Here is a 144179-nt window from a genome sequence, read left to right on the forward strand (position 1 = left end):
TTGAACATAATTTTGGACTGAAAGTCTTGAGATCCATACCTCAATCTTTTGAAATAGCACAATTTTATGCTTCAAATTAAACTTCCAGAGGCGGGGACGTTGGTAACTCTGTTACAAATTCTTGTAAATATGGTATCAGGCTTGGTTTGTAACAGAGGCTCCTCTTGTTAAAAGCTTGACACTGTAGTAATCTGTCCTCTGTATCCTTCCAATATTTATGACACTGACTATTCTTATTCTGTAAAATACAAAGATAAAACTGTATAGAACAATTAATGGGTATAAAACTATATCTGATCAGTGAAGCTGACAGCAGGACAGGTGCTTGATTTATGTAGATACATTTGTATTATTCTAAGTTCAATGTACAGTCTAGACAAGGTAGAAATTATTCTAAGTTCAATGTACAGCCTAGACAAGGTAGAAATTATTTAAAGTTAAAAAAGAGCCATAATCAGACCTGGGTTCAATTATAATTATAATTTAATTTATGATTAATAACTTACAATTTTTCTTTTATTTGAGAATGATTAATAATTTAGAGGAAAATGAATTACCTTTATTGTAATTAATTAATTAAAATCCCTAAAACACAAAATAATTTATATCTAAATTCAATTATTTCCAATTACATGCGATAGTACACATGTACATAGTAAACACTGTCACAAACAGCCCACTTGACTTATTAAATAGTGCACACATTAAAGGAAGACAAAACAATGCAGAAAAAAATCAATTATGATATATGAGTGTATACATGTGACCATGTCAATAAAAGTTAAAACAGACATTTCTATGCTCCAATGAAAAAGGCCACAACTTGAAATCTGAAGTCAATCCCTTCAGTAACAAAAATTATAACAAAAAGTATATAAAGTTTTTAAAAGTAGACTTATAATTTCAAAGAGGAAATAACTCTTAAAAATAAAGATGCTAATGTTATAGACCTTGTCATGCCTGATGTGAGTATTGATTGACAAAGGACATTTAAGTTATAGTATTGACACCATTTATGATAACAAAGAAATAAATTCCAAGTTCAAAAATTAAATGGAGATAATTGTGGAAAAGCAGGAGATAATGTTAAAAATCTTATCACATATGAGAAAGGGGTTGATAAAAAACGTATTAAAGCATGAATTAAAGGCACATTAAATAAATATTTAATTCTTTGGAAAGGTCAGACATTAGCTTTACAATGGTTATTTAATGGTTATAGAGCCGGTTTCATGCTTGATAACTAAATAAAATCGTGCTAAATGTAAAATAATGTGTCATAAAAGCAGCAAAATGTAAACAAAATAGTTTTTTGACTTCCATACAAAATACTAAATCATTATAAATGTACTACTTGCCAAAAAGCAACAGAAGAAGAAGACAGTTCAAGTAAATGGCAATTGAGTAACTTGTTGGAGATTATCATAGAATACTAGAAATAAGATTTTGAGAAATAAAGATAAAAGCATTTCTTTTTTCTTTGGCAAAATGGGCCTTTAAATTCCTTGAAGAAATAAAAAAGTTGCAAAAAAATATGGGAAATAAGTGTAAAGGGAAGATAAGTGGGAAAATATTGACGCTAGAGTTATGAACTTGTCATATAATGGGAGTTGATATGAAATTTAAAAATAAAGAAGTTTGAAGATGTTTTAATATTTAACGACCTTAATAATATAATTAGAGAACCAACTCGAGTAAATGCAAACTCCTCAACATTAATTGACCCAATAGCAATCAGTAATGATATTCATGTTTACGATTCTGGAATAATTCCCACACCGCGCGACATCAGTGACCATTTTGGAACCTACCTGTTTACCAAATATATAAAAGAATCATGTAAAACATATAAAAGACGATTATGGAATTATAATAGAGGAAATTTTCAGTAACTTAATTATCTCATACAAAATAATGATTGGTCATTTCTTAATTTAAACTCAGTACATGAAGCCACCGAATTGTTTACTTCTAGTATTCTTAGATTAGCCGAAAATTGCATTCCAACGCGATTAGTAACTATAAGACCCGAGGACAAACCGTGGTATGACTCAGTAATTCGTAGAACTTCTAGACAACGTGATCGCTCAAAGAAATCAAAGCAGTTAGAACTTATTCGATTTTTGATTGGAACACTTTCAAATATTTTAGAAACAAAGTCAATAATTAAAAAACAAAAAAAAACAACAAAAAACAACAACAAAAAAACAAACATGCTAAATAATCTTGGAGGCACGTGTAAATGATTCCAACATTTATTGGAAAACAGTTAAGTTATTAATTAAAGAAAATTCAAATGCGTTTAATTCAATGCCAACCTTATTAGTACAAGAAAATGGTAATGAACAACACTATAACTGATGCCGAAAAAGCAAATCGCTTAAACGAATATTTCATATCAGTGTCGCATATTGATATAACTTCCACTCAACTTTCTGTATTTGTTCAAAAATCAAACAACGATATTGAAAATTTTACAATTACTTACGAAGAAATAATTGATATATTGTCGTTATTACCCGCAAACAAGGCGGTGTGCCGGATGATATAAGTACGGAATACCGTTAGGGCCATCGTGGTTATACTTTATAATCCAGAGGGCGACATTGCGATTGTGTGATGACGACAGTGCGATGACGACAATGCGACAGTGCGATGGCGACAATGCGATGACGACAGTACGACAATGCGGTAGTGCGATGGTGACAATGCGACAATGCGATGGCGACAGTGCGATAACGCGATGACGACAATGCGATGGCGACAAAACGATAGTGCGGTAATACTATCTCGTTGTCGCCATCGCACTATCGTACTGTCGTCATCGCACTATCGCATTGTCGTCATCGCACTATCGCTTTATCGCACTGTCGTCATCGCACTGTCGTCATCGCACCATCCTACTGTCGCCATCGCGTTATCGCATTGTCGATTATCGCCTGCAGGTGGGCAATTATAAATTGCTTACGAATAAACTGACGGTATAAAAATTAGAATATGGGGAAATAATTTAACTTTTGTCAATATTTTTTTTTCTTATTTTTTTTTTAATTTTTTCTTTTTTTTCTGTTTTTGTTTGTTTCTTTTTCTTTTTCGTACACTGAAAACGTCTAAATAAAATTATGAATTTATAAAAAGTTACATTTTATATCAAAAGATAGGGGTAATATATTTATATAATATACTGAAAAATGTTAAAAATTGTGTGATACTTTAAAAAGAAAGTTGAAAATGATGTTATGTTGACATTTCAAAGCTGCCAAAAATATTTAATTGGTCTGTAGTAAATAGAGGATATTTAAGTATCCGGCAAGACACAAGTGAAAATACGGAAAATATGTTTCACTGCGGTGAAGAACAAATTTTACAGTGAAAATACGGAAAAAAATCTAATATAAAAGTTTTCTTTATAAATCCAAATATAGTTCATTAATAAATTTAACTGGTCAGCATTGTACTATATAAAAATATTGCTGAAATCAAATAAGTAATTTCTATTATATCTTTAATTGGTCATCAGTGGTTTTATTGTTTTGAAAGATGTAGATTTATTATGTTATAAAATCAGAAATCTACGTCTCAACATAATTTTCTCCGTATATCTAAAATAGTGGTCAGCAATTTTCACTGTAAGTTTAACTGTTCAGCAGATATTTCTATATGTTAAACTAGTCAGCAGACTCTACAATACGTTGAACTGGTCAGCAGTTTTTGGCATGACGTACAGTACGTTAAATCAGCTGACCATACAGAATGAGAAGAAAATACGGCAAAAACCACTTAAGTAATTTATTTTATTTGCTCAGCAGTGGTTTTATTGGTTTGCGAGATGTAGAATCTTTATATTTTCTAACATTACTATATAAATAACAAATTCACGGCAAAATAACATATTTCTCTAGATATCTAACTGATCATCAGTTTTCACTGTAAGTGATTCTACTACAGTATATGTTTAACCCTTTACCGCATATAGACAAACACACGCCATTTCACCCCACGCCCACCACCTTTTAAGGCCTTAAATAGTGGAAAATGCCCTATTTCATCCCTAAACATTTGTATTCATTTGAGAAATGTTATTAAAAAAAGGTATCACTGTGTTTCGGCGCCGCCCTCCATCGAAGAGATACATCGTGAGAGGGAGGGTGACAGAAAGGGGATGTGCGATCTTTTGCATGGGGGTTTTGAAAGATGTTGCCGCTCCACTCAACGCTAAGAAAATTTTGAGTATGCCGTTACAAAGGCTATGATCCAGTAAACATTTGTGCCAAGCTTGTATTAAGCATTTTTAATAGTTAATAGCAATTTGATTTTGTGTAAAAGGAGGCTTTTCAATGAAAACTGTTTTCACAAAATGCTTATGTGGTCATGGGTTAACTGGTCAGCAGACTTTACTATACATGTGTACGTTTAACTGGTCAGTAGTTTCTCGCATAATGCACAGTACATTAAATCTGCTGACCATGTTCACTGTAGTATAAAAGAAAATATGGCATAACCCACAAAGCAATTTCAAGATGTAATATTTACTAACATTTCAAAATAAATTAGTAATTCACGGCAAATATAACTTCCTCTATTCATCAGCAGTTCGCAGTTTCTCGTGTTGAAACACATTAGCTTGCCAGCATTGTTTTATTTTTTTTTATTATTATTTATTTATTCGTATTTATTTACTATCTTTAAGAAATACAGAAACGAAATAAACAAAAAATAATGATGAGGAAAAGAAAAAAAAACAAGGAGACAAAGATTTATCGACAAAAGTTAAATTATTTCCCATATTCTATACCGTCAGCTTTTTCGTCAGCAGTTTAGAACGGCCCACCGGAAGGCGAAAGTCGACAATGCAAAACGCAATGACGACAGTGCGACAATGCGATGGCGACAGTGCGATGACGACAATACGACAATGCGATACTGCGACAGTGTGATGACGACAATACGATAGTGCGATGACGACAGTGCGACAATACGATGGCGACAGTGCGATAACACTATCGCCCTGTCGTCATCGCACTATCGCGTTAACGCATTGTCGCCATCGCACTGTCGCATTGTCGTCATCGCACTATCGTATTGTCGTCATCGCACTGTCGCACTATATCGTATTATCGTCTTCTGTATTTTAGCGTATAACCACGATGGCACTAACGGTATTCCGTATATTAGTCATAAAATTTAAAAGAAACAAAACTAACTATTTGTAAGCCATTTTGTATTTTTTTCGAGAAGGTGTTTATCCTAATATATGAAAATTTGCAAAAGTTATGCCTCTTTTTAAAAAAGGAAATAGAAATACTCCTTCTAATTATCGCCCAATATCATTAATTAGTTGTGTAGGTAAAGTGATGGAGCGAGTAATCTTCAAACATATTTACAACCATCTTCATTCAAACAATTTGACATATCCCTAACAGTCAGGTTTTCTCCCCGGACATTCAACTGTTTATCAACTAGTAGACATTTATCATCAAATTTGCGAATCTTATGACAAAAAGCTATCAACCTGTATTATTTTTTGTGATATATCAAAAGGATTCGACAGGGTATGGCATCAAGGTCCATTTTCATCGCCTCTTGCTCAAAATCTGGAAGTTTTGAGTAAAATTTCCAAATTATTTGCTAATTCGCAAGTATTGACCTGTTTATTTCAAATCTTCATCCTTGTCATACATAATTACCTAATTATAATGCAAAATTGCAAACATAAAGACTAACAGATTTATACCCGATTTTCAAATGTCCCGGAGTTCTTGTGATAACTCAAAATATGTCCTGGAGTTCTTATGATAACTTTTGTTACTGCAAATGTGTTTCCTGTGCTAAATCACAGCACGTTTTAGCAAAAAAAAAAAAAAAAAAAAAACTAAAGACATCCAATGTTAGAGACGGATTGTAAACTGTTACCAATTTTGATTAAATAATTCATTCAGCGGATGTACCTTTTGATTAAATGAGAGTAAATTTCATTTCATGAATTATCTTTGTTGTATTTATTTATTCATTTTATTTTTTTGATTCCATTTTTTTTTGCTTCTGGGAATTATCTTACTACTGCCCCATTGGAGCCTCTGTGAAAAAAAAACTACATTGATATATACAAGGTGCGAAAAAACCGCTATATAGCAGAACAGAACAGAACATACATTTTATTTAGACGTATAGCATAGATCATGAGTACCAGTTGGATGTGAGATTTATCAATTGATAAATCTCACATCCAACTGGTACGAGCGATCTATCTGACTTAGACCACAGGTAGTTTTCTCTGTTTAAGGTGAAAATTAAACATGCGTAAACGATTTCTTCTCCGACTATTACATAGGGATATCCAAATAGTTCTTATTCAATCTATTTGGCCTTATTGTAGGCACTAAAATGCACGAGAAAACGGCATAATTCATGTTATTTCATAAGTCACTGAATTCACAATCTTATGAATGATAGATTTCACATTCCATAATAAATATCTACTCGGAAGAAAATTGGGAAAAATTTAACATTTCTGAATGTGATGACATTACAATTTCGCAACTTGGGAGATTTTGTTGTTATTCCTGTTGATTCCTCATTTAAATGATTTAATGACAGCACCGTACACAGCGCTTGAATAATAAGTCAAGAAGCAAGACTGCTTTCCGAAAAATACTCTTAGACAGAAATCATGGGCGATGGCTGCTTATCAAGAGTGGGCGTGTTGGAGAAACGGGCAGGTAACTTTCATTAAACGTTTTCCTTAATGCTTAAACAATTCTATGGGACAGGATATTTATTGGTTGTCCGGCTGAAGTTGAAAATATTTTACTTGACGTATAGATTTGTTTATTTACATGTATATACATCCTGCATTGACGTTTTTTACCTCATTCATGAACTAAAAAGTATTACAAACGTCCCTCTGAAGCCATAAAGCATAGCATTTCCTTAGTGTTGCAACTGCAGCCCAGTAACTTTTCGGAAACTCCACCCCTTCCCCACCAGTGGAATCCCCTCTTCCCAAACCAGTAAATGAATGTAAATCTACAATGTCTGCTATTAAGAGTGAGCTGGGCATAATTCAGGATGAGATTATTGAAATATGTGCCTGACAATATTACAGTAGCACAAAAGGGGTCGTAAAATTAAGATACATATATAGATTTTAGTAGTTTTTGATAAACGCATTTCATTTTATTATTGCTTGTTTTTTCTTATTTACAAATACAGTAACTATTGAAATGACGAAATAAATTGGTCAAAGGACTATTGCTATCTGTTAGGTTTTTTATTTGTTTGGGTCGTCAGACCAAACAAATATTGGTAGCGGAATTTCAGACCCTGATGCTGTTAATTGCAAATGCCGAAAGTAGTCCGCTTTTTTGAAGCGGTTAATTCCCTTTATATGTACACTAACGCCGAAAAATTCAGGGAAGATCACTGCGTAAAGATGGTCAAATGACAGGCGCATTAATTTTCAAGCAAAATAGTTCCCGGATGGTCGAATATTTCCTATATTGTTTAATTCTTTATAGATATACATGCTTACAGTAAGCTCCATGATTATTTACATCTGTGTTAAACAACAGTTAGCGTCGAAATAATAAGGGTTACAAACCCTAATTCAGAATAATATGGGTTTCTTCAGGCCGTTAACATATAACTTCACCGTGACCAAGGGGTTTGCGCGCTCCCTTAGGAAGCGAGAGGTCTGGAGTTCAAATCCCAATTAAGGCAACTCATTTTTTTCAAATTGTTTAAGTCAAATAAACATTGAATTGAATATCAGTGTTGCAATTAGTCTTATAGCCAATTTACTACAATTAAAACGCTGGAAAGCATTGGTGGCACTATACAAAAACAAATTGGTTTATAATCTCACAACCTTCAACTTTCTGACATTCTGAGACCCAAACAAATTCAGCGCCTTCTGTTCTTTGATTTTAAAAGGGGAATTACACTATTTACTTTACCATATACATAGAAATTTCCCCGCATAAAGCGTGCACATAAAGGGTTAATACAAACATGATAGTTATATCAAACACTTTACTGTGATGTGTGGGATATATCAAATTCTTTTAAACTTCTCTGATTGGCCGAGAGAAAAAAGCTGTGGTCTAATTGTACATAGTACATCGTCATGCAAATAGATAAATAAAACAATTATCACGTCATGTAATCATGGTATCACAAAGTACAATTGTACTTAGAATATATAATAGAATGTACATTGTTTACAAAAATAATGTTATGAGTAATAAGTAAATATTTTCTCAATCATAGCAGTAAAAGAAATTCTACTGGCAACCTCACATGATATTGTATACAATATTTTACCCAGTGAGTCTAACCATCCCACTGAAAGTAAAACTCCCTCCCAATTAAGGCGAAGGATAGATGTTAACCAGCAGCATAACTAAATACTTATTGAGCAGTTTCTTTTCTAGTTAGAGATATCATTAAAAGTTATACATGAATACACACAAATATCATATGATAATGTATCAGATAAGAGAAAATACCTTTATTATTTAAGAACAATGCATGATTACACAAACAAACATGATGTTATGATATATGAGAATTGTAATATTTTTTTTTATTTTCCAAGAGGATGTTTAAAAAAAAATCAAATATTTAAGAGAGTATTTCTGGTTGCCAAACTTTCTTTAATGTATCTTGCTAAATTCATCAATAAAAGCTTGTTTGAAGTTTGCAATAACTGAGTACATTTGAACATCGATGGTCTAACATAAATATATTTTTTTATATATGTCTTACGAATATTATTATAACAAGGAAAAACCAGAACAAAATGATATTCATCTTCGATATCAAGAGTATTACAGCACTGACAATATCTCTCGTTTCGTGGTAATCTATGTCTACTATATCTACCAGTTTGTATTCTGAGAGAATGGGCTGATAATCTTATTTTGGAAATATACATTCTTAAACTACGTGGTAAAAGGTCAAGGTAAATTTCATACGATGAATTAGTTCTGCAACTTTTATATAGATCTAAAACATTACTATTTTCAATATTACCATGCCAATCTTGTACATAATTATCAATAAGTCTTTATATATATAAAAGTACATTACAATAGAACGCATTGTAAGCGTTTTAATGTTAAAGATACATTATGCCTTAATACGAATACATTTATTATTATTTAAAAAGGACAATCAAGAGTTTGTAATCGTTTTACATTTGAGACCCATTTATTATATCCATGTTCACAATCAATAACACTTTGTTCATAAACTTTTTTCATAATTATATTATCAGTTTGGATTGTTTTACACCAAAACTTGATAACTTTAACAAAACGAGCAATATAATATTATAATGGCCACCTTCCTAACTCATCATAAACCCCGACATTACATTTACTTGTTCTGACATTTAGAACATTTTTACAAAATTTAAGGAGAATACGTTCAATTTCTTTAGATTTAGAAGGTCCCCATACTTCAGCAGAGTAATTTCAGATAGAACCAACAAATGAATCGAACATTTGAGTTAGGTTTTATATCATATTTTTTATAATTATATAGTAAAACATTTAATGCCTTTGCCAATTAAGTGTTCCTGGTTTAAAGCAAAGTTGTCCGTATGATTGAAAATAGTACCCAGGTAGTTAAAATTATTAACTGTTTCTAATTGTTGCCCATTGTAATACCATTTTTCATTTGCACGTACCCTACCTCTTTTCCTAATCAAAGCACAGAAGGCGCTGAATTTGTTTGGGTCTCAGAATGTAATAGAAAGATGAAGGTTGGTTGATTATAAACCAATTTGTTTGTATAGTGTCACCAATGTTGTTTCCAGTGTTATAAGTGTAGTAAGACTAATTGCAACACTGCACTGATATTCAATTCAATGTTTATTTCGCTTAAAAAAACGCGTTGCCTGAACTGGGATTTGAACTCCAGTTCTCTCGCTTCCAAAGCGAGCGTGTAAACACCTTGACCACGGGGAGCTATAACTTATAAGATAACAGCCTGTAGAATACTACATGTGTATATTATTCTAAATTAGAGTTTGTAACCCTTATTAATTTCGATCTATTTTGTTCACGGTAAACCTGTTGTTTAACACTGAAGTAAATAATTATGGAGCTGAATATAAGAATGTATATCTATAAGAATAACACAATATTAGAAATCTTCGACCAATCGGGAACTATTTTTTCGTAAGGAAAATTAATGCGCCTGTCATTTGACAATCTTTACGCACTGAATTTTTCGGCGTTAATGTACATACGAAGGGAAGTAACCGCTTCGAGGAGTTTGGACTACTTTCGGCATTTGCAAATAAGAACATCAAGCTCTGAAATTTCGCTACCATTATTTGTTTGGTCTGACGACCCAAACAAATAAAAACCATAACCTCTGACGACCCAAACAAATAAAAACCATAACCTTAGATTTTAACGTATTAACTTCTAGTCCCCAACAGTTGCAGTAATTATATAGATTATCTAAACTTGTCTGTAGATCTTCTGGTGTTTTACTAGTATTGCCATATCGTCAGCAAATAACAACAATAATATAACTATATCATCAATTTGTAAACCTACATTGATATCATTTTGGACGTATAATTCAAGGTCTTCAACAAATAATGAAATCATCAGAGGTGAAATTATCTCCCCTTGTCTTAGACCCACTGCATACATAAAGATTTGTTTGTTTGTTTGTTTGTTTCATTTTACGCCTTTTCCCAACAGTATTTCAGTCATATAGGCGGGTAGTTTCCTAACCATCGTTCCTGGAGAGTTACACCAGTACTAGACTACCTTCCTGCGCATACATAAAGAAATCGGAATACGAACTGCAAGAATGTACACAAGATTTAACTTTATCGTACATTTCTTTAATAATACACAATATTTTACCTTGAACACCACACATATATAATTTTAACTATAGACAGTTTCTATTTATACTGTCAAAACAAGATTTCAAGTCAATAAATCCAACATATAATCGTTATTGTTGTTTATATAATGTTGTGTAATTGAATATAAAATAAATATGGCATCAACAGTAGACCTGCCTTTTCTAAATGCAAACTGAGCATCTGAGATTACATGATTATTTTCACAAAATGCTTCTAATCGTTTATTTAAAATAGATGTAAAAAGTTTAGAAAGACAACTTACAAGGGTAATTCCTCTATAATTTTGTACATTATTAACATCGCCCTTTTTATGTAAAGGAACAATTATTCATTCGGTCCATTTATCTGGAAAAATCCCAGACTCCAAAATTGCATTAAATATATCACACATATATGTACCCAAGATATCTATTGATTGTATAAAGTATTCATTTAAGAGAAATCGGGACCTGGAGATTTTTCTCTTTTAAGAGATTTGACAGCTTCCAAAATTTCAGTAATTGTTATTGGTATATTCAATTCATCGAAGGTCAGAATCATAAAAATTATGTTCTTCACAAAAAACATTTGCTTCTTCATTATTACATTCAAAAACGTCGTTATAATATAAAGTATAACTATTGGTACTTTGCGAAACGGAACGTAACGAAACGAAACGGAACGAGGGGCACAATTTAGGGGAAATTAAGGATTCAACTTTAAATTTGGAAAATCAATATAATCATAATAATAACTTATATAGTAAATTATATGAACTCTGTATAATCATAGTGGGATGATGTATAATGTCCACTGAAACTCATATTACGCAAAACATTAATTTTTAGTCTTGTTCCGTTACGTTACGCAAAATACCGTCACCCACACGGGTATTGGTATTTTGCGAAACGGAACGAAACAAAAATTCAAAGCGTTTAGATAATTATATCGGTGAAAAGGAATAAAAAACTATCTATTATTTGTAGTTAAAAGCATAGCACTAAATGATAATAAATTGAACATCTGTTGTCGAGCCCATTTGTTCATGTATATGAATCAGAGAGCAACCTTATATGATTTACCGGTCATCTTGTAAAAAAGTACTAAACATAAGCTGTCGAATGACGAAACTCACATGCAGCAGGTTAAGAAATGAAATAAAATTCGTCTTGTTTCGTTACGTTACGCAAATTACCAATACCCACACAGACCTGTATTGGTACTTTGCGAAACGGAACAAAACGAGAACAAATGATTGATTGACATGAAATGTTTTTTTCAGGAATTTATAGATCTATCTTATAATCGATAATCGTTTATACTTGCATGTACATGATCACAAGGATTTGCAAGTCAATATTGTTCATGTAATTTACAACAGTTCATCAACGCCATAACTAGAAATAACTGGTACCATGCAACACTATTATAGGGTTAACGCACGTTTTTCCGTGTTATAACGTCTGCAGAGTCCCGAGGAACGGTTGGTGCCCGAGCCCGGTAGGGCGAGGGCTCCAACAGTTCCGAGGGACTCTGCAGACTTTATAACACGAAATAAACGTGCGTTGACGCTATTATAGCATAAAATTTTAAAACAATTCATGATGTATATTTTAAACAAAACACATACAGTAAATACTTTAGCTTGGACGGTATTTATCCAATTCTATGTGTTTTACGTATGCGTTTTATTTGTCCGGAGCCAACAACTTTGGAAATGCTCAGAACCGGTCGAACGAAAGTTCAAATTTTAATTGATTTAACAAAGCTTGACATTGGAGATTTACTAACTGAAGAAAAAACACATTAAATTACTCTACCCAAGACAAAACATGACTGTTACACGGATTAATTCCGGCATCGTCCGTAGCTACCCGTGCTGGTCAGTAGCTCTCCGTATTGTAACCGTAATCAATCGTAGTAGTCCTTGTATATCCGTAGCGATCCTTGACAATTTTTGAACATGCACACAAATTTGCTACAGAAAAACCAACCGTAGCGTGTCCCTGCTAGTCCGTATTAAACCGTACTGATACGTAGTGGTCCGTACGAAAACGGTACTTGTCCGTACTGATTCGTAGTCCACCAACTTGTCAAGGATTTCCACGGTTTGGTACGTAGAACTACGTATTTGTATGGTTACCCTACGTATAAGCTACGGTTTTAATACGGATTAATACGGCATTGTCACGGAAAGCCACGATCTTAATACGTCGTACTACGGAGAGGCAGGGATTAGCACGGTCTTTTACGGTTTATTGCGTTGCAACACGAAACGGTACGGAATGGTACGGTCCACCACTGTTTAGTACGGATGTACTTTTTCAAGGGTATAAATACTACCTTCTTGTTAAAAACAGACATTTTTGCGGGAACATTCATTAAATGATAATTGCCATTTCCTGGCTACAACTTTATTGGCGTCCGCGCCGAAGCGCGGCGCTCTTATGGAATGAGATCAGATTTTGTGAAAGGGCGACAGCAACTTCTCGAGCCTTTTAGTCGGTCATAATAAAAGCCGAAAATTCCGATCGGTATGAGGGTGCTTGATTATTAAATAAGAATGAAATGTCGCGATATGTTACAATGAATTTTCGCAATGCAAACATTTACAAATGAAATAACCTTTTCCGTCAATAAATCGCGCTCTTCGGGGTTTTTTATTTATCATTTTGTAGTACACAGTCGGTTATCATGTCATGGTATGTTATTGTTGTACATGTATCCTAGAATGATCAGTTGATGACCTAAATATTCCAAAAACCTATTTATAGATATATCTTTTTATCACTCCTATCGGTAATTACCGGTCTCTCCCGGTCTATTTTGACCAGGATTTACTAGTGACCGGCGAATAGTACCACACGTTATATTGTCCGGTCTCTCCCGGTTTTGGAGTAGATGTTTGATATCGTTACAATTAGAAAAAAACAACAATAGCATGTTTCATTTTATCTATATGAGATAAAAACAATAAATATGTACACGGATTTATATGTAATATAAATCCGTGATATGTACAATAATTGAGAAAAAGGTACATTTTTTAGGGTATTAAAATGACATTATCAACTTTGAAACATTTTATTTAATTATTCAATTTGTTATCCGTGTTTAGTAAAGATGCCGAGGAATTATTCAAAGTTACAAATTAGATTTTATGAATTATTCAATTGATCGATAATTTAAAAAATGATAAAGAAAAATACAATGTACATGTACATGGTTTAAGAATAAACAATATTATATATTGAAAGATAAACCATAATTTACTGACTTTTTCCAGTTAAGCTTTGACTTATAATCGTCGGTCAATATCACAATTGAATTCTTAAAATTTATTTTACAATTTTAATAAAAAAGAGTAGTAAAAACTCAGTATTAAAATAGCACATAAACACAAAAAAGAATAAAAGAAAACAATATTCATAAAATTTGTATTTTTTTTAAATTAAAATTAATAGATATTACAATTATTGTATAATAAACAATTATGCTCAACATGGTAATATAACCAGTGTCATATTTTTACTAACTTAAAGTGTGAACAGATACCTTAAGGGGGTCTTCGCTAATAGCGATAACATGTACATAATAAAGGACAAATGTGTGGTACGTGTTGATCATGCGTTACACATATGGATTATAAATGATTGCATACGTGTATATCCGTTGCTATTAATAACCACGATCATAAAGAAATAACAAGTAATATTCTAATCTCTAGCATGCCAATCAAAGTTCATAATGAACAATGTCTTTCGTCCGCTCATTCATAAGTGGTATACATTTCTGGTAGTTTATAAGAATATCTTGTCATCATATGTGTACTAGTTCATCTTCACTTGCTGCATTTCTTGCTTGGACGCCCTTTGATGCTTTGCATCAATGCCTTTCTTGTATTAAAATGGATCAGAATGAATCTTGATGACATGCATAGAGGTAAAAATATACATGTATTAATATCGTACTGCAATTCATAAGTAATAGAATTACTTTTAATGTTACATATTTTACAAACATTGGATCTTGAAATTGGAGTAAATTGTACATAAAACGAAGCTCTCATGGCCGACCTTGTTGAGGATCCTGTGTCCTTGAAGAAATTCATTTTAATCGGACCTGATGTGTCTCGGGTCGGACGCGATTAGGCCGAATCCTCTCCGCCAAAATCATTGAACTCTGCAATTCGTTTTCTAGGTGTTATTTTCTTGTGAGGCATTTTGAAAATGTGCATGCAAGAGGTTGTGGACGGATGAATTAGGTCCGTATAGATCCGTGGCAATTCGTTCTTCTCCGTATCAATTCGTTCTTCTCCGTATCAGACCGTACTTATTCGTACTAACCCGTGCTTATACCGTAGCAAACCGTAGTGTATCCGTAGTGCGTCCGTCCTGATTCGTGTTGCTCCGTAACAATCCGTGTCTCTCCGGGGACTTATGGGAGGAAATCCGTCGGACTCCGTACTCATACCGTTGTGTGTCCGTACTGGAACCGTAGCGGACTACGGAATTTCACATTTCCGTAGTAATCCGTGAACGATTTGACCGTAGCTCTTCCTCGCCATTATCCGTGAATATGTGACCGGGGCATTACGGAGTAAACACTAAAAAATAACGAGAAAGACGGCACACAACCTGAAGCGGCGTTACGTCCCTTCCCTTGTTTTGCCAGTATATATTTGTACGTGCAATAAATGCCGCTGTAATAACTTTGGACCTAAGAAACTAATACTTATACAATATGGCATCAGGCAGAATTTTAAAATCATAAAGTTGAAGTTGTCAGTTAAGGTTTTCTATTACCGACGACCAACACAAAGTCATTTAAACGGTAGCGTAGTTTCTTTTTCTCACTAACATGCTTTTGCAATTAACGTGAGCATAAGATTGTCTTACCTATAAAGCTTATTCCAAGAGGATACGCATATGACTCATAATTGGCAAATCCATACAGAATAGCACCGAATGAAACATCTGATATGTGGTAAAGGTGATGTGAAGACTGTGATATGTGAACTCGAACTACACTGTAACGCTACAATCATCAACATTCCAAATAATTGTTATCAAAATTTTTAAACTTTCTTCTTAAGGTACAAAAATATATGGCCAATATCCCATCCCAAAAAGTCAATGATTGTTTTCATTGTTCATATATACGTTTTTATTTGTTTTATTTAATGGCGCACCAACAAAATTTAAGTCATACAACGCCGAAACAGGGAAGATGATATTGGCTAACTTTGGGTGTTACAATCCTAAAGCAGCACAAGGGCTCAAAACCACTTCACCTGCTGGACCTTAAACATGCATAGACTTTAGTCATTCGAACCCATTTAGTCACCTCTTACGATCACCCAGGGATAAACTGTGGCTGTAATTCATTTGCCTCATCAATAAAGGCAAACCTCCAGTCTTAAGGGGCTGCTTTATACAAAATGGTGGATAATGGAAAGTCAATAAAGATATATGCTCAAGTTTGATGATAATTTCTACACATTTTTTTAATAAATGTTTTGACTTAAAACAAAGAAGAAATGTTATGTTTAAAATTCTATACACAATATCAAATATAGTGTCATTAGAATAACTGTCAGTTTTTATTTAAAGAAAATGCTTACTTTACTTGACCTGTAATAAGAAAAACAGCTTCCTATACCTAGTTTATTCATTCCTTTATTCAAACTAGACAGTAATAATTTCATGGATTTTATTTCTGTGATCTCAAAGGAAACATAGTATATCTATACATAATTATAATAAACTTATATTTACTTCTGATTTTCCTTGATCTGTTACCAGGACTGTCTTCTCTTCTCCACTCAATAATCTACCATCCAGGCGTAATCCTGTCACATCAGAGCTGTGTATTACAATCGTTAGGTAGTTGTTGACGACATCCGGTGTCTTAAAATAGAAGTCGTTGTCAAAATGGTCTAGGGAAGGTACAATAGTCATTGATGGATCACCTGTTTGACTATCGGCGGAAGTTCCTTCTGCGTACTGCACAAGAAGACAAAGGTTGGAACAGTCAATAAGTACAGCATCGTCTTGTGTAAAGGTTTGCTCATAAAATTGACCTCTGTTTAAAGTAATGACTTTTAAATGTCCAAGTTTTACAGTGTTACCGTCACTTCCTGATATTACACGTACACGGTTGTGAAGACGTGTTTTAAAAGCAGCGGTTATATACTTGGTACCCCATGTTGAAAGTGACGGCATAAACTCTAGTAAAACATCACATGCTGTAACTGATTTCGGAACATCAGCACATTTATTTCCTGATACAACAGAAATGGGTTTATCACTCTCTACGTACGTTCCAGTTAAATCGTGAACGTGCTGTATGTGTGCGACATCTAATTTGTGTAGGGTTATGGTAGTTTTTTGACCATTTGAGTAGTGTCTTCCAAGAAATGTCACAACTCCTGATGGTATTCTAAAGGTTATAGTGACTGACGTTGAATCGTATGCAGCAGCTATGGCAAACTCACTCGATTGTAAAGGTGTATACGATGCCACAAAGTAACTTGTTGATAACGAAGTGTAAGGCAGTACCAGAAAACCGTCTGAGGAAGCTAGTTTGTTTTGGGAGGTTGCATATATTCTAATATCTCTATCACTGATTATATGTATACCCTTTTTCCAAATTCCTGAACCTCTCAGTTCAATTCGGTTATTTAGAGAAAAAGTTCTCGTACCTTTCTGGACAGTATAGTTAGAATTTAACCCTAATTCTGGAGCCTCGACGTGAATTATGCTTGTTTCCCTCGCAGCAACATCTAATGACAAGTCCGAGCTAGAGTCGTGGGACTCAGGAAAAGCAAATACAAATTTGGCCTTGATTCCCTTCAATGAATAATTCTGCTTTGTACATTCACTTACGAACGAATTTAGCATGATAACCATGCATACAGCATGTTAAAACCTAGTTCAGAAAAATGATGCTTGAAATCCTTTGATAATCCACTCTTTCGCTAATTATTAGCGACATTTAGCTAAATTATTTAAGGTAAAAAAATATTGTAATATTTTATCAAATAGCTTATATTTTCAGTAAACAATCAATAGATGGCCATCCAAAATGTTTCATTGTACAATGTATATATTGTATATCTACATATTTCTTATCAGAACTATAACAAGTCATATAAATAGCTTCTTTACGGATCGTACGAATTTGACGATTTACTTAACATTTTGTGGTTCAAAGGATTTTTACTTAACAATAATATTTTGCCTCCTCTTGTTATTTGTTTTGAACGAAGCGGAATATAGTAAAGATATTGTATAACAAGTCAAAGTTTCGTTTAATGAAAAGCATATAGTTTCTGAACGAACCAGTTTCTAAAATGAACTTACATGAATATCCTGTTGAAATACAGTTCGCCAATGAATAAAGCTGTAAAATAATTTGATCTTGTTACTATATAAATATAAAAAGAACTCAACCTTTAAATATCGTTCTTTATTACAAACCCCTTATATCTAAAGAGATTTACAAACAGAGTATAAAGCACATAACAGTTTATAATTGCAGTCTATTATTCGATTTGAACGTGTATAGTATATAAACTTAAAGCATGCTTACTTCAAATTAAATACATACATGAACAGTTTTGCAAATGAATGCATTACTAGCATAAAACAAGATGGAAATACCTACTAGAATAATATTGAGGCAAATTGACTCCATTTTAAAGTAAAACAAATCTGTTCAAGTAATGATATGTGAAATGCCAATTCGCTGATAAGATTTTAACTAAATATGGTCTATAAAAAACGTGTAATAGGCTCTATAGATAACGACTTAAAAGGAAAGAATGAAGATTGACTTAAAGTTTATTTCGATACCAGCAGAATTCAAAAAAATATGATAAAGAAAAGATTTTCTAATCATAAGCATTAAAAATAACACAATGGAATGGATCTATCCAAGTATTCATTTTTGTATCTAGTTCCTTTCACAGTTCTTATAATCTTATTGTGTAAGCTTTTATGCATTATAACATTATTTAATAAACAGAGTAAATATACCATTTTCATGCATTTACACATACTGCAGATGCATCAGGACGTATATATGGGCCAAGTTTTCAGGCTTCGGTAAAGTTTTTAATGCGCGAAATTAAATGTGCATTGTCGCTATTCTTGCATAAAAGGTCTAAATCGATAATTACGCGTTTCTTTATCTGCATTTTGTATTAAGAAACCATTGCGTGTGCATTCTTTCAACGTGCTAGTCCGATGTCTTTTGATAATGAAACTATCGTGGCTGCCATTGCGCTCTGATCGAGTTATCATATTGGAAAATGTGCAAAAACGACGCTTGATCGTTAATGAATGTATTGTTCTTGGTTAATGTATACCTGCTGGCGCTAGTTTTATGCAAGAACCATTAGTATTGCGCTAATAACGTTGTCCCATACACAACATACCGGGTTCCATATTTGATAAATGTTGGGCCAAAAGCGAAATATTAAATTGCAGTAGCAATGATCGACTTTGCACATAGTTGTTTGTACTGCAAAATGTTGTTTCAGCAGAATATTTACGTAAAAATGAGTTTTGCAGTATATCTGTGTGACATCTGTTGTAGTTGCTTATACTTAATACAATTCAAATGTAGTTAATACTTAATACAATTCAAATGTAGTTAATACTTAATACAATTCAAATGTAGTTAATACTTAATACAATTCAAATGTAGTTAATACTTAATACAATTCAAATGTAGTTGGATGTCGATACTTTAAACGGTCCCAATGAAGTAGAGCTTTCGTTTTATCCTCGTTCATTTCACAATCGTAATTTTTCTTAATAATTGAATTTAGTATAATCAAGATGATAATATGTCTTCCAGATCCAAGTTAATCTCTTGTTATCATATTGTTCTCAAAATCTAGCAATTCAATAACACGTGGTTCATACATTTTATATTCTAATAGGTCTGTCTAAATCACACTTGTTGTTTTGCCCAAGTATTTTTTTAAAAGGAAGATATAAATGAGAACGTTTTGTTTGTATAATAAATCCATGGATTTGCATCACATACAGAGGGAACCGGTGAGAAAAAACAAACAAACAGAAAATATGAAAATAAATCGAAAGTAACCTTTCTTATTTAAAGATAATTTTGTTACAATTGACTGAATAAATTGTAAGATTTTACAATGATAATGAATATTTTATGTAAATAAAATGTTCACTAGAAAATGTAATGAGATTTAAAAGCAGTGTAAAATGTTTTGTGTGTGTAGAGGGGGTGGGGTATAATTAACAGAACTTAAATATCTTAGAGTTTAAGAACTATGCTGTGTATTTTATTTAAGTACTATTCCTTACATTTTATTTCATTATGACAAGAACTGTTCTTTACATTTTATTTTACATTTTAATTCAGAATGGCAAGAACAGTCCTTAACATTTTAGTTTATATTGTCCAATGAGATTTCCAGCTTTCAATTTGTAATTAAAACTTGCATATGTCATAGAACATAAGTCTGACATAACATAGCAACAACAGCATGCACCCAGATACGGGAATTAAATGGACAAGGGCGGACGATATGGAAAACGAGAGCGTGGCCGGGATTAAAAGAAAATATCTGTTACAAGATACTAGTATATCAAACCATTAAGATAACCGAATTTTATTATCTTTTTTATACGAAATACATTAATGTTATTCATATCTACTAATCTAAATGATCCAATACATTAATCTGTAAGTGACTCGTGACTGATGGTATTCTTGGAATTGTTAATGAAATCAAATTCTTGTCATAAAACGTCTTTATCTTTTCTTCTTTCATTTATCTGATATATTTTTGAGTCCTTTTATTCTTGCTTTTCACGTTATCTAAATATGATTTGCACAAAGCACTCGTCCACCAAAACGATGAACTAAGTATCTTAAAGTTAATGTCTTCAAGTAGTCTAAACACTTTTTAACCAAATTATGATAAATAACAAAAGTGTATTTATATTGTGGAAAAAGATAAATTTGAACTTAGTCAGTCTTTCAAATTTCAATGGTAATAAAATATAGTAAACATAATATTGTTTCCTTGACGTTCAGTAAATCAATTCTGCAGGGTTTTGCTTAGATATATGCATCAACAGAGTCATCCATGCATTCTGTCCAGCTTGTATGATGGGATGGTGCAAGTTTCCCCGTGTACATAGATTTATAGCACACATCTTTATGTCCCATGGCGTTGATTTGCTTTTGTTCTGAAATGTCTATCAGGATATCATATGCCTTGTCGATATATTCTGGTGGTAAGTCTATATCTTTGCCAATGTCGTGATAAAAGTCTCTCTGAAATTTGAACATATCAGGTACACTTTTAACATTCGTTTGCTTTTTCTGCCATTCTTTAACATAAGCTTCCATTTCCTCCCACTGAACTGATTGTCCAGATAATTCTTTACTGATGAATTTTAAGATCCACGTAGCTTGCGCATCGATAATACCAAACCCCAAAAATACGTCAAAGGCTGCCATATGGAATAGTTTCTTATTGCCGCCTTTAAGCCATACTGTACCTTTGTAAAGGTTGTCTGGGAGAAGTGTTGTTGTCCCTCCAACATCAAAATGAAGACCACCCTTCAAGAATGGATAATTGTATCTATATCCCGTACAATAGATGATTGCATCAAAATCAAACTGTGTTTTATCTTTGAACACAGCTGTATTGCCTTTGATTTCATCGACGATTGGTCGTTCTTCAACACCTTTAGGCCACTTGAAATTAATGGGTTCTTTACAACTACAGATGACATGTTTTGAGCCGTACTTATTCAGTTGAAGAGCAATCTCGCTTGCAGAGAATCTGCCCCCTATGATAAGCACATTCTGATTAGTAAACTCCTTAGCCTCCCTGAACTCGTGAGAGTGGAGTATTCTTCCATGGAATGTATCAATTCCCGGGTAAGTTGGCATGTTTGGGTAAGAAAAGCATCCCGTAGAAACAATAACATGGGAAAATACTTCCTCGACCAGGGAGTTGCTCCGGAAATTCCTCGCCCAAACAAGGAAATCGTCAGTCGAATCTCTGTATTCAACACTTCTTACTTCGTGTTGGAAATGAATGTGTTCGAAGAAATCGCCTGTGCTGATCCTTTTCATGCGACCTGCAATTTCAACCAAATAACCAGTCTTAACTAAAATGCAAATATGGAAGTATGTATTACTTATTGTGTTCACGAAAATAAAAACACTTCACGGTGACAAAAAAGAAACCTTTTATCATACTTATTTCTTTCATCTTACAGATAAGTAACTTTGAATTGCTTTCAAGCAATTGTTTCATGTAACTCATTTATTATACAAAGAAATGCAATTTAAACAAGGAAACATATATTTTGTTCCACAATATGAATGACTTCCGAGTAAAATTAATACTTCATTGATAATTGCGATAATTATATCCTTACCGTCAAGATAACGTCTGTGCAATTCTCTCGGTAAATAGGAAGGTAACTCTTTACCAAAATGATCCTGAAATGTATAATCCTTGAATTCCATACTTTCTTTTGCTCCGATCGTCCACAAATTTCGGTACATACAATTATGTATACGTTCACCATATTCGTCAGAATCTGTAACGTAACATAATATTGCTTTCTTTTTAGAGGAATATTAGACATTTCTTCGCCTCTGATGTTATATTCATAGCTGTCATTGTTTTCTCGGCTTGACGTTCAATATCAGGGCTGTTAACACGGTCACTGTGACTTTGTCCGTTTTCATATCAATACCATATGTAATAATCTTACATATATTGTAATATGCAAAGACCTTCAGAACTATATAATCAACCCATTTTTACAAAAGAGATTGTTTAGTCACCATGAACATGAACTTTGACCAACTATCCCAAAAACCTCAAATCAAAACGGGTAATGATTTTGTCATGGGCAACTTTCACAAAAACCCTAAAGACTGTAGCTATAGGTCAAAGCTACATACACGGACACCCCTCTGGATATCAATACAAAGCCATGGTGACCTGTAATTATTAGTCTGACATACTTGTTGTGGTTACTTTCACGGTGAACTTGAAATTTTACCAATTGACCCCAAAATCAATCCGACTGTTCACCTGTGACGACATGCTTCCGCACACTTCCACACAATATTTGAGGGCAATCTTGTAGGCCAATGTCAACGGACCGACCGACCTACAGGTTCTGTGCTAACATCCTCGAAGGGGGTCATGATTAGTCAGCTATGTCATTTTGTATGTAATTAGCTTGATACTCTCTCATAGCAGAATTTGTTTATAGAATTTGTTTAGAGATGTAATTAGAGGAAAAATATGAAACTTTTTAAAACAGTGAAACCTTGAAATTTCCTAAAAACATGGCTAATGTATCAGCTTATATGGTAAATGATGAACATATTTTTTTTAAACAGGAGCAATACATTTCTTGTTTGGGTGGGTTTGGGCGGCGTGGTTGTGGGAATCTTCATAGTCAAACACAACAGAGGTCATTTGCCGACTTTTCTGCTTTAGTAGTGAAAGATGACTCCTCCCCCTCCGTGCATCATTTCAGACATGAACATGTTCCTGAGTAGAACCGCTGACGTTTTCTGTAAGCAAGCTAAACATATCCTCACATGAAAATATGCAGAGTCCCTGGCGGGATTCCAACACACTGCGGTTAGGGGTGAGTGGTTTAATGTCGTAGACATTACCCACTCGGTCATGGACGCTCTTAACGAATAAAAAAAATAGAAAAGAATTATATTCTCGACTTGATCGAGTCAGTTCATGAAATCGGTGCCTGGTGACCTGATGGCTCTACCCTTGCTTATATTTATACTTTACTATCTCTGTTAACTTTGAATGTACTGTTACATGTGCAAGCACGTACAATCATTTTATTTATTATATAACTACTATGTATGAATCTCTGTTAATATCAGTCTGTGTTTATCAGCTCTTTGTATACAAGAAGAGTGACTGGAAGTACAGAAGTTTCACGAGTATTAGAATGACGACAACAGTTTAATATCATCAGTTTAAAGCAGCATGTCTCCAGATTCATGCACAATTTTATGAAAATTTTGAAAATGTATTTAATAGTGAAATATTGTGAAGAAATCGAAAGGAAGCAATTTACACATTACAAATAGCACTCACAACCCATGCAAATTACTAAAATGTGGTCCAAATATTAAAAAATAGCCTTTAATGCGTTAGTAACTCAGTTGATGTGGTGATAAATACTAAAATAAAAAACAATCATTACTCGCACATAGCATGTTAATTATTATTTAAATCTTAAATATGTTTACCTTTCTTAAAATGTTAGTACATTTTCTTAGGTTTACTCATCTGGAGGCATGTAGCTTTAACATGATTATTAATTTGAATTTTTTCAGACAAATTGTAAATTATCAAAGCAGTCATGAATTATAATAATTTTATTATTGACAGGAAAGTCTCTGTATCGCGAAAAATTCGGGTTAACGTAATGCTTTAATATAGAATATAAATTTTACAAATCGAATATTTACCTGTCCTCCAGGTATAGTTCCATTGTCCACACCATGTTTCCTGCTTTTCGTAACATTCAAAATCAATCACGTCAGGGTAAAGTTGTTTTATCTGGTACATCACTGACATGCCGCTAGGACCGGCTCCAATAATACACACTCTCGGTTTCTGTTTAGACATTTCGTTAAGGTGAAAATATCGACAGGTTTATGGCAACGTCAGATAGCTGATAAATAGAATAAATCAGTTATTTCAATATAGGATATGCATTATTTAAAGTATGTTCGTTACTATTGCCACCAAATGTCTCAATATAGGAACAACAAGAACACTGGTTTCGTTAGAAACAAACAAACGCCCCCCCCCCATCCCCGAGCAGTGCCCAGCAGAGGAACAATAATATTGACTTGCATCAAAGGCATGATAACGATACCAAGTCTCCTTACAAGAATAAAAAAAACATTTTGATCATTTCTCAGTGAGCCCGTTTATTTCAAAGGGCATCTGTGATCGAATGCCAACAAGCTATTTTAAAGTTGTTGAATGCGAAAGAAAGTTACAGTCTAGACACAACTGTGTGCATGCATATATAGAGGATTCAATAATTTTCAAACTCCGTACTGTTTTATAATGTTTTATAGCCAAGCAATTTTATAATATCCTTCAATGCATGACAAAATTACAGTCCGGACATGAATCTCTAAGTGTGACCTTGACTTTTTAGGTAGTGACACGACACGTCCCATTGATGTGGTAGACATATATTTATAAAATCCTACAATGCACGACACAGTTACAGTGCCGGCACCAATCTGTTACTTTAAACTCTTCTTGTGAGAATGAGTACCTTCGAGTGAGCATGTCTAACGATATTCATAAAAACCATCTGTTTAACTAGCTTCTATATCTGCTAACACGTAAAGTAATCTAACGAAATCAGACGAAAATAAACTTACTGTTTATACTTCAATATTTTATAACATCTGTCCCACTATGATGAATAATAAATTTTATACATGTACTATTTTATCTTGTATATTTTAAGTCACGTCTACAAATATGCAAAACTTTTTTGTATCTAGTTTAAATCTAAAACAATACTGTATCACTACGAGTCATAGCGTGCATTATATACAATTTCATTTTTTGTAAACGTTAACGTTATCACGGGGGAGGAACTGTTACACGGAGTTCTTCTGGTAGCTTGTCATGAGTTCTTCTGAAAACTGTCCATTTCCCAATTATTTGCTCATTCGTACATATTTACATGTTCATATGTGATTTTCTTCCTCGCCATACTTAATTACCTATAATATTGAAGATTTATGCCTGATTTTTCAAATGTTCTAGAGTTCTTCTGATAACTGTGAAGATGTGATAGAGTTCTTCTGATAACTTTTGTTACTGCCATTGTGTTTCTTGCGCTAGGGTACAGCACGTTTTAGCGTTTTGTATTATTCGATAAGGGTGTAAATTATCATGAAACGTAGTATGCTCATCTTTTGCAAAAACATTTTGTTTTGTTTTGTTTGTTCCGGTTATCCTCCGTGTGACAGTTCCTCCCCCGTGGATATACATGCGTAGGGTGAAACACATTACTCATCGGAGATGTATTTATGAAACATACTTTGGCTTCAAAAAGCAACAGATCAGATCCAATAATTCAAAATTCATAACGTAATATAAATTAAGATTAATAAGTAAGGTTTAAAATTTCTTTTTATAACATTTCCCCGTCATTGAAGAGAAGTTAAATTGTGTTTATTTTATCTATGTTGATTTTTAAATCTTTTAAATCTACAATGGACGAAATTAATAAAGATGTAAAGACGGTCAAGGTTGAAGAGAGTCACATACATTTTGAACTTATATCATGTTACATAGTTATAAACAAGGTAAAAATCATTTATGTTCTATTTCTAAATAATATATATCAAGGTTAACAACCGGGAAAAGGGTAACTTTACAAGGTTACTGTTTTTTTTTTATCTTCATTTATACTGCTCTGTTTTTCAATTTATTTTAGATATATATTAATACAAGCTTTGTACAATGTCATTTAGATAAACTTACATATTTTTGTTAAGATGAATTTTCAGCGAGGGTAAAGAAATTGTAGAGAATACTTGGTTTACAGGTGTATTAAACAGTTCCCGCATGAATCACTCCACATCTCCATATCCTCATAAAACGTGCACTTTGACTCTTTGATAAATGATAGAGCTCAGAGATTCTTTGTTAAAACGGTCGCCAGCTTGGATCAGATCACAAGGTATTTTATGATATGTTAAAAAATAATTTAAAAAATACAAAAGATGACCGAGACTTTGTTTAATTTCATTGTTATTTAAATGAAACAAGCGTATATTCAAAGGTTTTATAATTTTACCATTATCCGCATACCACAAGAATATATTTGGTGTATTTTAATCTAAAATAAAGTCTGCATACCCGCAGAAGGAAGCAATTCTTTATTTTTGATCTGAAAATTGTTTTTTTTTTAATTTCAAATCACCGTTGTAGGGAGACTTGGCATTTTCTCATGTGAGGAAACTATCCAGCTAATTAACAAAAATCACATTTTCACTTTAAAAAAGACACCAAATTGTCCAAGTCATCACTTTAAAAAAATGATTACAGTCTGACTTTTATATTGTCGTCTGCTCAATTAAAGCATATTGATATAAAACTCCTAAATTACCAACGTACAGTTCAATATTCAAATGCAAGCCAAGATCATTTTACATTTTGCTTTGGACAAATAAATGCTTTCATAAATTGATCCATCCAGTTGAAAACAATAAAATAAAAAAACACAAAATCTTTCTTTCCCTCCAAAAACTGACTGGTTATCCAAGTCCTTGTCATCCACTCATACCAAATGATACAAATTGTACAATTTACCAATATAAGTAGTTAACTTTTATCTTCTAACAAATAGAGGTGAAAATATAAAGGTCGCTTTCATGATTAATAGCAGTGACTGTCCTTTAGTACGACTTTTAATATAGGGTAACAATTGATGCTCGAGGTCAACCGGTTGAAAAATAGGTTAAAAATATTAAGCGACATTCTATGGTGGCTGATTTGGTACACTTGTGCGCAGCGACAACACAACCGTTATCGTTATCGTCGTTCAGTCTTGTCGTCTTGTCGCGAGCGAAACGCAACACACGGCGAGTTGTCGCACTGGCAACGACTTAGTAACTCGTGGCCACGACATATAGTAACTCATGGCCACGACATAGTATCTCGTAGTGTGTCAGTGTGCACGACTTAATTATCTGGTGTGCACGACTTAGTAACAAGTGACCACGACATAGTATATCGTGCGCGCGAGATAAATAAAAACACACACATGTCACCTCTTTGCCACCGTAGTTTTCCTTTTGCGATAATGTAAAATAAAATACCCAGTATGCGACCTAGATCTTTATCGAATCCTTATAAACAAAATGCAAATCTCAAAGGCATAAGACAAAACATCAATTTATTACAAACAATATGATATATGAAATTAAAAAGCATACTTTAATAACAATGACATATTATGCAATATGTGTTCTTCTGTTTTCAGTTTCTAGAAAAACAGAAATCCGCACATCCGTGTTGTGTTGTGTCAGCCGAGTAATTGTTAAAAATTCTGTAAACATGCCTATTTCTAATGCTTATATTGACCAATGCAAAAATGTAAATAATCAGTTTATACAAGAATGGAATACATCGTTAAATAATATATCTAAATTAGATTTTTACAGACAATTTAAAACAACATTTAGCTATGAAACTTATTTAGATAAGATTACCAATGATATGCATAGAAAACAATTTACATGTTTAAGACTTTGTTCACACAATTGAGAGGTAGAACTAGGCAGATATAGTAGATTAGATAGAGAAAATCGTCTATGTAAAATGTGCAATCAAAATGTAACAGAAACGGAATATCATTTTCTCCTATGTTGTACAAAATACTCTCAAATTCGACCGAAATACCTTGAAAACATATCATGGCCTTCCTTGAATAAATTTAATAGTATTATGTCTTGTAACAGCAAAAAGTAACTGATTTTATTATCGAAATTTATTAAAGAAGCTTTTGAATTGCGTAAAAATACCCTTGAAACTGTAACTGTTTCATGAAAGTCTTTGTTTGTATAAATTTGTATTGTTATTTTACTATTCTGTATTGTATGTCTTTGCCATACTTCATGTGTTTTCTTTGTAAATGGCCAAAGGCAATTAATTTGCTGATGATGCTAATAAATTTGAAACTTGAAACTTATATCTGGTCAGATTCTATACCTAGATGGTGGTAGACATTGTGTATCTGTAGGGGTGGCTACCTCTGTGAAAAAATAGTCAGTGTTCATAAATGATAAACAACCATGAAATACAGTTATATGAAATAGACTCGTCCTGAGGTGTAAATGTAATCAGAAGTACTTGCACGCATGCCTCTATATAGTTGAATTAAATCTTAACATTTTCTTCATGTTTGATACAAACAGGAAAGAATAAAATTCATAAAAAATGTATGGCATTATTCTCGTTTGATACAAATTAGGTGGATCATAATTATACATAAACATTTTTTAATAATTATTAAATGTAAAGGGAATTTATTTAAAACTTATTGTGAAGCAAGTAGTAATATTGAACAGAATAGTACATGTACTAAGCAAGGGGTGTGATGGAGTTATTTTGCTAAAAGGAGACAGCGTCTATCCTTGACAGGGTTTTATCCCTGACGGGGTTTGAACCCGCGCTGCCAGTCATGCTTAGATTACAAATCCGACCTGTCAAACATTTGGCAACGCCGCCATAACATTACTTGATTGTGGATGGGATGTGCATGTGCGCAAATACGATTTTCAAAGAGGAAATATAACCCGGCAATAAAGATAGATTGTAAAATTGACTACAACGTCTTAGTTTTGTGTTTTATCCTTTTTGATAAGAAGTTGTATTTTTCGGAAGTAATTATTTAAGATATAGAATTTCCAAGTAACCAAGTGCACACATTGTTTTGGCAACTTGGTATTTTTGACGTTACACACTTTCATTTTGTCTATGTACTATTCCATTATTGTGTAGCATCATTGACTTTATGTTATGCTATGTTACGTTAGGTCAGGTTAAGGCCCATTAGAAAAATACAAATATTGAGTTTAATATAATCGTTTACCCTCCAGCAAGGATTTAAACATGGCAATAATCCCAGACAAAATACGTACAGAAAACGTTTTAAATTCATAAATTCAGTTGAAATAGATATAAAATCAGTTTATTATGTCAAAATATACCGAAAAATATTAAACAATGTGATAAATACTTAAAAATCATATAGATTCTAAAGAGAAATTATGAAAAAAAAAAAATTTGCACATGTGTTATTTCTTGTCTGTTCGTCGTTATTATATCGATATATAAACTATTTTTAAATATACGTTGGTCAATACTGGTCAATATTGTCTACCTTTCAAGGTTATAGTCTCTATGAGCAAAAGACAGATTGACCTCGCTGTCCCTGAACAATCCCTTTAGACACTTAAAGGGTTATAAGGAATAGTGAATGTTTTACCCCTTTTAAAACAGAAGGGGATATTTGTGATGCGTGTTTGTGGTCGCACTGTCAAATTTAGTAACATTCTGTCTTCTATACTCTAAACATTTCTCTTGTCTGTAATCTGTCTCTTACTCCTAGAAAAAACTGTATAGTTAATTTTCCATTAACTTTTACCTCGCTGTGTAAATATCGCTCCTTTATTACCCCATTCTGTCTACCACTTTCTATTCTTAGTTGTCAAACTCTGCATTGTATTGTATACGTACTTTCAGAACTTTCCCCTCCGTTCTACTTTACTGCTTACCACTACCTGAACATACCTCACTTCTTTCTGTTTCTGTAAGAACGTTGATTCTTGATAACCCTGAACTCAGTAACTTCTTTACTGTCTGAATAAAGCTGACTTTCTACTACTCCGTGAACTATGTTCACTCTCTACTGCACTCTTAACTTGGTTTTCAACGCTTTCAACGTTTCCCACCCTATCACTAGCTGTCCTTTCTCACTGTCTTCTCCCCGTGTACCATGTCCACTGTCTACTACTCCCTGAACTAACATTCTCGAAAGTTGTTTACACTATAAATGTGATACCGTTGCTTGATTGGAAAGCTTGATCCTTTCAATAACTCTTTGAGCCAGCGGCAAGGACACGAACAATTTTAAAATTATCTTAATATTTCGTGAACAAACTCAATAACTCGGCACGAAAGATTTTATACTTATCTATATCTCTCGTGAACAAGCTCAATAAAACCATTTTCAACATTTTATATGTTGTTGACACTGTTCTCCAAAGGTTTCATGACGTCACAATGCCTTTATTAGTTCTTCTTCATACGTTTAGAAGATAGACTATTTAAAGGTTTCCACAACAAAAAACGGCCTCAATTTAAAAGCAACGAAATGCTCAGAAATGTTTCTCTTTTTTTTATTCTGTAGAAATAAATAATAAGTTAGTAAGTAAAAACATATTTTATTATCGTGACATGTACATATCTATCACAATACATATCTACAAGATACAACATGTATTTTATAATGGTGTAACGGTGGATTAAGGACACGTGTGAGATGCTTATAAGAAAACAACGCTGGATGTGATATAAATGTAAGTTAAGTGATATTAAGACTTCCATACAAAATACAAACTCCAATAACTGTAGTAATTGCCAAAACGCAAACAATAACTTAACCTTGTGGCCAATGAATAACCTTTTGAAATGTGTATAAGGACAACAAAATAAAACTTCTTTTGAGCAATAGAAATACTAGCATTTTCGATGCATTATGGACTTATGACGTCAATAATTTATTCTTAACAGTTCCAGTCACTTCTAAGTCTTTAGATCAAAACATTCTTGCTTGAATATTGATTCATTTTAAGAATAATCATAATGTGCAAAGCATGTGCGACACGAAGACCGAAGACCATAAGAAGTTAACGCAACTATTCCGGCAGATGGATGCTCACCATTGGATACACTTGTCATATATGGTGTAACACCACTTTTTTAGCTCCTGTGATCTAGTTTTTCATCCGAGATGAACAATGTTCGAACTCATCCGAGCTATCACCTAGACAAGCATCCAGACCAAGTTTGATGATAATTGAGTCAAAAATGTGACCACTAGAGTGTTAACAAGGTTTTTCATTTTTAGCTCCTGTGACCTACTTTTTCATCCGAGATGACCAATGTTTGAATTCATCCTGCTATATAACTTATTGTCTTCATATATACAAAGTTACTGATATATTTTTTTGTAAAATAAACTAACTGACTCCATCTGTCAATATGTCAGGATATTTGGTAACTTTGATAAACCGATTTAATATCTTTAAATTGACAAAAAATCAAATATTGCTGCACCTTTGTTTTAAACAAATAGCATGTTTAAAGAAAATGGCGGATTTTGCAGACATCTTAGCGTGAAATGTTTTAAATGTTATTTGTTTATTGTTTAATGTTATTTTGGATTCAGGTATTTTTCCTGATATTTGGAGTCAGGGTATTATTAATCCTATATATAAAAATAGGGGTGACAAATCTGACCCCAACAATTATAGAGGGATTACCATTTTAAGTTGTTTTGGCAAATTATTTACCAACATACTAAATAAGAGACTGAATGAGTATTTGGAATGCCACAATTTACTTAACGAAGAACAAGCTGGGTTCAGGTCACAATATGGTACTTACTGCATCATATGTTTTCCTTAAAGATGTTAATTGATTATTATTTAAGTTGTAATAAAAAGATTTACTGTGCATTTGTGACTATAGGAAGGCATTTTATTCTGTTAATCGACTTCATTTATGGCACAAACTTTTGTCATATAATATTGATGGTAAGTGTTCTTGTTATAATCCACAATATGTACAGTAAGGCTAAATCTTGTGTTTAAAGTACACTGTGAGTTGACTATGTTTCTTTATAGTCTATACCGGTGTACGTCAAGGTGAAAATCTTTCACCAATTTTCGTTTTTTCTATTCTCTTTTGAACGATTTGTCAGCAATTTGTATCTAATAAATATACAGACTCGTAAATATCTCAATAAGCAACTCTGGGAATGTCTTCGAGTGACGATGTCATTGATGTTTATGTTAAATTGTTTCTTCTGTTATATGCTGATGATACAGGTTGCTTTTAGCAGAAAGCAAAACTGATTTGCAAGATGCCTTAAATGCTATGAGTGAGTACTGTAATATTGTGGAATCTTGTTGTAAATGAAGCTAAGACTAAAGTAGTGGTTTTTAGTAAGTCAAAACCTAGGTGACTTTTGATTTTCATGTACAATGGTAAAAAGCTTGATTTCGGTAGATAACTTTACTTACCCTTGGAAGTACTTTTTTGTGTCGCCTCTACGGAGTAGTGGCGACATATAGGATTCACTTCTCCCGTCGTCTTGTCTGTCCGTCTGTCCGTCTGTCTGTCTGGTCTGTCTGTCCGTCTGTCCGTCCGTCGTCACATTAAAACTTGTCCGACTACTCCTCATAAACTACTGGTGCAATTTCATCCAAAACTTTACAGAATGATCAGTACCAAGTTCTAGTTGTGCATATTATCAGGATTTTATTGGTTCAATGATTTTTTGTCAGAGTTATGGCCTTTAATAAATTTTTAATTTTAAAGTTTGTCCGGACTACTTCTCTTATACCACTAATGCAATTTCAATGAAACTTTACAGGATTGATCTGTAGCTCAAGTCCTTGCGCATATTGCACGGGTTTTCCGGTTGAATGATTTTTGGCCGAGTTTTGGTCCTTTGATAAAAAGGTTTTTTTTCTGTGTGTTGCCAATACACAAAAGCTTGTCCGGACTACTCCTCATAAACTACTGGTGCAATTTAATCCAAACTTTACAGGAATGATCAGTACCAAGTCTAGTTGTGCATATTGTCAGCACTTTTCCGGTTCAATGATTTTTGTTGAGTTATGGGCCCTTTAATAATTTTATTTTTAAAATTTTTCCAGACTACTTCTCTTATACCACTTATGCAATTTCAATGAAACTTTACAGGATTGATCTGTAGCTCAAGTCCTTGCGCATTTGCACGGGTTTTTCCGGTTGAATGATTTTTGGCCGAGTTATGGCCCTTGATAAAAAGGTGTGTTTTTTTCTGTGTGTTGCCAGATACGCAAAAGCTTGTCCGGACTACTCCTCATATACTACTGAGTGCAATTTTATCCAAATTTACAGGAATGATCAGTACAAAGTGGTTAGTCTAGTTGTGCACTGTCCGTCTGTCTGTCCGTCTGTCACAAAATTTGTCCCAACATGAAATTGGCCATCATGAGGCGACACATGTGATTACTGATCGCTCTTGTTAATTATAATGGTAAATTTTTGAAATCAAAATTCTTGTTGATAATGCTAGAAGAGCAATGTTTTCTGTGATCCAAAAGTCACGTAAATTGTGTTTACCAATTTCTTTGCAACTACATTTATTTAACTCTATGGTTGTACCTATTCTTCTTTATGGAAGTAAAGTTTGGGGATTCGAACAAGTTCAAATTCTAGAGAAATTTCAGTTGTATTTTTGTAAATTTATTTTGAATTTAAAAGCTTCTACACCTAATTGTATGGTTTATGGTGAGTTAGGCATATTCCCATTAGCCTTACAAGTGAAAGCAAGAGTTTTGTGTTTCTGGAGTAAAATTATAAATGCTAAGGAAAATAAGATATGTAAACTTCTTTATAAAACAATGTTGTCTTTGTCCTCTAGGAATATTGTTTATTCTAAATGGATAATTTTGTGGAAAGAAAACACTTAGTAATCTTTGGCATGTCAGAATATTTTCATTTACAGAAGGTAGATAATATTAATCACTTTTAAAATGTTGTGAAGCTTAGACTACAAGATCAATTTTTACAAGATTGGCATAGTACTATTGACACATCCTCTAAGTGTTTAGTGTATCGTACATATAAAAAATACTCATTGTTTTGAAAAATATCTAGATGTACTTCCTTTTGACATAAGCAAATATTTATGTAAATTTAGAACAATGAATCACCTATTACCAATCGAAAAAAGGGGGCAGACACTTGGCAATTGATCATAAAAATAGGGTCTGTTCCTTTATGTTCGTATCAAGCTATTGGTGATGAATTTCACTACTTATTTTGAATGTTCGTACTTTAATGACATAAGACGTAAATCTCTTCATCCCAGGTTTTACACTCATCCCAATATTTTTAAACTTGACACATTAATGAATAGTTGTGATAAAAATATTCTTCTAAATTTATCTTTATTTTTTTAAAAACATTATGTTAAAATTTAGATAAGTAATACTTCTCATTCTCCGTTCTCATTTGTTACAATATAAAATACATGTTGTATGAATTCAGAACTTGAAATGAACAATATGATCTCCTTTTTTTATTAAGCTAGTCATATTTGTATTTTTATATTGTGATACTAGTGATTTTTTGACTGTTATTTTTTCTGTTTGTTTGTTGTTATAACCAGTTGCATATTATATGCCTTGGTTTAATAAAAACTGAAACTGAAACTGAAAGTGATAACGATCGCCGACTGGCTGATCTGTAAGACCCCTGCCAGCTTGGTTGACAGGCGGCGTAATGTCACTTTGGAGGGGAAAAACGGCCTTATACTCAAAACAAACTATACTCTCACTAAAGAAATATTTTTGGAAAGAAAGATGCAGAAGTTGATATTGATTCGATATGCAACAATAATTAATATAATCGTCGTTTATATCCTATATTGCAAAATTTTTAAAATAACGCAGGATTGTGCAAATCAGACAGAATTTCGAAATTTATGCCAAAAACTAGAATAATATGAAGCTATGTAGTTAGGCAAATACCGAAAAGCCAACTATAACAATAGCTGGTAGTTTTAACTTGATGAACATGTAATTTAAAATATATATCGGTCATTTACTTCCCCCCTTCCATAAATTTGCGCAATTCACCGTTATTTTTGCACACAATGTTTACATTATTTCAGCACTTCTGTGATACGGGATATACGTATACGGCGATTATTATGTAATGCTAAATCCTAGATGCACGAGTTTCTCGACTTCACTTATTTTCTGTTCAGGTCGGAATCTATTTGCAGACCCCCCTTCCAACCCCCAAACACAAGGGGACTCATCCCACTTCTGGCAACCCCCTGATGTACCATTTTGATTGGGGCGGCGCCGAAAGAGTGGCCACTTTTTAACAACATTTCACAAACGAAAAAAATGTTTGGGGTTAAATAGGGAATTTTGTCACTGTTTGAGGCACCAAAAAGGAGGGGGGAGGGATAAAGCCGTCAAAACACGTCTATATGAGGGAAAAAGTTAAAAAATCCACACACACGCACGCACACATGTACGTACGCACGCACACACACACACACACACACACACACACACACACACACAAAAGCAAGACTAAAATTTTCCCCATTGCTGAATAGAGGAATGCATATATATTAGACGCCGCGTGCACGCGGCGTCGTCTGATGTTGAAGTTTGCTGTCCTAAATGATAAACGAAATATGTTCCACTAAAACATTACATAGCGATGAAATATTATTTATATATTTTGACATTATTCAGAATTCATCTTATTGGTGAATGTAAGCAAGGGTCCTAAAAGCAATTGAACAAATTCTGCTATGTCTTAATTTATGCTAAATGTCAGTGTTTATTTTTTTATTACTTTTTATTGGTTGTAAGTGATAAATAGCTTGCATCATAAGGGACTTCCGTGGCCGTTGACTTCAAATAATTTGTCTCTCATCGCTGTAGGTTTGAATCCAACCAGAAACTTTGGATTCTTTCATTTGAGAAACCATCAAGCTAGATCACAGAACGTCGGTGGTTCTACTCGGGTACCCGCTCATGCCTGAAATAATTTACGAATGGGTCAGTGGTTTTCCTGCAGCTAAAGCTCGAAAGTCGCCATATGACCTGAACTGTTTTGGCACGACGTAAAACCCACAAATAAAATAAATAATTCTATAAATAATACATGGAATAATAATAACAAAATTTATAAATCTGGTTCATTTATCTATCAAAATATAAATCTCATTATTCATTTTAATAACTGGATCGTTCCTGTTCAACCTGGTTGCATATGTACAACATTTCCGACAAAACTCATTCCTGTGTTGCTGTCAAGAACAAAAGAAAGAAAATAAAAAAATACCTAAAGAACGTTTAACATGGCAAAACTTAAAATGTTACAGGTTTGGTTTGACTGAGTCTGATAATAATAATGGACGATAATAATGAAATAATGTACGGAAGGGCACCTGAGGTCTTCTCTACCAGTAAAGCTGGAAAGTCGCCATATGACCTATATTGTGTCGGCGCAACGTAGAACCCAATCAAACAAACAAACCATTTTAAGATTTTATTTTAAGATACAGAAAGGTTATGATAGCACATACGGAACAGGCAAACTGCATATATTTTTACAAAATATTTCTATCAATTTTATACTCTATACTAAAGATTTTACGTTATTATTATGTGTTTTCTATTTTATTGAAAGAAAACAAATAAACAAACAAAGACACAGCCACGCACACACGGTCAGATCTCCGTGATCTAGGTGTAATATAAACATTAATGTTATTTTGTGGAAAAATATATAACCTCCTAATCCTCCTGTCTTATATTCTTGGATCAATGCAAATGACAGCACAACCACATCTATTATCATGTCTTCTTCTTTCGTCTTATGTTCTGAACTCGCCTTGAACACTTTTAATTCCCATCATCCTTTCAGTCTCATTTAAATGTATTTTAGTAGGATCGGTTTTTTAATGAGAAAATATTTAATTTAAATCAATCAATGTTTAAACTGTTCACTCGCTGACTGACTATTTTTTATGGCTGTTTATACAACTCTTTTCACAATGTATATTTTGAAGATATATAAGTTACAATAAAGTAAGTCACACTTATTGCAACGAAAGCAAAAGACTCAGCAAGTAAGACACATTATAATTGTTACGTATAATGCTCAAAATATCTATGTGTTTATATAAATGCATCAACCGAATCATCCATACATTCTGCCCAGCTTGTATGATGGGATGGTGCAAGTTTCCCAGTGTAAATAGATTCATAGCACTCATCTTTATATCGGATGACGCTGTTTTGCCTTTTTTCAATTAGGTCAATCAAAATAGCATATGCCTTATCGACATATTCGACTGAGTAGTCGACATCGCTACCAATGTCATGAAAAAAATTTCTTTGAAATGTAAAAATATCAGTTACATTTTTTACATTCTGTATTTGTTTCTGCCATTTTTTGATATTGCATTCCATTTCCTCAAACTGAACTTTTTGTCCACATAATTCTTTAAAGATGAACTTCAAAATCCACATGGCTTGTGCATCCAATAAACCAAACCCAAAAAATATGTCAAAGGCTGCCATATGAAATAGTTTCTTATTGCCGCCTTTAAACCACACTGTTCCTTTGTATAAGTTGTCCGGGTAAAGTGTTCCTGTACCTTCGCCGTCAAAATGAAGATTCCCTTTCAGAAATGGATAATTAAATCTATATCCCGTACAATAGATTATTGCATCAAAATCAAACTGTGTTTCATCTTTGAACACAGCTGTATTGCCTTTGATTTCATCGACGATTGGTCGTTCTTCAACACCTTTAGGCCACTTTAAATTCATGGGTTCTTTACAACTACAAATGACATGTGCTGCGCCATACTTATTCAGTTGAAGAGCAATGTCGCCTGCAGAAAATCTGCCACCTATGATAAGCACCTTTTGACGCGCAAACTCCTTTGCATCCCTGAACTCGTGGGAATGGAGTATTCTACCACAAAATGTATCAATACCAGGGTACGTTGGCATGTTTGGGTAAGAAAACCTTCCTGAAGAAACTATAACATGTGAAAATACTTCCTCGACCTGGGAGTTGTTAGGAAGATTTCTTGCCCAGACAATAAAGTCGTCAGTCGTATCTCTGTATTCAACACTACTGACTACATGTTGATAGTGAATGTGTTCAAGGAAATCACCAGTGCTGACCTTTTTCATGCGACCTGTAATTATCATAGAATAGCCCCTGCTATGAAAAAAATGTAAAAACTTCTAGGCACACTAGCATCATTTAAAGAGGTTTTAAACATTTAAATGTGATAAATGAAACTGTGAGTTTAGTACTAAAAAGATTTGTAGATGACTACATGCTGAGGCGGTCATTAAAATTCATTAACATCAGTATTACGGTGTCTATACCACGTTACTTTTTGTGATCTACATAGGGAAAAAACAACAAGAGAGATTTTATTTTCTACCATAACCTTACATGTTATGGGGATAAAGTGAAGTACCAACTCATACATAGAACATTCCTAGGAAATAAAATCGTAATGTGAAACCGCATGAATATCTGATTGTTCAAACACACAGTTGAACTTTCTGAAAATATACTGTTCTTTTCTCTCAATCATTCTATATAGTATATGTAACTCAATAAAATGAAATGGTCCTGCGCTTTATTTGATATAAAATAGTAAAGTATTTCGAAACTAATGGAAGAAAATAAAATCTGCACAAGAATGTTGTACAGGCATTTCTCTCAAGCAGATCAAAGCATGTGATATAGGAACAGTCATTTGAGTAATCTATGAACAATTGTAGTAATCTATGAAAAATAGTATGTTGTTTTGAGTTGAGAACAAAAGTTAAGATGGCGTGTATGCATTGGTAATATTATTTGTTTCATTCTTTATTTTTACTCTGAAAGGGTAAAATAAACGATATTATTATTTACATAAATATATTCAAATCATCATTATTATTATTATTTATCTACAGGATTACTACTCATGTCAGCCAAGATTAAACAGAACATCGTTCTTAAGCTTATTCAAAGGCGGTGAATGATTACTAAATACTAGTCGCCGAGGTGAAAATATTTTTAGAGTATCAAAACATCGCGTTTTATCAGTTGACAACGAAATAGATTTACAAAAGGGATTTTTTTGCTACAATATAACGTTTATCTAAATTTTGTCAAAGCTTATTATCTCAAGTGACACAAGTATTCTACAAATACATGTACATATATGTTTTGTCTAGCACAATACTGATCGGAACCATTGTTATACTGTTCGCGAGTAAAATGAATTCCCTCACCGTCAAGGTAGCGTCGATACATTTCTCTTGGCAAATAGGACGGCAACTCTTCACCATATTCGTCCGCGTCTGAAATGTAAAATCATAACTGTTGTTGCATAGTCGAATATAATCAATATAATCAGTGTTTATTATAACCCGACAAATTTTGTGATGCATATTTTAAACAAGAGGGCCAAGATGGCCCTAGATCGCTCACCTGGCCTATCGAACTCATCCAAACAATTACTTAAACAAGCATTCTGACCAAGTTTCATGACAAGTGAGTCAAAAATGTGACCACTAAAAGGTTAACAAGCTTTTTCCATATTTGGGCGGTGTGACGTAGCTTTTCATCCGAGATGACCCATATTCGAACTTGACCTAGGAATAATCAAAACAAAGTTTCAGACCAAATTCCAAGATGACTAGATCAAAACAGGAGCCACTAGATTGTTAACAAGTCTTTTTTAGCTTCTGTGACCTAGTTTTTCATCCGAGATAACCCATGTTCGAACTCATCAGAGCAATAACCTAGACAAGCATCCTGATCAAGTTTGATGATAATTGAGTCAAAAATGTGAACACTAGAATGTAAACAAGGTTTTTCTATTTTTAGCTTCTGTGACCTAGTTTTTCATCCGAGATAACCCATGTTCGAACTCATCAGAGCAAGAACCTAGACAAGGATCCTGATCAAGTTTGATGATAATTGAGTCAAAAATGTGACCACTAGAGTGTGAGCAAGGTTTTTTCTATTTTTAGCTCTGTGGCCCAGTTTTTCATTCGAGATGACCCATGTTCGAACTCATCATGATTGTGTCAAAAATGTGCCGACAGACAACGGACGACGGACATTCAACGATCCCAAAAGCTCATCTTGAGCTAGCCTTGGAGGCAAAAGGTGGGAAAGGAGGGCAAAATCATACAGATTACTCAGATTACTTTACTTTTACATGTACATGTAACTCATTAATTTCATTGGAAAAAAATAGAACATTTGCCTTTGTTACATATGCTTTGATCACTACAACTTTGACCATCTAACCTCAAAATCATTAGACGTCATTTTAAATTCAAGAGTAGCCTCCAAATCAAATCTTTCAGCGCTCTTTTATTGGTTTGTAATCCGTCACTTTCGGAGTATTTGTTTTAATATATGGTTATTTTCCACTGTCACCTGTCACGAGCGTCCGACAGATGAATTTAATTTAATATATGTAATTAAAGAGATCCAAGTTTAATGATTTCATTTCATGAAAATGTAGCACAGACACTATAGACCGGACTATTGGAGACTTGGAATAGTCTAAGCTTTTATTGTTAATAATAATAATAATAATGATAATAATAATTATGTCATTAAATGAAATAAAATAAATAAACAACGACCTGTCCTCCAGGTATAGTTCCATTGTCCACACCATGTTGCCTGCTTTTCATAACATTCAAAGTCAATCTCGTCAGGGTATAGTTGTTTTATCTGGTACATCACTGACATGCCGCTAGGACCGGCTCCAATAATACACACTCTCGGTTTCTGTTTAGACATTTCGTTAAGGTGAAAATATCGACAGGTTTATGGCTACGTCAAATAGCTGATAAATAGAATTAATCAGTTATATTTCAATATAGGAAACGTTGATATATAGAAAATATGCATAGTACGTGGACTGTCGCAAAATGTCTTAGACAATCGCTGTAAAACAAAAAAGTTTCGTCTTAAGTCTGAGTCTAAAACAACTTTGCTCATGTATATCTCCATCAATTCGTAACATACGAAATATTTTTTCAAGAAAATATACATATACATACATTAAATTGTAAAGGATTTATAGAGACATGAGGTGTGAATCATTTTACAAACTTAAAACGTTATCTTCAAAACAAGTGGTCGATGACGTGATGACGTTAAACAATCTGCCTAATGTTATGTCATTGACATTAACCATATATCTGATGCATTACGCCATAATTTTAAGGAAGTCTCCGGACACTATCCACTTTGCACTAAGCACTATAAAATGTCAACGTTAGACGCTGCCAAAAGCTAGCTTTAGTGTTGCCATGTAAGAAAAAGTTAAAGATGTAGGAAAAGTTCCAGAATCTTTTTGCGAGCGTCAGCATACAAGTGTATTTCTAATTCTGCCCAAATAAACAACGATTTTCTTTCTACAGAGCATCATCAAAACTTCATAATGAAGACGAAGAAATACAAGTCACAACACTCGTATACAATGGGAAAGGAAGCTGGTCAACATCAACAATTTGTTAAAATCTTTTGAATTATCAGAAAGTAACGCGAAGAAATATGACACTGTCTTAACGAAATTCTAATAAGAAAAACGCCACGAACGAACAAACGAGCTTAATTCAAGAAGAAAAACCAAATGCCAGGTGAAACAGTAGAAAATATCATATTAAGAACATTATATTATGAGTAAGCAGACATCTGTGAATTTGCACCTGATTTGAAAATTGAATCGTAGTTGGGATTTTAGATAAAATTATCAAACAAAATTAAGCTTGAGCGAGACCTTACTCTTAAAAAGTATATTACAATGTCGAGAAACAGCGAGATAGTAAAAAATCAAAACTGATCACAACAAGATGTAGCTGCTACAGACGAGGTTCGTGGCGGGGCAAAGTCAAACGAAGTTTTGGAATGCAACCATACCTTTTTCGACAGCAGGATGTGACGCAGAGATTTCCGGGGACCCAATCTATACAATTGAAAATAAACGATAATAAACGGTTTTATAATTGCAAAAACATTCATGCACGAGAACATTGCGCAACGTTTTGGAAAGTATGGCGGAAATGTGGACATTGTAATCATTTTATAGTGTGTTGTTAAACTAAAAAGATGACATGAACTGTGTGCAGATGACACGCCATCACTTTAAGGAACTATTGATTCTGAACCTTGGACAATAAGACTTAAGGTGAGAGATTTTTATGTATACTTTATATAAGGCACTGGTGCTGATTTGACTGTTATTCCTTAAAGTCTTTATAACATTTTAGGCGAACCAAAAATGAATAAAACTCACAGATTGTTATACGTCCCAGGTAACAGAAAGTCGATATCTATCGGTTATTTGCACATACCCTTTCACACCATGGTAACTCTTCACTAGATAATACATACGTTGTAAGAGACATAGATAGATGTTTTAGGGAGACCACCCATAAAGAATCTCAATTTAATTCAATTAAACTTGGACGAGATTCACACTATTGAAAATGTCTAATAGAAGCATTTTTTTTGAGAGCTAGAGCAATTAAATGGTGAATATCGTATTTCACTCAATGAAAACGCGCAGCCGTAAGCCTTATCTGTACCAAGGTGTATGTCTATACTTTTGCTACCGAATGTGAAATCTGAGCTCGAGCGTATAAGAAAGGTAGGTGTAATTTTAAAGGTAGATGAAAGGCTAGACTGGTGCGCAGAAATGCCTTGTATTCATAAAAGTGACAATAACGTGCGCATATCTGTTGATTTGACACAGTTGAATAAAATGTGCGACGTTAAAATTTTTCTCTGCCGATTAAAGAACAAAGCTTAGATCGCTTAACTGGAGCAAAATATTGTTTTTCAAAATAAGACGCTGGTAGTTCATTTTGGCAAATTCATTTTGTTCAAAAAAGTAAATTATTGAATACATCTAACACACCTTTTGGTAGATATGCGTTTAATCGCTTACCAATGGGATGATCTAGTAGTTCTGAGTTTTTCCAAAGAAAGTATGTCCCAAATACTTGAGGGCATTGAAAAAGTTCTTTGCCAGACGGACGATGTTCTGATATTCGGACGGACAGAAACCAAAATGACATTAGATTCAGGATAGTTTTGGACAAACTAGACAATTGTAATGTAACACTGAATGAAAATAAGTGTGTCATAAAGCAAAAACAGGTCAAACTCGTTAGCTACTTAGTAGAACATGGAATCTCAGCCGATCCGGACAAGGTCAATGCCATAAGAAACTTGTGTCCTCCAAAAGGCATACATGGGGTACGTAGTTTCATGGGTATGGTGAATCAATTTGAGAAATTACCTTCATCACTGGCAACAGACTCAAAACCTATCTGCTAAGTACGAAAAATCAATTTTTCTTGGGTTCAAGCCAACATGAATCTTTGAATAAAATGAAGATTACTCCTATGTTAGATCATGATGATCAAATTAGGGAAACTGGACTCATGACAGATTCTTCTAAATATGCTACGGGAAGTGTTGTTCTTCAGAAACAAGATAATTGGGTCTTTAAACCAGTATCATTTGCGTCATGGGCATTTACTCCCACAGAGGTTAAATACAGTACTCTTGAAAAAGAAGCAGAAGGAGTAGATACTAGGATTGAACGATATACTGACTTTTTGAAGTTAGAATAAATCTTACAAATTTCGTCGATTTTACAGTTTTTTACAATGCCCAAGTTAAGTGTTGTATGATTTTAGATTCCAGAAGATCAATGAATAGTTCCATAGAAATTCGAACATCCAAATGTTAAACATTCTTTAACATTCAACTGACATTATTGCCTAGGTAAAAAACACTTGTCTCAAATGAATATTTCGTTCTACCACTTTCAATAGGATAAGTTATTTTATGTTGCTATTACATGTATATCGCTATAAAGTATTACTACATAATTTGATGACAATGACTACCATTGCAATACATGGTCGATTTTATCGGAAAATATGCATGTATAATACAGCTGATGGTATAATTGGATACAAAATGAGTGTAGTTTCAACTCTGAAACCATTGAACGAGTTGAATAAATTATATTAGCCTCTGACAATGAGTTCAATTAAATTTAACAATGAACCTACACGAATAGTGTAATGCCATCAAGAGTGGGCTTCAACGTTTTTATAACTTCAAAATATAAGCACAGCCGTGACTGACATACCATTGTTTAAGAGTCGCAAAAAACAATATATGATATCTTCATGCTTATAACATAAAATATTTAATGACTTTTTAATGATAAATGTTAAATATACGATAAAAGCTATTAAGAAGCGTGATAATAACAACAAAAACATCAAATTGTGACTTTTCTATAACAAAACAATAAATAAATGTGATCGATTTTACTTACCTGAAAATCACATATCGCCAATTTCAGATGTGGTTACTCTCTGCTGATGACAAAAACAGTACTGACAACAAGAGGACAATGATGTCCCTACTATCGCTCATCTGATTAAAAAATACTCTTTATGACAAGTAAGCGAAAGGAGATATCTTAAACTGATACCATGAAGTTCATATTATTTTGTTTTTAAAATAGTGTTTGTGTAAAACATTAATAGCTGCCTTTTCAATGGAAAAACAATAGTTACTAAGGGCTACACTGATTGTTGCTATTAAAAATCAGTGGTTTCCTTTTGAAGTCTCTGAATGCTATAAAATTCAATGACAGATAAAAAAAGTCAATGTTTGTTATGTAAGTGACTGGATGCTACAGAAATTTACAGTTTGCTATGAAAGGCTGCTATAAAGTCACTGGTTGCTACAAAAGTCAATAGTCATTATTGAAAGATTGTAAAGGAAAGTCAATGGTTCTTTTGGAAAGTCAATGTTTGCTATTGAAAGACAATGGTTGCTATCAGAGTCACTAATTGCTATATGAAGTACTGTTTGCTATGAAAGTCAATGTTTGCTGTAGAAAGTCACCGGTTGCTATGGAAGTCTTTGGTTGCTTTAGACATTCAGTGGTTGCTATTGAAGTCAATTGTCGATATTGAAAGTCAATGGTTGCAATAGAAGTCATTGGTTGCTATGGAAAGTCAAGGGTTGCTACAGGAAGTCACTGGAAAGAATGAAAAATCACCGAGTGTTAAAGAAGCCTTTTGTTTCAATTGATAGTTAATGGTTGCTATGTGAGACACTAGTTGCTATGTGAAGTCATAAGTTATTTGGAAGTCAATAGTTGCTATGGAAAATTGCCGGTTCCTATGAAAGTCACTGTTTGCTATGTATAGTAAATGGTTACAATGGTAGTCAATAATTGCTATGGGAATTCATTTGTTGTCATGGAAGTATATGTTGGCTGTGGAAAGTCACTGGTTGCTTTGGAAAGTCACTTGCTGTCATGGAAGTATATGCTTGCTATAGAAAGTCACTGGTTCCTATAGTTAGTGGTTATTATAGAAGTCAGTAGTTTCTATAGAATATCAATGGTACAAAAATTTGGTTACTGGTTGCTATAGAAAATCAATGGTTGCCATGGAAAGGCAATGGTTGCCATGGGAAGTTAATGTTTGCTATGTCAGTCATTTAGTGTTAAAAAAGTCTATGGTTGCTCGGGAATGTCAACGGTTACTATGTGAGTCACTGGTCTGTTTTCCTGTACATGGAAATCAATTGTTGCTTTGAAAAGTCTATAGTTGCTATGGCAATTTACTGGTTACTATCAATGGTTGTCATGGAGGGGCAATTGTCGCTATGGAAATCAATGTTTGCTATGGATGTAATTTGGTTGCGATGGAAGTCACTGGTTGCTATTAAATTTTATTTTGCTATGGAAAGCTAATAGTTGCTATGTGAGTCAATGCTTACTATGGACAGTCACTGGTTGCTATTAGGAAAATCTATGTTTCCTTCTGGTGGGGCCAATTTTGACACCAATGGTATGATTCAAATAATTTGTTGAGGTTGACCTGACTTTGTTTCATATTAAATTTCGTCAGATGTAGTCCTTGCAGTTTTCAAGGAGAGTCTTTAAGTATTTATAATATAAGAAAAAAACAACATGACCCCCAAGGGCTATAATTTGAATAAACTTAGTAGAGGTCTCCTAGATAATGTTTAATGTAAAAAAAAACTAAGCTTAAGTTCTTGTTGTTTGAGAGAAGAAATTGTTTTTTACCTAATACATATAAGGAAAATCTATGCTCAACCTGATGTGGTCAATTTTGAGCCAAGAGCTATAATTTGAACATTTTTTCAAAAAGTATATATACAATATTTGATACCATATTTTCAATAAATATCTGTTATAATAGAAGTCTTTTATGCCTTTACTAAATACATATAAGATAAATAAATGACCCCTGGGACGGAACCAATTTTCACCCAATGGATTTTGTTTGAACAAACTTGGTAGACATTCCCTAAAAGATGTTCCATGCTGAATATCTAAGCTGTAGCTCGTTGGCTCTGTTAGAAGATTTTTTTGTTTTTGTTTTAACTACCTGTATACATATAAGTAAAATCAATGACCCCTTGGGACAGGACCAATTTTGATCCCAGGTGTTTTATTTGAACAATCTTTGTAGACACTCACAGAAGATGTTTTAATGCTAAAAGACTAAGCCTTAGCTCGTTGGCGTTTTAAGAAGATCTTTTTGTTTACACTCTATAAATGTAAGGAAAATCAATGACCCCTTTGGGCAGGGCCATTTTTAATACCAGCTTTTATTTGAACAAATTTGGTAGACACCCACAAGAAAATGTCTCATTTTAAATATCTTAGCTCTTTGGGTTTTTAAAGACGATTACTTAAGTTTTTTTTTCGTTTGGTTGTCATGGCAACCAAAGTTCTGCATGTAATTCAATTCTTTGTACAAATTGTAAAGGTGGCTACAAAAGAAACATTCCTGTGATGTTTTGATGAAACTGGCTCAGCGGTTTATGAGAAGATGTCGTTTAAAGTAAAAGTTTACGGACGGACGTCCAGACGAATAACGATCACAAAATCTCACTTTGTGACAGTTGAGCTAAAAACAAGATCGGCTTATAATCTTGATCATATGATACATTTCTCTTGCCTTTACCTTTTCTTATGCATATTTTGCTGTATTTTCATTATGCCACTATGAATCGTTTTAATCTGTATCCACATACATTAAAGTATACATTTCTTACATTAAATCACGAACATTTCCTTGGTTGAATAATTTTCTTTTGCCCGTTAATGTAAGGCAACTCGTTAAATCGTTGAAGTGTTTGCATTTGTTATTGTATTTAATTTGCATTTGCATAAAGGAAGGTCAGTGTGTTAGTTTTGGAGTAAGTTAGATAGCAGGAAAATGTTTTCAAGATACATGTAATGTCACCTAGTTCGTTTAAACAGCAAATAAAATACAACCCAAACAAGAAACCAACAAACAACAAAACAATGCTAATTAAAAGAGTATATATACCAACAATATTTACTTCAAAGAAACGAATATCTATTAAATATCTTTGATAATTTATAAAGAAAGATACATGTAGTTTACTTCTACACAGTCACTTTATTACAAATAGGAATAATCACACAATTGCATATTTCTGTATTTAAGTACAATGCTGGGAACACTGTTGTGCCGATTTACCATCAGACATGTCACAGAGTATGGCATCACACTTGACGGAAACATCATGCGTACTCGTCGTGTCAAATACTTTAAACACAAACTTCGTCTCGTGATCAGTCTGTGACAGGAGATGAGTATTTGTGTCTACTTCACACCTTTCAAATAAATTTAAAACACAGTTGTGATATACAACAAATGGTAATGTTTAAGCATCTATTGTCTGCTTGTATGTTTTTTTTTCTTGTATGTTTTTTTTCTAAATATCCGTTTAAGTCAAGTCAATATATATTTATTGTTGAAATGTATATACATGTATATATAACTTGCTTGAGATAAACAATTTAAAAAAAATCTTTTGATAATAAATACTAATTTATATTGGAATCAATGACTTCGTCGAAAAAAAAAAGAATAATAACGAAAACCTACAGTTGGAACGTTGTACTGATCAACTTTTAAAAGATACCATATCACTAGACCATCTGCTGTTGAGAGTGGTTTGTCAGATAGAAGTTCTTTGATAGAAGTACACTATGATATGAGTCGCGTCATGTCAAAACCAACATAATAGGTTTGCGACCAGCATGGATCCAGACCAGCCTGCGCATCCGCGCAGTCTTATCAGGATCCATGCTGTTCGCTTACAGACAAGAAACTGCTAGCGAACAGCATGGATCCTGATCAGACTGCGCGGATGCGCAGGCTGGTCTGGATCCATGCTGGTCGCAAACGCACTATGTTGGTTTTGTCATGACGCGGCTCATATTTTCTAACTTACCCGTTTTTAATGAGGTAATATTTTCCACCTTGTATTGTCATGTAACAAGTATGTAACCTCATCTTCATGGTCCAGTCAACGTCAGTGATAAATGACTTAACAAACACATTTGTACCAACTGCTACTCTTATTGGATTTCCAGATATTGCCTGAAATTTTTATTTGGAATGACAGAAAATGTTAACTTTAAGCTAACATTGATTTTTGATTACAAATAGTTTTATTTCTATCAGTTATTAACCAGCAAATATTTGAATCTACATGTTACATGTATTATATGCTAAATAAAAATATGTCATTTCATTTAGAGTTCTTCTTACCGTACCTGCGAAAATAATATTCTATTTCAAGTGCAGACATTTGAATGCTACTTTTTGTCAGACATTAAATTAATAAACTTGAAATTAAGAACTATTAGCATTTTATAATATGGTATCAAACACTTCAAAATGGAAAACGTTTATCTTCTCAGAAGAATATATGTGTCTGTATTCTAAAAATAACTAGAAATACAAAATAATAATGATAATAAATAATTAAAACAAAAGAAACAACTCGGTCTTCTGTTACAAGTGTTAGTGACGTGATCACTTCTTATTAAACACAACAATAATTTAAATAAAAAAGGTTTATGAAAATGTTTGGTTCACAAATAGGCTATAATTTGTCAAAATAGAAAAAAATGAAATTGCGTTTATTTCCCTTTAAACTTAAAACAAACCACTTACCGTCATGAAGTTTGGGTCGGAGAAAAAATGAGTACTAATATTGTAATGGCTACTGGTATTCAGTACTGAATTAGCGTTGTCAATGTTCTGATTGGTGTATGTGACATTGCTGTGAACGAATTGGTCTCTTGGAACTAGACAGTGTAAATCAACTGTCCAATTAAAACTCCTTATGATGAAAGAGTAATCAGGGTCGTGAAAGGCATAAACAAGCTGGTTGGTAAACATGATTTCTTTGTCCGTCACCTGTTATAAAAACAGCATGGACACATTTCATCGAATTTCAATATATTCTTTTTTAAAATTCTTTTAATACATCATTGAAATATTACGGACTTAGACAAAATTATGACGAGCTTTGATAAGATTTAATAACTATACACCTTGTTTAATCATTATATTAAGTTTCTACGGAACTTATTTTTGACTTTATTCCAGATCGAATGTGTACGAAGTTTTAAGCTTAGATACAAACTCCCGGGTCCGTAAATGAAATAATTGCAGTAAGCCATTGATTCCCTCAAACTTGACATAAAAACCTTATAACGTTGTATAATATGTATGAGCAATGTCATAGTGAATGACATATTGCCCGAGGTCATTTTTTTTTTGCCATTGAATTCACATCATATTCAAGTGCTCAATTGTATGGCGGCTGATTTCTGCCATTCCATATCTTCGCGTCTTTGCCTCAAAGGCGAAAAAACGAACATTTGCCACTTTTTCGAGCCTTTGTGTCGTCGTGTCTTCGCTCCAGAAGACGAAGAAACGATAATTGGCCACGTTTCGGAGTCTTTTTAACGTCGTGTCTTCGCACCAGAAGTCGAATATTATAATAATATAAGTAAAGATTAGTTATCTGTTTTTAAAAATATATGTTCTAATCTTATTTTTATTACACTTTTGAATCATAGAGAAGGGGTTGGGGGACAGGACTTGTCCCGGATGTCTAGCTCCTATGCTTTGTTTAAAAACAGAAATTGTTTTCTGATTTAAAAACCGAAATGTTTCTGATTTATACCAAAACTTGTTTATTTGAAAATAGGTCATTCCGTCATCATAAACATAAAACGTGTATTACGGTTGAACATACACCTACCGATCAAACTTATCAACTGTGTCGGGGAATCAATTCATTTATTTTATTTTCTTGAGAGTTGTTACTTTGGCTTGTAAGCGAGAGACTGCAAGTTCGAATCTCAGTCATTGCGGGATCTGTTTTGACACATATGCATCTTTCTGATACCAACTACAAAAGTTCGTAAGAAAAGCAAATGAGAAAATAAAATAAAAGGTAACGCACAGTTTTTGTTGTAAAACAACCGTGAATGTCATGATAAAGAATCAGTTGATGACCGGACTGTCTGCCTGTACATGTATTATCACCAAGGTATATATCCGACGACACCGATCCTGGAAATCTAACACAATCATTTGATTCCATATTTATGGTAATACGTTAACAGTAAGATGTTTAGAAAAAGAGAAAAGTATTAAAAGAAATATTATACCATAAATCAAAAACCTTTTAAGTTGCCTTATTTTTTTTATTTTTACTCTTTTTTCCGTATTTTTGTTGCTGTTTATTTGCTAAAGTTAAGTTCTTTCGTATTAGAAGTTTTATCGCTCCTTGCAAATACATGCCTTGAATTATAATAAAACCTCATTATTCAAACCAGTTTAAACAAGTTGTGGAAGACATTTTCATACATTTAATTGTAATAGGATATAGGTGATGATACAGCAGTTTTGGTAAACACGATTTGGATGTAATTATTATGCAAAGAAGTGACATTTAAACTGCTTATTAAGTATTTTATATTACCTGTAGTTAAGTTTTTCCATATCTACCGTAACGTTCCAGTTATTTGGAGAACAAGATGTATGAATGATACTGTTTAATGCTGGTGCTGCAACACAATCACAACATAGATGTACAATTATATCATTATTCAGGAATAGGGTGTTCCTGTGAAAGTATTGAGTATGAAAGGACAAATCAGATTTTGAGGCGTCATTTATTTAATTATCCTATTTAGATATGAAAATATTACTAGATTCAGACAAATTGTACTTTTAACTCTAATATTATGAAAACAAGACATTTTCAGTATTTAAAAACTTTTTAAGTCTGAAAATTGGTTGTGACTCTCGCAGCGTTCGTACAATCTATACCATTTCTTAACAAATATTTGTATAGGTTAAATCCTGTCACGAATAAAATATTTTCATAATAGATGTACATTTTCAACATACCACAGTTAACTTCAACAATATCTGACGATGGACATTTACTTATATCTCTATCACTTATTTTGCATTCAGAGATAGAATGCTCTTGTCCAGTACATATTATATGACGTAGTCCTGTCGATGACGTCAAGCTTCTATGCTGCACTGTTGATATTGCTCCAGGACTTAAATAAACGCTCAATTGTTTTATAACTATCCCACTTTGCATGTATACAGATATGTAGATAATTAGAGTGATTATGAAACACGGATTTTTTATCAGTGTAAAGGTGGCATAAAGCTCCTTTCGTTGTCAAATTTAGCTTAATTTGTTATATATTTCAAAAAAGATTAATTATAAAAATTATAAAATTATGGTAAGGATAAAATATAAAAACTGCCTGCAATAAAAAAGCAAAACAACAACAACAAAAAAAAAATCAAAAAAACTTTTCTTATAGAATTGTCAATGAGTCACGTGGGTTCTTGATAATTTCGCAAAGAAGAATAAAAAAGAAAAATAATAAAAAGAAATTATAGCAAAATGATTTGTATAATGCCACTGTACAAAAGTCTAATCAAGTATAATACTCACATTTTTATAGCAACAGTTTGACGTTACTTTTTACAGAGACAATGTTAACATGTCTACAATATTTGATTTTTAATATAATACATCTTTTCATATACATTCTTCACATATAAAAAAAACCTAATTATCGACATTGACATGTACATTGTACTTTAATATTAAGGTACTGATGTTTGCAAATAGTATACATTGAAAATTGTCTGATATAGATACGACTGTAAAATGCAATACTTACGGCAACCCATATTTATCGTAACCGAGAGTTTTACAAACAACTTTTGCTACATTCATATCAATGCTACCACTACATGCTTGTGTCCAGTGTCCATCAACGAGCAATTCCAAAACACCAGATTTGGAACTTGTATTATTAGCTAGTCTAACGTCGACAATTGATGTGACTTCAATTATAATGTTAAAATAGTTTGTTTAATTTGAGCAATGGAAAAGAACATATACAAAAAAGATCCGAGTTGAAACAAATATTTAAATTATATAAATTACCTTTAATTTGTAAATATGGTAAGTAATATATTATTATTTAGAAATTATTATCTTATTTTTATTATGAAGCCAGAAAAAACGTATCATATAAATGTATCATTGAAAACAGTTAACATATATACAGTCTGTCAATTCTGTATTAAAGACCACATCAGTTTAAAAATCTCCCTGAAATAAAGACCACTCTTCGCAAACCATTCATTAAATAGATAAACATTATAATAACTTCTAAATAAAGATCACCCGTCTATAAAAGGCCATGATCAACTTCTCCTTTAGATGGCCTTTATTCACAGGTTAGACTATAGATGAGCATTTATTATTTGGATGATTTATAATGCGGTGAATATTTATAACTAGGACAGCTTTTCATGATCTTACATTAATGAATATTAATCAGAAATGAAAATGTATATAATTTGATACATTTTACAAAAATATGTTTTAAAAAGTTTATCATATAATACTTGAACTTAGTCATGGCGTAAATTCATGACTAAACTTTTATTTTTGAATATTTATTATCATAGATGTTGGGGTGTCAAATTATGACTTGTTTCTCGACTATAATTTGAACGTGTTTAATTGGACTATAACCTATATTTTTATATTTTAATGCACGTAGTATTGGACTCCTAAATCATGTTACATTAGATTTGTAACATACTGTTTTCTGATATGATAATTATACAATATATTTCATTATACCATTCATCTTCCAACCAAGGGGAAGTCCGTACGAGTCCTTGTGTTTATATCCATACAGTATCATACCAAATGTGACACCAGGCTCAATGTGGGAAATATGGTGTTTTCCGCTGCTTATTGCAAATCGTATTACACTGTAACTCTGTAAGTGAAATAACATACACTTTTTGATTTAGGATTTTACAACATACAGAAACCTTTATTACCTTTTAACTAATGATATCAGACACGATGTGTATTTTATTTCATTAGGTAAATACAAAGTTAAATTTATCATACTAGAAAACGTTTTGAAACAAGTAAAGAGAATATCTGTCAATATTTTCTTCCCTATATCAAACATTTGTAATGAATATAGTTATCATACATTCGTGTGAATGCCGTTTGTAAGACTTGTTCGTTTTTCATCTGATCTGCTAAGAGCACGACCGTCCAAGCGAAGACCGGCGGCCTTGTTGGTGGGAATGATGACTGACCCGTGATGACTTATAAAATGTGTCGGCGTCTCGAAATAGTATTCATCTAAATAATGCTCTACCGCTGGGATTGTAACCATAAATGGGTCACCTATATCGTTGTCTACATCATGCCTTTCATTGTATTGAACAACAAGAACTGGATAAGTTCCTTCAACAACTGCAATATAGTCTTGTTCAATGACATATTCGTAGAACTCACCACGGTCAAGGGTTGCGCGTACAGTACCTGCTATTGCTATTCTGTTTGCATCTTGTGATGATATGATTCTTATTCGAAAGTGTCGTTTAGTTCTGAACGAAGCAACAATATATTTTGATTTCCATGTCTTTACTGGTGGCACTTGCTCGACTAAGTAGTCACAAGTATCTTGCCCTTTTGGAATTTTTGCGCATATGTTTCCAGAATGTGAAAAAAAATAGGGTTTTTCCTGGTGGGTTAAGGTACCCGTCCCGGTCCCGACACAATGCTGTATAGGAAAAACCTTTAAAATCTGTCCAATCTTTAACTGAATGGTTTTTTTTGGGTTTTTTTTTGTAAGAATGGGGTTTAAACCCCCTACAGGGGTTTTTGGGCTGGGAAATTTCAAAAGGGTTTTGGGTTTACGTGTGTGGGGTTTTTCGGAAAAGAAAAACGAAAAATTTTCAAAAATTTGCTTCCTGTAGATGGTTTTTTAAGAAAATCACAAAAAATTCCCGCCCCAATATTTTTCCCCTTTTTACCTTTGAACAAGGGGAAACCCAAACTGAAAAACACTTGTTCATTTTGGGTTTAAAAAAAATAACATTTATTTGGGTTGTCACTTTGCACAAATTTTTCCTTTCTTTTCAAAATTTTTTGCACTTGGTTCTTTATTATTTTTGAGTCATTGATAATGGGTACGAACTGTTTTACCGGATTGGATTAGTTTTACTTTCCTTCATTTAAGATGGGCAGGAGCTTCAATCAAAACATGTGATGTTTCTATTGCAGAAATGTACATATGTAAATAATATTCATTACTGCCTTGCAAATACGGCTCAGGTATGGCAAACACAAAGTTTCTTCCACCACTCCCTGAACAGAAAAAATAAGATTCAATGGTGGATTTTGAGATTGTTTATGAAAGAACCTCTCTGCCTCAACACATTCAGCGCGAGAGTAACTCTGTTGTAAAAGTATAACAAAATGACACACGTTCTGTAATTGGTCTTATTATCTTTAACGACCAGCAAATGCTGTCATATGTACCCTTTGTAAAAACAGATATTTGAAGGCAACGTTAATGTTTAACAAAGTTTGAATTTGTTGTTATTTATAGAGAGATATTGAGAATATTTACCCCACCTCTTTCTCTTTCATTTATTTTAATTTTGTTTAATCAGTGTGTTATCATGAAGACTTATTTTACATAAAAAGCAAAATGAAAAATTGTATGTATACATACATGCTGATGCTCCCCCTAAAAGCGAGACAGACACTAGCTGAAAAATACACACACAACCACGTTACTGTTATATCTGTTGAAGTGATTATTTTTTACTATATTTTAGGATATACGTATGGCCTGGTTATTTTAAGTTCCAGGTTAGGCAAAACAGAAAAGAATTCAGATTTTAGATATACATTGATACTTGATAATGGTAAAATGCAACAAAAAGGAAGTTAAAATAACAACAAAAATCTTACAGTGATAAAAATGTCCATGGCTTCACCACATAATTGTTAACTTGCCTTATCAGTTGTCAAAAGTCGACTTAGATAATATCTTATCAGAGTTCATTTTAGTTCATGTCTTATTATGAAGTTTTATTTTATAAATGAAACGAATATTTCACTTAATGGGAGCCAGCTGGTCTATTTCAAATGTTTTCAGTAAACATTCACGATACCAAAAATCTAACATTAATTAAAGAGTATAAGCAAAATTGCTTAAATCTTAACTATTAAAAGGAATGTTAGATGAATAATTAAACATCGTTTACATCTTCGGGTTGAAATAAAATAAACAGTTGTATCATAGTTTGGGGACCTTTCTGTTGAAAATGTGTCAGAGTTAAATCGTATACATATACATGCACAGTGCGGTAACTGGAGTGCAGGTATCAGTTACCCGCACTCCAGATCATGCCCATTGATTGGTTCATTTTTGCCGGGGTTTACATATTGTGACGGCAGAGAAAGGGAAAGCGACAGACATGTCATATTCAGATGTTCGTTCATTGGTTCATTTTTGCCGGGGTTTCATATTGTGACAACAGGGAACGTGTTTTTATGTTTGACTATGATACAAAAGAGAAAGAACACCAAAACACTCGGCAATCTGATTAATACTCGGGGGGCTACGCCCCCTCGTACAAATCAGATAGCCTCGTGTTTCGGTGCTCTTTCTATTACATAGAGAATGATAAGGAAAGTATCTAGTGTTTAGAAGGAAGTATTTGTAAAGAAAGTTTTTTAAATGTTTGTTGTGATTCAAATTAATGTATTATACATTATGCAAATAAGTCGTATTACTCATATATATCCATTTCTTTCAACGTTTATAAGTTTAATTAATACTGCAGTATTAATTTGAACATAAATTCAGGGGAGACAATAATAGTTCATTTTCATTTGATTCAAACAGAGTATACGATCTTTTATTAAAGCAGTATACTAATGAAAATGAAAATAATATGTGTTAAAGTTATATTTGTAAGAGGGTCATATATCAAGAACATGTACTTTTATTATGATAAACAAATAAATTTACACAGTCTTTTCGAAGACTGTCTTACCACTACCTGAAAGAAGTTTTTCATTTTTTACTTTCAGGACATCAACTTTACACTGTACATGCGCTGTAGACTGATGAATGTTGTTTTAGGTGGTCTCATTATTCTATTTGGAAGGCCATTATTCATTTTGCGGGCCGATTATCACCGTCCGGCCCTTCTCTGCCGTGTATTAATATCTTAATATTGAGAATAAACTTTCTTGATAAAAACGGAAGCTATATTATTTTGCCAATACACACAATGCATTACAATCAATGTTAAATGATTTGAATTTATACTGCGAAACATGGAATCTAAAAGTTAACACATCTAAAACTAAAATAATGATATTTGAACAAGGTAGACATTCAACGTTTAACTTCATTTTCAATGGTCAGACCTTAGAAATTGTTAAAATGCTTTAAATATTTAGGCGTTTATTTCTTTAAAAATGGACATTGGAATCGGACACAAAAGCATCTTGCTCAACATTCATCATTTTCTATGCATAACCTTTTTACAGTATTTAACCAACTTGATCTAAAGATTCAAGATAAATGTAAACTGTTTGATACACTAGTTGGATCCGTCTTAAATTATAGCGCAGAAGTGTTTGGATACTATGATTGTAAACATATAGAACTTGTACATTGTAAATTTATTCGAAAGATCCTTTGTGTCCGTAAATCAACAAATCTAGATGCATTATATGGAGAAATAGGGAGATATCCAATGGCAATATACCGTAAAATCATAATGTTCAAATACTGGATTAAAATACTTAAGTCACCTGATAACTCAATTCTTAAAAAAAATGTATAACATGCTAAAAGAAGATGCAGATAATGAGCTATCATACAGAGAAAAAACTGGGCTTATCAAATAAAAAATATATTGAACCAAATAGGAATGTCTTACTTTTGGCTACAACAAGATAATTTAAATATAAATGTATGTGTCATAAAGCAAAGAATTTTAGATATCTACAAACAAAATTGGTATTCAAGTATTAATAACTCTAACAGACTTTCGTCTTACAGTCATTTTAAACACGAATATCAGTGCGAAAAGTATTTAAGCGTTATAAACAAAGATAGCCATAGGATTATTTTAACCAAATTTAGACTATCAGCTCATAATCTCGAAATAGAAAAAGGAAGGCACGATAATATTCCAAGAGAAAACAGAAAATGTCGAAATTGTTCATTAAATTTAGTAGAGACAGAATATCATTTCTTATTAATATGCCCAAAATATTACAATTTACGTAGAAAGTTTTTTAAACCATATTTTTGTAGATGGCCTTCAATGCAGAAATTCGAAACACTAATGACAAGCACAAATATATAAACAATTAATAATCTGGCAAGTTATATGTATTATGCATTTAAAGAGAGACTTTAATAACCGATAACATACTTTTTTCTTATGATTTACAAGTAAATGGGAGATAACTACGACAATAAATGATTAGTACATATACAACGGTTATGTCATCTTAGAAATATTATTATTGCCGTTTGATTTGTGGATATCGATATGATATAACGTTAACAAATATCTTTCTACTTAGCTTCTTACATATTTAAGTGTATTTATGTTTATACTTGTCACCATTAATTCTCGGCACGTGAACAAATCTCGTTCTACTGTGTACATGCATAAGTATTTTTATGCAATTATGCCGTAACCTTTGTTTATATTTGTCAACAATACTTCTCGGCAACGTTAACAAATATTTTTTTCTTCTTTGTTAAAGTTTTTTTGCTTCTTACATTTATAATTATTTCTTATGCAAACTTTGTTATATATATCATAACATTTGTTTATACTGGTTAACAATACTTCTCGGCTAATTGTAACTTGGAACACTTTACACTATACAGAATATGATTTGACTATAAATTGTATGTTTACAATTTTATGTTAAATAAAATTTATGTTATGTTATGTTATTTTGAATAAGATCATTTGTAATAAAATCCTTTTTTTGGAGTTTTAATGGCATAAAAACGATATTATAATTGGTGACTATAGGTAAGTTATTGATCCGAAATTTGATATTGCTACTATTAAAGCGTAAATGTTAAAAATTCAAGAAATACAATAATAAAGTGTAATCGTGGAGACGAACACATCTAGTTAAGTGGCAGGATAAATTTCTTTTCCCAATATCTGAAATATTCGACAATTCATAGAGCAACTTAGTTTTGATGCAAGATCCAATCAAATCACACATACTATAACAATGTGAAATTAAAATATGATGATTTTAAATATTTCAATACATTTGAAATATCTTTAAATGTGAAAGATAAGATGAAATTGATATATGCATAGGTTAATAATACTGACAATATAAAGAATATTCCTTATAGTAAAATACAATTTACAAAAAAAAGGACCAGCTATTTCAAGAATCATTACTTTTCAAAACTATAGGAAAGTCATTATCTTATATTCATACATAAATAAGATGAGACAAAGAAAGTCAAATACTAAAAGATGTTATTGATACTGAGGCACATTTAGTGGATCGAAATGTTGTTACTTTCCCTTTACCTAGAGATAAATTATTTCAAATAAATAATGATCGATTTTAAGGTTGTTTTATAAGATCAAGAGCTAAATTATCCCTTGAAAGTATAAACCTTTTCAATACTTTTGCAATTCACAAAAATATAATTAGATTTCAAAAACAACTTACAGAATACAAAATTATAAAGCTCTTTTGAAAGGAACTGTCACAGAAAGTTATTATGAACCAACCGAATATAGTGATATAGATGTATAAATGACACTAAAGTTGCAGAAAAACAAGACCTGGATGGTAAAATACAGAAGAAATCTTTTGTTTTAGGAAACATGACAGACAACAAATGTATCGGCTCTTCTGGTTTTTGAAGCTAATTTTTTAAGTATTTGCCCTCTTTTTTTTTGGAAATGTATATTCAGAAGTAGGGAAATTTTAAACTTGTTTTGTAAAAGGACAAAATGTTATACTGATATAGGACATCATGAATCATTCCGACCACAATGATATTCCAAGATAACATCTTCTGATCGACTATTAAAAAGCATTTGATTCTTTTCTTTTTTACAGAATTATTCGTTTGATTTGCTTTTGGTACTCCCTATTGGTATGAACAGAAAAATCAAAGTTCATTATAGTGTTGAACAGGACAATGGACTGTTTTAAACACTAGAAGAATTGAGCAAGATCTTCAGTGTAAATATTAAACATCTTTTATATTAAGGATTGATTTCTTTTATAAGTCCAAATATTTATTTTTGTATTTTCTGATCGCAAGATCAGTAAATACATAGCTAACATCCACGGTCTAACACAAATTTTCCTAACAGACCTAACAACGCAAAGTAGTTCTCACTCAGAACTGCTTAAAAACCAGCTATTTAAAATAAAGAATAATTTTTAACGAATTTAGCATTTAACGAATTACAGTGCATTAAAAGTTTAGAGTAGTCAATAGAAATATGAGGTTACAATCACAAATTTCGCGGATGAATATCTTTTTTACCCAATGAAAAATGTTCGGCTATTTCCGTAAAGCTTAATCAATGAAAATGCTATTTTTAGCTATGTCGATTACCGAATACTCCAGAGCGTAGTACACATAAATCTGACTGTCGAGTAGTGGAATATGAGTGTAGGACAAAAGCCCCCCCCCCGGACGAAAGCCCCCCCCCCGTCTAAAAATGACAAGGTGGACAAAAGCCCCCCCCCCCCATCTTTTTTCACATGCACAGGTGCTCAAATGCATCAAATTTCACACAAACTTTTAAATAAAAATGAAAAGAATTTGTTTTAATGTTTATTTATCATGTATATATTGAAGTGATAACAAATTTTTAAAGTATATGATAACAGATGAAATAATGCATGCATGCGATACTGAATTCATAGCTTTTCATATACACAACAAGGGTCAGAAGAGTAGTAATGTTTAATCACTTTCGTAAATTTGTAAAGGGATCAAATTAATATCCTTAGCTTTATGTCACCTACATGTGATGTCCATACATATCTTTTAAACACATAAAAAACACAACTTTAATACACTATATGTAAATTTGATTGACCATGGGGGGGGGGGGGCTTTTGTCCTACCTTTACTTTTTTATGGGGGGGGGGCTTTTGTCCTATGTGTAAATTTCATGGGGGGGGGCTTTTGTCCACCTTGTCATTTTTAGATGTGGGGGGGGGGGGCTTTCGTCCGGGGGGGGCTTTTGTCCGTATCCCGTGGAAGATATATACATGTCGTACTGTTTTCGCGAGAAGATTTTCGCTAAATTATTTTCATCAGTGTTAAACAACAGGTTTATAGTGAAGAAAATACCTCGAAATTAGTAAGGATTACAAACACGGAATGGAAATTCTCAATTTAGAATTACAATGTATTTGTTATTATTCAAGCTACATATGTATTACTTCACCGTGGTGCAGAGGTAGCGCGCTCGTTTAGGGTGTGAGAGGCCCAAGGTTCAAATCCTAGTCGAGGCAACTTTTTTTTTGAAGTGTCTTTTTTAAGGAAGTAGCCACGATATGCAAGGATAAAGTATGGCTGTCATAAAAAATGAAAATGATTTTTTGATGCAACTCTAGTCATGCAAAATTCCATATGTATCAATCTCAAACTGTTATAGACGCAGTCGCTGCGTAAGATTAATTATAGTATATAAAAATAAACTTATATAGGAAAATACATACAGATAGTCAGTATGATTTAGATTGCAAAGATCAGAAAATACCACAGAGGTTGCAGCCCTTTGATTTGAATGTAAGACCAATAAAGCAATGTTATCTTTTGCTTCAGTAATAAATTATACTTCATTTGTCCTGAAGATCAATGAAGCCAATGCCATCTAATAAGGATAGCTTGACAGATTTAAGAAAGACTGGAACAATGTTTGAAATATATATCATTAGATGTTATATATTTTATCCATTTTGTTTTCTAATTTGTCACTAATTATGTGAATAACGTTTAGTATATTGGTGTTTGTATCGGCCTTTGTCTCATTGGTGTTTAGACCTTGCTTGAGTATACATGAAACTACTGAAGTATAAATTCATATTGAAATATGTTTATGCCCTGGCAAAAAGGGTCGATTTGTGTTTTGTTGCCTCATATTATTGATTCCCTTAGTGAATAATCACCCTTAAATTCTCTTTCTATCTTTTTTAATCAATCAAGCCTCGTAGCAGACTGAAAGAAGTTTTTTTGTAATACATAATTATTAAAGATATAACTTTTGTTTAAGTCAAAATATAACTTCAGGAGTTGATGAAACTACCACAAATAAATCTCGAAAAATACTCCACTTTTGTCTTGATGGATATGTTAAATACATTTTAAAAGAATATAAAGTTAATGTCATTATAGGAGTTGCAGTAAATTTGACACTTAATTATATCTCCTTAAAGTAGCTAGTGTTGATTATAATATGTGCATTGTAAAAACAGTCATCTTATTGCTATTTTGACAATATGACCTCCTGTACTGTTGTAAGTTAACCGATATGATATACTCCGTAGCGTCTACAAAACCCCGAAAGTTTGTCTCCGCGAAAAAGCCGACGTTGTGAAAAAAGCGAATTATTATTCTATGAAAACATGTTTTCGTTTCTTTTTTTTATATATAATTATCTAATTTAGTTACTATGAAGATTTTTGATGTTCCTAATATTCTAAAAGTATTGTTAGATTGTTAATAGAATATTCTCCGACACTCATTTAGTCATGTGACGAAGCAAGAAAATGATTATAATAAACAACTCTCCCACTAGTCTCGATTTTTAAAACTATATACATCAGATTTCTTTTTCTTCCTTATCGTATTTGATTTGTTCTTTTCATATAGAGGAATAAAATATTTTTAAAATACAAGAATACAAACACTGTCGCAAATATTTTATCTATTTATTTATTTAAAACGGCAAGTTCTATAAAATCCACATGCATTGAAAATAATTTACGTCAATTGACATAATTTATTATCAACCGATTGTCTCTAAGTAGTTTTCAGGATAGTTTATGTTATGCATGGAAAATCATAAGAAAAGCAATTAGATTGTATTGACATATCAGTTAACTTATGTTTCAATAGCACCTTAACAAACTACCAATAAATACGTTAATGTATCATTCGACAATCATGAATTTCACTACTTGAGAAATATCAACTCATGTAATATTCATTTGCTGGTAAGCAAAGCGTCCGATTTCAATAAGAGGAGAAAATTTGTCAGAGATTTTTGTATAGAAATATTAACGATTATAAATTCCGATGGGAACTGTCTTTTAAATTACGTTTAATTGTTTGTCCGATTCCGCTGTAGAACAACATTTGCTTCATTTCAGAACTTATTAATTACGAGTCACGATCTGTGAGTGTGTGACGTATTTTAAATTGATCACTAATTTCCTACCCGATTTTGTGTCAACAGACCAATCGGTATAGCAGAAACATTGAGTGTTTAGCAGTAACGTAAAATCTCTCTCTAGAGCTTCAGGAAAACTTCTAATAGCGGGAAGAGAGCCACGACTCCAAACAGTAAGTGGAACTTTATTTCTTTATCTTCTTTGATCTAATGAGATAAATATAAAAACATTTTAATCAAAAATCAATTCCAAAAGGTTTCAAATGTTTTGATTAGGTTTTTGATAAATAATGATTATATGAATTTACCACATAAATTATTTATTCATTAAGATAGCATAAGTAATCAAAATTGAAAGCAGAAATTATAAAATGGTTATCTAGGAATCAGAAATTTAGAATCGGCTGGATTTTAAAAGTAATACGATCTGTAAACATTTACACCTAAGTGAATTAGGGAAAATAAGAATAGATATAAATACTATATAAACTTAATTATAAAACATATATAAGCAAACAAGTAAACAAAAGAACTAACAATAACAACAACAACAACAAACAAAAAACAAGATGATGCGCTGTAAGAAGTTCCTTGTTTTTATATAATTATGCAACCATAATAATTAATGAACAAAAATTTAAAAAGTTGATCACGCTTAAAATTTAAATGCTTACAGACAAGATGTCAAAGAATCGGACATCAGGGTCTAAACCAGTGAAACAGAGCGAAGTTAAGAAGATAAGTGTAAAGCCATTAATGCCCCTGCAGAGACTTAACTCAAACAAAAACAATGATCTTTCAATTGATATCTCCGGAAATTCTCCAAAAGAGAAATCACAGCCGCCCGGATCAATACACGACATTTTAGAGAAGATGAAAGTGTCGCCGGATTCGCCAGGTAATATTGTTACATCTTTTGAAATGTTTTCTGTTTCTACATATTTATTAATTTCTTTGTAGAGATTATGACAGATGTAAATATAATGGACTTATTTGTTGTTGTTCTCTGTATGAAAATCCTTTTCCTTACTTAGTTTCAATTTTCCTAGCATTTGAAAACTTGAATGTTATTCCAATAATCGGAAAAAGACATAAGTCACCTACGCATTGTTTGATTTATTTTTAACTCAAAAATTATTTCATTTTGATTTTCGGTAGGCATGACCGGATTACAAGAATCGTTATCAGATAGGTTATATCGGGAGATCACGTGATATAATAAAACACACATATGTTATACAAAATATAACTTGAAATGTAATAGAAATGGTAAAACTATTAAATTTTAAGCTGTAACCGAATCTACCCGTGCGACCAGTGCAAACCAATATCAGCCGGCATAACTGTCTGATCTTGATTTACATTGTCTGTTTTATAGTTATTACTTAGTTTGAAATTTCTCCTAAAATATTTTCAAACAAAAACAATGATCTGTCAATAGATATTTCTGTTCTACGAAAGATGAATAAATTCAGTTCAGATATCTAGTGTGAAAATGACTAACGTATTTATTCAAACTACATAAAATGGCATGAATACATAAATGTTGACATTATGTATAGATTTAAAAAAAAGATTCTTAAATCGAAGTAATGTTTTTCCGGGTCTGGCTTTTAATGACAAATGCACATTCAAGAATGTTTCTTTTATTTAAGAAATATTAAACGGTATTGAAAGCATTATAGTGATCAATCAGTCAGCCCGCAAACGGACCAGAGTCCGAGGCTTGAGAGTTATAATGGTAAAGGTTTGAAATCATATTGTTGTAAAATGTACTGAAAATATTTGGCAGTCAGCTTATACTATGTCCGTGTTTGTAAAATAATCCTTGCTGATACTCGCCGTTAGATTTTTGTGGTCCGACAGAAACGTAATAATGCCCGATCAAACGATCACTATTTTTTTGTCGGACCACTGACGTTATTGTGAATATTATAACATTTAAAGGCCCGCTGACACTTAAATAAATAAAGAAAGAACAACAATATGTTTATTAGATAACAATATTGGCATTTTGCGGAGAAACTTTCCTAATGTACATATTCAATCAAACCCAGTCTGCAATTTTCATGTTATTTTTTTAAATGCTTCCGAGGGATGACTTTTTCCAGATATTTCCATATAGGCTTTTACGAAATGCAAGAAAAGTAAACAGTTATTTGCCGTTATTTTAAACAATAAGTGTTGATTTTTTTCTATTTGGCCTATTAACTTTTATCTATTTATACTATCATATCGTGCGTAGCCTCTTTCTTTAAAACGGAAATCAGAAAGAGGTGCTTTTCCTTCGTTTCTTTATAAATCTATTGATTGAATGTATTTTTGCTTCTTTTTCTGTAACACGACAAAGCAGCAACTTTGATGCTTGGAACAAGATTTGTTATCTTTAAAGATAATCTTCATGTTCTTGTGATAATTGTCCTTTGTATACTATGCAATAGTTCAAACTATTTTCCCTTTTTTAGATTTTTTAGATGTGTATATGTATTGATTATACTTATGTGAAACGCTAATTTTCAGTTAAAACATTTTGTATATACAGATTTAGATTTTGAAAGGAAAAATGTTTTTTTACTTTAATAGGTACAGTTAGACACAGAAATTTGTTTATTAAGTAGATTACATTATATCGAATTACATTTTATATTTCTTCGCAACAATACTCATGTTTATTCACGAAGGCTAAATTTGTTCAGTTTTGTACTGTTTTATCTGCGACTTAGCATTGACATAATTGTCACTATTCATCAATCAAACGTTAATGACGATCAGCACGACAACTTGGTCATTATTTTCAGAAGTGTTAATGAATATAGAGATAACAAATATAGAATATTTAAGTACAAAAAGAGGAACATTTTTGTGGGATCTTAATTAGTCATTTAAAAGGTTAACAAATTGCAAAATAATATTATCTAATGTTATGATATGTTTTCACTGTACTGTTTGGTTTATTATTAAAATTGTATGCTTCGATGAACCTGAATGACGTCCTTGGGATATTTAAAAGTTGGGAGTGCGGACCATGTAAATCGAATTATCTTCATAATTTCGCCAGAAAAAAAGGTGCAATAAGTGTTTTACTACATTTAGATGCAAAGGCCGGTAAACTAGCTGCAGAACGGTGGAAAACTAGAACCGCAAAGCAAATATACGATGATTTCTGCTCCGAGACAAGCTTCTCAGCCCTGACACGTATACATAAATCCTCCAACTGGTGCAAGAGGTTGTTGTGGGTATTAGCATGTCTGACAATGTTTACATGGCTCATCATACAGTGTATTTGGCTGTTCAATAAATATCTCAGGTATTTGTCCTAATTAGAACATTGTAAAATCTAGTGGTTTGTTTCATATGTAATTTAATTTAATCAAAAACTTGATATAAGCTTTTAACAAACGCGTTCCAAGAAGAAATGTATTGTCTGATATTACCATAAAGTTCAAAGAACAGTATGTTATTGTAGTGCAAATATTGCCTAGTAGCTTCTATATGTGGCACACACACAAAACTGCTTACTTGGCCGAACAGTTAAACTGACTGGATTTTAATATCCCATTTAAAATTATTTTCACCATTTAAGCTTTTAAATGATTTGACCATGGAATAAAGAAACTGAAGGCTAATGCAGTTAAAAAATAACAGTAAATTCCTCCAAAAACATACGACTTAAACAACAAACTTATGAAATTGACTGCCTGTTGAACTAAGCAATAATTTTGATGTTTGTAGTTATCCTGTAGAGGTTAAGATAGAGGTGAAGGCTGTCCCTAACCTGGTGTTTCCAAGCGTGACGGTTTGTAATCTGAATCCCCTGAAAAGAAGCCAGTCGCATAAGGGACCGTTCAAAGATCTGGAAGATTACTTTACACTAGATGACTCTGATATGCTGTATGACGACTTTATCGACGACCAAAGAAGGGAATGGTTTGAGGGTATGTAACTTTGATATTATAAATATTACCATATTGTCTTCTAGATACACATTTGTCTCATATGTTGTACATGTATCTCTCTTTATTATTTTCATATCATTCTTTCACATACTCTCAGAATAACATTAACAATATATTCTGAGTTCTTAGTAATATATCTTATCGCTAAACATCTTTGGTAACTTTCTATGTTTTTGCCACTTTAAAAATCTCTGAAATTAAGGTTTTTTCAGGAAATCAGCACCTCGAAGCCATTTTCATGTAAACCGTTGTTCTAGAATTATTGAGACTGATAAAATATATACATGTATATGTGTATCACATTTATCAAATATGCAAATATTGACCGGAAATGGAGTTGAGTGTATAGTTACTTAATCAATATCTTTTGTAAATAACTATCTACACTTAGTAAATAATTAGCATTCCTCATAGTAGAAATGAAGCAATGAAGACAAACACTTTAAAAATGCCTTAACCGTTGGAAATGTCGCTTTGATTGTTTTCTTCTTTCCATTCGTTTTCATTGCTCTCGATAGCTGTTAAAAAATTGAAAAGATGCAAACTAAATACCCGTGTATGTAATGCTCTGTCATTTTATTGACATTAAGTTCTTAGAGAATACTATGCTAGAAATGCTTACTGGATATGTCGAGTTTGAATAAAATAATTAGTAAACAATGTATGGGAACATATGTCCCCTATTTCAGTCAGGTCAAGTAAAGTTGGTTTAAAAAACAAGAGCCGGTTGAACTGGGTGATGCTCCCCGAATAGGTTTTGGACACAGGAAGGTATACGTCTTGTAGTGTCAGAGTTATGTCACAGACAAAGTTCAAAGTGTAAAAACAACCAAAATATTGCGCGCGACACATTGTCTCAATATGGTGATCATTTCTGTGAAATAGTTGTAAATTCCGACTTCAAATAATGAAGTTATGGCGCAGACACGATTTTCTTGCAAGGTCATGCTGTGACCTTGACCTTCAAGGTAGCCCCCAAAATATTGCACACGAAACATTATCTCAATATAATGATCATTTCTGTGAAATAGTTTTAAAATACGACTTCAAATAATGAAGTTATGGACCGGACAAGATTTTGCTGCTGCAAGGTCATGCCATGACCTTGACCTTCAAGGTAGCGACCCAAATGTTGCGCGCGACACATTTGTCTCAATATGGTGATCATTTCTGTATAATAGTTTTAAAATCCGACTTCAAATAACGAAGTTATGGACCGGACACGATTTTGCTGCAAGGTCATGCTGTGACCTTGACCATCAAGGTAGCGACCCAAATGTTGCGCATGACACGTCGTCTCAATATGGTGATCATTTCTGTATATTAGTGTCCAGCTTTATTTGTCATCCAATGAAAACGCGGTATTTCTTAAAAATTATGTGTGTTAAATTTCATAGAAGAAAAAAAGTCGATACTATATTGAAATCCGTTCATAGTCGCCTTCTATTTTTCATAGTGCTTCATAGTACCGCGTAGTGACGTAATCAAGGGCCAAATAAAGCTTGACACTAAATATGTTATTAGCTTAGCTGTTCTACAGAAATTAGAAACATTCTCCTGTCGCTATCGCTCCCGTCGAAGTTTCTAATTTCTGTAGAACAGCACGGATGAACACTAACATATACATAGTTCTAAAATTCGACTTCAAATAATGAAGTTATGGACCGGAAACGATTTTGCTGCAAGGTCATGCTGTGACCTTGACCTTCAAGGTAGCGACCCAAATGTTATGCATGACACGTCGTCTCAATATGGTGATCATTTCTGTATAATAGCTTTAAAATCCGACTTCAAATAATGAAGTTATGGACCGGACACGATTTTGCTGCAAGGTCATGCTGTGACCTTGACCTTCAAGGTAGCGACGCAAATGTTGCGCGCGACACGTCGTCTCAATATGGTGATCGTTTCTGTGAAATAATTTTAAAATCCAACTTCAAATAACAAATTTATAGAACGGACACGATTTTACTGCAAGGTCATGCTGTGACCTTGACCTTCAAGGCAGCGACCCAAATGTTGCGCGCGACACGTCGTCTCAATATGGTGATAATTTCTGTGAAATAATTTTAAAATCCGACTTCAAATAATGAAGTTATGGGCCGGACACGAATTCGGGACGTACGTACGGACGGACTGACGGACGACTATATGCTCCCCCGAAATTTTTCGGGGAGCATAAAAAACACTGCCAGTTTTTTTTATTGTGTCCATCTGTAGTGAGTAGGATTTTAAATATTTCGGAACTCAAACATGTTTATTTTATATTGTAGCCATCATCAATATTTTCTAGTTTCAAATTTGTGCATAGTATATGATAGTGCCTTTAATGTGTTTTGCCGCAGGCTGTCAAATTTTGATTATAAAACAAAAACATAATTAAGGACATTTAGTGGGGCGGGAAATTGAGAAAATAGTGCAAATTGTGATACAAGCATGATACTTTCAGGAAATCATCTTTAGATCATGTAGATTTCAAAAGTGAAGTGGGCCCAAAAATATCTCTGCTCATTCAAGATGGCCGCCATTTTCAAAATGGCCGCCATATAAATGTGAGTACATTCTAGCTCATTCATTCCAATTTTTTGTACAGACCTTTAACTCACACCAAAAGCATGCATATAATTTCTCCTTTTCAAAAATTTAAATCTCACAAAATTTCTCTTTCATACTTCTTCCAAATCCAAGATGGCGTCCAATATGGCCGTCGATTTTGTGCAAAACTGTTATATCATTTTTATAGTATAATTTGTTGCACAAATTATGTTTATTATGATAAAAAAAGTGTTTAAACATATCAGAGATAATCAAATTATATGTAAATCTCAATAAAAGTAAACATTTAAAAAGTTTTTGTCTAAAAATATCTTTAAAAAAGATCAAGAAAAAATTCCATTTTTTTCATATTTTTCAAATTTGATTTTCTAAAGTAATGTACAAAGTTAAAAAAGTTACTTTATATCTTAAACTGTATTTGACATTCCATTAATATTATGTGTTTATTGTAAAGAATGTAAGAAAAGCATTAAATCTGTAGGTTTTATATTTTGTGAAAGTGGGTGGGGTAATTTTATATGATAATTGTGAAAGAAAAAACAACAGAAAATCTACATAGCTAAGTTCATTCTATTTCTTTGCCTTTTTACTTTTCTATGAATTCTTATGCAAATGTTCCAACTTAAAAAGTACTTTTTATTAGATGAAAGTATTTTTGTCTTCCTTCGGGCCATTTGGTGGGTGAGCAAGAAATGCACATACAAACATGTGTATACATTCAGTTATTTAAATTTGGTTGCATGATAATTCTTGTTTCAATATATTTGATATCATATATTAATTGTTAATCGTAAAGACATATAAGAAGACAATAAATCAACTAAACGTGCTTAAAATAGCAAACATGTACTTGAATGTAAGGTATAAAGGTAGTCTATAAACGCATATTTTTGACTCCTCCACAATTTTATATTTATAATATAAACATGGCTTAAAAGCCAACAAAATGTATGTGATGTGAAACATATATATCAATGATATGGCCTGGCCTGCATGCAACTTTTTGAAAAGTTAAGATACAAACTAAGTGTACTAGTATTTCCTAAAGTAATCATATCTTTTTTTTTCTTTCAATAAGAGGGTAATGATGACCCTGGATCACTCACCTAAGATCATTGTTGGAAAAAAGGTAACAAGATCATTTTGGGAGTGTCAATTATGTCATAACACACATGATTTGTGTCATAATTGAATCCGGTTGCTTTTAAAGAAACATGCTCAATATCTGCTTTCAATTTTTTATTTCACACGAGAGAACTTTAATAACCATATCTATATACGAGTCCATATAAACTTAGTGACCTTTTGTGTTTGGTAAATTTGGACCATGTTGTCCATGATATATCATTATTATAACATAATTATGATGATACATGATTAATGTATATGCGTCGGATAGTGTAGGTTAAGAGAAAACAGATTTATTACAGTAGTCTTTGTAAATTAAGTGATACCATTGCAAAACCATTTTAGACTGCAGTAGCATCATACAAAATTATGCATGTTATATCAGTCTGCATCCCAAATATCTTATTTCAAGTCAATGAAGTTTAACACTAGATGTTTTTAATGTGCTTTCCTATACAAGTCTGTAAACTAAGGTGGCTCTATGAGCATGATTCATTAAATGTGTAAATAAAGACCTAAGGTGGTGTTAATGCCAGCTTAGTACCAGTGCTCTATGCATTTTGATGTTTGAGAAGATTTTTTTATTGCATGTACACTTAATGATACAAAAGTGTTTAATGTAACTTTTAAAGAGGTCTTCTTTACTTGGCAATGTTATATTTTGACTATCTAAGCTCTAGGCATTACAGTTTGTTTGTTTGTTGATTTTTTTAATAACATCAACAACAAAACAACTTCAATGCGATTCCCTACACAAGTCTTTAAAAACTGTGTTCCTCGTGAGGGCCTTTAAATCATGTTCCTGCAGTCCAAAATGGCTTTCCCTGTCACTTAGTTTACATTGACTTATATATTAAAATTCTTCTCCGAAACTATGTGCACAGAGAAGAGAAAATATCGTATATCATAACATTGTGATGCTATATAAAGATTATAAACTATTGGCATAGGGTCAAAATCACTTAGTTGACATGGACTCTTACTGGAATATAGTTATATGAGTCTTCTTGTAGTTCTGAGAGCCTAGTTATTGGACATGATTCTATAAATCATGACTGGCGAAAAAAAGATACTCCTTATATGATTTTAGCATTCTTCAGTATAAAAGAATTATAGACCTTTTCCAGCAGTGGATCTTAGGCGCGTGATCTAGGGTCAACAATGCTCTCTTGTTTTATGGGAAAAATAAAGTAGGAACACATTTAGTTTATATTCCAAAGTATAAGATATGTTTGTTATGTGAGTCAAGCGGTTTTATTGATACCTATTTTAGCACACCTAGTCATTAGATAATATGATGTATCAGTCGCCTAATTTTTTGTTTCTTTTGAAAATATCATGTCTACATAAGTTATTAGAAATGGACGGTACTTATTCAATTATACTTGGTTACAATGATGTGCAAGTAAATATAACTTTGAATGTTACAAGCTTTTAGCAAGACTAAATTGTGCAGGAAATAATTGTATTCATAAATAGACAACATTTCACTAAGGTCCAGGCATGATTTTATCTAACATTTGGTTCTTTGATGAATATTCAGTCTTCTTTCTGTACAATTATCAAGTTATATTATGACTATTGAAACAACTTATATCATGCAAACACATTTAATAACTGAATGTATACATATGATTGTATCTGTATTTATTGATATTTTAGTACAGCCTCTAGACCTGAAGGAAAACAAAAATACCTTAATACAATAAAATACTTTTACAGTGAATATTTGCATAAGAATTCTTAAAAAACGTTATTTTGTACTACAATTGTCTGATAAATTTACCCTACCCACTTTTAATAAGTATAAAACCTTCACATTTTTGTTTGTTTTTGTTATAATTATACAATAAAACATAGTGTTGATTGAATATCAAATACACTTTAAGAAACTATGTAACTTTTGGAATTTTGTACATAGACCTAGAAAACCATGTTAGAGAAAAATGAAAAAAAATGGCACTTTTTCTTTGATTTTTTTAAAGATTTTTTTTGTACAAAAAACTAAAAACATGACTAACAATGTGGTTAACCTAAAATTTGATATTTTTTCTAATATAGTTAACAATTTTATATGGAAATACGCATACCATGTGCAAAAAATTATACTACAAAAGAGATATATCAGTTTTTATTAAAATTGGCAGCCATATTGGACGCCATCTTGGATTCTGAAGAAATATGCAAGAGAAATTGCTTAAAGATTTAATTTTTTGAAAAGGGGAAACTATATGCATGCTTTGGTGTAAGTTTCAGGTCTGTACAAAAAATTGGAATGAATGATCTATTATGTACATCAAATTTATACGGCGGCCATCTTGAAAATGGCGGCCATCTTGAATGAGCAGAGATATTTTTGGGCCCACTTCACTTTTGAAATCTACATGGTCTAAAGATAATTTCCTGAAAGTTTCATGCTTGTATCACAATTTGCACTATTTTGACAGCAGAGACCTTATTTCCCGCCCCACTACTACTAGCACAAAGTCACATCTATAAATTAGTGGGGCGGGAAATAAGGTCTCTGCTATAGTTTAAAACTTCATTGTTATCTTTCCATGGATGAATCGTGGTACGTCTCAATTTATTTATTGTAACAAAAATATACTGATTAAAAATTGTACCAATTAAGGGAATCCTAAAAGAGCGCACTTTACTCAATGGTTTACGATAAATTGGTTCAATATCATCAATATCAATTCAAAATGAATAGTTTTACTATTCATTTAATTAATGAAATATGAACCCGACTAAAAAGGAATGAATGATGCTTGTTCTTTGAACATTTCAATATCAATACTTATAAATTAATTGGAACGGCTGTTTAATTATGTTGGATGGCATTGATTTTATTTCTATGACAGTATTTGTGGAAGATATAATTTACTAATAGCAAATATGGAAATTAAGCTTTTGTCACTATGAATTCTGTTTATATTGATGTTACCGATACGTCCTTAATTGCTATACACTATCAATACCTTGATTCTATATATTTTCTCAATCCTTTCATTGGTCATCATAAATGAAATCGAAAAACGTTATTAACTAGTTTAGTACATGTGTCATGTAACATTTACTTGTATATTATAACACCATTTTACAGTCACAACGTTCGGTTATCAATCCATTTCTATGTTGTGCAATAATTAGGACAGGGTCGAATTTAAGGACGAAATCTGACACTGTTTGTCAGTTTAAAAGAACTTTGGTGCGCCAGATACACCTACACACAAAGTGTTTCTATTTGATTTGTTGTAAACCATATGATACTCAAGTCTTCTTCTTAGTTATGAATTACTAATTTCCTTTTTGAATTATTTGATTTGTAAAACACCTTACTAATCGGCATCTATTTCAAAGATGACCTTTAAGTATACTTATTAGGACATAAATATATCTAGTGTCAATAATTTAAATGTTAGTGTTTGAATTTTGAAAAATAATACTCCCAAAATATATGTTTGAAAGATCCATGTTTGTATATTTTCTTAAAATATTTGTGTACTTTCTTACTTGTACCATGCTTTTGATAATACGTCAATGCATTATGACGTTTTAACGTTTTGCCCCGAGTCACACCTATCAAAAGAACTCCACTGAGGCCCATGGGTCTAAAAACAAACAAAAAATTAAAACCTTACAAAAATCAAATAAAGCAGTTAAAAAAAGGAAAAAATCTGCAAAGGATAATGAAGATTCTAAGAACTAAATTGGTTGAAATTGGTAGGTTTTCCGGATTGTAAAACGGTGCAATGCTTTTCATTGTTGGCGTCCGCGCCGAAGCGCGGCGCCCTTTATGGAATGAAATCAGATTTTGTGAAAGGGCGGCAGCAACTTCTCGAGCCTTTTAGTCCGTCATAATAAAAGCCGATCATTCCGATCGGTATGAGGGTGCTTGATTATTAATTAAAAATGAAATGTCGCGATATGTGCAATGAATAGCGAACTGGAGAATTTCGCAATGCAAACATTTTCAAATGAAATAACCTTTTCCGTCAGTAAATAGCGCTCTTCGGAGTTTTTTTTAAATATCATTTTGTAGTACACAGTGGGTTATGGTATGTTATAGTTATACATGTATATAGAATGATGAGTATTCCGAAAATCTATTTATAGAGGGATGTACTCCTATCGGTAATTCCCGGTCTCTCCCGGTCTATTTTGACCAGGATTTACTAGTGACCGGCGAATAGTATCACACGTTTATTGTCCGGTCTCTCCCGGTTCCGGAGTAGATGTTTGATATCGTTACAGAACAGAACAAATATTTTACAGATAAATAAGCTTTTTTTTCCAAAATGAATGTTTATCACTTAGTTTGGTTACAATAATTAATAAACACAGATCAACTCTCAAATTTATTGATTATTATTATACATAAACATACAATTCGAAAAACAACAACAACAACAACAATAGCATGTTTCATTTTATCTATATGAGCAGGTACGTACATTAACATATTAATATACGTACCTGATATGAGATAAAAACAATGAATATGTACAATAATTGAGAAAAAAGGTACATTTTTTATGGTAATAATATGACACTATCAACTTTGAAACATTTTATTTAATTTGTTATTCGTGTTTAGTAAAGATGCCGATGAATTATTCAAAGTTACAAATTTGATTTTATGAATTATTCAATTGATTGATAATTAAAAAATGATAAAGAAAAATACAAATGTGCATGTACATGGTTTAAGAATAAACAATATTATATATTGAAAGATTAACCATAATTTACTGATTTTTTCAAGTTAAGTTTTGACTTATTATCGTCGGTCAATATGACAATTGAATTCTTAAAATTTATTTTACAATTTTAATAAAAAAGAGTAGTAAACGTAAAAAACTCATTATTAAAAAAGCACATAGACACAAAAAAGAAAAGAAAACAATATTCATAAAATCTGCATTTTTTTTATTAAAATAGATATTACAATTATTGTATAATAAACAATTAAGCTCAACATGATCAACATGGTAATATAACCAGTGTCATATTTTTACCAAGTGTGGACAGATACCTTAAGAGGGGCTCTTCGCTAATAGTGATAACATAATAAGGGAAAATTCCACAAGTGTGGTGATGATCATGCGTTACACATATGGATTATAAATGATTGTATATATGAATATCCGTTGCTATTAATAATCACGATCACAAAGAAATAACAAGTAATATTCAAATCTCTAGCATGCCAATCAAAGTTCATAATGAACAATGTCTTTCGTCCGTTCATTCATAAGTGATATAAAATTCTGGTAAAAACAAATTAACCGTTGAAAAGATTATAAGAATATTTTGTCATCATATGTCTACTAGTTCATCTTCACCTGCTGCATTTCTTGCTTGGACGCCCTTTGATGCTTTGCATCAATGCTTTTCTTGTTGTTCCATTTTAACAAAAATAAATTATTATTCTGGACAAACGGGGAGAGGGATTGGCCTGAAATTGTGCATATAATTTTGCACACAAGTTTCCAGACCTACACTATTTAATACAAAAATCTTAGAAAAATATTTCCAGTCCCGCATGTAAAGAACCTCAATGCAGTGAGTCCCTTTAAAAAGTGCCTCAACTGCGCGTTGTCATTTATGCATTTTTCTTCCCTGTTAATGTACACCTCTAAATTACAGCGCTACGAGAATCAACCACGATATTATGGGAAAAACGTTGATAAGTTTTCATAAAAATATTTCTTTAATATTTATACGTAATAGTTATTGTACATGAAACGAGTTAGTTATGAGGATATAACACTGGCTAGGGCGACATCAAGGGATGTTTCTGCTAAAAAATGGCAAGGCCGTCAGACCAAGACAATTTTTCGTAGAAACACCCCGAGATGTCGCCCAGCCAGTGTTATATCCTCGTAAATAACAAGTTTCATATACTATAACTGTTTTATCGCAATGGCATAATGTTTTCTTTTTTGTAATAGAAATAAATAAATAAATCGTTAGCTACAGTACAGTTATTAATGATACGGCAGTTGTTTTCGCTGCCGAAAAAAATGATATACAAAAGACATCCAATGTTAGAGGCGAATTGTAAACTGTTACCAATATTGATTCAAGATAAAAGGGATTTTTTCAGTGGAAATAATTCATTCAGCGGATTTGTCTTTTGTTTAATGAGAGAAAATTTCACTTTATTAATTATCTTTGTTTATTTTTTATTTTTCATTGTATTTATTTATTTATTTTATTTTATTAATTCCATTTTTTGCTACTGGGAATGTTCGTTACCACTGCCCCATTGGAGCCTCTGTGAAAAAAAAAACTGCATTGATATAAACAAGGTGCGCAAAAAAACTCAACCGTTATATAGCATTCGAGTTCTTTTTTCCTATATGAATCAATGAAAAAACCTGTACTGTTATATATCAATACAGTTTTAAAGGCTCATTGAAGTGTACTGAGTATAATGGGTTAGTAAGAACAAATAAAAAGTTCCAAACCATGCGATAACCTTATAAAGTGGCCAGATATCCCGGTTCTCAAAGATATCATTGCAGCTTATCATGCAAATACAATGAAATAATGACCTGGATATACGATCACGATTTTCAAACAAGTCTAACACTGACTGTATTGTTTGCTACTATTTTCATAATAATTATATTGACGTATGTCCAATTGAACTGACGCCAATATCCATATCAAGTTCACTGATGTAGTTCTAAAGTTCAAAGGGAAACAATGAACATACAACGTAACAATATTCAAACTCACAATTATAAAAGAATTAAAACAACCGTAAAATCAATCCAACTGTAATTCGATGTTGTATTGCTTCGGAAATCAATTTCAATTAAGTTCTAACATATAAATCACAAGTTTTTCAAACAAATTTTCTTCATATTGTTTGTGATTTCTTTTCTATTTGTATTGCACACTTGATTTTGTTTTATTTTGAAGTTTTTAAAGCGATTATATATTTAAGATTTAACATATAAGCTTGTACCGAGTTTTCTGTTCTGATCCTGTTCTGTCCCCCACTATGTTTATTTATGGGTCTTAACTAGAGCTTCATTTTGTGAACTATTATAACCCTTGTTGGTCCTCAGGGGGCACATACATACAAAGTCTCAGAAATAATTAAATACAAATGTATTCTATTCTGTAGAAAGTTATAATAAAGTTAAAGTTATAGTAATGGATTAAGAACATTCAGCTGCTTAATATGAAATAATTTGTGATAAAGGTAGCAAATTGTAACCACATTCATTGTTGATTTGGTAGTATGCCTTCCATACAAAATACTTAATCACTACTGTAACAACTGAATTGATTGCCTCTGAAACTGAATTGATTTGCCTCTGAAACAAATACATTTTTACTTGTTTCAAAAAGGCGAATTTGATCTTATTTAAATATTTGTTTTAGAGCTTGTAGATATTTGTTTCCTGAATCAAAGACAATACTGCCAATTTAAAGTTATTTGTCATAAACATAGCAAAGTAGTATTTTGACCTTCATACAAAATACTTAATCACAATGAAACTGTACTTGCCAAAATAAGCAGAAGATAGAGAACGTTCAAGTGATTGGCCAATGAGTGACTTTTGGGAATCTCCAATAGTTCGCTTTTTTTAAGTGAAACAAAAACATTTCTTTTGCATTATGGGTTATTAATGTTAAAAAATGGCTCAGTTTTATGGTCAACGTGTTACAGAGCACCAACATTCATAAGCTTTTGTAAATAAAATTTGCCTTAGTATTTTGGTGGTTTTATCAATAGGACAATTGACATTATGGTTGCACACTTAATACTCCTACTTTCTTAGAAGTATCTAGTTGTTGACATATAAAATCAAAGCACAGAATGCGCTGAATTTGTTTGGGTCTCAGAATGTCGGAAAGGTGAAGGTTGTGAGATTATAATCCAATTTGTTTTTGTATACTGCCACCAATGCTTTCAAGTGTTTTAACTGTAGTAAATTGGCTATAAGACTAATTGCAACACTGATATTCAATTCAATGTTTGACTTTAAACAATTTAAAAAAAATGAGTTGCCTAAACTGGGATTCGAACTCCAGACCTCTCGATGCCTAAGCGAGTGTGCAAATCCCTTGGCTACGGTTAAGTTATATGTAAATGGTCTAAAGAAAACTATATTATTCTAAATTAGGGTTTGTAACTATTATTATTTCGACGCTAGACCTGTTGTTTAACAGATGTAAATAGTCATGGAGCTTACTATAAGCATGTATATCTATAAAGAATGAAACAATATTAGAAATCGTCCACCATTCGGAAACTATTTTGCTTGAAAATTAATGCGCCTGTCATTTGACAATCTTTACGCAGTGATCTCCCCTGAAATTTTCGGCGTTAGTGTATACATATAAAGGGAAGTAACCGCTTCAAAAAAGCGGACTACTTTCGGCATTTGCAATTAACAGCATCAGGGTCTGAAATTTCGCTACCATTATTTGTTTGGTCTGACGACCCAAACAAAAAAAAAGGATAATAACGCGGTATTAATAAATAGTTTTATATAAAGATGTTATCCGGAACTCGGCAAATGTGGGTTTTCCCGAGCTAATCCGTAGGTAAAAACAAACTTTTACCATTAAAGCTTCACGGTCCTGCTATTTTGTGTAACAGTTGTAATAGGATGGGTATTTACGGTAATCTAAGTTAACAGTTAAGAGTTACTATCTTTCATACTTATTGCATGGTATATACAATATTATTCTCAACCAGTCAAATTGTTGCGCAAAGGATGAGCGTATTATATTTCATAATGATTTACAGTCTCATTGAATAATAAAAAAACACTAAAACGTGCAGCATTTAGAACAAGAAACACACTGGCAATAACAAAAGTTATCATAAGAACTCTGTGACATCTTCAGAGTTATCACAAGAACTCCGGGACATTTGAAAAATCGGGTATAAATCTGTTAGCCGGTGATTTATGTTTGCAATTTTGCATTATAATTAGGTAATTATGTATGGCAAGGATGAAGACCAGAAATAAACCGGTCAATACTTGTGAATTGGCAAGTAATTTGGAAATTTTACTCAAAACTACCAGATTTTAGGCAAGAGACGATTAAAATTGGCTGTGAATTAGTTTTTGACACATAATACAAGATGTAAGACAAGCTTAATCATTAAAGTTTAATTTAGCACTTAAAACTCTTTTTTGAAAGATGAAAATAACCTTTTTTTAACGAGTGTTTTTGTAGTATATACAGATGTTTTCCGACGAACTCCGTGACAGTTATCACAAAAACTCCTGAACAAGTTATCATAAGAACTCCATCCTTCGTGTTACACTTCCTCCCCCGTGCCAATAACCACACCGCTTTCAAAATTATGAAAGCTCGCCGATAATTAGCTGTGTGAATAGTCACAAGAAATAATTTCGTTCATGGTCAAGCTCAGATCTTATAGCGGAGCTTTATTTAGAGCTGATTTTAATCAGATTGATCATTATTATTCACGTAGTTTGCATACAATTAAAATATGAGCCGCGTCACGACAAAACCAATATAATGCATTTGCGACCAGCATGGATCCAGACCAGCCTGCCATGCAGTCTGATCAGGATCCATGCTGTTCGCTTTAAGTTTTCATACTTGTAATAGAGTTGGTAAGCGAATAGCATGGATCCTGATCAGACTGCGCGGAAGCGCAGGCTGGTCTGGGTCCATGCTGGTCGCAAACGCACTACGTTGGTTTTGTCGTGACGCGGCTAATATGATACCGACTAATTTGCAAGGCATTTCTAAGTAAATGACTTGTAGTCTGAACAGACAAGAGAGAATAAATATTACTGGTGAGCACACCACCCGCAACCAACGCCTTATCGTGAACACACCACCCGCAACCAACACATTGTCGTGACCACACCGCCCGCAACCAACACCTTGTCGTGAACACACCACCCGCAACCAACACCTTGTCGTGAACACACCACCCGCAACCAACGCCTTGTCGTGAACACACCACCCGCAACCAACACTTTGTCGTGAACACTACACCCGCAACCAACACTTTGTCGTGAACACTACACCCGCAGCCAACACTTTGTCGTGAACACTACACCCGCAACCAACACTATGTCGTGAACACACCACCCGCAACCAATACCTTGTCGTGAACAACGTATTTCTCATATTAGTTTGAACACCAACTGCTCTAGATCTAACCTCTAAATTGGCTTAAAGTGATATTAAAATTGAAGGAAATGCGCTAGTTAATCTTGTCAGCTTTAATTGGTTTTGAAAACCACGCCAATGTTGTATATGAGAATGTAAAACATTGTTAAACAGCCAATACAAAAATATATGACAAGTTTTAAGAATAATTGCTTCATGCATGTTTTCATAATTTTCTAAGTTAAAAATGTTTAATTCACCTTTTGCCTGCTATGTTTACATCTACATTTTATCTAATTAAACTGCATGCATTTGTTAAACAGTTTTTGTAAACTGTAAATGTTAGCAAATAACAAAAATTGTATTGATCAAATGCCGCGTGAATTTAGTAAATCAATTGTAGTCATTGTGCTGATTGCAAGTAGAATAAAAATGATAATAAAACAAAATAACCATTATATTAAGAGACAGAAAAACATTGGATGTGTATTTATAAAAGAACGGTATGTAAATATAATTATTATTCTAACATCAACAGCAGCTGCATTATATCAATTTCCAGGAAATATCCATTAAAATTTATTGATAAGGGATGGTACATTGAATACAATTAGTTATAAATTTTAAGGAAGAAAAAAAAACTGTCAAGACAATGCTGTTTGACAGCTGTAAAAATTTCCCTGTACTAAAATGTCAATTATGCCTCAATAAACAAATAAATATTTCTATTTTAGTACGGGCAAAATTTGCAAAATGGTTAATAATATTTAAATAATGATTTCAGAGCATATTACATGTTTATAAATTTATGAAAGAAGCGCTAAATGTAAAATTATTTGTCATAAAAAGTAGTAATTTTGACTCCAATATACAAATGTATATTATACCTAAATCACTGTTAATGTTCTAATGGCCAAAAAGTAACAGAAGCCAAATAAAATATATAACTTCAGAAAAAAAAAAAAAATGGGTTTTGGGAAATGGATCCAGGCCAGTTTGGACCCCCTTTAATATTTTCCCTTGCCCCTTTTTTTAATAAGAACAACCGAAAGATGGAAACCCAAAATTGCGGATGGGGGGTGGGCTATCCCTTCAGCCAACCCCTTAAAAGTTGGTTTTTTGCCGTAATTATATATAGAAATATAAATAAAAAAAACTTTGACAGTTATGACCATTTCTGTTTATTCATTTAATCGTTTGACGATGATGGAGATGTCAAGATATCTATGGTTCAGTTTGTAATGGAGATGTTAGTTAGCTTTATGTTGTTTTTATATTCATTCGACAATGACCCTTTATTTCCGTTGTGAAATATTGAATCTAAGAACCTTATCATGTAATTAGCTTGAACTTTTACTTTTGTCATTTAATTAAACATATTTAAATCGCGTTTTGGTTTATGATGTAAGTCATGTTATTAATTGAAGGAATTCTGTGACAAGTTCATTAACCCCACCTACAATGCACATCCCCTCCCCCAATTTCATAAAATCACAATTGATAGACTTTTACTCTCTCTAAAACCTTTTATTTGTGGAATCCTGTTATATTTTCGAAAAATTACTTATTGACCATATAATTAAATCATTATGTACTTCCTTGGTATTTTTGAAGTGAAAATATCACCAGTCCTGTGTTTCTTTCTTTACATATAAGAAATGTTTCACATTAAGGGCTACTTTCAAGTGATTATCGTCAAAAAACATTATGTAAATGCTTATAAATAGAGTATCAAACACATGTTTGTCCTACATGAAGAAGCAATAATGTACTCATTTTAGAGGGTTCATGTGTCTTTATAGAGAACCCGTATAGACACTGTGTTATTCATTATTTTTAATAACTTATTTACACTTACCGTAATTACTTGTTCTAATTTCACGTTTAAGGTTACCTTTTATTGAATGATTAATATGTTTTAATAGAAATATTTCTTCTTTCAGCTATTAAAGTACGATATAGTCTGTATTTTGTTTCAATTGCTTTATTATTTATTCATATACTATAACAATATACTATGGACTGCTGTTAAACACTATGTTTGAAGGTATCTAAATAGTAAATAGAACAAAACATAATTGATTGAATCAATCTACTTGTTTAAGTACAGAGTACTATTTGAAATGAAAATCAAACATTGATGTGAACCGTCATGGGAACTAACTTAATGCAAACATCTAATGGTGTATTTAATGAGAAATAACTATACAAATATTATTCATTGAATTTACAAACATTCTCATATAAAGTTTAATTAAATGTTCCGTGGAAATTATTCAAGTATCGAGAATTATTGTAAATCAATCAGTCATCAAAGAACAATTAGACCGACGTTCAATTCTATAAAGTTTGAGCTGTCTGATTAATAAATGTTCGGTTTAATAATTTTACCTGTTCCCTGTTTATGTATCATATAAAAGTAATCTTACTAAAAGTAAAATAATATTTAATATAAAAATGCTATGGTTATGAAATAAAAGCGAAATAATTATTCCCAATCTTTTATTAAAAGAATGTTAACCTATAAGTGTTGATAATTTATTTTCGGTTAATAACAAAAAGGCATAATTGCAAATTATAAAAATCAAAGAGACATGAATAAACATGAATAACAAATTCTCTTAACCCTTAAAATGTTTGAAATTGACTTGTCCGTCTTTCGATATGGTCGAGACCATTTTTCATATTTAGGGAAAATTGAAAAAATACGAGAGTACTTAGTACTGACGGAATAGCGAAAAATAAAGACCATGATTAAACAATAAAGATGTGCAGGCCGATTGTGGTCCGAGCTTGTCTGATTTTGCCGCATGTAGCCCCAACAAGCTAAAGGATTTTGATAAGCAATATTTAGTTAGACTGATTTTACAATTATTACAACCTAATTGAATGATTTACGCTTAACGCTATTTGAGAAGAAATAAAGTAATAGAAGCAGTTACGGTATAAAGTTGTGTTCGGCACAACCGTTCTTATTTTACCCCATTAAATTTCAATATAAATGATGTAAACGAAACACCTACATGTAGTTTCAGCTACATGTCGCGTCACAAGTAAAGCCTGTTCCTTAAAGTGGAAAATTAAATGAAGTCAAAATGATAACGAATAAAGTATAAGGCATTTTCAGAGTTATTTTTGACTGAAATTAAAGACACAGTTTTAACTCGTATCTATGTTCGTTATATTACATTGGCTTGCTTTCTTCAGATTGCTTTCTCTATTCTGTAAACAACTTGCTTGGATTAATTAACTGAAATAAATACGCAGACAAGCTCGACATTATACTGTAAAATTGTTTTATTTAAAATGAAAATTAGACTTCACAATCATTTACCGACTTCTGAACACAATACATTAAAAGAACTCCATTGAGGTCCAAAAGCCTTAAAACATAAAATTTCAATTTTTGCATCGGTCAACTTGGACACTTAAAAAGGAAGCCATACAAAAGATAAAGCAGAAATGTACTACTAGATAAATTGAAAATCGTATTTTGTGGTATTCTCAGCCGATTTGAGTGTAAAACCTTTCAACTCTTTTCAATTTTGGGTCACTCTTCACAATTAGTATAATTATTCTGGGAAAAGGGAGTGAGCGAATAATTTGAAATTGTGCACACAAGTTATTGATGAAAGCCTTCATCAAATGGAACATTAGTCTCGAAAAATTATTTCCTGTCCCTTCACGTCAAACAACCTCATTGGATCAGTGGAGTCCCTTTACACTGTATGGATTAACATACTTAATGTTGATTTAATAGATAAGTTGTTTTGATGCCAGTTAATTATTTTAGCGACATGACCTCCCTAAATGAGGAGAGCCCCTTATTATATATTTATTCTTAATTTTATATGCAGCCCATCTTCTCCTGATCCTTAGAAACGCGTCTTTGTTTGTTAAAATGTATAACTTTTATTCCATCACTAGGAAACGAGACATATCATGATGACGATGACTTTATGAAGCAGTACATGAAACAAAATTCATTCAATAAATGGGATGCTTTGGAAAATGACACGGAAATTGCCGAGCAGTTTTACTCGGAAATGGATGATTCACACATGGCTTCGTTTGCATATTCGTTAACAGCGGTACGTATAGATATAACAAAGCTTGTTTTAATTCCATGACATTGTAAATTGATCGAATCCACTATCGTATAGGTGTTCACTATCGTATAGTCCGTAGGGTTGCCTGGTTAGATCTAGAATCATAATAACTAAAACATTTGTTTACTTCTATATATTTAAATAAATATCAATACAATTACTCTATGTTATTATAGTAATAATCATAATAACCAAAAAAGTAGCCCGCACGGGCAATACACTGAAACCAAAATAATCATAATAACTAAACCATAGATAAAGTTATAATCATAATTAGCGAAAGACAAAGGAGTAATCGTCATGTAGTCATAATAATCTAAAATATTAGAATGTACATTTCTTTGATGTATATATTTCATGTTTGATACAGAAACATAAATTGCATGAGCAATAAGTCATTGTAGTATTCAAGATAATGTGTTTTCGAATATATATATAATTAGGCATTATAATCAAGCCCTGTAGTAATTTAATGATACAGAGATAGATCTACTTTAATGTGACAGGATGGATTATTTAAATATCTTTTTTATGGTCTGTAATTGTTGAAATCCATAAAATCTTATTTTCTGTTTTGAAATGCATGTATATATATAAAATGAATATAGAACATTTCCAGTCGTTTTTATTTGTTGAATAAAAATGTGTATATTGAGTACGTGTATTTATGTGATTGAAGGCACAATTGAGTACGGATGAATTCAAGAAGTATGGGCACCAGAAAGCAGATTTAATATTGTCGTGTACATGGAAGGGAATATCGTGTTCGCCAGCGTGAGTCAAATCATGAATTGGGTTTAAAAAAAAATGTTTGTCATATTGAATTGCAGACACAAGTAGAGCACTTTATTTCAGAAATGTCGCATATTTTAATTTTCGATCTTATCTTGACTGTTTTTCAATTGATAGATTAATTAGAGTACTCTCAACATTTCTAGAATAACGGTTCTTCCAGTAAGAAATAAAATAAATAAAACGTGTATTGCAAAGATAAATTTGATTTTATTCTTGAGTATTTTGGACCAAAAATATAAGAAAAAGTTTATACCTATTTATGCCTAAATAAAAGTTATATAGATAACTCCTTTCGTATTGAAATGACCTGATGATTTCCGTACAGAAAAAGAACTCTGTAAAACTACTGTAACAATACTATTAAAGTAATTAACTACCAATCAGTACCAATTACCTCTCTGGCGTGGGTTCGATCCCCGGGAGATGCTTTGGTAGTTTAGCGCGGAGGAAGGTAGTCTAGTACTGGTGTAACTCTCCAGGAACGATGGTTAGGAAACTACCCGCCTATATGACTGAAATACTGTTGAAAAAGGCGTAAAATGAAACAAACAAACAAACAAACAAACCAATCAGTAAGTATTTAACTTTTTCTGAATATAAACGTGCTTTTTCAGATTAATATCTGTTTGCAATAGTCACATTTGTTTGACATAGTCTTACCTTTTACGATGTTTATATGTTTAATATAATGTTTGTCTCATACAGGAACTTTACATATCACCGGAGTCAACTGTATGGAAACTGTTACACAATCAACACGTTTGATAACGGTAATACAGCTCTGTCAACAAATTATGCCGGACCACTGATGGGTATGTTTTCTGTAATAACATGTGTTAAACTATAAGTGTCTTGTTTGACTTCAGATCTACTTATGAAACTTTCATATAAACTGGTTCTTATACAGTCAGTGATAATTATCAATACCATCTGATAGTGAGTTATTTTCTCCTAAAAGAAATGTTTGGTGCACACGGTAAATAGATAATAAAGCAACATCCACATAATTATATCGTATGATGAGTAACCTGTTATTTAAGTGTAAAACGCTTAAGGTCTTCACACTTTGATTTAGACCGGAGTCCAAAGAAAAATACAACAAAACAACAATCGAAATTAGTAAGATCGAACAAAACAACACCAACACATTTACACAAACAAAAGACCAAGACTATAAAAAAAGAATAAAGAAAAAACCAATGAAAATGTTGTAATTTCTCCTACTTTTGGACAACCTCATAACGGAACATAAATGGTTTTACTAAATGTAAAGTAATTTCTTGCTCTACTCTTTCAGGTCTTGTGCTGGAGCTAAATATAGAACAGGATGAGTATTTAGCTGCCCTAAGTCCGGATGCCGGTGTTAGAATTGCTATCCACCCTAGAGGGACATATCCATTCCCGGAAGATGAAGGAATCTCGGTACCCCCGGGATTTAAAACTTCCATCGGGATCTCAAAGGTAAATCCATATTCTTCTTTTGTACGAAACATGCATACCACTCCGTAACACCCAACTTTATTTATACCCCCCCCCCCCGATCTCTATTTACCCCATTGTTATTTTCCCATTGATCGCTATTTTCCCATTGATCGCTATTTTCCCATTGATCGCTATTTTCAGGTTTAAACTAACAACATTTAAGGTTAGGTATTTGTTACTATTTCTATCAAGTCAGATAAACGCTTTTGAAATTGTGGCTCTGTAATCATATTGTTCTTCACATTGAAAAAAGGCTTTGACAACCTAAACAGTCAGTAAGTTTGCTTAGTTTCATATTTTGTCAGATTGCATAATGACCGAAAAATGGCTACCACTTGTGTACACTTTACAGTGCATTAATTGGAATTTATATATAAATATTTAGGATGCTTGACATGCACTAAAATGCAGTACTTAATTGATATTTGTCATGCTTATGCACAACATCTGCATTTTGTTTTTAAAACATAATATCAATCCTACAGATGCTATGTGGCTAATATGGTGGTAAATGCCTAAATGGTATAAAGTCAGTCGTATATAAGGCCTGGCTAACAAGACTTTAATCAGCATGCCTCCAAATTCATGCTTTTTTTTATGAAAATTTTCAAAATGTATTTAAAGGTAAATTATTGTTTAAGATTTACACATTGTACACGGCACTTACACTTCAAGTAAATTTCTTAAATGAGGTCATAATATGCAAAAAATATCCCTTACTGCGTCAGTCACGCAGTAGCATTATGGTGATTAATCATAATCGCAACGTCACGTGTACATTACTACTTAGTACATTTTTCTTAATTGTGATTTTATTGAAATATTCAAGTTTGGCTCATCTGGAGACATGCATGTTTAATGTATTTATCAGACGATAGCTGCTTCAATGACACTGTCTCGTCACATTAAGTGTTGACATTTATTTTAATTGTTATCTGTAAATGTTTACTTCAGACTGAACTTACCCGTCTGCCCCCACCCCACGGGGAATGTGGTGGAAGTGGAAGGGACGTTACGAACTTGTACGCCAGGGATTTTGGGACGTCATACTCAAAGCAAACATGTCTTAAATCATGCGTTCAACAGAAACTCTTAGAAATATGTGGATGTGTGACGTCATACTTTTATGTTCCTGAAAATGTGTCCGTTTGTTCGACTGTTGGCAACGGAACTGATGGTTAGTTAATTTAATAATGATTCGTATATACCATTTATCACTCTAAAGAGTTTAAACACAACATATATTCACATGATCTTGGCATACACCAGCTTGTGATGTTAAATAAAACAGTGTAAGGGAAAAGAAAGAAATTTCATAAAAATAAAAGATAAATGTTTTTAAATGAAATTAATTTCAAGCAATATGATATGTTATCAAACATCATTTGGTTCCAAATATTAATCATGTAAATCTGTTTTACAGAAATGAAATCAATTTCTTATTTCTTCTTGAGGGTTAAAGGACAATTAAGGGTCAATGTAATACTTGAGATATACCAGGTGACGGTTTGTCCAATATAAAAGTGTTGTTAAACACAATAGTTTGACATCGTGATAGTTTCTAGATGAAAACACTATTTCCTGTAGTAATAACTTAAATATTGTTTTGTTAGACATTTAAAACAAACATTCCTCACTTACAGGCGCGTGTATGGAGGACACACTTTGTAAACAACTAGACGAATGTAATAGTAGATGTCCGACTCCATGTCAGTATGTATTATGTTGTCTTCTACACTCGTTCGTGTTTTAAACCAGTGTTTAATTTGATGTTATGTTGTTAAAAGTGGAATCTTCCTTTCTTATAGTTAATAAAAGTCGATTCTCAGCATTCATAGAGAAATATCTCACACAGCATTGGCACAATATATTCATTTACGTGAACCTCAAAGCTATGCTCTTACTATCAATATTATTATACAGCAATATGTTTTTCAAACTTTAAAAAATGTTTAAATTTTAAAAATAATTAAATATCTGTGTTTATTCAGTGTCGTTGTTGTTTTCATAGAGAATCCAAGTTTGAATTTACAACTTCCATGTCGAAATGGCCATCAGAGCAATACGAGGTAAGACTTTACATTTCATGAACATAACAGAACTTTTAACACGCGGGGTTTAAAATTATAGCTAGTAGGTTCATATTGCGTAGCTTAAATTATAGCTAGTAGGTTCATGTCGCGTGGCTTAAATTATAGCTAGAATGTTTATATTACGTGACTTAAACTATAGCTTGTACGTTGATATTGCGGGGCTTAAGCTAAAGCTAGTACGTTCATAATAAAAGCTAGTAAGTTGATATTGCGGGGCTAAAAATGATAACTAGTAAGTTCAAATTATGTGACTTAAAATGAAAGCTAGTAAGTTCATATTGCGGGGCTGAAAAGTGTAGCTAGGACGTTCATGTACCGTGGCTTAAAATTATAGCTACATGTATTAAATTCATACCGCGTGTTGGAACCATGAGATTTAAAATTATAGTCAGTCATTTCTTTTTTACATTTTTTTAAATCAAATTTTATCAAGATAATCACATTTTGCCCAATATGGTTAGACAAAATATTTGCAATAAGACTATAATTAGCCCTGAAGAGTCATCGGGCTATTTTGTTTAAATTCAAATTAGTTTCACCCGGCAAACAAACACAACCGTTAAAATTCAACAATAACCAGTTGCATCCATAGGTCAAAGTATAGCGGAAAGTTAGCTTGCCACGTCTTTCTAGGCCACCATTTGAGGGTTGATGTCGGTTCCGGGAAAATCACTGACATGTTACCATCCTTACAGTAAAAGCGAGAAATATTTCTCTTGCTTGGTTTATAAAAGAAATAAGAAATGGTGACATACCTGATTAAAGTAGGAAATATTCGTCTTGTCTAAACTCTTCTGTCGAATGTTTCACTGCCTATTAAAATAACGGTAGTATCTTCAATCACCTGCTAAGGGTCCGTAAGTTTGATCTTAAATGGTCTTGAAAATAAGTGGACTCTTTACATTCAGGGAACACGTAATAAACAAACACTAAAAATCATATTGACTAATTCAACGAAATATCATGATAAAAGATAACTTTTATATTTGCATTGTACAAATAGCATTAATTGTTTTTTTCTTTATATGGCTAGGATCATCTGGATGCTAAGATAAGTAAATCTATGAGCATGTTTATGGACGAGGATGACCGATCTGACAGGTATATGATCTTGTATGGTCCTTAAAACGTTAATCTTAGTCGTAATGTTAGATCAAAACCTGATATTATTTAAACATTAAATAAACTTTAGAATGCCGTTTTGGTTGTTCTTTTGGGATTCTGCTTTTCTCTGTTTTATGGAATAAGAAATGTTACAGTCAACCATTATGTGAGATGTAATGAATGGGTGATGTCATGTCGAGCTTATGACATGGTTGTACTAGTGTATTTTTACGCTTTTGCAAGAGTATGTATGGAAACTATACTTATACATGTATATGACAATACAAGCTTATAAAAATTGAAGTGTTAGCTATTTTATTATAGATGATTAAAATGAGCTCCCTATAAATTAAATGCAATTTGAAATATCAGTTTACATATATTTAAAAAATGTTATAAATAACTTTCTATTGCACAATTTATTAAAATATTACTGTTTCAAGAGTGGTTTCTAAATATATGTGATGATTTACTTCAGTAACAAGACGCTGATAAATAATGTAATGTACACTTGTTTTCATTTTTTATAGTGAAGACACGCTGACAAAGGTAGAAATATACTTCAGGGAACTTGTCTACGAGAAGATTGAACAACAAAAAGCCTACGAGGTATTATTACATTATCATTTCTAAAAAGCTTCACCGAGAAAGCATAAAACAATCAATTAAGGCACTAAACATGGGAAAATATGTCCCTTAATGTAGAAAACCCTCTGTGGAGTCCCTTTAATAAATACTTTGGATATTAATAAACCATTCAATGTTGTTTGTACATTTGTTGATATTTCTATGAACACAATTCATGATAGGCTAGATCACTAAATGCTTTTATTATATTAATATGTATTTTATTATATTCATATCTTGGTGAACGGTTATCAAACTAAATTTAAGATTCCATTTTCTTTTAATTTTTCAGGATACATTGATTTTTCATTTGATCATTTTCAGTATCATATGTATAATATATAAGGTCAATATTCAACTACTAGTAAATCATGTATATTTTGTTTCAGTCTCAGAATTTGATATCTGATATCGGAGGTCAGCTTGGTCTCTGGCTCGGACTGTCAGCAATTACTGTTGGAGAACTGATTGAGTTCTTTGGCTCGCTCGGAAAAGTGATATGTGCACGATGTTTTAAAAAGAAGACTCATCCAAACATTGATAACAGTGATAAACAAAGCTTTGCATAAATAAACACTTCAAAGATAAAAAATACATCAATTATTGAACATCTGTCTATTGAAATGACAGTGTCATAAAACTCCTACATTTACAATGTCATATATTTACGTCATTGTCGTATAGCTGGTTGCACAGGCTAATGAGTCATACACGCTATATTCAAAAAGAATGACAAGTCAACATGTATATACATATATTAAGGTTTTTATTTCATAATGTGCACTATGGAACATGACTTTGATTTATGAATATTATAGTGCAGGATACATGCGGACTGATCTTATGTCAAAATGATTAATATATGTAACTCTAAAACATGTGTATTTATATACATTATAAAATGTCCTTAGGACAGGTTGATATTATATATACTATTCTCAAATGTCAGAAAAAGGAGTTCGGCTTTGGCATTCCACTCGTTCACTTGTGTGTTTGTATTTGTATATTAAAAGTATGTAACATCCGTGAGTTCTTCCTCCGTTATACGACAACGGTTGATTTGGTGCCGTGACCAGGATTCGAACCTGGGTTGTCCTTTAATTTTCTATTTCAGGTACTTCGTTGTGTCCCGCTGTCCAAAATCGTCGCTTCGACATCGCTGGTCTTAGGCAACAAATCAACCGTTGTCGCATAACGGAGGAAGAACTCACGGATGTTACATACTTTTAATATACAAATACAAACACACAAGTGAACTAGTGGAATGCCAAAGCCGAACTCCTTTTTCTGACATTTGAGAATAGTATATATAATATCAACCTGTCCTAAGGACATTTTATAATGTATATAAATACACACGTTTTAGAGTTACATATATTAATCATTTTGACATAAGATCAGTCCGCATGTATCCTGCACTATAATATTCATAAATCAAAGTCATGTTCCATAGTGCACATTATGAAATAAAAACCTTAATATATGTATATACATGTTGACTTGTCATTCTTTTTTAATATAGCGTGTATGACTCATTAGCCTGTGCAACCAGCTATACGACAATTCCTCCTTTACTTATATAAAAAAAATTAAAAAAAAAGTATTAAACAAGGTATTAAATATCAAATATTTCAAACTCGTTCTAACAAATTTAAAAAAAAATCTAAAATCAACTTGACATCTGCTTTATAAAGCTACATACCAACGATTTGAAATTCCCGACACGTCACGACCACCAAGCCATACCGATGTCAGCAAGTACCTGTTACAAAAAAATATACCTGTCACAAGAAGTGTTCAATGCGCATGCACAATACACGTTTTACAGGAAATGAAACACCTGGACATTTTATCAATTATCAATTGTTTATAATATTTTTTAAACTTTTTCGTATATAAATATCTTTTCTACTCTTATCATACATATAATTCTGTTAAATTTTATACCTTAAAGTTTTTCTAATAAATATTCTTAAAATAATTTGTTCTTTGAAAATTGTTAACTTATTTGTTTGTTTTTTATGTTTTCTTGATCTCTAGAAATTAACTTTTTTTCTTTTTTTTATGATGAAATAAAGGAAATTTAATATTTATTGAAAACCTTATAAAGCTATAATATTTACCTTATGTTACTTTAACATATTATTTTTGTATTTTTTTGCATAAAGATTAATCGAACATTTAACAATAATTATTATTTTACTTATTCAAAACTTTTAAAACTAATATCAAAAGTAAACTTACCTGTGCTACATTGTATCTATCCAAATTTCTCTATTAAAATGAATTCAAACATGAAAAGGTTACACACGATATTCAATTGACCAATCAGAGATGATATGACCTAAGGTGATTTTTTCTTTTAAAAATAAAGTAATAAAAAGTCATTAGATAACATCTCTGACCGGACATCCCTGACCGGATATTACCTAAGGTGATTTTTCTTTTAAAATAAAGTGACAAAAGGTTGATGTATAACATCCTTACCTTAGGGGTAAAACAGATGTCAAGTTGATTTTAGATTTTTTTTTTAATTTGTTAGAACGAGTTTGAAATATTTGATATTTAATACCTTGTTTAATACTTTTTTTTAAATTTTTTTTATATAAGTAAAGGAGGAATTGTCGTATAGCTGGTTGCACAGGCTAATGAGTCATACACGCTATATTCAAAAAGAATGACAAGTCAACATGTATATACATATATTAAGGTTTTTATTTCATAATGTGCACTATGGAACATGACTTTGATTTATGAATATTATAGTGCAGGATACATGCGGACTGATCTTATGTCAAAATGATTAATATATGTAACTCTAAAACGTGTGTATTTATATACATTATAAAATGTCCTTAGGACAGGTTGATATTATATATAATATTCTCAAATGTCAGAAAAAGGAGTTCGGCTTTGGCATTCCACTCGTTCACTTGTGTGTTTGTATTTGTATATTAAAAGTATGTAACATCCGTGAGTTCTTCCTCCGTTATGCGACATCATACAGAGTGCAATATCATAAAGTAGATTATTGTCTATCCTTTTAACATGTTGTATGCTTTCAACTCGACAATACATAATCTTTCTCTAATATTTATAGCATAGTAAATATTAAATTTTGTATTTATATTGCTGTAATGTCATTTACTAAAGTATGTTTTTGTATAAGTGGTTTTTATAACCAAATGATTTCACGATAATGCAACTGAGTATATTGATCGACGCTTCAATTCTAACTTTAAAGTGATGTTCCTAAACATATAGATTCGAAGTGTCATAAAAGAGCACAAGTTAAAATGACATTTTAAACAAGCAATTTTTTATCCATTTCTCAATCGTGTTCAATTCCGACAAACAACATGTGCAAATTCAAAATGTTCTAAATTTTGCAATATGTTTTCATATTTTTGTCAAAAAGAATTGAATTACGCATTTTACATGTCACAATTTTGTTCAATACACGTCGAAATTTCAAAATAAATGTACGTGTTTAATTTATGACTTTTGTTATTAATTATATATGACCTAACATTGGCATATGATTAAAATTTAAGTTAAAGTAAAACCAAATATCACTACAAAAAGCGTTTTATACTGCTTGCCCAAATGCAATCAATTTTTCTATTACACTGGCCTACAAACATGTTGTACATTGGTGAGTTCTGGTTTTTCATAATTTTTTAACCAGAATTTAAGAGTTCTTTCTTTAAAAATAACAGAAAGAGGAAATCTTCCTCACTCACCAAACACAGCAACATTCGGTGTTTGCTGACGTTCACCAAGTATAAACTTGCAAAATTTAACATGAATTTTGTCTATTTCTTTGCAATCGTAAATACCCCAAACCTCTGCATTATATAACAAAATTGGTAGCACCATTTAATCAAAAAGTGACATTTTAGTTTTTATATCTAAATGTACTCTACTGAATTACCCTAACACACAATTGTATGCTTTCAAAGCTTGTTCAGACAGCGTAATAGCAGCAGTTTTCATATTTCCAGTGTATGTAAAATTTACACCTAAATAGCAAAAATGGTCAACAACTTCAAGCAGTTCACCATTTATAAACCATTGAAAATGATGTCTTTGTTTACGTTTTTCAAATATACATACTTTTTGATTTATTGACATTTATTTTCAAACCCCATTTTATGGAATTACTATAGACTGCTATATCATCAGCAAATAGCAACATATACATAGAACAGAACAGAACATATACGTTATTTAGAAAGACACAGATTACAATATACAAGTATAATGTAATAACATGTGAACAAAGTCAGTAGACAAAATCAAATCAAATGGGTATGAAGAAATGACAGTAATATTATGTAATGCAAATAATCTTTGAAGGTATTTTTGTTATATGGGTATTGCAGTAAATAGTTTTATCAAACTGTAAAAGCATAAGAAAACAAGTATAGAGATTTGCACGAAAATTTCATTTTCTTGATGAATGTGTAATACAGCCGCGTGGTTTTATTGGATAACGAAAATCATGATTTGCGTCGCATTGCTATTTCATTCATGATAAAAACACAAACAAAACTATAGAGCCATGGCTGTCTGTACGTCATTCAGGAAAAAAAAGAACAAAAAAAAACACTTTTTCCTCTTATCTTTTGAAATGTTCAATCAAGTTCAATCAAGTGTTTGACGAAATATGCTAAATTTTTTTAAGTAGTTCCGAACGTACATGAAAGAGCTTTACATTTGACAATATTAGGCCTTTGATAGAATCTTTTTGGGATAAACTTTGACCTTTTTTCACTGAAGAAAGGACACTCTAGTAAATAATGCATCTCGTAACCAAGACTATTAGTATGGCATAACCGGCACTTGCGCTGTTCATGCGGAATAAATGACTGAGTCCAGCGGCCTATTTCAACGGGAAACCTTTGGTTACCGGTGCGAAATGGAATAGGGACAATCTTACTAAACTTGGTAGGGAAAGAAGATATTTCTCAAGGTTAATAGAATCTTTATAACAGCTGTACATTCTGCCTTTATTAGAAGTTCCTAATTTTGAGGACCATTCCTGTTTAAACTGATCTATTAGCGTTGACTTGATCAGTTTGTGGACGTTATAGCTACGTATATTATGTTGGGTTTGCCAGAAATACGAATTACCTATATTATCTAAGATATTTTTAACAAAATGTATCCACTTATAATTATGATCAAACTGTATCATGTAACTATAGCACATATGTGATATTTCCGATTCATTTGACAGGATTAACTTATTCCAGAATTTAACAATTCGAGATTTTATAGTAATATCTATAGGGTAACGTCCAAGCTCTGCGTACAACATGTATCGGGGAGTACTCTTTCTAGTCTTAGTTATTTTGTGTAGGAAATTAACATGAACTTGTTCAATAAGGTCTAAATTTTGATAACCCCAAAACTTTCACTTCCGTAAGAAAGGATAGGTAGAATAGTTTGGTCAAAAAGCTTAATCTGGAGATCAATAGGAAGGTCAAGGTTATTTATCCTCATATATAATTGGTGCATGGCTTTATTTGCCTGAATGACAATATTTTTCCTGCAAGACAAAAAACTACCTGAAGAAGAAAATATAACACCTAAATATTTATATTCTTTCACTACCTCTACAACACGGTTATTTATGAAAAAGGAATATCTACTTTGTTTATTGGTGCCAAAAACAATAACTTAAGTCTTGGAAAAATTTATATTGAGTTTCCATGTTTGGCAGTATTTGTAAAAATCATCTAGGGTTGACTGAAATGAGTGTTCGTTTTCACCAAGGATAACTGTATCGTCAGCGTATAGCAAGACAAGAATCTTTAAAAATCGGACTGTGTCATCTTCATGAAAATCAATTAATATACCGTTATTAGGTCTTTCGAGAAAACGTTCCAGATCGTTTAAATAAATGGAAAAAAGTATGGGAGATAAATTTTCCCCTTGACGTACCCCCGAGAAGCTCGAGAAAAATGCTGATGTTTGGTCGTTTACTGATACACAAGACTTTATGTCTGAGTACATACTTTTAATGACGTTAAAAATTTTACCATTTACACCGATTCCAAAAAGTTTCCTCCAAAGACCAACACGCCATAACGAATCAAAGGCCGAAGAAAAATCAATAAAAGAACAAAATAACTTTTTCTTTTTAGAGCGTAATTTTCTATGAGAAAATGAAGGGCGAAAATATGATCATTTGTAGAGTATTTTGCTCTAAAACCAGCCTGATTTTCCTGTAATAAATAATTGTCAGATAAAAATTTGGTTATTCTTTCGTTTAGGACAGCTGTAAAATCTTTCCTAGGCAACTGAAAATTGGAATGGGTCTGTAGTTTCCCAGATCAACAGGAGAGCCCTTATTTTTGAAAATTGGCTTAATGCAACCTATCAACCAAGTATTTGGTAAAATACCCGTATCAAGAATAACGTTAAACAATGAACAATATATTGGGACCATTAAAGTTCGAGTAGACTTTAAATACTCGTTACTTATAAAATCAAAATACGAGACAGCTTTACCATTGTTAGACTTCATAATAGCTTTATTTATTTCTGTTTCGGTAATTGGTATGTTAAGATAAGAGCTATCTAGGTTACTAAATGTATTTTGAAAATTTAAATAATCTTCTCCGTTACTATCATCATATTTGGACGAACTTGAAGTTTTAAATAAGTCAAAGAATTCTGAAATACTCGGTGTTATCTCCGATTTAGCTTGTGAAAACCTATTAAGAAACCTCCAGTTATCCTTCGGCTTATTTGAACACATCGCAACCACAGTGTCATAACGCACAATCTATTATCATTCATGTAAAAATCGAGAGAAGTTAACGATATTAAGAGGCAAAAATTTGGCGCATTTCATCTGAAATTACAAATTACGCTGGGTAGGGGTTAGATTTCTTTCAAATGCAGCCGTATCTGGTGTTGGATTTAAAATCGTATGATACCATTTCTTAACCAATAGTTAATTGTTATTGTGGATTTCTGATTTTGCATCATTAATTTCACCTTTAACAATACATGTTACTAGACACGTACTAAAATTAACATACATGATTATTCTATCGAAATTGAATGTTTATAATTTAATTTATCAAGAAATGATGAACTTTGTTTTGAGTGTGGGTGCTTATGTGAACGAGTTTCTGTATTGACCACTCTGGCACTGACTATTCAATGTAGTTTACTTTTTAATCATATACGGCCATTTGGCCATGTGTAATTTTGATTACCATTGATAATTATGAATTGCTATACACATATCACTATAATAAAATATTTATTTACATTAAGACTACCCGGGCGGCTATAAAACCATAGAAATATATATCATAATCTTCATAAACAAAATGAAGAATGTCAGCACAACCAAGTTTCAAAGTTACATGTTAAATGTTAATTTATAAGTTTTTCAGACTTATTTACTGAATCAGTGAGGTAATATAAACAGATGTAAGGTCCCAAGACCACAATCAAGCTGTCAAATGAGGAAAATATTGTCACAGCGACAGGCGTCTGCCGTTAGGAATTACTTTTTATGAAATAAAAAAAATAGTATGCTTATGTGTTTAAAGACCATAATTTTCAAATAGGAAACCCTGGTTTAGATTTAAACAAAAACAGCTTATGCTAAAGACACCGATAATACAGTACTTAAATTTTCTGTGCAAATACTTTTGGTAAGGGATGCTCCGAAAACTGACCATTCTGTGACAGAATGGGCAGACCGAGGCATGGTGCACCGAGATATGTTTTGTCTCTCACTTAATGGAAAGTTTGAGGAATTTCTCTTAGTATACTTATAACATGTTCTCTATTGTCATAATAATAGAGAGTTGTACCAATCCATGCATTCAATGCAAAAGTTGAAGCATGCTTACCTCCAATGTTACCCGATTGGACACTTGACATAACTTTCTGTGAAGCGGGCGGGGAAAACATGAAGATAAAATACATGATTTCCATGCTTTACTGTCTTATTTTGTGCGTATGTCCAGAAATGTTTGAACATCACTATCGGTTATAAGTATGGGACTATAATAGATATTGATATTTTAGAGTAAAAGTATATATATTTTTTATCAGTGATTATTGTTTTGTTTTTCCCTTCGTAATTGTGATTACAATTCAACAGATTTACATCCTTTAACTAGTACAAAATTGCTGTTTTGCTTCGTTTCTACCAAGAAAGTCCATAAAATTAAAGCAATGCAATCAAGGGAAATAACCCTAGTGAAAAGACCACAAATCATGACATATCTTCGATTGCTGCACATGGTGCTGAACTTATACTGTTTGTCTGTCTTATTGCTGCACATGGTACTGAACTTATACTGTTTGTCTTATTGCTGCACATGGTGCTGAACTTATACTGTTTGTCTGTCTTATAACACGTTGTAACATTTCAAAAGCCAAATCTACTGATAATACAACAAAAGGGTTGATTCAATAGCTGGATTCTTTGTTCGATAACAATAGTTTCAAAGAACGAGAGAAGCTTTTACAAGAATTTGTTTCAATTGTAAAGCCACGAGAGCAAAAAGATATTGGCAAAAATATTTAAGTCAGTGATAACTTAAAGTAGGTTAATATAACAGAAGAACGTTTCAAATCATAATACTTTCTGTCACCTACGATAGGGATATGAAGATATGATTTATGTATTTTCCAGCTCCAGTAGCATGCAATTGATATATGGATTAAGAAATGATGCAATATTACATTTTATTATCATCCAAAGATACATGCACATGTACACATTTTATGTATAAGTCTAAATAATGAATTCACTTAATTTTGTTTGCTTGTTAAATTTCTACGCTCTCCTTCATATTCTAGCGCGCTAGCTAGCTGGTTTAAAGCAGGGAAATAATATAATCTCTCAGCGAGCTGAAAGATACAGCGTATCTGTCCGCAACGACAATTAAAAAATTAACTTTACGAAATCCGCGGTAAATTTACATTTTTATGTAAAAAGCAGGTACTTTATTTAAGATTTATTGGGACATTTAGTCAAATTTATTGAAGCACAATTGTTTTACGGGTTATATTACGGGCTTTACAATTCGCTCAACACGTGAAATAAATTTATTCATTTTTTAGTGCAAAATATTGTTGAGATTGTCAAGATTGTCATATTCATAGAATATTTAAAATATTTAAATCCGTGTTTGCACTAACTTTCCCGACTTGTACATGTGTACAAATGCTGACCCGGATAATTACGCTGTTACCCAGCATCGCTCAATCTTTAATTACTATGCGAAACGGGGTACGCATCAGGTATATCCGGGTCAGAATTTGTATACATGTACCACGGGCAGTCGGTGCGTGGCTTGGATAGCATACATGTGCTTTACCACGCCCACATATTTTTTTTTTCACTAATAAAATATTTTTTCAATTAAATGTTTTTAAAATATCATATTTTCATATAACGACTTAATAAATACATTTTTGTATTACCTGTATTTAATGTTTTTATGTTTCTATAATGTATATTGCAAAAAAAGAACAACAAAACAAAACCAAAACAAAAAAAAAACACGGTCGGTTTGTATTAAAATGCGCCGCTACCGAATTGTTGTATTAGGTTAGTATTCTTGATAACATTGAGAAGATAAAAAAAAAATAGGGACATTCATGTACCATAATACCTGCTAGAAATTGCAAGTTGCTTGAGTATTAATTAAAGTATTGGACTTTGTTAATGTGTGACTGACTTTGTTAGGATAAGCCGGAATAACATTAAATTTTGACCCCCATGAGTCAATTATTGATCATTTTTTCAGGTTGAAAATTAACCCCTGCTTGATATTCCTGTGAAACTTTGTTGTTTTATATATGCTTACGTATTGAAATACAATACTAAACTCTAGTAAATGAACATATGAACGGTAGACCTAATATAACCTACGCTCTCGAATTATCCAGATACTCTCGTAGATATGTTAATTTTTTTGTTATGCCCCCGCCATATAATGGCAGGGGCATATAGTGTTACCCTGTTCCGTCATTCCGTCATCATCAGTTTCCGTTCGTTATCTTAGTAACGTTTGCACACATTCAACTCAAATTTGGCATATGGATATGTCATGAGAAAATACAGGTCAAGTTCGAATTTGGTCATGGTTCAATGACATTTCGTCTGACAAACCCTTGACTTTTTTTCAACTCAGACCGATAAAAAAATCTGTCAGAATGACACATTTACAGCAATTTAAATCTTTTTACCAAGCAATGCCATCGTTATACTTTAAGCACACCATGTTTACTGTGTACTGTTAACAAGATTTTCAAGGGAGAGTAATCTCAATAGCAAACAAGGAATTTGTCAATATTAGTCTCCCTTGCGCCTGAAAATACTGTCCGACAAGCTTAAAAAAATCATCTGACTGTTTAAAAATGTTGTTGGTTCGTCAGTCTGACAGTTTCAGGAAGTCTGCGTTTGTCTAAATTTACATGATGAATTCATTCTCCATTTCACGGGGCCTCTGCACAGTGTTTGGATAGTGTAAAAAGTAATTATTGAAAAAAAAATATACTGTACCTCATAATTATTCGTGGTACCCATATTTCCAAGGTATTAGGCATAAACAGTCTCAAGTGCCTCATAGACTTCTGCGAGGAGTTTAACTTTTACGTCCTTATTGTATTTTTATCTAAATGTAAACATATACTACTCAGAAAACTTAATATTTTATTTCAAACTAAGAGCAAAGTAAATTATTTCACCATTTTACTTTTAGTTTTTATACCTTTGATGACAATTGTCTTTGTTAAACAATCATTGAGATACTTGATGAATGCCATACAGAAAATCCCCACTTTCAGACAAGGATAGGTATATGTACAAAAAATAAAGATTACTATTGGTTTTGCTTTTGAAACTATTATTGAGCATGCAATAAATGTTCATATATTTATAATATAGGTAACGGCTGACAGTCTTCGAAATTAACGCCAGTCCGAGGCCCGAGGCCACTAAATTTAGCATTGGTCTGGTGATTATTGCAAGGTTGGTGGTCCGACAGGCCAGTAGATTTTTGGCAATGCAAATATATTATAAGAAAAAATCATCAAAATAATGAAGCAGGGCTCTCTAAAATACTGTTTTTTTGCAAATGAAACCCATCAATTCTGTCCTAAATGTTCAAAATACAGCGAGAGATGTCTAAATTTTATTGAGTAATGGAGACCGCCATTTTTTTCTTGGATATTTTCCGTACCGCCACCGTACAGTTACGGAAAATTAAACCATTGTTTATTATGGTCTATTATTTACCTATGATTTTGTTATTATTGAGTTTAAGTAAATATTTTGTTGTGAAAGTGATTCGTTTTTAAAGCAAATTGCATTGTTCATGTTCAATTCTAGTCAATTTAGCCTTAAACATTTGTCTTCATAGATTTTTCAAAGCTGTCAACATACATGTATGGCCCAGAATTCAAGAAGTATTATGCTTCTTTCAAAATTATCAAGGGAAGCATGATAAAATGTTTTCCTTTACCCATCGAATTATTACCTATCTGAATGTATTTGGTCCGGCTAAAAATCAACAGGTCCAGTAAGATTTGAAATTTTACTGGCCCGAATGTCCTTGTGCTTTTTAAAGTTTTTCGTGAAGACTGGGCTGATATTACTACATCTCCCTTCTTTTAGAATAATAAAAAAAATGTGCATAAATTATCATCATATAAATACTAAACAGTTAATGTGTAAATTTTATTTTTTAATTGCAGCAAAAAAAATCCATTAGACAATACGTACATTGTCATGAAATTTTGAAAATGATCATTCAGAAATTTTATGGAATAAGTGCTTGTTTGAATCTATTTTTTTTTTAAATATCATTTTTCAAAACTTAAATAAAATCAAGCACACCCATTTATAAATACATGTCTGGGGTCATGAATTAGATTGTATGTATGAATGTCAATCTAGATTTTGCCCTCATGAGTTACAGAGTTGGATCATGTCCTTAAGTCTATGTGTATCATCCTAAATTTTGACCATAAAAAATAAATGTTTGTTATTTATAAACCAACTGTAAGTAAGGAAAAGAATTAAATGTTTGCCATTTTGATAACCTTTGTGACAATTTGTGCAAATTTTATTAGCAATGAATTATTTATTACCTAAATAGACATTTCAATACCAGATATAACTGATCTAATTATTCTTGTAGCTTATGTCCACTTAGGGACCATAATATATAGACTTAAAGTCAGTACTACAGAAAGGACCAATTAAGTTTATACACGCATTCTCAATATCATTTACAGAAAAGTCCTGAAAAGGTTTCTCTTTTATTACATACTTTATGAAACATAAACCATTATAATTATTACTACTTCACTTTACAGCTAAAGCATCTATTATCACTGACTAAACTAGATAAATGCCAAACCTTAATGAACGCCAAACATGGACAAATTGAATATTTTACAGGCTTTGTGTCAATTTTAATCTGTCCATGGACGGTGGAAGAAAATACAAGTTTCTGAATTCTTTCTGACACTTTGATCTAATAAAATAACCTATTCTATTTTGGTTATTTGACTTATGAGTTCAAGAATTATCTTAATTGTATTTATGTTGTAACATTACTTATTGCTCTACCACAGCCCTCCGTCTTTTATCCTTTTAGTCACCATAAGATGAAATAGTGAAATGGGAAACTAATAAATGACCTGAAGAAAGACAAAATTAAAATTGTTGTAGGCTGAATTTAAATATGTTTGGACTGCATTTGTTGTTGCATGTTTTAATACCATCGACTTCCTGACATACTTGATAATTTGAATATTGTGATGATTTAATTATATGCTTAAACAGTGTAAAAACTTATGTTATAGACAGACAGCATATCCGAATAGAGATTAAAAAAGAAATATTAAGGAACGGCAAAAAAACCGGCAAAAGTGACATTGTTGCATGCTCGGGTCATTTTCGAGTGTGTTCCTATGTCATGGTTAGTAAAACCCTTTCATTTTAATCAATCACATACGGTCATTTGTCTCTCTCCACTGATTCAGAAATTATGTAGTCTGTTACTGTTTGAAAATACTGGTAATTATACTGGTAAGGTCTCCAGGGAAAGCCAGTTAGTTGATGTAGTCAGTTACTGTTTGAAAATACTGGTAATTATACTGGTAAGTTCTCCAGGGAAAGCCAGTTAGTTGATGTAGTCGGTTACTGTTTGGAGATATTGGTAATTATACTGGTAAGTTCTCCAGGGAAAGCCGGTTAGTTTCAGGGCCTTTGTTCTCATTGTTACTTGTGCTAGTAGTGTTTGCGCTTTTTGTATAACCTGCAAATGAAGGACAACACATCTGACTTACATTTGCAATATTTTTTTTTAACACCTATAAAGCCACTTGCTAAATGTGAATAAATCAAAGAACATGTAGAATATTGATAAACTGGTAAATATGTAACAAACCCTTTTTGTACTCTGCTGTGAATATCAAATATGATTTTAAAGACCCTGCTTTTATCGAGAATTTGAACGTATGGACTGCAGTGGTTAAGTTTAGTTTGTGCTTAATTCAACAATATCAATAATAAAAGGTTAAATATGTTTCCTGCTAAACATCTAAGCTCTAGCTCATTGGGCTTTTTAAAAGAAGATTTTTTTTTAAGTTTTTACTATACACATATAGTTAAAAACAATGACACCCCTGGGGCCGGGCCAGTTTTGACCCCAGGGCTCTATTTGAACAAACTTTGTAGACACTTACTAGAAGATGTTTCATGCTTAATATCTAAACTCTAGCTATTTGGGTTTTTTCAAAGAAGATTTTAAGTTTTAGCTATACACATATAAAGAAAATCAATGACCCCCGGGGCGGGGCCAATTTTGACCCCAGGTCTTTTATTTGAACAAACTTTGTAGACACTCACTAAAAGATGTTCCATGCTTAATATCTTAACTCTAGCTATTTGGTTTTTTTTTTAAAGAAGATTTTTTAAGTTTTTTGCTATACACATATAAGGAAAATCAATGACCCCCGGGGCGGTGCCAATTTTGACCCCAGGGCTTTTATTTGAACAAACTTGGTAGACACCTATTAGAACATGTTTCATGCTCAATATCTTAGCCATAGCTCTTTGAGTTCTTTAAAAGAATATTTTTTAAGTTTTTACTATATGCATATAAGAAAATCAATGACCCCCCGGGGCGGGGCCAATTTTGACCCCATGGCTTTTATTTGAATAAACTTGGTAGACACTTATACGAACATGTTTCATGCTAAATATCTTAATTAGCTCTAACTCTTTTGGTTCTTTAAAAGAAGATTTTTTAAGTTTTTACTATATGCATATAGGGAAAATCAATGACCCCCTGGGGCGGGGCCAATTTTGACCCCAGGGCTTTTATTTGAACAAACTTGGTAGACACTCACTAGAAGATGTTTCATGCCAAATATCTAAGCTCTAGCTCTTATGCTTTTTTAAAAGAAGATATTTAAAGTTTTTTCTTCCGGTTGCCATGGCAACCAGAGTTCTGCATGGAATTAAATTCTTTGAACAATTTTTAAAGGTGACCACCAAAGGAACATTCCTGTGAAGTTTGGATGAAATTGGCTTAGTGGTTTATGAGGAGATGTCATTTAAAGTAAAAGTTTACGGACGGACGGACGGACGGACGCCGGACGAAAAGCAATCACAAAAGCTCACCATGTCACTTTGTGACAGGTGAGCTAAAAATATCATCCCGAGGGAAAATAAGCTATATAAATTTTTACTATTAATACTATTTAATATATATATAATGCATCGTATACATTTATATTCATACTTGCTCGAGTACGTGTATTAGTTGTTCTTGTCGAATCAAGATACAAGAACAACATAACCATTTGTCGGTAAATTGAGCTATTTAAATAAATTACTTACGGCAACACGAAACTCTTTCTATGTTTCTAAAATCACTTTCTAGAATGATAGAACTCCGTTTACTTGATCTCGTAACCAAGGCAACATGTCTTGCATTATACAATCTCAACATTGCGAAGATTTTTGATACGAGCATATAACTGAAAAAGGCAAACATTATTGTTATAACAATGCAAAACATTTATAGAAGATATTCAAGTTTTGATTAATGCAGTAGTTATTTTCATCGAGTGGTATAAAAATTGATATTTCACAAGTGGCGGCAGCCACGAGTAAATTATGATAATTTTCATAATAAATCCTGTATTTAAAAAAAAACTTAAATTTTCTGTTTATTATATAATTTACCTCTTTTTGACCTTACAACTTTTAACACTTCTACTTGAATTTTGTGTATTGGCTGAATAATTAAGAAGAAAGTAGTCTGGCAAGACACAAGTGAAAATACGGATAATAATTTTTTTTTTCTGCAGGGAAAAATAGAATTTTACACTGAAAATACGGAAAATGAAAATATACATTTCATTTCATCAACATTTCTCAATACATGTATTTAATTTATAAGTATAAAATAAACATGTATTATATCAGCTTATTAAAAATTGTCGTTAACCCCTTGAAACTGAGGGGTGTCGGTTTAAACACAGGTGAACGTCGCGTGGCCATGACTTACACTATACCCCCGTTCCCGCTCTACAACCCAAAACCCTTTATAAATCATAAGTATTGACAAAAATAAATTTTATGAAAAGAAAATTTTATGACTAAAAAATTATAAAGGTATTTTACTCTACTTTCATTTTGCATACAAATATCACTAGCATCTCAATTATCAGCGCATATACGAGGGACGGTCAGAAAATATCAGGATTTTTCATGCTCCTCTCTTTCCACGTGCAGCTTTATACAAACATTATATATTGGTGAAAACTACATTCATTCGCCAATAACGTGGACAGTTTATTTTCAATGAAAGTTGTGTATACACAGTATTTTGCCCTCTGATATATGATAGGTGTTTCGTCTATCATGGACTCTTTGTTAGAGGAACAACGCTCTGTAATAAAGTTTCTGGTTGCAGGTGATAAGCCCTGCCACATCTTTCAGAGGCTTGAAAAAAGATTTTCTGATAAATGTGTATCACGTTCAACCTTCTACAACTGAGTTTCTCAGTTTCGTGAAGGCAGAACAAGTGTTTGTGACAGGCCTAGGACTGGGCGGCCAGCTGAGGCGGTGACCCCAACAATGGTAGCAAATGTTAAAGCTTTTGTCAACAAAAATCGTCGGGTAACTTTGGAGGAGGTAGCCAACAAGTTTAGCATTGGAAAGGCATCGGCACACAAGATTTTACACGAAAACCTAGGCATGAGCAAGGTAAGTGCCAGGTGGGTGCCTATAGACAGCTGTCCGCAGATCAAAAGGCAACCAGAGTTACCAATGCAAAAGACGTTTAAGTCGTTTTAAACGTGAAGGAGATAAGTTTTTGAACCGTATTATCACAGATGAGATGTGGGTACATTTTTCCGAACCTGGGACAAAAGCTCAGTCAAAGCAGTGGAAACGAGCTGGTTCCCCATCTCCTAAAAAGTTTAAGCTGTCTCCTTCGACTGGCAAAGTCATGCTTGTTGCCTTTTGGGATTCACGAGGAATGATACTTACTCATTTCATGCCAATAGGTCAAACTGTCACCGCCAAGTACTATTCTGAAGTAATTCTGAAAAATCTCAGAGAAAAGCTGAAGCAAATGCGTCCCAGGTTAGCACAGAAAAATGTCCTCCTTCTTCACGATAACGCCCCCTCCCATACCGCCGCAGCTACAGTGGAGGTTATCAACTCTTACAAATGGTAATTGTTGTCTCACCCTCCTTATATCCCAGACCTCGCCCCCTGTGACTTTTATTTGTTTCCAGAACTGAAAAAATTGCTTGCTGGAAAGAAATATTAAGACCAGGGCGCTTTGATATCTGCTGTTACACAGTACCTAAAACATAGGTCACAGCGGGAATACAAAAGCTCCAATGAAGATGGCAAAAGTGCGTAGACGTAAGTGGAGCATATTTTGAAAAAGAGTAGAAAGATTTTTTTTTAAAAAGTTGAATGGTTTTCGAGAACGAGTCAAAAGTCCGGATATTTTCTGACATCCCCTCGTATTCATCAATTTTTCACCGGATTTAACACTCCTGGTGTCAAATCTTAGATAAATAAATACTTTTTAAGGAATCAACACTGACACCTTCACTGATTATACGTAGCAAGTAATATTCAAGCCCAAACTGTCAACAAATGAAACTCGGAAATGATCTGATTGCACTGTTTCGCCGCGCAGTGGCGGATTCAGGTCCGGGCTTCAGGGCTGCAGCCCCCAACTTGTCCCAAAGATACGTTAACCAGCTGGGCTGGAATATTTTTGTCAGTTTCAAACTTTATTGGCTGTAGTGTACTCAAAATATTTACTGCTGTCATCCAGTTGTTAATCTCCTGCCTGGGGGCTTGGCAGAGATCTTTATCTATCAACATGCTTGAATATCTTCGATGTTTAAACTGCATAATTGATTGGTTTACTACTTTCCAAAGGTCTAATGAAATTAATATCACAAATAGTGGCAATAGATGTGTTACATTGTACACTATATTTTACTGTCTTAGTTTTTCCATTTTCTTTGCGAAAGCCCTTTAATTAAGAAATTGAAAATTATTATTTGTAAATTAAAAGATGGCGAGTTTTATGAAGATAGTATTAAAGGAATCGCATTTTAATAACTAGTTTTACTAATATTTTTATCAAGATGAAATGATTGGCCATTTACTTTTAATAACTGTTTAATTTTGACATTTATATTTTTAAATAAAATTTAAATTGTAGTGACCTCTGGATTCATTGATGGAAAGAAATTCTTATTGAATATTAATTAGTGTTTAAAATTATGTTTTTGTACAATAAAAAGGCAGTTTTTTAATACCACTTTAATTATTTATATCAGAAAATTGATCAAGCATTTGAAATTAATTTTATCAACGGTCGTGCATACATTGGTAATAAAGTGTGCTGTTATATCCCCGTACTGCCATTTTCAGATCAGCTAACATATTTTTCTACAATAACTGACAGTGAAATTATAAAACATTTTTTTCTTTTGCAATTCTGCAAATATCATCATTTCAGCTAATAAATGCAACAACTTTTTGAATTTTTACCTGAATTATTAGTATGTATGGTAGACAAACCATTACTGACCCATTTTCCTATTCTTCAAAATTTCACAACCACTTTTCAATCAGTTAACAAATTGTATACAGTGCGACATAAAAATTGTCATTCAACGTGAAAATATAACCAGTTATGTATTATGAAGAAATTTTGAATTACACAACTTCAAATAAATGGTAATAAACAATTCTAACCTATTTATAATGCCATTTTTCAATTTTGATATCCATTTACAGTAGTAAAGCTGTCACAATTGGGGTATGGATGTACATCTCAATTTGAATAACAGAAAAAGCATGTTCTTGTGAAACTTTTTGGATCTTATGGTCGACATGACCCCCTTCTAGTAAAAGCTTACTGAAAAGTTATCAGAGACAATGTTTATCTTTGGTTAATTGACTGTTTCTTTACTGACATATTATGTTCCAAATAAGAATTGTACGGTAAAATATATACATATCAAGATTATAGCTTTTTAGTTCAGTATACATTATGACTTAATGATAGTGAAGCAGTGGTCTAACTTAATATCCATTTCTGCAGACTGACAAAAAACTGAGTCGGTAAATCAAATATTTTTAGAAAATTATTGCGATTTGTAACTGGGTAAATTGAGGATTAGTGGAAAACACAAATTTTACATATTTTGAACTAAAATACTGTTATTTTCTTTTTTGACGCCATAATTGACATTGCTGCTGATAAATGTAGTCAAGTTAAATACAAGATGTGCTTACAGTTTGGTTACATGACAAATAAGGTCAAAAATAAAGAATTTCCAGGGATGATTGAAAAGTGGTTGTGATTGAAAACTGGCAGTATGTGGATATAGTAAATGCTTACTACTAAACACCAGAGGAATTCTATTTGAAAGACCTTGCAAACACTAACCTTTACAAAATATAATGTGATGTTAAACCATCCAAAAGGTACCATAAACAGCACAAGATAGTCAAGGAAAATACAGAATTTACAACCTCATATTTCAAAATATTCTCAGTCTATGGGAGGGGACCACCCCAATTACATATATTTTTTCTTAATTCCATATAATCTAAATATTCACAAAAAAGCATTAGCATACACATATACATGTATAAGCAAAAGTACAATGCCACTCATAACATGAGCTTTAAAACACATCATTTACATTTTTTGTCACATGAACAAGATGCTGGGCCAATCTTCAAAAACAAGCACAATTTCCGCCTGTTGCGTTATTTTTATAAAAATCTTCCACCCATATGTCAGCCCCCCAGGAAACCATTATCTGTATCCGCCACTGTAAAACACACTTAATTCACAGTGAATGAATACGTCTTTGTATTGCGTATTTAAATATGACAAAATTAAATTATTATTTGTAATAATTGTTCAATCAAAGCATCATATGAAACTATCACGCACCTTTTTCCTATATGTCAAATTCTCAATCCAAAATGAAAGAAAAATAGCACAGCAGATGTGTTTCCCTTTGCTTTTGTATCAGTTGTATGGAGTTGTTTTTACTCCTTTAATAGAAACTGTAAATAGGGGAACTTTTTAATTTTTTTATTTTGGAAAACAGTCAGTCCTACCTGCTGCGCATGTATGTACAGTTTTATCCGATTGCGAGTATACTCCTTGCAGAGTGATGCAATTACGTGAAATAATGATGATGAGTATTTTCATTGGTCCGATGTTTTCATGTGACCAATGAAAATACTCCATTTGAAACAATGTGCTGCGTATGGGCAACCGTTGGCGCGTATAAATAAACTCAAACACACACACACACACACACACAAATTGCCATGTGTGTAACATCTGCCTGTCTTTCATACACGGCCTATATATACTGTAGTAACCTAAAAAATGAATTTATAGTTCAGCAAAGAAAGAAAAGAATTAATAGCAGACGTTAATCTAAATCCACATAACTAATATAGGCGTCAATCAGATAATGCCAATGAAAGATTTGTCAAAACCACTTACCCCTTACTAATATCGACGATTATCCCACAGCAATTCCGTAATATTGACAACTCGGTTATTCCGTAATATCGACAAATGCATATTTTATGTACATATGCGTAAGCACATATATTCATGGGCGGACCCAGAAAGTGTTTCTAAGGGATGATAACAACCCCCTGGTAGATCTATTTGGATAAAATGTTATAAAATATGTATTAAATGTAATATTGCAATTTGATGCAAGATTTAGATATCAACTTCTGTTTTTGTTTTTAATAAAAATCACTCAACCCCCTCCCCCATAAAATCTAGTTATGTAAAACATCCTCTGGAATATGGCAGGTAAAAATTCCTGCGGTTTATAACCAGTTGTCTCAAATATTGTTACAAATGTATTGTTACAAATGAACATATGACCCAAAATTGGGCAGTAAGACGATATATAAATTAAAAAAATAAAGCCGAATATTACAATTGAAACTATAACACTATATTCTTGTTGTTTTTTTCGTGTGTGTGAGTTTAATTACGTTGCACACATAGGTCATATGGCGACTTTCCATATTTACTGGTGAAGGAAGACCTTTGGTGCACTTCCGTACGAACGGGCAACTGAGAAGAACCTAGCCGACATACCGTTAGCTGCCTGCATACAGCTAGGTTCCTCCAGAGTCTCTGTCGGGATTCCAACCAGCAGTGACGAGTGATTTAGAGTCATCGACTGCTTAATTAACTAGTCGGCCACGGCCCTTAAAGTAAATAAAATGCAGACAATAACAAAAACTTCAAACGAAAATATACAAAATGTTATTATCTTTTTAACTTTATAATTTCATTGTACATGTACGATCACTAAAATAAATTACCTTATATACATCAACCTTATCTATCCAATAATAACAGTTAAAACTATATGACCCAGTAACTAGCCTGTGATATGATCTTTAAAGATTACTGTATATTTACTGATATATACTGATATTTAAACATGTACAGTTAATATATTATACATGTTGTATTTAAGTAGCACTGAAATTGTTGTCTTGAACAAATCCCGATTTAGGTCAGAATCTAAGAATCTTGTTTTGATTACGAAACAAAACCAAAACAAACAAAAAAGCAAAACAAACAAACAACAAGAAACATGGCAATGCCATGAAACCAGGTTTTCAATTATCACCATTGTAGATAAATATGTTGTATTTGAAATACAAATACAAGCAACAAACAATGTAACTATGTGCAATGTAAAACATGAATAATGTAGGAGGAATTGCCACTGAAGAAGTGTTCACTATAATATTATGTATAAGGAAAAAACAAGCGGCCATAATTAGGTCAAAAAACTATCCAATCAAACAAAACCCCTACAATATGTGCCAAGGTGCTTGATGACAAAGCTTCTGTGAAAGTTTGAACAAAAATCCGTTGAGAAATGTAGGACGAGTTCAGCACAGAAGAACTTTTGTTCACTAATAATTATATTGATATTCTGTATAATGAAAAACAAGTTACAAAGTAGACATGAAATAATATATCATATCTTTTTTAAATTACCTCCAAAGATGATATGACCTTTGACTGCCAAATCAAGTTAAAATCATGTAAACAGGATTTTCAATGTTAATGTCACTGTGACCTTGACCTTGGAGCCAGCCATGCGGAAAATGCGTTCTGCACGTCATCTTGATGTGGTAAACATTTGTCTGAAGTTTCATCAAAAATTCTTCAAAGGGTTGAAGAGTTACAGAGCGGACAGGATTTTCAATGTTAATGTCACTGTGACCTTGACCTTGGAGCCAGCCATGCGGAACATGCGTTCTTGCACGTCATCTTGATGTGGTAAACATTTGTCTGAAGTTTCATCAAAATTCTTCAAAGGGTTGAAGAGTTACAGAGCTGACACAATTTCGTTTGACGCCCGCCCGCCCATCCGCCCAGCCGCCCATCCGCCCGCCATACCCCAATCTAATAACCAGGATTTTCAAAATTGAAAACCTGGTTTAATATATCATATCTTTTTTAAATTACCTCCAAAGATGATATGACCTTTGACTGCCAAATCAAGTTAAAATTATGTAAACAGGATTTTCAATGTTAATGTCACTGTGACCTTGACCTTGGAGCCAGCCATGTGGAACATGCGTTTCTGCACGTCATCTTTGATGTGGTAAACATTTGTTCTGAAGTTTCATCAAAATTCTTCAAAGGGTTGAAGAGTTACAGAGCGGACAGGATTTTCAATGTTAATGTCACTGTGACCTTGACCTTGGAGCCAGCCATGCGGAACATGCGTTCTGCACGTCATCTTGATGTGGTAAACATTTGTCTGAAGTTTCATCAAAATTCTTCAAAGGGTTGAAGAGTTACAGAGCGGACACAATTTCGTTTGACGCCCGCCCATCCGCCCGCCATACCCCAATCTAATAACCAGGATTTTCAAAATTGAAAACCTGGTTAAAAATAAAAAAACAACAAAAAACGCCCTTCTTTAGTAACTAAAGATTATATAAGGATCCCCATCGACGTGTACAATACTTATTTACATAGTGGCACCGCTTGAAGTTGCGTAGCGATATGTAGCCGCCACTGCCAATGGGGCGCGATGTAGTTTTGAGTGCATATGCAACAACAGTTTATATATGTGTATTTATGTGAAATGGTGGTGACTGTGGTCAACTTACTTATTTCAACTGGAGATGGCGATTCGTTGCATACCGTCAGTTTAAAAAAAATCAACATTCACTTAAATTGTTAATTATAGTTAAATCCGGAGAATCACGGACTCTTTTAAGGTTGAGCGCTTCATTAAAAGTGGCGGCGTGGCCGAGTGGTTAACGCGTCGGACTAGTAATCTCACCGCGTGGGTTCAAACCCTGTAAGGGGCAAGCCGTTGTTTCCTTGAGCAAGAAACTTTACATTCATTGCTTAGTACTGCTTGGTTCCAGGAACGGATTCTAGTGTTTCAATAAGCTTATATAGCTTCCAGCACAATCGAACTTCAATAAATTTGTATAAACTTAAGACCATTTTACAAAAGCCAGGAGGCAGAGGCATTGACTGTAGAGGGCGGAGTTACTGTTTTCATCGTAACCTTACGGTTTCTACCGAAACCGCTCTTCACTGGTATCTCCGTAATTATTCATTCGGATACCTACCATGCACACAAGCGAGATGTTACAGATAACTGCAAAACTAATACTAATAACCTTTTTACCAATTGAAATAGGCAGACATTTGGCAATTGATCATAATAATAGGATCTGTTCCCTATGTCCGTATCAAGCTATTGGTGATGAATTTCACTACTTATTCGAATGTTCGTACTTTAGTTTAATGACAGAAGACGTAAATCTCTTCTTCCCAGTTTTTATATTCATCCCAATATTTTTAAACTTGACAGAATAATGAATATTTGTGATAAAAAGATTCTACTAAAATTATTTTTATTCTGTAATTTTAGCATTATGTTAAAATTTAGATAATTAGTACTTCTCATTTTTCGTTCCCATTTGTTACAATGTAAAATACATGTTGTATTGAAATGAACAATATGATCTCCTTGCTAGTCATAATTGTATATTTTTATTGTGATATTAGTGACTTTTGACTGTAATTTTTCTGTTCGTTTGTTTGTTATAACCAGTTGCATATCATATGCCTTGAATAAAAACTGAAAGTGAAACTCAAAGCGGGGTATTTCGGACATGTGAATGGGAAAATACGGACATTCAGTTTTTACCAATGAGTAGGCTGAAATACGGGCAATTTCTCAATTTTTTTTTTAAGAAACAAAACATATTCCTTTCGATCGGTACAAACGTGTGTTAATACCGGTATATACAATATTTAGCTTGTTGATTAATGAAATCAGAGCTATCTCCAAGTTCAATTATCTTTCAATAAAGCTATGTTAAAACATAAAACAATGCAACATAGTTAAGAGGAACACAAATTTCTCATTTCTTATTTGAGTTATTTTTCTTTCTTTTTTTCCTTGCACGTTTGGTTTCTATTTCAATCCTACGTTCATTTAACATACAACATTTAATCCCGTATAAAAGCCCTCCCGTTCTAAAAATGACAGGGCGGACAAATGCCAAAATGATTCATCTGACAAAAGCCCTCCGTATCATAAAAATCTATATGTATTTCCAAAACTGTAGCCTCACTTTCAATAATTTAACAGCGTCTTCAATAACAATATAGTCCAATTTTATAATTACTAATGTTGACCATGTTGAATAACCATGAAAATCATTCCTGCTTTAACAAAAGGTAACTTTTTATATAAATGTCGCTAACGTAATTCTCCTATTATATGAGACGGTATCGCCCTATAATCTGCTGCTCATCTAAAAAGGGGAAGGAAATAGGCATTAGGGAGGGGAGTGAATGGCATAGTAGCCTGCGGACGAGCATTAAAGGTATAATTTTCTACCATGTAAAATAATGTACAATAGGCTTTTAATTAAAATGTACTCTAATTTAATGATACTTCACAGGATAACAGAATACTATAAACAAGAATATAAACCTTTTTTTTCGACCTGAAGTGTTTTCTCGCGGATGCGCAATCTGCGTAGGGCAAAAAGTTTCAGTATAGTGGCCATGATAAAAAGGTATGGAAAAGACGACTATTCAAGAATTCCCCGTTATGATCACGGACCTGATATTGATGTGATGATTGTTGTAAAAATGTGAAAATATATCTTTTAGCAAATAATTTTAAAGAAGTCAACTTAATTGTTGTTGAAATATATTTACTAAATAAAATCTGTAACATATGAAATTATCATTCTGAAAAAAGCCAGAACGTGATAATGCATTTTCATTTTTTAGTTAACCTAATCTTATCCTTTACCCAATTCGAGAGTGATGCCAAATCCGGTGCCTTGTAACAAATGTGAATGTATGTCACAGTATTTAATTGTCACTTTACAAAATTAATGTACACTGATGAAATTGGTACTGTCATGTGTTAATCTATTTCACTCTTACGTAACGCCTTGCGAATCCACTAGCTAATTCAACAGTTCTTTTGCACTGCCCTTCTACTCAATGAGATTTATCTTCCTACAAAATTTGATCTTGGTATCTCTTGTAGTTTCAGAGTTATGTCCCAGACAAAGTTCAAAGTGTAAAAATAAACAAAGACCAATAACTCCAAAATTAGGGAAACAGAGTTACAAATCTTTTGCACTGCACTTCTACTCAGTGAGATATACTTTTTTCATTATTATTTTTTGTGGATACAGAAAAATAAAGGTCTTAAAAATAATAATTTTTGTTTGAATTTTATTGTTTATAAGTTCTGGATAACTAAGTATTTGACATAAACAAGAGGGCCATGATGGCCCTAGATCGCTCACCTGAATTATCAAACTCATCCAAACAATTACCTAGACAAGCATTCTGACCAAGTCTCATGACAGGTGAGTCAAAAATGTGACCACTACAGTGTTAACAAGGATTATCCATATTTGAGCAGTGCGACCTAGTTTTTTTTTACCCAGGTGACACATATTCAAACTTGACCTAGAAATCATCAAAACAAACTTTCAGACCAATTTCCAGGATACTTGGATCAAAACAGTAGCAACTAGAGTGTTAACAAGATTTTTCTATTTTTAGCTCCGGTGACCTAGTTTCACATTGCGATTTCGAACTCATCCAAGCAATTACCTAGACACAGCATTCTGACCAAGTCTCATGACAGGTGAGTCAAAAATGTGACCACTACAGTGTTAACAAGGATTATCCATATTTGAGCAGTGCGACCTAGTTTTTTACCCAGGTGACACATATTCAAACTTGACCTAGAAATCATCAAAACAAACTTTCAGACCAATTTCCAGGATACTTGGATCAAAACAGTAGCAACTAGAGTGTTAACAAGATTTTTTCTATTTTTAGCTCCGGTGACCTAGTTTCACATGCGATTTCGAACTCATCCAAGCAATTACCTAGACAAGCATTCTGACCAAGTTGATGATAATGGAGTCGAAAATGTGACCACTAGAATGTTAACAAGGTTTTTCAATACTTGGGCGGTGTGACCTAGTTTTTCATCCAAGATGACCCATGTTCGATCTTGACTTAGAAATCATCAAAACAAACTTTCAGACCAATTAACAGAATATTTGGATCACAACAGTAGCCACTAGAGTGTTAACAAGATTTTTCTATTTTTAGCTCCTGTGACCTAGTTTTTCATCCGAGATGTCCCATGTTCGATATATTCCCAGCAATGACCTAGACAAGTTTCCTGACCAAGTTTGATGACAATTGAGTCAAAATTGTGACCACTAGAGTGTTAACAAGGTTTTTCTATTTTTAGCTCCTGTGACCTAGTTTTTCATCCGAGATGACCCATGTTCGAACTCATCGGAGTTATTACCTAGACAAGCATCTTGATCAAGTTTGATGATGATTGATGCAAAAATGTGACCGCTAAAGTGTTAACAAGGTTTTCTATTTTTAGCTCCGGTGACCTACTTTTTCATCCGAGATGACCCATGTTCGAACTCATCCAAGCTATCAACTAGATAAGCATCCTGACCAAGTTTGATGATGATTGATGCAAAAATGTGACCGCTAGAGTGTTAACAAGGTTTTTCTATTTTATAGCTCCGGTGACCTAGTTTTTCATCCGAGATGACCCATATTCGAACTCATCCAAGCTATTATCTAAACAAGAATCCTGACAAAGTTTGATGATGATTGGGTCAAAAATGTGACCACTAGAGTGGTCACAAGGTTTTTCTATTTATAGCTCCTGTGACCTACTTTTTCATCCGAGATGACCCATGTTCGAACTCATCCGAGCTATCACCTAGACAAACATCCTGACCAAGTTTGATGATGATTGGGTCAAAAATGTGACCTCTAGAGTGTTCACAAGGTTTTTCTATTTTTAGCTCTTGTGACCTAGTTTTTCATCTGAGATGACCCATGTTCGAACTCATCCGAGCTTTCAACTAGATAAGCATCCTGACCAAGTTTGATGATGATTGAGGCAAAAATGTGACCGCTAGAGTGTTCACAAGCAATTGTGGACGGCCGGACGGACGACGGACGACGGACATTCATCGATCCTAAAAGCTCACCCTGAGCAAGCTCAGGTGAGCTAAAAAGGATATATTTGAAACAGACTATAGTAAATAGAGTTTTATGAAGACTAAGCATTACTAATGTACTACAAAAAAGTGAGATCAAACATAAAGGTCAACATGACCTCAATAACAGTTCACTCTTCTTTCTTCACATCAGAGATTTCCACACTGGACCATAAAGTGACTGGCATCTTTACAACTCTGCTGATAACTGTAATAAATAAAACAAAATATAACATTTTTTATAAATCTTTACCTTACATTATATCCAGCTTCAATTTTGAAAATTGTATATTTTCATATAAGGGGATATCAACAAGATGAAAATTAGAAGTTGTTAAGCCAGCAGTATAGAGCCAGGTCAGACTGCACAGGTATGCACACTGGCCTGGCTATATACTGCTGGCATTAAGGCTTGTAACTCACATTGGCATGACTATATACTGATGAAATAAAGGCTTGTCACTCACACTGGCCTGGCTATATACTGATGACATTAAGGCTTGTCACTCACTCACACTGGCCTGGCTATATACTGCTGACATTAAGGCTTGTCACTCACACTGGCCTGGCTATATACTGTTGACATTAAGGTTTGTCACTCACACTGGCATGACTATATACTGCTGACATTAAGGCTTGTCACTCACACTGGCCTGGCTATATACTGCTGACATTAAGGCTTGTCACTCACACTGGCATGGCTATATACTGTTGACATAAAGGCTTGTCACTCACACTGGCCTGGCTATATACTGCAGGCATTAAGGCTTGTCACTCACACTGGCATGACTATATACTGCTGACATTAATGTTTGTCACTCACACTGGCCTGGCTATATACTGTTGACATTAAGGCTTGTCACTCACACTGGCATGACTATATACTGCTGACATTAAGGCTTGTCACTCAAACTGGCATGGCTATATACTGTTGACATTAAGGCTTGTCACTCACATTGGCATGGCTATATACTGTTGACATTAATGTTTGTCACTCACACTGCATGACTATATACTGATGACATTAATGTTTGTCACTCACACTGGCATGACTATATACTGTTGACATTAAGGCTTGACACTCACACTGGCCAGGCTATATACTGCTGACATTTAGGCTTGTCACTCACACTGGCATGGCTATATACTGTTGACATTAAAGGCTTGTCACTCACACTGGCCTGGCTATATACTGCTGACATTAAGGCTTGTCACTCACACTGGCCTGGCTATATTTACTGCTGACATTAAGGCTTGTCACTCAAACTGGCATGGCTATATACTGTTGACATTAATGTTTGTCACTCACACTGGCATGACTATATACTGCTGACATTAAGGCTTGTCACTCACACTGGCCTGGCTATATACTGCTGACATTATGGCTTGTCACTCACACTGGCATGGCTATATACTGTTGACATAAAGGCTTGTCACTCACACTGGCCTGGCTATATACTGCAGGCATTAAGGCTTGTCACTCACACTGGCATAACTATATACTGCTGACATTAAGGCTTGTCACTCACACTGGACTGGCATGTCTATATACTGATGACATTAAGGCTTGTCACTCACATTGGCATGACTATATACTGATGACATTAATGCTTGTCACTCACACTGGCCTGGCTATATACTGCTGACATTAATGTTTGTCACTCACACTGGCCTGGCTATATACTGTTGACATTAAGGCTTGTCACTCACACTGGCATGACTATATACTGCTGACATTAAGGCTTGTCACTCAAACTGGCATGGCTATTACTGTTGACATTAAGGCTTGTCACTCACATTGGCATGGCTATATACTGTTGACATTAATGTTTGTCACTCACACTGGCATGACTATATACTGATGACATTAATGTTTGTCACTCACACTGGCATGACTATATACTGTTTGACATTAAGGCTTGACACTCACACTGGCCAGGCTATATACTGCTGACATTTAGGCTTGTCACTCACACTGGCATGGCTATATACTGTTGACATAAAGGCTTGTCACTCACCACACTGGCCTGGCTATATACTGCTGACATTAAGGCTTGTCACTCACACTGGCCTGGCTATATACTGCTGACATTAAGGCTTGTCACTCATCCTGATATGACTATATACTGCTGACATTAATGTTTGTCACTCACACTGGCATGACTATATACTGCTGACAATAATCTTTGTCACTCACACTGGCCTGGCTATATACTGATTAACATTAATGCTTGTCACTCACACTGGCCTGGCTATTTACTGCTGACATTAAGGCTTGTCACTCACACTGGCCTGGCTATATACTGCTGACATTAATGTTTGTCACTAACACTGACATGACTATATACTGATGACATAAAGGCTTGTCACTCACACTGTCCTGACTATATACTGATGACATTAATGTTTGTCACTCACACTGGCCTGGCTATATACTGGTGACATTAATGTTTGTCACTCACACTGGCCTGGCTATATACTGGTGACATTAATGTTTGTCACTCACACTGGCATGGCTATATATACTGTTGACATTAATGTTTGTCACTCACACTGGCATGACTATATACTGCTGACATTAATGTTTGTCACTCACACTGGCCTAGCTATATACTGCTGACATTAAGGCTTGTCACTCACACCGGCCTGGCTATATACTGTTGACATTAAGGTTGTCACTCACATTGGCATGACTATATACTGCTGGCATTAAGGCTTGTCACTCACACTGGCCTGGCTATATATACTGTTGACATTAAGGCTTGTCACTCACATTGGCATGGCTATATACTGTTTGACATTAATGTTTGTCACTCACACTGGCCTGGCTATATACTGGTGACATTAGGGCTTGTCACTCACACTGGCATGGCTATATACTGATGACATTAAGGCTTGTCACTCACACTGGCCTGGCTATATACTGGTGACATTAGGGCTTGTCACTCACATTGCAATGACTATATACTGCTGGCATTAAGGCTTGTCACTCACACTGGCCTGGCTATATACTGGTGACATTAGGGCTTGTCACTCACATTGGCATGGCTATATACTGTTGACATTAATGTTTGTCACTCACACTGGCCTGGCTATATACTGTTGACAATAAGGCTTGTCACTCACACTGGCCTGGCTATATACTGGTGACATTAATGTTTTGTCACTCACACTGGCATGGCTATATACTGTTGACATTAATGTTTGTCACTCACACTGGCATGACTATATACTGCTGACATTAAGGCTTGTCACTCACATTGGCATGACTATATACTGCTGGCATTAAGGCTTGTCACTCACACTGGCCTGGCTATATACTGTTGACATTAAGGCTTGTCACTCACATTGGCATGGCTATATACTGTTGACATTAATGTTTGTCACTCACACTGGCCTGGCTATATACTGGTGACATTAGGGCTTGTCACTCACACTGGCATGGCTATATACTGATGACATTAAGGCTTGTCACTCACACTGGCCTGGCTATATACTGGTGACATTAGGGCTTGTCACTCACATTGCAATGACTATATACTGCTGGCATTAAGGCTTGTCACTCACACTGGCCTGGCTATATACTGGTGACATTAGGGCTTGTCACACTCACATTGCAATGACTATATACTGCTGGCATTAAGGCTTGTCACTCACACTGGCATGGCTTTATACTGTTGACATTAAGGCTTGTCACTCACATTGGCATGGCTATATACTGTTGACATTAATGTTTGTCACTCACACTGGCCTGGCTTTATACTGTTGACATTAAGGCTTGTCACTCACACTGGCCTGGCTATATACTGGTGACATTAATGTTTGTCACTCACACTGGCATGGCTATATACTGTTGACATTAATGTTTGTCACTCACACTGGCATGACTATATACTGCTGACATTAATGTGTGTCACTCACACTGGCATGGCTATATACTGATGACATGAAGGCTTGTCACTCACACTGGCCTGGCTATATACTGATGACATTAACGCTTGTCACTCACACTGGCATGTCTATATTATGATGACATTAAGGCTTGTCACTCACACTGGCATGGCTATATACGGATGACATTAAGGCTTGTCACTCACACTGTCCTGACTATATACTGATGACATTAATGTTTGTCACTCACACTGGCCTGGCTATATACTGCTGATATTAATGTTTGTCACTCACACTGGCACGGCTATATACTGTTGACATTAAGGCTTGTCACACACACTGGCATGGCTATATACTGATGACATTAATGCTTGTCACTCACACTGGCACGACTATATACTGATGACATTAAGGCTTGTCACTCACACTGGCATGGCTATATACTGATGACATTAAGGCTTGTCACTCACACTGGCATGGCTATATACTGATGACATTAAGGCTTGTCACTCACACTGGCATGGCTATATACTGCTGACATTAATGTTTGTTACTCACACTGGCCTGGCTATATACTGATGACATTAAGGCTTGTCACTCACACTGGCATGGCTATATACTGGTGACATTAATGTTTGTTACTCACACTGGCATGGCTATATACTGGTGACATTAAGGCTTGTCACTCCACACTGTCCTGACTATATACTGCTGACATTAAGGCTTGTCACTCACACTGGCCTGGCTATATACTGCAGGCATTAAGGCTTGTCACTCACACTGGCATGACTATATACTGATGACATAAAGGCTTGTCACTCACACTGGCATGACTATATACTGCCTGACATTAATGTTTGTCACTCACACTGGCATGACTATATACTGATGACATTAAGGCTTGTCACTCACACTGGCATGGCTATATACTGATGACATTAAGGCTTGTCACTCACACTGGCATGACTATATACTGATGACATTAAGGCTTGTCACTCACACTTGCCTGACTATATACTGATGACATTAAGGCTTGTCACTCACACTGGCCTGGCTATATACTGATGACATTAAAGTTTGTCACTCACACTGGCATGACTATATACTGATGACATTAAGGCTTGTCACTCACACTGGCCTGGCTATATACTGCTGGCATTAAGGCTTGTCACTCACACTGGCCTGACTATATACTGATGACATTAAGGCTTGTCACTCACACTGGCCTGGCTATATACTGATGACATTAAAGTTTGTCACTCACACTGGCCTGGCTATATACTGCTGGCATTAAGGCTTGTCACTCACACTGGCATAACTATATACTGATGACATTAAGGCTTGTCACTCATACTGGCCTGGCTATATACTGATGACATTAATGTTTGTCACTCACACACTTGGGGTAAAATTTTAACAATTTTGGTAGAGGACCTGTAGATGATATAAACCAAATAACAAAGCTCTAAGCCTTGTAGGGTTTTACTTTCTGAAAACCGAACACCTGTGGGACTAGCCAAAAAGTTCGGAATTCTGAAGTTTCCGGAATTCAGAAGTTCAGAATTATCTGAACAAGTAAACTTATTATACATCAACTGTTTCATAGTAAGACATGATGAAAAATATATGAAGCTGATTAAATTAATAAAATATTTTTTTGAATTTCATTATCACCTATTACTGAATATGCTGATACAATAGCATAATGTTAATTATCACAATTTATTCTTTAGTTTATTTCATATACATGTAGTAGCTGCTATTTACCTGTAATTTTTTCATTTCATCACATTATTTTTCTCAAATTCTTAATTTTCACACTGTAAGCAAGTGTTTGTTGTAATTCTAATAAGTGTCAAGATAAATGGGTACTGGAAATTGGAAGATACTGACATTTTGAAGGTTTTTCAATAACAAGTATAATATTCCTTTACACCTTTTATAATTTCCGGATTTTGGAAGTAAATTTTAATTGATATAACCGAAATTTTACCAGAAAATCGTTCGGAATTCAGAATTTAGAAGTTCCATTATTCAGAGGTTATAATTACATAGAAAACAGAAGGAGAAATTTCGGGACCCTGAAAAATGTTCGGATTTCAAAACTTTCCGGATTTTAGAAGTTCCGGAATTCAGAAGTTACACTGTATCTTCAGTCAAGAAAATGTGTTAAGTTTTTACTATATGTGCTGTACATAATGAAAATCAATGACCCCCCACCCCCGGGCGGTGCCAATTTTAACCTTAGGGCTATAATTTGAACAATCTTGGTAAAGGTCCACTATATAATGTTTGAAGTTTCATGCCAAATATCTAACCTCGAGACTTTGTCCATTCAGAGAAGATTTTTTAAGGTTTTAATACTATATACATATAAGGAAAACCTATGACACCCCCACCCCTGGGGCTTGGCCGATTTTGACTCTAGGGCTATAATTTGAACAACCTTGGTAGAGGTCTGAATAACAATGCCTTTTGTAAAATATCTAAGTTTTAGGCCTTGTTGCCAGGTCTTAAGAAGAAAATTTTTTAAACTTTTTTTTATAATTTCTTTACAGTCGTCACACACACACACCCACGCATGCATACACGCACCCACACACAGGCAAATTTCTATATGCCACCACATGGCAGACACTTAAAACACTTACTGGATGTGTTGTCCTGTCATAATTTATTAAAATAAAGTGACACTTACTGGATGCTGTCCCTGTTACAGCACTACTTGCTCCATCAACAACAGTCTGGTACCTTGAACCTTCCATGTCTGTCTTACTACTAGCATCATCTTTAGTTTCAGCTGACTGGTTTGTGAATGGAAACAATAAAACACTACTTCCTTTGTCAATCAAACCATATGTCGCATGACCTGCTGTCTTTACTGTTGAATATGTACCTTTAACAAGAGCGATCAGTGATCACATGTGCCACCTCATGATGGCCAATTTCATGTTGGGACAAGTTTTGTGAAAGACGGACAGTGCACAACTAGACTTGGTACTGATCATTCCTGTAAAGTTTGGATGAAATTGCACCAGTAGTTTATGAGGAGAAGTCCGGACAAGCTTTTGTGTATCTGGCAACACACAGAAAAAAACACCTTTTTATCAAAGGGCTATAACTCGGCCAAAAATCATTCAACCGGAAAACCCGTGCAATATGCACAAGGACTTGAGCTACAGATCAATCCTGTAAAGTTTCATTGAAATTGCATTAGTGGTATAAGAGAAGTAGTCCGGACAAACTTTAAAAATAAAAATTATTAAAGGGCCATAACTCATAAATCATTGAACCGGAAAATGCTGACAATATGCACAACTAGACAACTGATCATTCCTGTAAAGTTTGGATGAAATTGCACCAGTAGTTTATGAGGAGTAGTCCGGACAAGTTTTGTGAAGGACGGACAGACGGACATTCTCACAGGACAGTAATTATGTGGCTACTCTATTGTTCTCTCTATTGTTCTTTTAGCCACACAAAAGAAAATAGCCACAATAAAGCATTACGGAATGAATGACATAAAAGAGAAAGAACAGTTACCTATTGTCCCTCTAGCCACATAATTACTGTCCTGTGAGTGCGGACAGATAGACAGAGGGACAGACAGACAGATGACGGAGAAGTGATCCCTATATGTCGCCACTACTCCGTAGAGGCGACACAAAAATGATATACAATTATTTGTAATTGTTATTTTGTTGAGTTTTTAGTCACACTAACAATTGACTAAATTCAAGTTAAACCAGGACAACTTATGCTTCACTGGTGAAGGAAGGCATCAGGTGGCTTATTTCAGGCACAAACAGGTACCTATATGAATTAGACACAATTAAGCAGGACCTTATCTAGACACAAATATGCACTTAAACTAGACACAATCAGGCACCTGCATGAACTAGACACATCTAGACACAATCAGGCACCTGCATGAACTAGACACTAAAGGTACAAAGAAAAAAAGACAGGCACCCAAACTAGGCACAAACAGGCACCTAAACTAGACACAAACAGGCACCTTTCCTAGACACAAGCAGGGACCTTAACTAGACACAAACAGGCACCTTTCCTAGACACAAGCAGGGACCTTAACTAGACACAAACAGGCACCTTAACTAGACATAAGAAGGCACATAAGCAACATACAAATAGGCACCCAAAGTAGACAAAAGCAGGATCCTTTACTAGACACAAACAGACACCTGAACTTGACACAATCAGGCACCTGCCTAAACTAGAAACTAAAGGTACATAGACACCCAAACTAGACACAATCAGGCACCTGAACTAGACACAAACAGGCCCCTGAGCAAGGCACAGATAGGCACATGGATAAACAGGCTCCTGGACTAGACACAAACAGGCACTTGAACTAGACACAAACAGACACCTGGACTAGACACAAACAGGCACCTGAACTAGACTCTTACAGGCACTTGAACTAGACACAAACAGGCACCTGAACTAGACACAAACAGGCACCTGAGCTAGGCACAGATAGGCACATGGATAAACAGGCACCTGAACTAGACACAAACAGGCACATGAACTAGACACAAACAGGTTCCTGAACTAGACACAAACAAGCACCTGAACCCTGAACTAGACACAAACAAGCACTTAAACTACACACAAACAGGCACCTGAACTAGACACGAACAGGCACATGAACTAGACTCAAACAAGCACCTGAACTAGACACAAACAAGCCCCTGGACTAGACACAAGTAGGCATCTGAACTAGGCACAAACATGCACCCAAAGTAGACACCAACAGGTACCTGCATAAACAAGACACAAGCAGGTACCTGGCCTATAAGTACTTAAGTTCTATTAAGATAGGTCATTTAATATAAAAATAATTCAGTAATACATCCTTTACAAACATTTTAAACTTATGTCAACTTATCAGTTCTTCAGGGAATTTACTAACTTTTAAACTAATAAATTATGGAATAGTCATGGTAATGTTGTTTAAAGGAAACAAATTAGATAATGAAAACAAGTCAAGAAAAGAAAACAAGTTAAGTTATATAATATTTGAAAAAAAAAAACTTACTACTGGCTGCCCTTGTAATTACATCACTAGTCATGTTGCACGCTGACAGTAAGGCTGATGAGGTACCTTCAATAACATATTAATATTATAACATAATTACTATAACAAGAGCCACCACTGGGTGGGGGCAACGCTTGACTTTTTTTACTTTTTCTAGTTTGATATACATGAAGGTCCTGACCTTAAAGATCTTGTGTCTTAATATAGAGATAATCCCTTTATAAATAACAAATTATAGCCAGTTACAGAATAAAATAAAAGAATTTCATTTATTTGACCTTGACAGTCAAGGTCAATTTAAGGTCAACCTCCCATCTAAATCATTCAATATGTTTGTTTGGTAGGATGTCTTGTTTTGTCCAAGTTTAAATCAAATCTGCATATTAATAACAAAATAATGACAATTTAACCAAAATTCAATAATTTGACCTTGACGGTCAAGGTCATTTAAAGGTCAAGGTCAGTTCATCTTTTTAGAAAGTCTTGTCCAAAATGTTGTTTTGTCAAAGTATGAAGATAATCCATTCATAAATTATCAAGTTACAGTCAATTATAGAAAAAAATCAGTGAAAATTCAATAATTTAACCTTCAAGGTGATGAAAAAGCCAAGGTTAATTTGAGTTTGATATACATGGAAGTTTTATCCTAATAAATGTTATAATGGGAAGTCAATCCATTCAAAAATAAAAGTAAAAAAAATTAAAGTTTTTGCCAGCTACAGCAAAAAAAATATGAAACTTTCAATAACTTGACACTCAAGGTCAAGGTCATTTATGAGTGGAGGTCAATGTCTGTCTGATTAACTTGATAGTCTATCCTATAATAATAATAATAATAATAATAATAATAATAATAATAATAATATCTTTATTTAAAGAAGGTTACACATTAAGAACATACAATAACAATCATATATCTTATTTCCAATGTGGCCTTCTGTAATAGAAAACAACAACAACAACAACAGGATATGCATAGGTAGAAAAATGAATGTATAATATGTAATTTTTAGAATAATACAACTCATATACTTTCGACAGACACTCAACAATTTGTTTAAACATATATGTATATTGCATCATTCGTTCGTTCGTTCATATATTTATTCATTCATTCATTCACTCATATGAACATTAAGATATGCTTTGTATTTTTCTTTAAAACATTTAAGGTTATTAACATTATGAATATTTAAAGGTATATTGTTCCAAATGTTCATGCCATAATAAGAAAATGTGTCTTTAATATAATTTAATCCTAAAAGATTATTATGTCCAAGTTTGAGGACAATCCATTCAAAAATAAAGTTATAACTAATAGCAAAAATCAGCAAAAAAAACAAGCAAAATTTAGAGATTGACCTTGAAGGGCAAGGTCATTTATGAATGAAGGTCAAGGTTAGTCTGGTCTGTTTGAAGGTATTGTACAAAGGGTTGTTGTGGCCAAGTATGAAGACAATACATCGAGAACTGAAAAAAATTTGATCAAGGTACAGCAACTGTAACAGTACCTATGTATTTTTAACTTCTGGAAAAAAATGAGCTAAAAGTGACATAGAGGATAATAACTGCTACACCCAGCAGAATTATTTCTATTTTTAGTGGTTTCAGACAACTTTAAAATGCTATAATGCAATTCATATAAATATAATCTATAAGCTATGTATCATGCAATTTCAAACAAGAAGATTTTATTATCTATACAGTCATATATTTTCTTTTTCATTTTCATCTATATTAAATAAGTGACCATGAGATTTTATTTTAGTCTTTACACATACCTGTAACATTTGATTGATTAATATTGTGTTAAGGCATTAGGGAAAGCAACATTCTTAATGTCTAAGCTTTAGACTTCAGAGTATCTGACAAAACAGATTTTTTAGTTCTTTATTGTGAAAATTTATCAAAGCTCTAATGTGGCCTACTTATCAATTCCTTACTAAGATCATTTGAATATTAACGATTCATTAATTCTGCCAGACACGGACAAAGTAATTTTATCAACCTACACATAGTTTTACTTGAATATGCATCTTTTTTGTTTGTAATTTTTTGTTTGGTTTTATGGCACACAAACACAGTTCAGGTTATATGGCGCAGAAAGAGAAATGCATATTTCACAATGTTCTTACCTCCATTTACAACTGATTTATTATCTGAATCCTCTATAACAGTTTTGCTACTTGTATCTTCTGCAACATGGATATTGTTTGTAGATGGTGCTAGCCATACTGCCCCACTGACAGCACTCCCTATAAGAATGCCTGTCTTAGTAGAAATTCCTAAAACACCAGCTGATTGCATTGCTGCAACAAAACCTTAAATTATAAAAAAAAACATTATAAAACAAATCAATTCAGGTATTCAACAATATCAAAAGTTATAAAATAAATCATTTTAAGTACATGTAATAAATAGATCAATTTGATATACAATGTACACTTAACGGCTTTTCTAACTCCACATTTTCATCTTTTATTATCTTTTTTATTTAAAGTATTAATTTTATCAATTTTTGTCTACCGTCATAAAACGGGTTGATAAATATTTTGGCATGTATAAAATTGAGCGCAAACCAGTCTAACTATCTGTTATGCACGTGCATTCTGCAGGGCTACAGATAACATTTTATATATATTGGGTGATTACCCCTTGTTTTGTGATCTATTGGTTTTTTTTCTATTTTCTTAGAGTTATTTGTGTATTTTTTACCCTATCCTCTCTAACCAATTTGGGCTTTAAAGCACAAATTCATGTATTTTACCCAAAATTTCTGACCTTCATTGTAGACTGTTGTAGGTTTTGTATGGTAATAAAAAAGCTACTTGCTACTATGCTTCATGGTTTATTGGCCTAGGAGATTTCCAAGCTGCCTGATATAATAATTTAAAGGTTAAAACAGTCTGAAACAGTATGATCTGCCTGATGTATGACGTTAAGTATAACTGACGTTTTTACCCACCAGTTCCATGTCTTACCCTTAGTTATTATTTCTATTGCGTTTTTTGACATTTTAATTTGGTTATTACGCAAATACGCACATTATCTGCAGCCCTGCATTTTGTATGTTGTGATTACAAAAGTTGTACACCTACAAAATTGATAAAAATTTGCTTTATATTGACTTTCAAGTCAAGAAATCATAAAATTATTGAAATTTATTAAACAATGTGGCGATTGACACTGAGAAGAAAGAGTATGTGCAGTTGGGATGGTCCAAAGTGGGGTTTCTAATAGACAGGGCTAGAAAATGCTCTTATTAGGATGTAGAATGCAATTCCACAGGGTTATATCTCTTAATACAATGCGTTCCAGATCTGCAGTCATCAGAGTTCAGGGCGGACACAACATATATTAAGGTTATAGAAATGTGACATTTGATTTTACAGGTATTGCTGGTAAAAACATGTGGTTAATCGATATTTAACTTGATCGTTATTATTTTAATGTTTTTTATAAATGACATGATGAATTAAAATTGTGTAAAACTAGAACTCTGCGAGTCGGATGTGTCGCCTTGTGAACAATATAGTTTAGGAGAAATGGCCAGGAAAAAAATGAAATATTAAAACTAACAAACGTCAATAACTCAAAATATAATAAGTGCAGAGCAACAGTTTCTATGTACTGCACTTCTTATCAAGATCTATCATTCTATGAGGTTTCAAGTCAATATCTTTTATAAGTTATGAGAAATAGCCTGGACAAAAATAAAGTATGAAAATTAATAAAGGGTAATAACTCACAAATAAGAAGTGCAGAATACCAGTTCTTAAACACTGCACTTTTTCTTAATGAGATCTATCATCCTATGAAGTTTCATCTCCATAGCTTTCATACTTGAGGAGAAATGACCGGGACAAAGTATGAAAATTAACAAAGGGCAATAACTCAAAAAATAAGAAATGCAGAGTACTGGTTCTTGTGCACTGCACTTCTTCTTAATGAGATCTATTATCCTATGAAGTTTCAAGTCCATAGCTTTGACACTTTCGGAGAAATGGCCCGGACAAAAATAAAGTATGAAAATTAAGAAAGGGCAATAACTCCAAAAATAAAAAATGCAAAGTAACACTTCTTATGCACTGCACTTCTTCTTAATGAGATCTATCATCCTATGAAGTTTTAAGTCCATAGCTTTTATACTTTAGGAGAAATGGCCCGGACAAAAAAAAAAGAAAATTAACAAAGGGCAATAACTCAAAAATAAGAAATGCAGAGTACCGGTTCTTGTGCACTGCACTTCTTCTTAATGAGATCTATCATCCTATGAAGTTTCAAGTCCATAGCTTTTATAGTTGAAGAGAAATGGCCCGGACAAAATTAAAGTATGAAAATTAACAAAGGGCAATAACTAAAAAATTAAGAAGTGCAGAGTACCAGTCCTTGTGCACTGCACTTTGGGTTATTGAAAGAAGCTTGCATACCAAGTTTAAAGTCAATCAGACTTAAAGTGACTGAGTTATGCTCCGGACAAGCTTTAGTGACAAAAGTAATCCCTATATGTCACCTTTTCAAGGCGACACAAAAGGTAAAATTATTGTAAAATTTTATTTTTTTAAAAAGATATTTAAGCCAAAACACACGTGTGGAGTTAGAAAAGCCGTTAAGTATATATTAAGTAATAACTAAAACGATTAATTAATTAAATCTTATATAAATAACAATCTGATGACAAAAATACAACTTTTGCTTAATTACAACTGTCACAACAAGTTATATATCTAACGCAGATAACATTGAATTTTTTCAAAGAAGTTTTCACTTTAATAAAAAAATATATAAAAAAATTTCATTTTCAAATTATAAAATAGAGTAATATACTACACAACATTAAAAAATAATAATCTGCCACATATAACACGGCACTAACATCCTTTCATTGTTTAAAGTGCATAGGTCTACAATGGGCACATTTTCTGTAAGTTATAATTTCAAATATTGATGTAAACAACAAAAAGGTAGTCGATGGCCAGTTTTGAGTGATTTAGAACACATATTTATATGATGAATAACAATATTTTGCTCCAGAACATTCTATTTTTTGCTATATGTAATATCTGGTCAGAATCTCACACTTGCCAACAACTTCCATGTATAATTTTTTTCATTGTTTGGTGTTTGTCTAATACTTAAACTAAATCAAGGCAATGCCATAAAATTTCATCACAACATTGTAAATGAGTCACTGTATACATGTATTACAAATACATGTGTAATTTAATTTTAACTTCAAGCTATTCTAAGTCACTGATATGCATGCATGCATATTGGTATAACAGTCAAGGAGGCTCTATACCTGGTAGCTTTTATTTTTTTTACATATTGTATAATCCCTTAATTATTAGATACACATCAGATGGACTGATCCAAATGGAGAGCAAAAATCCATCAGGTTTAGAGTTAAAATCAGAGCATTGTCAAATGTCTAAGAAAATTTCTAGAATACAACAAAGACATACTAGTGGCTGGTACTCCTCCACCATTTGCTACAGCTACCATGGACATCAACTTGGCTGCTACAGAGCCCGAACCAATTCCACCTGCTTTAAATCCTATGGTAGATATAACCAAAGGGGCTCCTACATATACAGATGGTACTGCCACAGCTGATGCTATACCAATTTTTTTCCATGGTATATTTTCAAGCGTTTCTGGTGTTCCTATGCATGAACCTATTTTCTTCAAAGGTATTTTTGATACAGCTTGGTTTATTTGCTCTAGTGTTGACATATTTGTCTGAAATAAATCAAATATTGCTTAGCCTTTAAAGGAACTCCACTGAGGTTTGTCAGGCAATAATGGTGTCCCCAATAAAATGTACACAAATTTCTACACAAATCACAATATTATAACTAAAATAACAATGATTTACCTTTAACAACAATTATGCTAGAAAATGCATTTTTTACATGAGCTTTTGATGCAGAAATGAAAGTTGGATTTCCCAGACATGTACAGATGTTACCCACAATCAATCGGGTATGACTTAAATACGCAATGGAGTTTTTCGGGGAAGAGGGGGGGGTGGGCGGAGGGGGCAAGGGAGTAAACGGCCAAATGTCATCATATAAAGTTAAAGACCCCTTTAATGAAACCATTATTATGAAGTGTGTCAACACGTATATTGTGTTTCTTTTACAAACGTCTAATTTTTAGGGGAAGGATTTATTTTGAAAAAACACAATGTTTTATTAGACAGTATTAGTTAAAATATCCTTTATTAATGGTTTAGACAGTCCAAGAATACAATTATAATAAAAAAATCTCAAGAATTTTTAATACATGTTTGTCAATATACAATTTTTAGACAATGTGTTTCAAGATAACAACAAGAACGTGTTTGTTAAACACAAATGCCCCCGGCTCAGATTCTTGTCAGTAGCAATATTTCAAAAAATGTTTACCCACTCACTCAGTTATGGACAGAAAATTTGCCAAAAAATTGTAAACACAAGTTATATAGCTTGACAAAGTCATGGCATTTTGTAATTGTGAAAAATATAAGCTCTGACTTGTGAAGTTGAAAAACATTCAACTTCATGCAAGTTATCTTCCTACCAAATATGAAATACATCTGTCAATAAATAAAGGCTGTATGGGCAAAAGTGCAAAAATCTATTTTTAGCACTGCTGACCTTGACCAACTGACCCCTTAATCCATCCAAAGGAAGAATACCATACAAGTTATCTTCCTACCAAATATGAAATACATCTGTCAATAAATAAAAGCTGTATGGGCAAAAGTGTAAAAATCTATTTTTAGCACAAGTGACTTTGAGACCCACTGATCCCTACCCCAATCTAAAGGATGAATACCATGCAAGTTATCTTCCTACCAAATATAAAATTTATCTGTCACTTAATAAAGACTGTATGAGCAAATGTGTAAAAATCTATTTTTAGCACTGGTGACCTTGACCCAACTGACCACTAACTCCATCAAAGTTTATGTTTCTATCAATTATAAATAACATCTGTCTATAGAATAAGGTCAATACACCTGTAGATAATGTAGAAATCTATTTTTAACATTGGTGACCTTGACATTGGTAACATTGACCTTGACCCAAATGACCCCTTACTACACCCAAAGAAGGAGGACCTCCCTTGGCATGTTTGTATTAAACTAAGACATCAACTAAAAAATAAAGGCTGTATGAGCAAAAATGCTTGACCTTGACCCTAGAGACCGCTTACTCCACAAAAAATTAGAGGACCATCTAAATGTGAAAGTTATCATTAACCCTTTACCTCATATATACGCGAAACAACACACTTTTGACCCCCCCCCCTGCCTATTTAAGGCCTGAAATAGCGAAAAAATGTCCTATTGGGGCCCCAAACACATGTTTTTGTTTGAGAAATGTTGCTAAAAAAAGTGAGCATTATTTCGGCGCCACCCCCCATCCAAAAGATACATCAGGGGGTTGCCAGAAGGGGGGTGTGCCCCCTTCTGTTTGGGGGGTTTGAAGGGGGGCGGAGTCCCCCTCATCGCCAAGAAAATTTTGGACTTGTGAGAGGCTTAAAATGACCCCAGGCCGATCATAAGATCATAAGGTAACGTGTAACCAACGCTGAAGCCGAGAAGTTGCAGCACTTTGAAATAAATTTTGATGGAAAAAATCGAGGCAAAATAGTGATTTTTGGCAATTTTGAGATGTCCCCTCGTTGCCATGGTAACAGGAAATTTAAGACTGAGCATGTCGTTACAAAGGCAATGGTCCAGTTAACATATATGCGAAGTTTGATTAGTATTGAAGCATTTTTCATAGTTTCATAGCATTTTGAACTTGTAAGAAGGAGGCTTTTCAGTGAAAACGGCCATTTTTCACAATATGCTCATGAGGGAAAGGGTTAAAGAAATTAAGCAATTAGGAGAAATTTAAGATAAATCCAACTTGCCGAAATATTTTAAAGGTTAACCAGACAAGGCCCTATTTTCAAAGAAAAAAAAGGGAAATAGCTGCATGGAAATATGGATGACACAGTTATATAACTAGGCAATATCATGTACTTTGTATTGATAAGTAAGTGTGGAAATTATAAAGCAATTAGTATAGATAGAACTTAAGATATTTCCAACTTGCCGTTTTAGGACTAAGGTTAACCGATTATTCATTTTCTAAGTGCTGAAAAGGGCAATAACTTAGTAAATATGAAAGCCAGAGTTATGTCACTTGCCCAGGTCATGTACTTTGTATTGATTAGTAAGTGTGTAAACTTAGAAGCCATTGGTACAGGTAGAACTTAAGAAAAATCCAACTTGCCCTTCTGGGTTAACCTTGTACGGACAGACGGACGGACAGTCTTACCAGAGCTAAATTATGGGTTTTTTTTTGTTATTTCTTTTGTTCTTTTTAACCCCACAATGCAGAAAATAACCCCACAAGAGAAACGGAATGAATGACATCAAAGACATAAATTGTTATGGGAACAATAGACCAAACCCCATAATGTAGCTCTGGTTTGTACGGACGGACGGACGGACGGACGGTTCAATTACTATATGCCCTGGGGCATAATAACAATAAGTAATAAAAATTAAGTTGGAGGAAATAATTACACACTTTGCATAATATGAGTTTAACATTTTGATAATTAAAATAGGTAACAATTTGTACCATGTTAACAAAATGTAAATGATAAGCACTTAACTAAATTACATTACAGAATGTAATGTTTAATGTGTAACAATTTCTTCGAGCTGTATCTCTGGCTCTGGATAGATATTTGAATGTTTTAATAATAATAATTAATTTTCCTTGGGCAGCCTGCCTAATAATAATAATAATAATAATAAATTTTCCTCGGGCAGCCTGCCTATTGATTGGAGACAAATGATTCTACAAATGATTGGTAATATTACATAATCAAACATACGGTAAGTTATCTAAGTACATGAACATGAAAACATTCATAATTATACTTCATTATTATTTCCTGTCAGTAACGTAGAGCTTCGTAATCTATTCAGATAAATATACTATATGTCTCTGTCTCCAGACCACACTCACTGATAATAAAAACTTCTACGACCCAGACTGCTATCTTATACTACCTACTTCCTTTCTCCGCAATTACATTCTGATCCTTTTGTTTTTTTAATTGCGTTTATTTAAGGTTGCCGCCGGAAAGCCCATATGGGCGACCGAACACTCAAGTCGGGCCATCCTAGAGCGTCCCGCCGAGATTTTTTCCAGCTTTATTGGTGGAGGAAGACCCCAGGTGCCCCTCCGTGCATTATTTCAGGCACGAGCGGGCACCTGGGTAGAACCACCGACCTTCCGTAAGCCAGCTGGATGGCTTCCTCACACGAAAGATTTCGACCCGAGTGAGGATCGAACCTACAGCGGTGAGGGACCTGTGATCTCAAGTCAGCGACCTTAACCACTCGGCCACGGAGGCCCCCACAATGATCTTCTTGCTCTATTGTTCACTATTATATACAACCTACCTTACAAGCTTAATGCTGATGGTCCAAATGGCATGGGTCATTCCATTTAAATTGGATCAATTCATTTTCTAATTAAAGTTACACATAAGGGGTGTTTAATTAAACGGTTAAATGTTTTTAACCGTTTAATTAAGTATATACTTTTATAATTTCTATTTAAATATTATTATCGCATGGTTTGGAACTTTTCTTTTGCTCTTCCTTAAACCCATTAATTTATACTCAGTACACTTTCAATGAGCATTTGAAAACTGTATTGATCTATAGCAGTACAGTTTTTTCATTGATTCATATAGGAAACTAGAAATGTGTCATCATGCCAAATTTGTTTGCGCAAATAATTTTTTTCATTCTAAGTTCAAAGCCCTTAAAACTTTTCAATGTTAACACAGTTTTTTTTATACAATGTTCAAGGCACTGAAATTATTCAGTCTTAACCTTTTGAAAATAGCATATTGCATATTTGTAGCCAAAATAATGGCTATATACATTTCCACAAAAGTATGAGTGCTGCAACTGAATGTTCAAAATTTTTCCAACATTCAGGAAAGATAAGTTTGTCCAAATTCATTGAATCACAACCAAATTCAAACTTTAACTGCTTATTCCTATGATGTATCTATATTATTTTCAAAATGAAAGGGACATAACTCTGCCAAAAAATCATCGAACCATGACCAAATTCCAACTTGACCTGCGCATTCCTTTGACGTATCCATATGTCAAGTTTGAGTTGAATGTGTTGTACCATTGGGGAGATAATGAACGGAAACTGAAAAATTCATATTATTTTCAAAGTAAAAGGGGCATAACTCTGCCAAAAATCATCGAATCATAACCAAATTCGAACTTGACCTGTATTTTCTCATGACATATCCATATGTCAAGTTTGAGTTGAATGTGTTGTACAGTTGGGGAGATAATGAACAGAAACTGAAAAATTCATATTATTTTCAAAGTAAAAGGGGCATAACTCTGCCAAAAATCATCGAACCATGACCAATTTCGAACTTGACCTGTATTTTCTCATGACATATCCATATGTCAAATTTAAGTTCAATATGTGCAATGGTAATTAAGATAAAGAACGGAAACTGATGATGACGGAAGGACGGAATGACGGAACAGGGTAACACTATATGCCCCTGCCATTATATGGCGGGGGCATAAAAAACTCAAATTTTTTATGCACCTATGGGTTGAGGTTTTTTCAGAGGCTGCAATAGGGCATCGGTAACGAACATTCGGAATACTGTAATTCAATGAAATACAATTTATTCGCTATTTAAAATCAAAAGGTACATCCTCTGACTGAATTATTTCCTTTTGAAAAGTCCTTAAATCTTGAATCAATATTCATAACTTTCTACACAAGGTATCAGTTTACAATCCGTCACTAACATTTGACGCCTTAAAATTTTCAATCTTGTTTTTCTTTCTTTTTGTTTTCTTTCTTGTTCTTTTTTTTCTTTTTTTATTTTTTTTTTTTGACGGCAGCAAAAACACCTTCAAACAACTGCCTTATTATAAAAAGCTGTAAGTAAGCTTACAACAGCATTAGATGGTATTGGTTCATCTTATCTGTGGTTTCCATTTTTTTTTTGGCTGATATCTATTACAAAACAATTTTTTGAAATTGCGATAAAACAGTTATAGTATATGGAAACTCGTTAGGGGGTATAACACTGGCTGGGGTGACATGTCTGGATGTTTCTGCAAAAAAATCGTCTCGGCCCGTGACCACAGACGCTTGGGGGTCATATCCTACCCCCTAACGTGATACGCCCCTGTAAACATTCTATCAAAACTATTTTAATATTCAAACACAAATGGGGCATCTATTACAACGATAAAACTGGTTTTCAAACAATTTTTACATATATGAAAAGAATACTGAATACCATCAAGTAACAAGCAATTATCATAGTATAATTGCAAGCAATCCATAAGTCCCCTACCGGTTAGAACCCCATCAGCATTCTGAAGGGCCATTATTATGGCCATTCACTAATGTTTAAATTTTTCTCTATTTTAAGTAAATTTGTTGGAAATGTTCTTTAAAAGTGATCACAGGAAAAAGTTTTTATGAACAGACAGACAGACGGACTGAAGGACACTTTAAAGTTAATATTTGAAACATCCCTGTTACCAAAATATAACATTTTAAAAAGCAAAATTCTTAAAGAGGAGATAACTCTGGAATTAAAGATGCAATTTCATAAAAAAATTTCATCTCTTTTTGACTAATCACAAATATTGTTATATTTGCCATGTTTTAAGCCTATTTGTTGCCAAGGCAACCAATATTGTTTCAAAATAGGAAGAACAGATAAGACATGCATCGTTGTGTATTACTCTGCTATTCATTGGTCAGAATGTATTACTAATAAGCCCCGCCTACTAACCCTATCTTAGCATGCCACGCTCTGTATCAAATCAGTTAATAAACGATAGTTCAGCATTAAAGACGTGTTACTTCTCTATAGAAAACATAACAATCTGGCGACGAGGATAATTGAACATTAAATTTCGGGGATTTTATCTATTAGATATTAATGTTATTATCATAATATGTGTAAAATTCTGGATTTAATTTATAAGTGTTAAAATGGCTGCATTAAATTGGACATTTATCTGGATTTGATGGCAATTCAGAATCATGGACATGCTATCAAGAACGTTTAGAGCAGTACTTTTTAGTAAATGAAATAGACGATGAGAAAAAAGTTCCAGCTTTATTAACTTTACTTGGAGAAAAAACTTACGGGTTACTTCGAAATTTGACATCACCGGACAAACCTTCAACACAGTCATATGACGATCTTTGTGAATTATTGAATAAACATCTTAACCCAAAGCCATTGATTATAGCTGAACGATTTAGATTTCACAAACGAAACCAAGCGGCGGGTGAAAGTGTAAATGATTATGTAACCACACTGAGGAAATTGGCAGAACATTGCGATTTCCAAGCCAGCCTAAACGATACGTTACGGGACCGCTTAGTTTGTGGACTTAAAGATGAGCACATACAGCGTAAACTATTGTCGATGGAAGACTTAAGTTTAAAGAAGGCTGTTGAAACAGCAGTTGCTATGGAAACAGCAACGAGGGACGCCGCAGAAATTCAGTCGTTGACCGCAAGTGTAAATAAGGTTGAGAAAAGGAAACCTTCGAGAAGAGTTGAACACAGGCCACGGCAAAAACCGGCGACCGCAAACTCGACCGGGAAACAAAACGGAAAATGCATTCACTGTGGTAAAGATAATCATGCATCTTTCAAATGTCGATTTAAGAATGCCATTTGCCATGCATGTAATGCACATGGACACGTAAAAAGTATTTGTCTGAAAGCACGTGCACGAGACGTACATGTCATGAACAACGACGACGTTCCTGTGATGAGTATAAATTCCGTGACCAAAGGTTCGAGCAGGAAAATCACCATCACACCAGAGATAGACGACAGACCCATACAAATGGAAGTCGATACGGGCTCAGCTGTTTCTCTGATGTCAAGAGAAGAGTTCCAGAAGTGTTTTGGAAATGTTACATTGGATAAGCCCACATCAGTGTTAAAAACATATTCTGGTGAAGAAATACAGCAAGCCGGAACAAAACTGGTAAATGTAAGGTACAAAAGACAGTCAAAATCGCTGAAACTGTGTATTGTCATGGGCAACGGTCCCGCATTGTTTGGACGGGACTGGATGAATGAAATTGTATTGGACTGGTCACGTATTGTACATGTGAATTCAATTGATGATCATTCAACACAAACACGTATAGCCGATATTATGAAGCGATATGAGTCAGTAATTTCCGACGGTATCGGGAAAGTTAAAGATATTAAAGCAACGCTATCTGTCAAAGAGAATGCTTCACCGAAATTCGTAAAAGCTAGGCCAGTACCATATTCATTAAAGCCGAAAATAGAAAAGGAATTAGACATTCTAGAAGAACAGGGCATTATTACGAAAGTGAATACATCAGAATGGGCTACACCTATTGTGCCCGTTGTTAAATCTTCGGAGGAGTAAGAATTTGTGGAGATTTCAAAGTCACCGTAAATCAAGCTATAAATGTAGATAAATACCCACTTCCGAGAATAGAAGACATTTTCGCGAATCTTGCAAATCGAAAGAAATATTCAAAGTTAAATTTACGCCAAGGATATCTTCAATTGGAGTACGATGACAAAACAAAAGAAATGTTAACAATTAACACTCACAAAATTCAATATTGTTATAAAAGATTGACATATGGAGTATCACCAGCACCTGCAATATGGCAAAGAACAGTTGATCAAATTCTTCAAGGAATACAATGAGAACAGTGCATTCTCGATGATATGGCCATTACATGAGAAAATGATCAAGCTCACTTAAGTAACTTAGAAACATTATTGCAACGGCTCTCAAAATATGGTTTAACAGTGAATAAAGGAAAATGTCAATTCTTTCAAGAGAGGATTACATAGAGTGGTGATGAAAACGGTCTGTGGAAATGTAATGAAAAGGTAGATTTTAGTTTGAATACACCACGTCCACAAAATGTCACATCTCTCAGGGCATATCTCGGAATACTTAATTACTATCACCGGTTCATGAATGACCTAGCTACGGTAATTAAACCGCTTAATCAACTGCTAGAAAAGGGGCGTAAGTTTGTTTGGACTAAAGAATGTCAAAACGCGTTTGCGAAGTCAAAAGATTTGATTACGTCAGAAACCCGTCCTTACGCATTACGATCCGAAATTACCCGTACGGTTAGCAACGGATGCTTCCCCTGTCGGTATTTCTGCAATATTATCACATGTAATGCCTGATGGCAGTGAGAAACCAATTGCATTTGCAAGCCGTTCGCTATCAAAGTCTGAAAGAATGTACGCGCAAGTACAAAGGGAAGCTACTGCAATATACTGGGCAGTTACACAAATATTATCCGTATCTATTTATGGTCGAAAATTCACGCTGATAACAGACTGTCAAGCACTGTTGTCTATATTCTCTCCGAGCAAGGGCATCCCTGCCACTTCTGCTGCGAGAATACAACGATACGCGGTTTATTTGTCAGGCTTTGATTATGATATAGAATATAAAAGTACTAAGAAAACATACTAATGTCGATGGAATGTCACGTTTGCCCGCGCCATCAATATTAGAAAATGACAGTAATTTTGAGGAAGTATTTTTCAATGAACAATTTGATAAACTTCCTATAACTAGCGCGCAAATCAAGCGTGAAACGCAGCGTGAACCTATCTTATCGCGTGTTTACGAAAATGTAAACAAGGGCTGGAGTCTGAACTTAAATGACCCTGTCCTGAAAGGTTATCACACGCGCCGGAACGAATTAACTATTCAAAGAGGATGTTTAATGTGGGAATTAGAGTTGTTATTCCTGAGAAACTCAGAGGTCAAGTTTTAGATCTTCTGCACTGTAGCCACAGTGGAATAGTTAAAATGAAAAATTTAGCGCGAAGTTATGTCTGGTGGCCTGGCATTGACTCAGACATTGAACACATGGTGAGACAATGTCAGGGCTGTCAGATGCAGCAGAAAATGCCAGAAAAAGTTCAACTTCACCCATGGGAAAATGCGCGCTCTAATTTTGAACGCGTTCATGTAGACTTTGTAGGTCCATTTCAAGGTCATATGTTCCTAGTAATAGTTTGTGCTCGAAGCAAATGGGCTGAAATAGAGGATATGGGAAATTGTACATCTGCCGAAAAAACAGTCAATGTATTAAGGACCATATTTAGTCGTTATGGTATACCAAAACAATTGGTAAGCGATAATGGTGTACAATTTACATCAGATTTATTTGCGCAATTTTATGAAAATAACGGTATTTTTCATATAAGAACCGCAGTTGCTAAACCGTCCACAAATGGTTTAGTGGAACGTTTGAACGGCACTTTTAAGTCAAGAATTCGAGCAATGAAATTTGATAAAGGAGACCTAAATCTAAAGTTGGCAAATTTCTTGTTAACATATCGCAATTCTGTACATCAAAGCACACAAGAAAGTCCTGCGATGATGTTTATGGGCAGAAGTTTGCGAAGCAAGTTAGACTTATTAAAACCGGATATAGACGGTTATGTCGAAAAACAAAGAATGAAACTGGCAACATCGGAATCGCGAAATTTCCGAGAGTTTAAAGAAGGAGACTCAATAATAGCGCGAGACTATAGGCCTACTTCAACCGAAAAATGGTTATCGGGTACAATTTTATCCCGCGAGGGACCTCTCATGTATAAAAATTGATATCGGTAACAATCAAGTCTGGAGAAGGGCATGTTGACCAGCTACGGAAATCAGAAATGAATAATGAGCTTTCTCGCCGAGAAAGTTCACCATTAAACATGATCCCGCTTAATTTGTCAGAAATGCCAGTTATGACCGAGAGAAATGACCCTTTGTTAGTACCTGGTAATCCTGAGAAAATGCCATCATTAAATGAAAATAAAAGATCAGATCAAATGTTAATGGAACGAAGATACCCATTGAGAGAACGCAAACCACCTAATCGTTTCTCATACTGAGTTGACTACGTAACTGTATAAACATTCGAGAGCGTACAGACAGTTAATGTGCTATCTAATTAAACATTACATTATTTTGTTGTAAACATACCACTGAATGAACTGGTGTGAACTGTAATAAAAGTCAAAGGTGAATTACGAACAATAGGTCGATAGTTTGATCTGGTTTACGAATGAATTAATCTCGTATATCTCATGTTGTTAAATGATTCTACCAGTTGTCTCTTTCTTGTTATTTGATTATATTTTTAGTATTAATTATATGATAATGGACTAAAATGTTAAGAAGGGAGAACTGTTGTGTATTACTCTGCTATTCATTGGTCAGAATGTATTACTAATAAGCCCCGCCTACTAACCCTATCTTAGCATGCCACGCTCTGTATCAAATCAGTTAATAAACGATAGTTCAGCATTAAAGACGTGTTACTTCTCTATAGAAAACATAACATGCATAATCTCAAGACTGCCATCTACCCACATGTCAAGTTTCATAAAAATATTTCCAGTACTTTTTGAGTTATCACTGGATTCAGTTTATGTGTAAAATTTGCCATATTTTCAGTCTATGTGTTGCCATAGCAAACAGAATTTTCAACATAGGAAGAAAAGAAAAAGACGTGCATAATCTCCAGACTGCCATCTACACATATTACAAGTTTCATAAAAATATTTCTATTACTTTTTGCGTTAACACTGGATCAAGTTTATGTGTAAAAATTGCCATATTTTCAGTCTATTTGTTGCCATAGCAACCAGAATTTTCAACATAGGAAGAAAAGAAAAAGACGTGCATAATTTCCATACTTCCATCTATCCATATATCAAGTTCCATAAAAATATTTCCAGTACTTTTTGCGTTATCACTGGATCCAGTTTATGTGTAAAATTTGCCATATTTTTAGCCTATTTGTTGCCATAGCAACCAGAATTTTCAACATAGGAAGAAAAGAAAAAGACATGCATAATCTCCATACTGCCATCTATCCA

General features: G+C 33.3%; 6 protein-coding genes and 1 long non-coding RNA gene across 13 annotated transcripts in view; 1 reads left to right on the forward strand and 6 right to left on the reverse strand.

Moving 5' to 3' along the window:
• Positions 1-15613: 15613 nt before the first annotated feature.
• On the reverse strand, positions 15614-17911 carry LOC132757500 (IgGFc-binding protein-like). The gene is made up of 2 exons (XM_060748803.1): positions 16651-17911; positions 15614-15910 (listed from the first exon to the last, which is right to left on the reverse strand). The coding sequence occupies exons 1-2, from the start codon at positions 17782-17784 to the stop codon at positions 15746-15748; spliced, it is 1299 nt and encodes a 432-aa protein (XP_060604786.1). The 5' UTR covers positions 17785-17911; the 3' UTR covers positions 15614-15745.
• A 2593-nt stretch (positions 17912-20504) lies between these two features.
• On the reverse strand, positions 20505-44802 carry LOC132757499 (trimethylamine monooxygenase-like). 5 transcript variants are annotated; one of them, XM_060748800.1, is made up of 5 exons: positions 44701-44740; positions 42261-42306; positions 40976-41181; positions 22318-22482; positions 20505-22014 (listed from the first exon to the last, which is right to left on the reverse strand). In XM_060748800.1, exons 3-5 carry the CDS (start codon positions 41133-41135, stop codon positions 20981-20983), a joined length of 1359 nt encoding a protein of 452 aa, XP_060604783.1. In that variant the 5' UTR covers positions 41136-41181; positions 42261-42306; positions 44701-44740; the 3' UTR covers positions 20505-20980. The 5 variants fall into 5 exon arrangements, with proteins under 5 accessions (XP_060604783.1, XP_060604782.1, XP_060604784.1 ...); XM_060748799.1 differs by lacking the exon at positions 42261-42306 and having other exon boundaries at positions 44701-44802; XM_060748801.1 differs by lacking the exon at positions 42261-42306 and having other exon boundaries at positions 40976-41123; positions 44701-44763.
• A 2989-nt stretch (positions 44803-47791) lies between these two features.
• On the reverse strand, positions 47792-54324 carry LOC132757501 (uncharacterized). Its single transcript, XM_060748804.1, has 9 exons — positions 53815-54324; positions 53448-53589; positions 52471-52636; positions 51668-51828; positions 51237-51321; positions 50715-50832; positions 49412-49657; positions 48684-48832; positions 47792-48060 (listed from the first exon to the last, which is right to left on the reverse strand). Exons 1-9 carry the CDS (start codon positions 54001-54003, stop codon positions 47886-47888), a joined length of 1431 nt encoding a protein of 476 aa, XP_060604787.1. The 5' UTR covers positions 54004-54324; the 3' UTR covers positions 47792-47885.
• Positions 54325-54834: 510 nt separating this feature from the next.
• Positions 54835-55702, reverse strand: LOC132757508 (uncharacterized). Its single transcript, XR_009629464.1, has 3 exons — positions 55593-55702; positions 55351-55387; positions 54835-54980 (listed from the first exon to the last, which is right to left on the reverse strand). It is a non-coding gene; the product is annotated as an uncharacterized LOC132757508 (long non-coding RNA).
• A 7217-nt stretch (positions 55703-62919) lies between these two features.
• Positions 62920-91714, forward strand: LOC132757502 (amiloride-sensitive sodium channel subunit alpha-like). Its single transcript, XM_060748805.1, has 14 exons — positions 62920-63237; positions 63741-63962; positions 66158-66371; positions 66797-66999; positions 84763-84926; positions 85624-85718; positions 86445-86551; positions 87037-87200; positions 88176-88398; positions 88865-88934; positions 89233-89290; positions 90348-90415; positions 90949-91027; positions 91435-91714. Exons 2-14 carry the CDS (start codon positions 63746-63748, stop codon positions 91612-91614), a joined length of 1842 nt encoding a protein of 613 aa, XP_060604788.1. The 5' UTR covers positions 62920-63237; positions 63741-63745; the 3' UTR covers positions 91615-91714.
• An 11014-nt stretch (positions 91715-102728) lies between these two features.
• LOC132757503 (uncharacterized) lies at positions 102729-111650 on the reverse strand. The gene is made up of 3 exons (XM_060748806.1): positions 111133-111650; positions 105951-106090; positions 102729-104361 (listed from the first exon to the last, which is right to left on the reverse strand). Exons 1-3 carry the CDS (start codon positions 111246-111248, stop codon positions 104267-104269), a joined length of 351 nt encoding a protein of 116 aa, XP_060604789.1. The 5' UTR covers positions 111249-111650; the 3' UTR covers positions 102729-104266.
• A 6172-nt stretch (positions 111651-117822) lies between these two features.
• LOC132757504 (uncharacterized) overlaps positions 117823-144179 on the reverse strand; it is a 40823-nt gene continuing 14466 nt past the window's right edge. Inside the window, exons 2-6 of one of the 3 annotated variants that reach the window (XM_060748808.1) lie at positions 132648-132924; positions 129318-129503; positions 127183-127248; positions 124822-125019; positions 117823-118440 (exon numbers count right to left, since the gene is read on the reverse strand). In XM_060748808.1, coding sequence (XP_060604791.1) covers positions 118364-118440; positions 124822-125019; positions 127183-127248; positions 129318-129503; positions 132648-132924 — 804 coding nt within the window. In that variant the 3' untranslated portion in view covers positions 117823-118363. The remainder of the gene's footprint in view (positions 118441-124821; positions 125020-127182; positions 127249-129317; positions 129504-132647; positions 132925-144179) is intronic. The other 2 variants (XM_060748810.1, XM_060748809.1) reach the window with 2 other exon arrangements.

The sequence above is a fragment of the Ruditapes philippinarum genome, unplaced genomic scaffold (assembly GCF_026571515.1).
Source record: "Ruditapes philippinarum isolate M1 unplaced genomic scaffold, ASM2657151v2 ctg1267_1_1_1_1, whole genome shotgun sequence".
Taxonomy (NCBI): domain Eukaryota; kingdom Metazoa; phylum Mollusca; class Bivalvia; order Venerida; family Veneridae; genus Ruditapes; species Ruditapes philippinarum.

Bases quoted from the DNA above. Each gene is read 5' to 3' on its own strand.
- LOC132757502 (XM_060748805.1), top strand. From the start codon at position 63,746: ATGTCAAAGAATCGGACATCAGGGTCTAAACCAGTGAAACAGAGCGAA. The intron at 63,963-66,157 runs GTAATATTGTTA...TACTACATTTAG, and splicing joins AGTGTCGCCGGATTCGCCAG to ATGCAAAGGCCGGTAAACTA. The intron at 91,028-91,434 runs GTATTATTACAT...ATTTTGTTTCAG, and splicing joins AACAACAAAAAGCCTACGAG to TCTCAGAATTTGATATCTGA.
- LOC132757500 (XM_060748803.1), bottom strand. From the start codon at position 17,784: ATGGTTATCATGCTAAATTCGTTCGTAAGTGAATGTACAAAGCAGAAT. The intron at 15,911-16,650 runs GTAAATATAAGT...TGATGATTGTAG, and splicing joins CAGATCAAGGAAAATCAGAA to CGTTACAGTGTAGTTCGAGT.
- LOC132757499 (XM_060748799.1), bottom strand. From the start codon at position 41,135: ATGTCTAAACAGAAACCGAGAGTGTGTATTATTGGAGCCGGTCCTAGC. The intron at 22,483-40,975 runs GTCGTTGTTTAT...GTTACGTTACAG, and splicing joins GAACTATACCTGGAGGACAG to ATTCTGACGAATATGGTGAA. The intron at 22,015-22,317 runs GTAAGGATATAA...TTGAAATTGCAG, and splicing joins GCACAGACGTTATCTTGACG to GTCGCATGAAAAGGATCAGC.
- LOC132757503 (XM_060748806.1), bottom strand. From the start codon at position 111,248: ATGAATATATGTGCTTACGCATATGTACATAAAATATGCATTTGTCGA. The intron at 106,091-111,132 runs GTAAGTGGTTTT...TGCCTTTTTCAG, and splicing joins ATCGTCGATATTAGTAAGGG to TTATATGCTCGTATCAAAAA. The intron at 104,362-105,950 runs GTAAGTAATTTA...CTTCATTTGCAG, and splicing joins AGAAAGAGTTTCGTGTTGCC to GTTATACAAAAAGCGCAAAC.
- LOC132757501 (XM_060748804.1), bottom strand. From the start codon at position 54,003: ATGGTTACAATCCCAGCGGTAGAGCATTATTTAGATGAATACTATTTC. The intron at 52,637-53,447 runs GTATAATGAAAT...TTATAATTGAAG, and splicing joins CCTTGGTTGGAAGATGAATG to TCACATCAATTGTCGACGTT. The intron at 50,833-51,236 runs GTAATATAAAAT...TGATTGTGTTAG, and splicing joins ATGGAAAAACTTAACTACAG to ATTTCCAGGATCGGTGTCGT.